General features: G+C 45.8%; 4 protein-coding genes and 1 long non-coding RNA gene across 11 annotated transcripts in view; 1 reads left to right on the forward strand and 4 right to left on the reverse strand.

Moving 5' to 3' along the window:
• Window positions 1-6,938: 6,938 nt before the first annotated feature.
• On the reverse strand, window positions 6,939-63,533 carry UBE3B (ubiquitin protein ligase E3B). 7 transcript variants are annotated; one of them, XM_007490426.3, is made up of 30 exons: window positions 63,380-63,533; window positions 61,467-61,575; window positions 58,475-58,580; window positions 56,560-56,848; window positions 55,536-55,705; window positions 54,501-54,621; window positions 52,522-52,578; window positions 51,271-51,375; window positions 50,604-50,700; window positions 48,427-48,512; window positions 47,350-47,432; window positions 46,126-46,231; window positions 45,155-45,275; window positions 43,135-43,312; window positions 39,207-39,379; window positions 36,450-36,617; window positions 35,238-35,409; window positions 29,558-29,676; window positions 27,768-27,882; window positions 26,338-26,437; window positions 24,027-24,146; window positions 21,265-21,441; window positions 21,021-21,131; window positions 18,523-18,660; window positions 17,766-17,831; window positions 16,711-16,769; window positions 14,135-14,317; window positions 13,556-13,667; window positions 11,121-11,213; window positions 6,939-9,876 (listed from the first exon to the last, which is right to left on the reverse strand). In XM_007490426.3, the coding sequence occupies exons 4-30, from the start codon at window positions 56,566-56,568 to the stop codon at window positions 9,685-9,687; spliced, it is 3,231 nt and encodes a 1,076-aa protein (XP_007490488.1). In that variant the 5' UTR covers window positions 56,569-56,848; window positions 58,475-58,580; window positions 61,467-61,575; window positions 63,380-63,533; the 3' UTR covers window positions 6,939-9,684. The 7 variants fall into 7 exon arrangements, with proteins under 7 accessions (XP_007490488.1, XP_007490489.1, XP_056677575.1 ...); XM_007490427.3 differs by having other exon boundaries at window positions 63,346-63,507; XM_056821597.1 differs by lacking the exon at window positions 63,380-63,533 and adding an exon at window positions 63,239-63,257.
• Window positions 63,534-63,607: 74 nt separating this feature from the next.
• KCTD10 (potassium channel tetramerization domain containing 10) lies at window positions 63,608-80,467 on the forward strand. Its single transcript, XM_056821599.1, has 7 exons — window positions 63,608-63,726; window positions 70,129-70,342; window positions 74,169-74,338; window positions 74,732-74,818; window positions 75,093-75,145; window positions 76,415-76,610; window positions 76,978-80,467. Exons 1-7 carry the CDS (start codon window positions 63,724-63,726, stop codon window positions 77,194-77,196), a joined length of 942 nt encoding a protein of 313 aa, XP_056677577.1. The 5' UTR covers window positions 63,608-63,723; the 3' UTR covers window positions 77,197-80,467.
• Window positions 80,468-81,363: 896 nt separating this feature from the next.
• On the reverse strand, window positions 81,364-97,298 carry LOC130458041 (unconventional myosin-Ih-like). The gene is made up of 9 exons (XM_056820929.1): window positions 97,145-97,298; window positions 95,466-95,549; window positions 91,893-91,986; window positions 91,203-91,258; window positions 86,656-86,791; window positions 85,876-85,946; window positions 84,804-84,901; window positions 83,607-83,718; window positions 81,364-81,387 (listed from the first exon to the last, which is right to left on the reverse strand). The coding sequence occupies exons 2-9, from the start codon at window positions 95,538-95,540 to the stop codon at window positions 81,364-81,366; spliced, it is 666 nt and encodes a 221-aa protein (XP_056676907.1). The 5' UTR covers window positions 95,541-95,549; window positions 97,145-97,298.
• Window positions 97,299-108,696: 11,398 nt separating this feature from the next.
• LOC130458200 (uncharacterized) lies at window positions 108,697-113,107 on the reverse strand. Its single transcript, XR_008917293.1, has 3 exons — window positions 112,847-113,107; window positions 109,981-110,061; window positions 108,697-108,807 (listed from the first exon to the last, which is right to left on the reverse strand). It is a non-coding gene; the product is annotated as an uncharacterized LOC130458200 (long non-coding RNA).
• Window positions 113,108-117,340: 4,233 nt separating this feature from the next.
• LOC130458042 (unconventional myosin-Ih-like) overlaps window positions 117,341-142,579 on the reverse strand; it is a 26,132-nt gene continuing 893 nt past the window's right edge. The window contains exons 2-13 of the mRNA XM_056820930.1: window positions 141,013-141,128; window positions 139,841-140,039; window positions 137,691-137,771; window positions 134,774-134,953; window positions 130,562-130,660; window positions 127,977-128,090; window positions 126,394-126,465; window positions 126,055-126,174; window positions 123,375-123,442; window positions 120,898-121,003; window positions 120,483-120,563; window positions 117,341-117,549 (exon numbers count right to left, since the gene is read on the reverse strand). Of these exons, the coding sequence (XP_056676908.1) occupies window positions 117,439-117,549; window positions 120,483-120,563; window positions 120,898-121,003; window positions 123,375-123,442; window positions 126,055-126,174; window positions 126,394-126,465; window positions 127,977-128,090; window positions 130,562-130,660; window positions 134,774-134,953; window positions 137,691-137,771; window positions 139,841-140,039; window positions 141,013-141,128 (1,347 nt within the window). The 3' untranslated portion in view covers window positions 117,341-117,438. The remainder of the gene's footprint in view (window positions 117,550-120,482; window positions 120,564-120,897; window positions 121,004-123,374; window positions 123,443-126,054; window positions 126,175-126,393; window positions 126,466-127,976; window positions 128,091-130,561; window positions 130,661-134,773; window positions 134,954-137,690; window positions 137,772-139,840; window positions 140,040-141,012; window positions 141,129-142,579) is intronic.

Genomic DNA, 142,579 nt, shown 5'->3' on the forward strand with positions numbered 1-142,579 from the left:
GGCACTGCCACGACACAATCGCTTTCTTTGGCTGCCATCTAGTGGGCTGTCCAATGCCCGGGCACAGATCAGAGGCTTGTTCTCAATGCAGCCCTCTGAGAAAGTCCCCCAAACCAAGGTAGAACTAGAAACTGTTACCCATGGGGCCAGGACAGGGCCAGGGACAGCTCCCTACCCATAGTGGGTGGTGGCCATCGGGAAATGGAGGCCCATCCTGGGGTACCCTCATGTTTCTGTGGGAGATGGTGAGGACTGGTGGGCTAGAAGGGGAAGGGCACTGGCCTTGGTTCAAATTCAGTCTCTGACCCGAACTCCTCTATGACTTGCCTCAGTTTCCTCATCAATAAAATGAGGAGGTTGTACTAGATGGCCTCTGTGGTCTCTTCCTGCTCTCTCTGTCTCTATCTCCCTCTCTTTCTGTCTTCCTCTCTCTCTGCTTCTCTCTGTCTCTCTCTCTGTCCTCTCTCTCTCTCTCCCCCTTGCTGTCTCTCTCCTCTGTCCTCTGTCTATCTCTGTCTCTCTTTCTCTGTCTCCCTCTCTTCTCTGTCCTTCTCTCTCCTCCCTCTCTGTCTCTCCGTCTCCCCTTTCTCTGTCTCTCTCTCTCTGTCTCCTTTTCTCCTTTCTCTCTGTCTCCCTCTTTCCTCTCTCTCCTCTCTGTCTCTCTGTCACCCTCTCTCCTCTGTCTCTTTTTCTCTCTCCTCTCCTCTGGCTATCTCTCTCTCTCCCTCCCTCTCTCTCCATCTCCCCTTTCTCTCTCTCTCTTTCTTTCTCCCTCTCCCCTTTATATGTCTCTCTGTCTCCCTCTCTCCTCTCTGTCCTCTGTCTCCCTCTCTCTCTCCCCTCTGTCCTCTCTCCCCCTCCCTCTGTCTCTCTGTCTCCCCTTCCTCTCTCTCCCTCTCCTTCTCTCTCTCTCCCTCTCCTTCTCTCTCTCTCTCTCTCTTTCCCCCTCTCTCCTCTGTCCTTCTCTCTCTCCCCCTTCCTCTCTGTCTCTCCGTCTCCCCTTTCTCTCTCTGTCTCTCCCCCCCACTCCCCATCCCACCTCTCTCTCCTCTTGGAATCCCTGGTCACCCTTCTAGAGTCAGCTCAGATGGGTCATATCTGTTTTTTTCTCTCAGCTCCACCTCTTAGGAATAATCCCTTCCAGAAAGCAATCTAATAAAGATTTGTCAAGTGCCTGCTATCCTATGACAAACCTACTACGACTGCGCTAAGGGCTGGGGAGGTTAACAGCTAACCGAGCCGAGGCCACGTGCCACAGAAGGGCTTCTTGGTCCCTCTCCGCTAGCTAGCAATGCTGACTCCTTGAAATATCTTTGGGTTATTTTCCATACACTTTTAAAAAACCCTTTAAAATCTTCCATCTAAGAATCAATACTAGGCAGAAGAGAGGGAAGGGCTAGCAATGGGTAATAAGTAACTCACCCAGGGTCACATAGCTAGGAAATGTCTGAGGTCAGATTTGAACTCAGAACCTCCCATCCACTGAGCCACCAGCTGCCCCTCCTTATATGTTCCATTCTCTTAGCTGGGTTTTTACTATTTCCTTCTCCATTTCCCATCGGGTGCCCTTTGAGGGCAGGGGCTGTTTTATCTCTGTGTCCTCAGCTCCTAGCCCAGTGCTTGGCACAGATCAGGGAGGTGCTGAATAATCTTTATTGAATTGCAATGAACTGAGCCGAGGGACCAGATAGCTAATAACTAGCATTACAAGTCAGGGCTTCAAAGCCTCTTACAAATATGATTTCATTTTATCCCTTAGAGAACCCCTAAGGTCCCAATAGAGCCAAAAAGAGAAGGCTCTAGTCAGAGGGCTCTGATGAAGCTTATCCTGTGTGAACTTGGGCAAATCACCTCACTTGACCTCAGTTTCTTCATCTGTAAAATGAACTGAAAGAGGAAATGACGAACCACTCCAGTGTCTTTGCCAAGAACACCCCCAAATGGGGACATGAAGAATCGGACACGACTGAAATGACTAAACCACAACAGAACCTTTCAAAGAGCTTCTAAATAGTTCAAGTATTGGAAAAGCCTTGAGAATGCCCACCCAGAGAGAACACATTGACAAGGATGGGCTCGAGCCCTGCCGCCATCTTGGTTTCCTCTTCTGGGTGTTATCTGGTCCATCCAAGTCCTTCCTAAACTGGGAGAGCTGCTACTCAACCCCAGAATCCACATGTAGCTCTGACTGGAGCAGAGGATGATGGGACCACCTTTCCTAGTTGGTGCTGTTCAGTCATTTCAGTCTTGTCTCTTTGTGGCCCCATTTGGAGTTCTTTTGGCAAAAATACTGGAGTTGTTTGCCATTTCCTTCTCCAGCTCATTAAAAGAAACCCAACACCCCCCCCCCTTCCATCTTAAAATCAATACTGTTTATTGGTTCCAAGGCAGAACAGTAAGGGCCAGGCAATGGGAGTTAAGTGACTTGCCTAGTGTCACAGAGTTAGGAAGTGCCTAAGACCTAATTTGAATCCAGGACCTCCCATCTCTAGGCCTGACTTTCAATCCAATGAGATACCTAGTTGCCTCCTCTCCAGCTCATTTGACAGATAAGGAAACTGAGGTAAACAGGGTTAAGTGACTTGTCCAGGGTCACATAGCTAAGGATCCAAGACTGGATTTGAAACCTCTCTTTGCTCTTTAGCTCTAAAGACTTGAACCCACCCCACCAGGCAGCTCCTTGGAGTGAGAAGATGGAGCTGAGCATCTTCCTTAATTCTGGAGTGGGGAAACCCCAGGTGCCTTCAAGGCTTTGGCTGGACCTATCCTTTTGTCTCAGATTCTTTTGACTGCTTCTCTGTGTAGATGCTCCCCTGCTTTGAGAATGTCAGACCCTTTGGGGCACAAATGACTTCCCTTTTGTCTCTGTGTCTCTGGTGCCCAGTGAGGCACTTAAGGCAAACTGGAGTTTCTCTAGAAAAGGTCCCGGCCTAGAGCACTGAATTTGGGTCCAGAGTTCCCCTCCCTGCTCTGGCCAACCATGCTCACTGTCCACCCCTCAAACAACAAATCTGGGTTCGCCTGCCTCTAGTTTTGTTCCAGCTGCTCCCCATTTCCCTGTCTCTGCATGCTGAATCCCTCCTTGGTCCAAATGCCACCTTCTCCAGGGAGTCCTCCTTGACCCCAGCTTCCTCCCCTTCTCCCCAACAGTCGGTAATGACCGTCTCCCTCTGACGGAGGTGATAGTAGATATTCAACACCCAGCTCTGCGAAAGAAAAAATCACACCTCTGGACACATTTTTAAGAGTTTAATCTGCATTATTAACGTTTTCTCCATCACAAGTCTAGACGATTAACAGAACATGAGCCTTGATTTGTGGGGTTGACAGATTCCTGCTTGCGCTGCAAATGGTCTTGAACCTCCGTCCCGTGGCTTCTCCCGACTACCCACCTGTAAATGATGACTGCAGAGTATTGTGTGTGACTACGGTCTCCCTGTTGCACTGGCAGCCCTGCGAGGGCAGGGACTGCCTTCTCGAAACGTCACGGCTCCTCCCAGGGGCTCGCACTAAAGAGTTACGCAGCTAATAAATGTTGACTGATAGGTTTATGGATGCCTGAGATGGGGTTCTGGTCTCGGCTCTGCTCCGTACTTAACTCTGGGGTCTATCCCTTAACATCAATTACCCCATCTGGAAAATGGAGTCATAATTCTGGCATTACCTACTCAGCAAGACGGTGGTAAAGACTGAATAGTGCTGTCTAATAACACGAACTGTTCTTGCCATCTCTTGTGGAGGTGGCCAAATGGGCTAAGTGAATTATTGCCCACACTGGCTTTTCTCTCTGACAGTGGCCACACTGGCACAACGTTCCAACTGCTACTTCTATGTGTTTGCCTGGAGTGCTCGAACCCCTCACCACTCCCTGACTTCCTCGACAGCTCAGATCCTACCTTCCATCTTCTCTATAGAGATCTCATATGTACCCAGTCATCCACATGGTCACCCCTATGTGAGAAAAGAAACCCATTGAGGACATTGATTGTATTTTGCCTCTTTGTATCCCCAGTTTCTTAACACAATGCCTGGATGGTAAGAGTGATAGAGGTTTATGGATAGAACAATTGGCCTTCTTCTAGAAAGGGAGAAACTAACTCACTTATTTTGAACTGTCTAGGACTGTGTTGGCGAACTTAAGGCACGCATGCCAGAGAGGGGGACTGCTCCCTTTTTCTCTCCACATGCACCTGAGGACATCTCTCCCATTACCCACCTTTCTGCCCAAAAGTCCAATGGGACTACTTACTCCCTTCCCTGTCTGAGGTAAGATGGGGAGCTCATATATAGTGTGAAGGTTGCAGTTTGGGCACTCGGTCTCTAAAAGTTTCACCATCACTGGTTTAGGATGAGCTTTGCCCAAGACTGTCATCCATGCTGACATCTCTGCTTGGGGAAGCTGATAAACATTCTTTCCTGGAGGACAGACCACTTTCAGCCAAGAATTCTTTGGAAGCACCACCTGTTCTCTGAGGACTTCCTGATTCTGAAAGGTCTCTAGACAGTCAGCTGCAACTTGATGAAAAGTATTTCTAGGTACTAGTTTAATTTGGTTCAATAAATGCCTCCTAAGCCCCTACTATATGCCAGATGTTCTACCTGATGCTGGAGATACACGGACAAAAAAAAAAGGAACTTGTTCCTGCCCTCAAGAAATTTACCTTCTTCCAGAAGTGCTTCACCCTCTTGTACCATAAATCACAAGAGCACAAAATTTGGTACAAGAAAGTCTATCTTGGATTCCACCCAAGGGGCTATATACAACCAAAGAGGTCTCATGTCAGGTCCCCTGTGAAATGGAGCCAACAGTCCAACGTGCACTTATTAAGCATTTACTGTGGCAAAGGCACAGTGTGAGGCACTGGGGTTACAGAGACCAAATGAAAAATGAGGAGACGTCCAAAGATCACATTACAAAGAAGCTACATTTCTAAGCGTTCAGGCAGCAGCTGGTGTGGTGGACTGAGCAGAAGCCAGAAGACCAAGGCTCAAGGCCTGGTTTCTAAGACATTCATTGCAAAGCCTCAGAGAAGTCACTCTGGCTGTCCACCTCGAGGGCTAGCAAATGGCCAAAGACGAGCGGGCTAATCAAGATGCCACAATTATGCACATTAGAGCCCAGGTTTTGACTCTCGGGTTTAATATGCACCCCAATCCATCATGCAGAAACACACACCCTACTGCGCCTCTCTGAAAGTCACTCTACCTTTCTGTCCATCGCCTACCTACTCAGGACTGAAGACTGAACCATCTGAAGCCTCTACATGGGGCGTCTTGCTTGGAGAAGAGGTAGGGGTGGGGGGCTAAGAGCTCCGGGGATCACAGACCCCCTTCACTCACACCCTAGCTCAGCAGCCACCCCCTTGACAATGCATGTCCCCAACACGCTTCCTTCCACTGAGCCCACTCCCGGCCGGCTATCCTTCTGACTTCTGGAGAGCTCGGAGGCTGACAAGGTTTCCCGACTAAGCGAATCCTTGATCTGGTGGAAGGGAATTTGATGCATTCACCGACTTTCCCCTCTCCTACTTCTGAGATAACGTGGGTTTGTTTTATAGTCTGAGGAAGGAAAACGCCGTCTTCTTACTCCCTCCAGCTGTGCTTATCGCAAGATGCAGAAGCCACACCGACGGCGGGGTGAGGGCTCTGAAAAGGATTGAAAACCCCGTTTCAAGGAAAGGGAGCCGCTCAAGAGCAAAACCCCAATCAGAGGATCAGGAAGTCCTGGGGAAATGGACCCAACCCAAAGAAATCACGGTGTCTCTTTAAGCCTACGGCCATTAAACACCAGCTAGGCTGAAGGGAGACATTCTCTTGGATAGCATGCGATCGTCTGCCAGCACCCCGTGCCATCGATGCCTTCCTCTGTGTGGCCTCTCTCATTCCCACCAAGCCCTGGAAGACTCTCGTAGTGGCTATCCTCATTTCCGCTCGCTCTCCTCTCCAGAACGATTTTCTCGTCAGTTCGGTCGGCTTTCTTAGGGATGGATTTGGTCTGATGACTTCTTTTCAGAAGGCTCTATTGGTTCTCAGGTGGTAATCCGGCCTCCCTACCCTCTGGAACCATTCTGTCATCGTCATCCTCTCCATCCACCAGCCAGTGTGTATCGAGTCCTTTCTAAGCGCCGAGGACACAAAGAAAGGGGAAAAAGCAACACCTGCCCTCGAGGAGCTCCTGTTCTAGCCTGAAGAGGTCTCGGAGACAGCGGTCCATGCCTGATCCCTACAGAACAGATGGAGAGGAGGCAGCTTTGGAGGTGGGAGCAGTGGTGTGGCGTTCCGCAGGGGATGGCACACGTGATCCTGGATGTACTAGGGAGCCGGCACGAGCAGGGGTTTGAAGGTGTCGGGCCCAGGCTTCAGGAAGATCACTTGGGGAGCTGGGCGGAGAACGGACTGAGAATTGGTGCAGAGACCAATCCAAAAGTTATTAAAGAGATCCAGGGGAAAGAGGGCCTGAGCTTGGGCCACGGCCACGAGTGGAAAGAAGGGCTCATGGGAGAGACATTATGGCCGTGAATCATTTGTCAACTGATCAGACAGAAGGGGCGAGTGGGGGCTGAAAGCGGGGGAGTGGAGCTGGGGATTTGGAAGGGTAGATTTGGAGAAAATGAGTTGTTCTGGACATGCTGAATGTGTTCAGTTCGCAGTGTGTAGGGGCCGCTCGGCCAGGAATCTCCAGAAGGTGGCTGGTGATGAGGACTAGAGCCGAGGAGAGCCTGGGGCTGGACGTGTAGATCTGACGTGGAGTGGGACCTCGAGCTGACTAAATGGGATGGTGTAAAGGGAGAAGTCGGCAATTAGGACTATCCAGTTAGTGAACATGACTTGGGGGAAGAACCAGCAAAGGGGGCTGAAAAGCAGTTTAAGGTAGGAGAGCCAGAAAAACAGATCACAAGAGCTTAGATGATCAACAGTGTCAAAGGCTGCAGAGAGAGGACGGAGAAAAGGCAATTTTATTTCACAATGAAAAGATTGCTGGTAACTGGAGAGGCCAACCAACAGACTGCCTTTGCCAAAATTGTTCCCCTCTGCCTGGGACGCCCCGTGGACCCTCATCCTCCAGGAAGCCCTCCCTGATCATCCTTTTCCCCTTGGACTTCTGATAGCACTTTGCTCTGTATTTCTAATTCACTTATCATGGTAAAGTTGCGTATTCGATTCTGTCTTAGCTCCATGAGTACCGGGGCTGGGTTTTATCACAATTTAACTCTGTATTTCTTCTACTTCAGAAACTAATGGAAATCCTACGCTGCCTATCCATCATTTTTCCCATTATAGCTCTCCTCTTAGGCCAACCCCCTTGTATAATGTGTCGCAGGCCATACATGCTCATCATGGACCTCCACTGGCTCTTACAAGGTCGAGGTCAGGCTGAGGACTGGGATTCTCTATAGGGGGAAAAATCCATTTCAACTGGTCCAATCTTTCTCTCTTGGCTCCTGTTCATAACTCGGAAACAGAGAGAGCCACGGGACAAAGAGGGCAAAAGCGATCACCCAATGAGGCAAAAATGTAATAATGCCTTCGGCCACATCTTAACGCATTAGTTATTTATGAAAAACAACCAACCTTTTTTCTAGCCATCAGTCAAGATCTAATATGCAAAACTCACGGTTTGCACATTAGCCACAAAAAGGCAAGATTCTGTGGTTTTGGACTTAAAATGCTAAGTTTTATACAGGGATATGGAATCGTCTCCCTCCCTCCCTGACCTGCCTGGCACCACCACCCTAACCCTTCCATCTTCATGCACTGGGAATGAAAAAGCAAAATGGCGGATGGGTTCTGTCTTCTAGTCGTACAACCATGATTTTGCTTTTTAAACTATTGGCCCCCACGTCCATGCATGCATGGTCTTGTAGTTATCTTGCAAGGAATCAAAAGGCAATGGCATAGGTTGAAATAAGATCTTTTCAGCTGGCAGGACCACAAAGTTAACATGTTGGGGTATTCTGGGGGCACAAATTCTGCGGCCTTTAAATGTGGATGCTCACAACACTGTTTCCAAAACAAACCTCTCTCTTTACAGGCCCAAACCTGTCTGGTAGGCAAAGCTAACCAAGGCTCCGTCTCAAACACCCACACCCTGGCAGCCTTCCATTTCAGGAGGGGAGAATGGCCTCTGCCTGGCCCAGTTCTGCAGTTGGGGCTGGGCAGACACCAGACCACGTGGGCCATCGCTGCACGTGGCAGGTGGGGAAGGCAATTCTGAGTGCTGTGGCCCGAGCATGGCACTGGAGCCTCGATAGCTCAAGAGACTAGCCCAGAGCCCACTTTCTCATGATGGTGGCAGAGAGAGAAAGAGCTCAATGTAAAGGGGAATCAGGATATCCACACCCACCACAGATGGGGCATCCTGGGTGGTTCACTTAGGAAGGGACAGTGGACCTTCTGGTAATAACTTCATCTGACAACACAAAGTTTGTGGCCTGGAGATTGGCCAAATGGGGTGGGCCGTGACTTCTCGGTGAATGGGTCGGGTTCTCATTAGGTGAGCGACTGTGCCCACCTTTGGGAAGGAGCTGGTCCTGAAGGGCAATTGCTCCTTTAACTCACGACTGGTCCTCCCAGGCCCAAAGGAGGTCTGGGGATGCCAGAAGTGATCTAAAACGATGCCACGAGGAGGGGCAGGCAGCTCCATCTGCTCAGGGGTGCCAATGTTCAGAGCGGGGTACAAACAACCCAAGAAAAGAAGCTCTTTGTGAGAAGAGAAGGTGTGTCAACCCTGATGGAGAATCTTAAATTCTGGTTTCATTTCTGTAAAAAAGCATGAGGCTTGAGTACTTTCTTTTAATAGGGCGGGACAGGGACTTTTCAGAGCTATCATTTAGAACTGGCTCTCATCGAGAGCTCAGGGCTTCCCAGATGCAAGAGAACGGGCCTTTGGGGCCGGATCTGAGCAGTACCAAGAGCAGAGGCTCCAGAACTTTCCTGGTCTCGTCCACAGTTCACTGGACTCCCAGGAGGCAGCAACCTTGAGGTCTTTAGCTGTCCGGCTGGTGCCGAAGAGAAGTTGTTTTCTTTTTCTCCTCGGTCCCCACCAGCCATCTGCCCCTGGCACTGGCAGAACAAACAGCTGCCCACAAATGGCTGTCTCTGCCTGGGGAGGTGGAGTCCTGGCTTGGTGTGGGATGGCTTAGGACGTCGCGGCCACAAGGCCTGACCTAAGGAAGGCTCTGAAGGAACTTTAGGCAGTATCTTTACTCTGGGGGCTCAAAGGGCAGCCTCCTGGGCTGCTCAGGCCCTCCTCAGACCTCTGGAGACGCCACTTTGCTCAGAAGAGTTTCCAAACAACAACAGACAAAATAGAAGAAGACAGAAGCAAAGCACGTCCAGACACACGGCTCAGGCCTCAGGTCAGGGAAGAGCAGGACAAAACGGGTCAGTCTGAGCCCGCCTCGGGCTCCGAGCTCAGGCTGGTCGAGGCCCCGGAGAGTATTTCTTCTAAAGTGATCAGCGGCAGTTTTCTGAGGCCGCAGCGTGCACCCTCCCGCTGTTAAAGAGCGAGCCCACCTAGCCTGGCCCCTTCTATGAAAACATTGTCTTGTGCACCTCGCGCCCTCCCAAGGTTCCTGCCTACATGAGGCCGAGCACAAACGTTCAGAGGAGGAGGAGGAGGGGGCAAACAGCCAGCCACCTGCCTAGCCACACTGGGGGGAGGGGAGGGAGGACGGGGCAGGGTTAGGAGAGCTCAAAGCCGGTGTTCATGCTGATGGCGTAGCGGAGCTTCTCCCGAAGGATGCTCTTCTTGCTGTAGTTGGGCAGCTTGAGCAGGTTGAAGCACGTGGAGGAGGTGGGCAGGCGGCCCCCCGGCTCCTTCTTGCGTATGGTGAAGAAGCCCCTGAGCACACTGCCCAGCGTGTCTCCCGTGTCCTGTGGATACACACAAGAGCCAGCTCTGAGCCGTGCCGGCCTCCCTGCTAGCTGCGTGTGCGCACACGCAGCCCCAGCACCAGCTCCACTGAAAACCCCTTCCCTTGAGGTGCTCTCAGGCACAAGGGGGCTGCCTGGCCCGTCCGGCTCAACCCTCTTGTTTACTGTTGCTCCTCCTGGGCGGTTTGGGGTTTTACTTCTGCTGAAGCATCACACATTCTCCTTCAAACCCTCGGTCTGACCTTTGCTTTACCAGCTAATGAGAAGCCAAGGAAGAAGATGGCACCCAAGTGATGAGGGAACGGGGGCCGAGGGGGGAGTCGGGGAGAATGCGGTTCCACCTGTCGTGTGCTCACTGGCTGTGCGGCCCGAGGCACATGACTTAACCCTTCTGGGCCTCCGTTTCCCCCTCTGTAAGAGGAGGGCTCGGGCTCAGTGGCGGACGCTCCCAACATCTGCAAAGGCAGAGATGGGCCCCCCAAAGGTCAGACTCCACTTGTGTCCCTGCACCTTCCTGATGGCCGCGCTCCCATGTCACACCCTCACTTTCTGTCCCAGTAACAACCCTAACCCGGAAGGACAAGGGCCAGGCAAACAGGGTTAAGAATCTGGCCTAAGAGACACAGCCAGGAAATGGGCGAGGCCAGATCTGAACCACTCAGGCTGCGCCCCCTCCACACTCCCTGATCTCTCTGACGCCTCAGACAAATCAGCTCTTCGGGCGCTATCACGGACACCCCCACCACTGAGCAGAGATATGGGGGGTTTCACCGAGGTCAGAGTCTCTGGGCCAAAGTCCTCGGGTCACAGAAGGCAAACCCGGGCCGAGAAGCAAGGGGCTGGCCCAAGGCCGGAATGCCATTCTTGCTCTTCAGACCCCAAATTCAGGCCCTCACGATGAAGACCTGGCAGGGAGTTCCCTTTGGTAGATGATTGTTTAGACCAGACTATTGCTGTAAGGCAAGTCCCCAACCAAAGAGAACTCTGTAAGGCAGGGTGAGGGACAAAGAAATCCAGCAACTCCTTACCCACTGGCCTGCCCTATGGGGGGAGGGGGAGCCCCTCTGGCCAAGCCTGGAGCTTTCTAATCACCTGCCTCTCCCCTCCTCCCTGCCAACAGAGCCTTGAGCCCTGGAAACAGAGGGCGTAGCCCCCCCCTCCCCCAGCCAGCCCATCTAACACTGCTGGCACCCCAGAGGAACCCATCAGGCCCATCAAACTTTTTAAGAGAGACCCGGAAGTACCTGGTCATCAGACACCTCGACGCAGCGGATGGAGAAAGGAGGCTTGAGGTAGGCAAACCCTAAGAGTGGGGGCCGCGAACAGCTGGTCACAAACTGGAAGAAAGCAGACCGTTCAAAGGTGGGCTTGAGCCCTGGGTCCAAGTCGTGCGTAGCAAGTCTTTTCCAGAAATCAATGTTTACAAGAGGCCCAAGCACTTAACCAACCGGTGTTTGCTCCCTCACTGGCCATCAACAGCACATGCTGCAGTTCAGTACTGTTCATTCTGTCATTTCAGAATGGTTTAAAAATGACAAACCGACTCTTAAAATGGCTTTCCCCAGCCCCATTAATACGGAATCCCTGCGATGACACAGGCCCGTGGCAGTGAGATCCCTGGGTCACAGGTACCCTGATGTGGATGGCCGGGAAGACTACCGGGGGGACTGCTTGGGGCCAATCTAGGATTCCTCACTAGAGAGCAGTTTAACAATCCACACAAGAAAAACAAAATGGATAAAAACAATTTATGCACTTACTATGTGCTTAGACTATGGATTCCCTAGTCCATAAACCTAAGCTAGCTCCTAAAGAAGGACAATGCACCGGGCTTAGAAATGCAAGCTAGACTACTTAGAAAATTACCTGGCGCTTCTTACAGTTCCAAATTACTCCATGGGGCAAAAAGCTTTCTCATAAACACAAATGTGCTACTGGTAATGCTGAACTGTTATGAACTCTGGCCCGTCACAGTCTGGCAAACCAAAGACTCAGGTGAACCACAGGGTACTTGAGCCACACAGTAGGCACCAGTCAGCTCCAGGAGCCTGTTTCCAGCAACAACTTACAAGAAGTAGGAAAGGGAAGGCCATTAAATCACAGTATGATGGGGGGGAAAGTGGGCTGGCGTGGGCAATAGAGAGCCTGCCTGACTTTGTGCCGATAGCCTTGAAACACCAAACCATACACAGGAGAGATCCTTCCCCTTCTGTGTGGTGCAGGCCCCTTTTTGGGCCAGTCTGGCGAGGCTTTTGGAACCCATCTCAGAAGAAAATGTATTGTCTACCCTCAAAACGGAAGGAAATGCTAAAATTGCAGTTAGATGTTAATGAAGACAGACGTCATTTTTTCCCCATTCAAGTCCCAGACCCTGGGATAAGAGCTTCAGCAGTTGGGAGGAAAGGTTTTATCATTTTAAACCATAGCCACAGCTGCCTGTCTGCCTACTGGATAACCGCCCTTCTTTCTTTTCTTGGTTCAGGGTCCTAGGAGAGAATGAACAGAACCGTTGTGGCCAGGACACTGCGGGTTTGCGGGGAGGACAGATTTTTTTTTTTTAATAAAGAGCAGCAAAGCCCCTCAAAGTCACGCCCATTCCTTGGCCAGTAAGAGGTGACTTGGATGTCTAAAGTATCACCTCACTGGAGCTCTGAACTGTGTCCAAAGGGCTATAAAGCTGTGAACTGCTGCAGAGTAAAGGGAGCAGAATCGGGAGAACGCTGTACACAGTAACGGGGATCAGCCACGAAAACGTGGCTACTCTCAGCAATGCACTGACCTGGGACATCCTGAATGACTTATGGGGAACGCTACCCGCCTCCAGAGGAAGACCCGCTGGAGTCGGGTGGGTGTGGATCAAAGCAGAATGTCTTTCCCTTCAGTGTATTTTCAGTGCTATTTTGGCGTGTTGTAGGAGGGGCCTCTTGGTGAGCGTTCTGCATGATGATACACGCACGGCCAACATCAAATTGCTTACCGTCTCCGAGTGGGCAGAGGGAAGGGAGGGAGTCGGTTTGGACCGTATAATTTTGGAAAGCATTTGCTGAAGACAACCATGTACACGTAATTGGGAAAATAAAACATCTTTGAATCAAAAAATTACATTTGTGAAAGTATTATTTCACGTTAGGAGCATTTTAGGTTTCCAAAAGGCTCTCCACAGAACAATGCTGTCAGGGAGGTCAGATATGATTATTCTCAATCTACACAAGAGGAAACTGTGGCTGGGGGGGGGGGGGGGGGGTTAGGTGACTGTTTGATGAGTGGCAGAGCCAAGGCAGGAACTCAGCTTCTAAAGCTGCTCAAGGCTCTTTGCACTTCCCTAAAAGGAGGCCTTCCTCCATATATTTAGGGGACAGACAAGGTCAGTGGGGTTTTGTCCCTCAACAGACAGTGGAAGTGCTTCTAATACTCCTGAGGGTGGAGGGTCCTGGTGGTCCCCAGGATCCACTTCTGGGAACATCGCCCCTACAAATCTCCCAGAATCCCCAGGGCCCCACCTTCACTGGCTTGGCCCCAGGATTTTCACAAGGAAAGGGAAGCAATCAGCTGAGAAAAAGCTGCCATGTTGTTAGGTCACAGGACACTGTGGCCTCCACATATGTGGTACAGAAGGATGTCAGGGCCCCAGAACCCGTCAGTGTTTAAGAGGCTGATGTTTTAAGGCAGATGAATTTACCTTCAGAAACATAGCTCTTTCCTCTGGGGTAAAGTCATTGGCCAGAATGTCCCAGAGCCAAATGATGACTCGATGACTCCCGTGAAAACCACCATAGTATACTGTGTGTTTCCTGAAAAATAATTGTTTAGAAATTTAGTACAGAATGAATTTGCCTGTAGAATTAAGAGACACATAACCACGACACACATCCACCCACAGGCATAGTGAACTCTCATTGGCCAGCTCTAACACCTCTGCCCGGAGCTCTTGCCCTTTAAAGCCATGCTGCCTTTTTTTTTTAAACTCCTTACCTTCTATCTTAAAATCAATACTGTATATCAATTCCAAGGGCATGGCAAAGCAAGGCAATGGGGGCTAAGTGACATGCCCAGGGTCACACAGCTAGGAAGTGTCCGAGTTCAGATTTGAACCCAGGACCTGCCATCACCAGACCTGGGTCTCTATCCCCTGCCATACTGCTTTAATGTCTCCCCGAGTCCCCAAGGCTGAGGATGGAGGGCCTGCCCTGCTCCCAGCAGATGCCAACATACACCCTAGACCTGTGGCCTCACTGGCCATTCCTGGTCCCTGCCTCACTTTAAGTCTTCCAGGTCGATCTCCGCATTGTCACCAGAGATCAGGCGCTGCAGCTCAGGGGTGGAGAACATTCGAATCCATTCCCATTTGATAATAGAGCGGAATCCACTGATGAGAGAGGCTGTCTGACTTTTGATTTGCGTGTGCATCCGGAAATGGGCCATTAGATGAATGTAGCTGATTCTGTTCCAAAGGGGAAAACACACACAGACACTTCATGTGAACAAACCAGGCACATTTCTGTCTTAAGGGCTTAAGACAGTTTGTTCCCTGACTCAGAATCTCAGACCTGGAAGGGATGGCAGAGGCCGCCTCGTAAGCTATCCTGTAAAGACGATCAACTAAGAAACACTCGGCTATTCTGATGCGGACAATGATCCAAGGCAATTTCAAAGGACCCAGGAAGAGGGCTGCTCCCTGCCTCCAGACCTCTGAGCCCGGACTGAGGCAGACTTTTATTCTCTTTATTTTTATTGTTTTCTTTTGTAACCTGGCTAATATACAAATGTGTTTTGTGTGACATCACATGTATAAGCAATATCAATTCTAAGACAGAAGAGCAGCAAAGGCTAGGTAACAGGGTTGTGACTAGCCCAGGGATCACACAGCCAGAAAGTGTCTACGGTCACATTTGAACCCAGGACCTCTCAACCAAATCCAGGCCTGGTGTCTAATCCATTGTGCTACCCAGTTGTCCCTAAATTGCTTTTCTTTTTAAGGAGGGAGGTGGGGTAAGAAGGAGGGGGAGAATTGGGAACACAAAATTTGAGGAAATGGTTATTATGTTTTGCATGTAATTGGGAAATTTTTTACAAAGTAAAAATCATTACTATCCCACTCAGCATTCAAACTGTTCTGATGCACAAGGAATTCAAATAAAATGCAATTTCCTAAAGAAGTGAAATAAGCTGAGTCAAGTCTCCACTGCTAATTTCCTAAGTAAAACCTTTGTTCAGACTTAGAACTTCAGCCCAGCCACGGTCCTTCTATTACACTCAGAATTAATTAGCCAGCCTTGAAAATAGTACTTTAGCACCAGCAGCCCGTTTAGCCGCAGAGTCCGAGAAGCCGTCTGACCCCGCCAGGTCGTTGCTCCCAATATACCAATATAAGTGTGTGTCCCTCCCCAGAGAATGAGATGAATGGCTCCATCACCTCGGATGTCCTTCCCGGCTCCGACACCCCCTGTGCTAAGGCCCCTTCTAGCCCTGACCCTTGAAGTGCCAGACTCCAAGGATTAAGAAGTCACATGACCCTTCAACATGTGCCACAAGGAGCCCTGCCATTGCTAGTTGCCTACAAGTACTCTTCAGTCCAGGCTGATAAGTGTCCTCATCCTGAATGCTCCCCAAGACCCTGCCCCCAAAGGAAGTCCAGCACCCACAGCTGCCTCCTCTTACAGTCGAGATGCTGGCTGTGAAGTGCTTTGTTGACCCTCATCTGTTCTGCTCCTGTCAGCTCTTCTCATTATTCCATAATGACTGTCCAGAAGGGCGTTCTGACCTGGCACCCAAGGACTCGAGTCTCCTTTGTGAATCCTGGGCTCCCCTGTAGAATGAAGGTTTCTGAGGGGCCCCTCTGACCACCCAAGGCCCACCTGACTGACTGGCTCCTCAGATGGTGTCCTCTGCCGCTGTGCACCCTGGCACGCTATGTAGGCTGTGAAATGCAGCATAATCCCAGCTATGTGGGCCTCCCCCGCCTCCGTGTTTCCCCTCCACCATCCCTTTGGGGCCTCCTCTCTCCCCTTCATTAGTCCTGCCATTCTGTTGAGCCCCAAAGGGCCTGATGTCCTGACAGAATGCTCTCTGGTGGCTAAGTCTGAGATGGAAGGATTCCTCTTGATGCCAGGCTGCCCAGCCGAAAGCCCAGTGGGCCTACACAGGTGGGACCTCTGTGGGTCTGGCCCCAGCACCAAGGAGTCCCTGGCAATGATGGGCAGAGTGCAGCTGAGGCTGTCAGGCAGAGGCAGATGGAGAGAGGAGACAGCACTAACTGGAGATCAGAAGATCGGTGGGCACGAGGATGTTGGCAGAGCCGGTGCAGCAGGCCGGCCTGCTTTTCGAGACTCTGAAAGCTGACATTCATGACAGATTCCTAAAGCTGGTTATCTGTGAAAATAGCTATAGGGCTCCAAGCCTCATCTGGTTTTCTGTGTCTAAGTACCACTGTCTAAGGCATTGGGATTCATCACAGTGCCTTCCCTTTCAGAGGCCTGCCACGAGCTCTCTCCAGGGTGATCTGTCTCCTCTGAGGTGTCTCTTTGGGCCCACGCACCTGCATGGCCCAGAATCCATCTGTCTGTATCTAGAACTGTCATTAAGCTCCTTGGAATGCCACAGCCGGGCCACCTTTGACCTTAGAAGCACTAGTGCAAACAATAAATTGTCAATTCTTATTTTGCAAATCGAATTCACTACCATTTCTGCCTATGAACTGTAACCAGCAAATTCCATTATGGTCCTTATGGCCTCTTTCTACTTCCATTGATCTTAATAAATCCTCCACACAAGCCTGCAGAGCCAGAATGAAGTCTTTCCAAGTGGTGACCTGAAGAATCTAATTGTGATACTCACTTATTTTCATTTGTAACCGGAATTGTCTTCCCTCCAGGAACCAGTTCATGGCAAACAAGCTGATGAGGAAGAAGACTGCATTGTAATTACTGGACAGGCATTCTCCTGGAGATGGAGGGACCGGGTAAACTCCCGGAACAATTACAGAACGGGGGCAGACTGTTTAGAACAATGGGTCCCCCTGCAAAGCAGCACTGGAATGCCAATGGTCCCAGGCTGCCTCCGCCAGCCCAAAGGGGCCTTCCTCAGAGAGCCCAAGCCCTTCTGACTTGGCTTTGCTATTTAAGAACAGAAAGAGAGGGTCATGCTAAAGAAACACCTACTCCCCTGGGGGTACATCTGAAAAGGGCACAGAAGTGGGGGCAATTTTCCCTACAGATTTAGAAGACCGCATTTCCCATTTATGGGTCTGTTCATGAACCAGATCTGGTTTTTTGGAGATAGCACTTGGGTATGTGTGCATGTGTGTATGTCCGTGTGTGTCTAGGTGTATTGTGTGTGTGTGTGTGTGTGTGTGTGTGTGTGTGTGTGTGTGTGTGTGTGTGTGTGTGCGCCCATATCCACAGATCTATGCAGATTACAAGAGCTAGTGAGAAGAAAGCAAGTTGAGAAGCAGAAAATCTCCCAAAAGGCCACTGGGAAAGAGACCACCAAGCCTCTGTTTCGGAGTCTTCCCCTCTTGAAGTCCTATAATCCTCGGCTGGCAAGAGCCTAATCCTCACCATGGCAACCAACAGCCATGTCAGCCAGAGGAGAGGATTATGGCTTCAGCCAAGAATGATCCCTAATTGTGTTATCAGCAAAACCATGTCTGCAGAGGAAGCTTCTAGAGGGGGTCAGCACTGCAGAGGCTTGAGGAGAGAGCCCTCAGTTCACCAGGGGCCAGGAGAGAAGGCAGAGGGAGCTCCCCCAAACCCTCCAGCCTTGGCAGCCCTGTGCCGGGGGGTGGGGTAGGGGTGGGGGCCTGGGGACAGACTAAGAGGCCAGAGGAGAACAAAGCTGGAACAGCAAGCAGTGAGAGGGGGATGGGAACGGAGGCACACAAAGGACCCCACCTGGCCCATCACGTCTTCATCGTAGGACAGTGTCAAGCCCAGGTCACTGACATCTCCATCGTAGCGCTGTTGAAAGAGATGGGAAAGGCTTCAGGGTCAAGAAACTCAAGATCCAAGAACTATGGAGCCCATCTCCCTAACCCTCAGTGCTTTCCTTTGGGTGTGACATTCAGGGATGCACAAAGAGCTGTGTTTTCTAAGTACAAACCCCCCCTTTGGTCCTTGGAAGCAGGCCATGAGCTTTCATTAGTCCTCAGGCAGGGTTCTCAATAGGGCCCCTAACCCTAAGCCTGCAGCAGCCCCTAATATGGTCGTTTAATCAATTTAATGAAAAGAGGGGCTGAAGGGCAGCCCATCTTCACACCCATTAACAATGAGGTGCTGTAAAGGCCAAACATCTCCAAACAAGGGAGCCATTCCTGACCTCTACTTTGGGCACAATTTCCTCACTGCCTCCTCCCTGACACCCTCTTTCTACCTCAGTGGACAAATCCTCCTCCCACTGAGCCCCTTCCTTTGCTCGAGACAGCTGGGGTCACAAAGTGAGTCATCTACTTGCGGCAGCCCTAGCCCTGTAGCCAGTGTGCAGGAGGGGCCCTTGGCCTGCAGAGGCTAATTTAACAAGACAGTGGAGGGAGGGGAGGGGAAAGGACTGGTCTTATCACCCAATAATCATTTTGCTTCCTCCTTGGGCCTTCCCACCAGTCTATAAGCCCAATCAAGCGTCACTGACCCCAAGGGTTCAAACTGAACCAACCTTAATAGAAGTGAGGTTTTTATAGAACTCCGCATCCAGGGACGGCAGCTCATCCACCGAGCTGTAGAAGATGCTGTGATGGTGTCCAAGAAGCTGGCTTAGGAAGAAGGAAGCAAAAGGCACATCTACTACAATCCCCTGGAAATGAGAGAGAAGGGAACCTCAGACACTGCCCTTGGGCAGTTGATGGGATCCCCTCAGCATGAGCGGGCAGGACCCCAAACTTCCAGCACTGACAGCAGCCCCTTTGTGTCTTTGTATGCCATATCCGCCTCATGTCTCTGTCTTCCCACAAGTTCTCTTGGGTAGGTCGCCCTGCCTCCCCTATTTGCTGGGGGCCTCGAGATTCCCCTGACACTACATGGGTACTTGGATTCTTGACACATGACTGGCTGGCTTCCAATGCTAGTCAGCTATGGCCTTAGTAGCTTGCACACCTCATCGCTGCTGGGATGCCCTCTCTGGGATGGGCCATGGCCTGCTTGAAGGTGTCTTAATGCTCTGGGCGTCCGCTGCTCATTTTAATTCTTTGGAGATTGGGGCATCCCATCACTTGTAGCCATATGGCATCGGAAGGAGAGTGATGATGCCAAAAAGAAAACAGATACGGAACCCTCCTTCCAGGAACATAAGGCACCGGGGTTGCCAGCTACTCAGCAGGCTCTTGGGTCCTTGGACCTCACGAGAGCAATAGGGTGAAAGACAAAAGCACAACGTTCACCAGGGTGGGAGATGTAAGGTTTTAGAGGGGCTGGCACTGGCAAGTGATGAGAACACGCCAGTAGCATAAAACCAGATGATATGACCATCATGGGCTGAAGGAACTGGGGGGCACCACAATGGTTTTCTCCACGTTATTGGTGGAGGGGGAGCCCTTCCTGGTCCCCTCCACCTGCTTGTGGCCTGGCTCTCAAACTACCTTGTATTAGTTGTGTTTACACATGTGAATGTGACTGTAGGTGTGAGGGGACACAGGTTCACAATGTCTACTCCTCAACAGCAGGGATATTTTGTTCTTTGTGTATCCCCAGCCCTAGGCACAGTCCCTGGCACAGAGCAGGCACTTCATAAATGCAGGTGGACTGACTGTGCTCTAAGGAGAGCTCAGCCTTATGTTGGTTGGCCCCAAAGGGTGAAACCTGAAGCCCCAAATGGGAATTACAGGGAGGGAGGCAGATGTTGACCAAACATGAGGCCAATGTTGCTCATCATCAATGATGCCTCCAAGAGGAATGAGGGACCCCATGGATGGGCCTTGGACAGAGGACAGGGAGGGCCTCTTGCTAGAGATGCTGCAGAGACAAATGCTTCAGGGCTTGGACTAGATGACCTAAGGTTCTTTCCAACACTAACTGAATTCTCCCAGTCGATAACTGCAGGGAGAGAGGCTGACTCATTCCCCAACCCCCTTCCCTTGACCCAGATTCCCCTCACGCCACCCCACTCTTAGGGAAACATCAAACCAACATCCATTTGTCCTGCTGTTGATTCTCTTTTCTTGGTAAACATAACTGTTTCTCTTAGGTTTTTAATGAAGCGTGAAATGAACCTGCCTGTATCGGCTCAGGCCTTTGCCGCAGAGGTCAGCACAGCGCAGGCGCCCAGCTAGTCACCAGCCCCCAGGACAGGTCTCACTGCAGCTCCAAGACTCAGGGAGGAAGTGTGACCCACGGGGCCCAGTCTGTATAGTTCTTGAACATCTTAAGAAGTTGGCCCCCACCTCTACCCCACAGGGATAATGGGGGCCACAGGGGGTGCGATACTTAAAAGGACCAAGGCTATCTAGAGCCTGTTATTCCTACCAAGAATCCTGCTGGCTAAGTAGGAAGAAAGCTATTGAATCTGCCTCCTTCTGGCCTGGCCCCATGAGGGGCTCCTCCTTCCCCTGACTCTGGAGCCCAGGCAAGTCCCTCTTCCTATTTGCCTTCCTGGCCCACCTGCTGACTCCCACCCCCCAAATGGGCATGGATCCCAAAAAGAGAGGAAGAACAGAAGAGCTGGAGTGAAGCCTCTTGGGGCCCCGGCTCACAACCAGAGAGTACATTATGCCCCAAAGTACTAGGTAAATGAGGCCCCACTGGATATTCCTGTCAACCCATTGGGGTTGATGGTCTAAATAGGTGACTCCTCTGCTTCAAATGAGGAAACTGAGGTTTAGAGAAGGCCATCAATTGCCTGAAGTGGCCCAGGAAGTGATGGGATCCAGGACTTCGTAGCCCCAAGACTCCAAGTCCAAAGCTCACTCCCCTACATGCCAGGACCCCCCTCTCATGCCACTGCATTTGGGAGGGCTCTAGGTGACTGGGTCAGTCTCTGGATTTTCCATTGTTGGACCACACAATCTCAGAGCTCACAGCTCTTGTGTCCATCTACTCCACCCCCTCACATTTTTCAGAGGAAACCAAAGCCCAGAGAGGTAGTGACTTACCTCAGGGCACCCAGGTGGGAAGGGAAAGAGCTAGTATTCTTACCCCCTGCCCCCTCCGATCATGGCTCACCTCGTACACGGCCTTGCCCAGCATTTTCCCCACAAACTCAAAGAGCTGTAGGTAGTTCTCATGGATGTAGGATGTGGGCGATGGGTAGAGTCTCTCATCCCCACTGGTTGTCTACAAAGCACAAGGACAGCATGAGGTGAGTCAGGAGGCTGCCGCATGGCCTGGACCAGGCCCCCTCTATTCCCACCTCCCGAGCGGCTCCAGGCTGCCTGCAGCCCCTCAGCCTCCTTCTACAGTAGCGTACCTTGAAGAGATTCAGTGCTGGGTCAAACACCCTTTTGATGATCTCTTCCAAGAACTCCTTGAACACACCATCCTGGTCGATGCCAGCCTCGTCTACCCCCAAGTCGTTGACAAACTTCACTCGGATCACACCCTTCATGGCATTCTGGGAGAGCTGTCGGAGCTGTTCGTAGCCATCCTGTCCAGAACAGAAGAACAGCCTGTTAGCAATGCTGGGCTTCCTGAGGCCTTCAGATTCACCTCTGGGGACTTCCTCCCACATGCTGCTGCCCCCAAGGCTGATGGCCAAATTCCCTAAGAATGTCCTGATGACTGTACAAAAAAAATCAAGCCATTCTCCAACTGATAAATGGGTAAGGGACAAGAATAGGCGATTTTCAGTCAAAGAAATCAAAACTATTAATAAGCACATGAAGAAGTGTTCTAAATCTCTTATAATCAGAGAGATGCAAATCAAAACATCTCTGAGGTATCACCTCACACCTAGCAGATTGGCTAACATGACAGCTATGGAAAGTAATGAATGCTGGAGGGGATGTGGCAAAGTAGGGACATTAATGCACTGTTGGTGAAGTTGTGAGTTAATCCAACCATTCTGGAGGGCAATTTGGAACTATGCCCAAAGGGTGATAAAGGACTGTCTGCCCTTTGATCCAGCCATAGCCCTGCTGGGTTTAAACCCCAAAGAGAGCATAAGGAAAATTCAGAGCTGCGCTCTTTGTGGTAGCAAAAATTTGGAAAACGAGGGAGTGTTCATTGATAGGGGAATGGCTGAACAATTGTGGTATCTGCTGGTGATGGAATACTCTTGTGCTGTAAGGAATGATGAACTGGAGGGATTCCATGGGAACTGGGAAGGCCTCCATGAACTGATGTGAAGCAAAATGAGCAGGACCAGGAGAACGCTGTACACAGAGACTGAACCCAGGTCCTCCCAACTCCAGGCCTGATGCTCATCTAGCTGCCCCTGCCCTGCAGCCCTTTGTACTGCTCTGTTACTGACCTGGCATGTTGTGCCCTATAGTCACACGTGTGTTCCTTCTAGCCTAGGAGCACCTGGAGGCCAGGGACCGTGTCCTGTCCTCCTCCCTTTCCCACACAGGGACTCACCCAAAGTTGATGCTCAGTAAATATTTGTTGACTGTGAGTCAGGTGCAGAACAGAAAAAGGGGTCACCCCTAAGGGTAACACCCCACCGCCCCCATCACATGCCTGAATTCACCGTTCTTGGGGATGACTATGATTGGGTCTAAGGTTACTTTGTGAGATGATGCCGCACCCATGAGCTCTTTCCTTGGGGTCATCATTGTGTTTTCCTTATATCTCAGGGGTACTAGCAGTAGGACTATTGGGAAAGTCACTTAATCTTTTTCTGCCTCACTTTCCTCGTCTATAACATGGGGCTGATAATAGCAACTACTGCCCAAAGTTGTGAGACCAAACGAGATACAGGCAAAGTACTCTGTAAGCCTTAAAGTGCTATATGAAAGAAAGGAAGGAAAGAGACAGTTTTGAGTCTCTGGGGCGGAAGAAAAGTTCTTGGGACCCTTGCATTCCAGCTCTAAGTGCTACTGTCTGTGCCTGGGGAGTAGGCCTCTGGCCAGGCAGTCTCTGCAGAGGTGGCACTGTGCCACACTGTTGGAATGACCTCATATTGGCCCCAGGGTCGACAGAGGGGATAGAAAGTGCTTACCTCGACTTAGGTCAAGGAGCCCTGGTTTCTAATTCTGCCCATGAAACTAACTGGCTGCATGTCCATGGGCAAGCCATCTTGCCTCCCAGCCCCAGGAGCCCTGGAATCCTGCGGGTTCAGGCGGCAAAGTAGCCTTAAGGTGCAAATGAAGTACAGGAAAAACTTGGGTACAGTTAGGTGGAGGAGGGCAATCTAGGTAGAAGGTACATTCAGCAAAGGCCAAGAGGTGGGAAACCACGAGGCATCAGAAAGAGCAGGAAGAGATGAGGCTACAAAAGGGGGCCGGCCATGTGGGACATTAACATGGAAGGAACTTTGCCATAAGAGAGCCTCAGGGGCTCCCAGGAACCACTGCTGAAACAGCTTACCCAATGAGTCCACCAAGGAGCCAAGCTCTAGGTAAATGAAAAGCAGTAATGGCCCTGGAGGCCAGGCCTGGAGATGGGACTCCCTGTGCTGAGCTCAGGGGACCGCCACAGCCCAAAAGAGGACACCCTTCCCAGTGTGAACAGCCGGCATACTTCTTACCAAGTCTCAAAGCCTGGCAGCTCAAAGAGAGACAAGAGAACAGATGCAAGGAGCCGAGCAGAGCACTAGGAAAGGGAACCTGGGAAACCATTCTGTGTGGCTCATTCGTTAACATCTGAAGACCAACATGATTCTCTCACGCTCGACACTGGGACCCCGTTAGAGCTTTTCTTGGCAAAGATCCTGAAGCAGTTTGCCATTTCCTTCTCCAGCTCATTTGACAGATGAAGAAACTGAGGCAAATGGTCACACACCTACTACAGGTCTAAGGCTGGATTTGATCCCAGGTTTTTATCCACTAAACTACTTAGTTTCCCCGACCAATATGATTCTCCAAACAATGAGCAAGGCGTTGGGCAGCAGCTACCAAAAAGCCTACCCAGCATCCAACAGGCCTAACACCACCTTTGTGATGGCCCCAAAGTTCTAATAAGGCAGGAACCAGGACTGAGGACCCAGATGGGTACCTGTGAATGGCCGTCTGCTCTGCAGGCTCAAGGCAAGCACGTCCGTTATCGAGGCAGCGCTAGGTCACCACTCACCTCTAGCATGCGGGACCTTCGGATGGTAATGTGCGTCACATGAGGGGAAGCAGAACTGGTTTCCACAAGCCCAAGTTTCTCCTTCTCCTTCATCACCATGTTCCGGAAGAGAAGCACTCTCTGCAACCAGCAAAGACAGGCCCAGAGTCATCCACACGGAGAGCCTGAAGGCTTTCTAAACCCCGGGGAAAACCACTGCAGGACACACTGGAGATGAGGGTGCTCCTGGCTGGTTGTGGCAAATCCAGCATGGTAAATGATGTGAGTGTGTGGGCGAGGGGGTTGTGGGGCCTGTGGATCTTTCACCAACGGTCCAGGGAAGAGAAACTCAAAAAGAAAGGATGAGAGGGCAGCAGGGCTGGAGACAGGAGATCCTGGATTCATATCTGGCCTCGGACACTTCCTAGGTGTGAGACCCTGGGCAAGTCACTTAACTTCCATGGCCTAGCCCTCTTCTGCTTGGAACCAATACACAATACTGATGTTAAGCCGGAAGGGCTTAAAAAATAAATAAATACTTGAGTCTTTGAGTCAGAGGCGAAGCCTGACTTGAACTGAGCCAGGAACGCCCCATTCATGTCCAGTCAGACAGACCTTTGTTGCCTCAAAGCAGAGCCAGGGTGAGAGCTGGCCCAGACAGGCCCATTTCATTACAGTCCTTGCCACATTCCGCTCCCATTTCTGGGCCACATTTCCTTCCATCTAAGCCTTTCTGCACTTCTCCATCTATTTGATAAATATTAGCCCTTGTCCATAGGGAATCCATCTGTGGTGGTGCTTAGCCATCGGGGATTTTGAGACTTGCCATTTTGCTTGCCAAATAATTCATTTTAGAGTTTGGTTCCAGATCACTATTGGGGATATTAGTTTCTGGTTTCCTGGCTGTGACTTTGCCATGTTATTCACCGAGCAGCTAGTAAGGCCCAGCTTGGGTCTCTGGAATCCTCTGATGCCTTCCCCCAGGCCTGCCCTTATTCCAACAATCCGCCCTTCTCCCGAGGGCAGCTTCAACCTCTCCCTTTCTACTGGCTTCTGCCTCTTTTCATCGGCTTATCCATAAATGCGCCATACTGTCTCTCTGGGGGCACTTGGCTTTGGAGCCCCAGCACAGGGCTGACCCTACAGTGTGTGCGCCTTGGTAAACAGTCACTGGACTGCGATGACTTCCACCATTCCCAGACTCTAGGGCCCTATTTGCCCAAGCACTCCCCTAGGCTCAGGACACAGATAAAATGGGAGAGGGCTTTGTTTGGCTCACTTATAAATGGGGAAAGGAGACAACATGTTCCCAGCCAAATGCAGACAGTCCATATTCACGGTAAATAAAAAGGGCCCAGGAGCTGAGAGGGCGGGGAAGGGAGAGTGCTAATAATAAGCTCAGCAAAGACCTCTGGGGCAGGTGTGACAGGAGGAGGGAGGGCATTCCAAGGCCAGGAGGCAGGATTTAGAAGGTCCTATTGTAGGGAATAACCAGATTAGCTAAGAGGCAGGAATAGGAAATCAAGTCTGGGAGGAGAGGCTGTAGTCAGATTCAAGGGTCTTTTTTTTTTTTAACTTTTACTTTCTGTCTCAGTAACAACTCTAAGACAGAAAGGCAAGGCCTAAGCAAATAGGGTTAAGTGACTTGTCCACAGAGTCACATAGCTAGGAAGTATTTAATGCCACATTTGAACCCGGGTCCTCCAACTCCAGGCCTGGCTCTCTATGCACTATACTGCCTAGCTGCCCTCACACTCAAAGCATCTTAAGAAAACATCTCTGAAGTTGGATGCAGCACTAGTTGCTCTCAAACCCAGTTAACAATAAGCTATAAATGAAAATCATTCTCAAAACTGATCCAGGAAAACTTGAGGCAGAAACCAATGAGGCCGGGGCCACCTAGCCCAGAGCCCAGCTTATAGTAAGTGCTTACGGTATGCCTGGATCCTTGGCTTGGTGGTAAATCTTGTTTTCATGAACAGAAGGCCAGTTAAGAGTCCAGAGTATCATGGCTGCCCACTACGTCCCAGACCCTGTCCTAAGTTCTACTATGCCAGGTACAACATCCAGGTGGGCAGAAACACTGAATCTCCTTCCCGCCATCCCCCAAAACTCAAGTCTGCATAGGTCAGCGCCTCCCTGTGCCCTCCCTGGCCCCCAGCCCTGAAAGCCCTGCCGCTCTCTCCCAAAGCAGAGACAGTCCACCACTCTTAGAATGCCCTTCTCAGAAGGCTGAAGGATCCTCGTCATGCCTGACGCAGAAATAATCAGGAAGATTTTCCAACAGAAATGCTGGTGCCTGTCTAGACTGAGTCTTGGGAAGGCTACTCACGTTCTTGTGGGGAATGACGTGAGGGATGAACTGCAGGAGCAGATGGGCACGCTTCCTGTCTTTCTCCAGCTCCTGGAAAAGCACACTGAGTTTGAGATCCCTTGCAAAAAAAGAAAATAAACAAATGAGATGGGAAAAATCACTTTTTCAAATGAACACGACAGGGGGCATTCTACCAAACAGAATATCCAAGCCCACCAGTTTGGGGAACGAGATTCGCTCCTCTACGGCTGATTATCTGGGCACCTTCTACCACTTTGTGACCTTCGCCACCTTCTGATGGGGTTGGAAGGGTAAACTATTATTCTCCCCAAGTGAAAGGGGCAGAAACTGAACGGATACAGCAGTCTGAGGCTTCAGGTAGATTCTATAACAGAAAACCAGATGGCTCTATAGGCAACAGGCCCCAGGAGGCAGAAGTCACAGAGAGTTCAACTGGAGACCTGGAAGCATTTCCTAGCAGTGCAGTTGTCCAAGGAAGGGGCAGCCTGTCTGGGAAGCCCTGGTGTCCCCTTGGCTAGGGAACCTCAAGCAAAGGCCAGATGGCAGGCACTTGTTGAGGATGGAACGACAGTGATGGGCTCCGAGGCCCTTTCCAACTTGGACATTTTGAGAGGCACATGTCAACTGAATGGAACCAGCCACTCCACTTGACCATCCAGATCATCCAAAAGCAACTTTTATCTAGGATTCGGGCAGGATCTTTTTTTAAAATCTGTTTTCCCTAACAGTATATCTGAGGAGGAAGCCTCGACCCTCAGGCTGGGAAGGGAACCCAGAGATCATCTAATCCCATCTCCTTTATACGTGCTCTTTAGGATATCAGACCAGCTGTATTCTGGGAAAGTGATTCGAATGCCCAGGATGTCTCAGTCCTATATGAGCATTACAGAATCAGCGTCTCAAGTAGAACTGAGTCTGAGAGAAAGTTGATGACTTCCTCATTACTGTGCAGTTCCTTGGATGCAGAATCAGGATTAGAAGCTGGGTCTTCTGCCTCATGCCCAGGGTTTCCTCCCCTCTATCTGGGATCCTTGACTTGGGATCCCTGAACTTGGATAGAAAAAAAAAAGTGCCACTTTATTTCACTATAATTGGCTTCCATTGTTGCTCTTGGTAGCTGGTTTTATGCATTTAAATCTGATTTTGAGCAGGCGTCCACAGGTTTTACCAGACTCCAGCCCACCCAAGGGTCTAGGACACCAAAAAGGCAAGGAATGCTGCCTAAGCCACTGCTGCCTTCATTCTCTTAATATAAGTGACAGAAGCAGCCTTTGCCCCACCAACATGCTCCAGGAGAGCCACACGTTTCTCTGGGGACAGGGCTCTTTCTCCTTTGATTTGGGCTAAGGGTCAGCACAAGGTGGGGCCTGACCTGGTGCTGGCCACCACAAATGGGGGGCAGTGCTCTGCCTCCCCCCATCACTCACTTCCGCAGCCAGTGATCCTCGGGGGCAAAGCGTCGACGGCAGTCTCTTTCATACAACACCATCAGCCACCCATGGACCGAAAAGAACAACTCCAGGGTCTCCGGCTTGGCATTGTCTGCAGGGCAAAGGGGACAGTCTCATGGTCCACGTCCGCTCCCTTCTTCCCCATGATTGATGCTTGAGGGAGACAATCCAAAGACGTAGGGCGGGATTGTCCCCGGGGTCTGGGGGTGTGCTCAGGGCAGGAAAGACAGACAACAATGAAGACTTGCCTGGCATTTTGGGAGGCTTACTAAGCATTTCCCCTAAAATATTCCTGTGAGGTAGAAAGGGCAAGGAGGATCGCTGGCATTTTACAAACAGATAGACTGAGGCTCAGAAAAGTTGAAGGGTTTGACCAAGGCATGGTGTAAGTGGAAAAATGCTGGTCTTGGGGTCAAGAGAGCCCACCTTGGACACTTGCTGGCTGTGGTACCAAGGGCAGACTTTTCAAGACAGTGAGCCTCAGTTTCCCATCTGTAAAATGGGCATAACAATACTTGTAGGTAATGACCTCATAGAATTGTTCTGAGGCTTCAATGACATAAAGCTGGAAAGTGTTTCTAAAAATCTTAAAGAGCTCCACAGATAAAGCTGTTTTTGTTCCATGTCTGAGGGAACCAAGGCTGGAAGCTGGACCTTGTGCAGAGCTCTAAGGTCCCCCCTCCTGATGTAGACCTGTGAGCCAAGGGCTCAGCCACTCACTGACCCAAATGGCCAAGCACTTCTGGACCGGATTGTTTTTGTCTGATTCTAACATGTGCTGTGCCTAGGCACCAGCTTTAGACACAAGTTCTGGGTTATCAGCTCTTAGTCCAAAGCAAAACTTGCTTTTGTTTATAACCCTCGACACAATAAGGTAGAGAAAAGTGAAAATGGAGTGTCCAGGTTGGCCAGCGCCTCCTACCCAGCACCTCACATGCACTCATGAGAGCCCTGGGAAGAGCCAGGATTGGAATCCAGACCAGGCCACCTCCACACCTAAAGTCCTTTCCACTACGTGGCCCTATCAATGTCGGCCAACCAAGAGTGCTCTTAAGCCACATTCCTCACTTAAGTAGAGTGAACTCCTGAAGGCAAATGGAAGTTTTCTAATGGTCTAAAAAAAGGCCAGAGGTTTTCCAATAAGCCAGACAAGGATGAGCTGCCTCTCATTCCTATTACCCAGACAATCTCATGAGGTTAGCAATAACCCTCTGAGAGGTAGGAGCCAAAGGGAGGAGAGCCCTGGACGTAGAGTCCGAAGACCTAAGGGTGAATCTCACCTCAGACATAGACCAGACTGCCTAGACCCTGGGCCCATCAAGTTCCTTACCATCCCAGAGCCTCAGCCTCTGTTTCAGTAAGGTGGAGATACTGAGATTTGCCCTGGTTGGTTGATGGCTGTCCTACGTGTCTGACGGTGGCTGCTTAGACCAATGAGAGCTCAGAAGGCTCTCCCAGAGGTTGGGCACAAATAGCCCGTATGCTCTACTTATCCCTCAAAGGGTGGTTAAGTCTTTTGTAATCCTTGAAGTACTATAAACACATGATTTTACAGAGGAAGAAACTGAGGCCTTGGACAGGAGGAAAGACGTGCCCATGAACACCCATGTGGTCAGAACTGGGACACGAGGCTTGCTTCCTTCCTTGCTCTGGAGTGTTCCTTCTCCCACATCATGAAAGACGTCCCTGTTCAGCTTTGGCAAGGACCCCAGGTTTCTGGGGATGCCTATGGCCTTAGATGAATAAGAGATCATTTTCCTCCTTACCCAGAAGTCCATCCCAGATCATTTTGAAGATGAAGGTGTTCAGGAAAGAGGAGATCGTGACCAGCTCTTCTAACTTGAAGGAGATTTGTTCTTCATATACTTCAATGTCATCGAGAATTCTAAATGAAAAAGGAAAGGACTTATGCACGTTGGCCATGGAGAGAACCATTGGAAGACAGGAATAAGGAGTCTCCCTTTTGACAGGACAAAAGAGGAAAAAGAAAAGGCTCACGGAATCACAGGATTGAAGTGAAGGTTCAAATGTCAGTGACCACCCAGCCCAACACAGACCTGAAAAAAGGCCTATAACAACCTGCTTCCAAGAAGGGTGGGTCAATACAGCTTTCCTGAGGGGTGGGCCTCTGTATCCAGTATCCAGCAGGTACTTAATAAATGTTAATTCCCTACTGGCCAGCTCTCATCGTAAAGGTTTTTCTGACATTAAATCTGTCTGTCAAGCCCCTACCAACAACTCCTAGTTCTTCCCCGTGAGGCACCACATGGCCACCTTCAAGTATTGTATCCCCCAAGTCTTCTCTTCTCCAGCTCAGCATCCCAAGAAGCCTCGACAAATCCTCACAGGGAATGAACTGAAGGCCCCTTTCCATTCTAGCTGCCCTCCTACGGATCGATGTCCCCTGATTGTCAAGTCCTGCCTAAAGAGTATTATTACTCAGAACTTGGCATACTCTGAATGTGGTCTGATGAGGCAAGAATGCAGAGGGTCTATCCCTTCCTTAATGCCCGAAGTGATCCAGTTCTTAAAGTTGCTAACTTTGGGGAAGGGGAATTTAGGGGGGAGAGAGTGAAGGCTACCATAATCCACTGCTGACTCAGGTTAAACTTGTAGTCCTCAAAAATCCCACATCTTTTTAGGAACCACTAACCATATCTTCCCCATTTTGTACTTGTGAAGTTCAATTTTTTTTAACCAAAGAGCAAGAATTTATATTTATTGCTATTAAATCTCATTTCATTAGATTTAGGCAAGTGGCAATGATAGCCTGGGGAAGACCTGAGTTTAAATATGGTCTGGGATGCTTCCTGTGTGACCTTGGACAAATCACTTCACTACTGCCTGCCTCAGTTTCTCTATCCATAACATAGGGATAACAGCACCTACCTCCAGGGTTGCTGTGAAGTTTGAATGAGAGAATATTTGCAAAGTGCTTTGTGAACCTTAAAGCACTGCATAAATGTTATCATCTCAATGTTCTCAATGCCAAGATCTTCTGGATTTGGTCATAAAGCATAATTAATATCCCTTCCAGTTTGTTATCAATTACCCAAATGATAAGCATGCTGGCTTTGTCTTTACCAAACTGTGAATAAAGATGCTACACAGCACAGGCCAAGGTTATCTCTGCCCCACTCCACTCAGGTCGCTCTTCTAAGCTAACATGGAACTGTGATCAAACACTCAAGAGCCTGGCCATTAAACTCCATCGGAATCCATCTGACTAGACCATCAGTGAGTTCACTTTTAATTTTTATTTTTTTAAGCCTTACATTCTTAGTAACAACTCTCAGACAGAAAGGTAAGGACTAGACAATGGGGATTAAGTGATTTGCCCAGGATCACATGGCTAGGAAGTGTGTGAGACCAGATTTGAACTCGGGTCCTCTGGTTCCAGGGCTGGTACTCCATTCATTGTGCTACCTAGCTGTATCCCTCTCCAAAATCTTTCACCAGTCACTGAGAGCGCTCCAGCCATCCCAGCTGGCAGATTTTGTTTTGTTTTGGGTTTTTTTGGCCCAGATGACTTCATTCAGCCCTGAATGCTTTACATTAGGGATCTCTTGGCCATTCCAACCCAAAGGCCAGTCCCCTTGGCCAAGAAAACAGAATCGAAATACAAGTTGTGAAGCTCTGCTTTCTACTGTAAGTTCAGTTTCTCCAATTCACCCTGAGAAGAAAGTGGAAAATGGAAGAAGGAACATCACAGCTGGCTAGAAGAGAGGGTAACAACGGCGTACTTCATGGGTCATCCTGCCCCTTGTGACAGTAATAACAAGAGCTAATATTTATATGCTGCATGTAGTAGACTCCCACAGCTCAGCTGGGTTCTCTTTTGTTTGCTCGTTTGTTTTCCTATGTCTTGCTTTCATTGTTGTGGAACTCAGAGCTCATACATCTAAAAAGAAGTCAATACATTCAATGGCTAACATTGAGATTTCTTTATCTAGAAAGGATCTAGAGATCTTTGGGATTTATTTCCATCATCAAATTCCTGAGTAACTTTTGGGCAAATTTATTTAGTCTCTAATCTATTACTGCCTCTTTTTTAAAAAGGAAAAGGAAAATAATTCCGTCTAAGCAAAGTGAGGGCAGTTCAAACTAGAAATACCCTAATCATGGACAGAGTTGCAGCTAAACAATGTAGAGAATCACGTCATTGTTCAATAATGGTGAATGACCAGAGAGGCAGTAATAGCCTTTCCCCACCACAGATGGTGATGAGGACGAAGATGGATTTGAGTGAATCATCGTTGAGGAAAATGAGGGACTAAAAACCCTCAAAAGAATTCAGGTAAGACTTGAACACTTTTTGGACATTCATTAAAGGTCTCCATGGTTCGGTCCATTTGGTAGGCCCAATGGTCTTTTCCTTGATCATACTTCTTTCCTACCCAGTGAGTTTCTTCCTTTTCATTATGATGAGGATCCCTACTTTACAGATGAGGACACTAAGGCTAAACAGAGGTTAAATGAATTGCCCATGGTCATGTAGATAATTGTCTGAATCAGGAGTTGACTTTGGGTCTTCCTAACTCTAAGCCTACTGCTATGTTGACCTTGAGAAGGATTCCCAGGATACTGAGTCTACCCCCAGTAGAGGATTTAATGGGAGGTTATAGATAGGTGGCACCATATAGGATTAAGAAGCACACTGTTAGAGGGCAGAGCTCCATGTTTTTTTTTTTGGCAGGGGGTGGGGAACATGCCAGGCTTACTGGTATTCTGTTCTAGTATCTTTTATAATAGTCTCTATTGGGGTAAAATCTCCCTACAGTCATTGTTCTAAAGGGAATTCTTAGGGGGCATCTGGATGGCTAAGTGGATTGAGAGCCAGAACTAGAGATGGGAAGTCCTAGGTTCAAATCTGACCTCACATCCTTCTCAGCTGTGTGACCCTGGGCAAGTCACTTGACCCCTATTGCCTAGCCCTTATCACTCTTCTGCCTTGGAACCAGTAAACAGTATTGATTCTAAATTAATTAATTAATAAATAAATAAATAAATAAAAGTAAAGGGAATTTTTTTGATTCTTCTCTTATTTTTTCTTAAATGATGTGACTTTCTGTTTAAGGAATTTATCCATTTGGATGTTACAAAGGAAGCTTCTTGGCAGCAGGCGTGTTTTGTGGAGCTTCAGGGCCTGCCCAGCACACAGCAGCCACTTCCTAAATCTTTGTAGATCAGCGGCGTCAGTGGGGTAAGCTGAGCCCCCATAGCTGACTTCCGTGGCAGTTCTGGTCAAACAGGGATTTCTCTTTTACCAGCCTGAGCCCTGAGTTAACTAAATCCTGGCCTACTAGGTTTCTTGCTTATCTATTCTGTTCTGCTGATCTACACTGAAATTTTCTAACCATTTCCCAATGATTTTAGGGTCACTGCTTTTGAGTATCCCATGAGGTCTCAATTCCATCCTTTTAAAGATGCAGAAAGGGAGGCTCAGAAAGAACTGATCTGGTGAGTTAGCATGATCTGGCACTTGGGCCTCCTTCGACTCCATACAAGCCATTCATGAAAGCACATGGAAAAAGACGCAGTTTAGGACTCTGCCTGAAGACGGAGGGCTGAGGCATGTCTGTGCTTCCAAAACATCTTCTGTTCTGCTGAATCCTAGCTCACCTCTGTGGGTGGTCACTCCTTGGGCCGGGCCAAGGCTTGCTCACCGTTCATTCTCTCCAGACTTCCCATCCCTCCCCTCTCCTCCAAAGGAGAACTCATCTGATCCTTCACACTATCCTCCCTCAGACAGAATCGTCTAACCCTAATGAAGCTGCTTAATACCCAGTCTAGTATTTTCTATTCATAATTATAAATTACATACATATGATATATATTGTTGTAAATAAATTATTATAATTTTATTTATTTATTTATAGTTGCCCCATTGCCTAGCCCTTACCATCTGTCTTAGAATCAATACTGTCATGGGTTCCAAGCAGAACAATAATAAGGGCTAGATAAAGTGACTTACCCAGGGTCACGCAGCTGGAAAGTATCTGAGGACAGATTTGAATTTCTCATCTCTAGGCCTTGCTCTCAGTCTACTTAGCCACTTAGCTGCCTAGGATTCTTACAGCAACTTCTCAAAAAAAGAGTGGGAATACAAAAAACACCAAATACTCTCCCAAATCACCCAATGACAAGGAAAGACACATGTGAATCAATGCAGAGGAAGTGAGCAGACCCAGAACAACAACCCCTGTTCTAACTGAAAACACACTTTAGAACGCTGACCAATAGAAGCCTGATTTCAGTGGCCCAATGAGGAAGAAGGCGGAGCATGCTGGCCATCTCAACTAAGAGGTCCCAATAGGGAAAATGAGATACACATTTGTGGACATGACCAAGGAATTGCTTTCCTTGACTCAATATGCATATTTGTTAGAAGAGTTTTTGGTTTCTTTTTCAGTGGGAGGGAATGTGGAGAGATGAGGAGAAAAAAATAAACACTTGCCAATTTTAAAAAAAAGTCAAACTCACAAGTACAAGTCTTTTGAAAAGGCTTGGGAAAATTGACAAACCACCAGCTGACTCAATTACAAAGATGGAAAAGAATTAAATGAGGAAAATAAAAAATAAATATAATCAAGATGGAATAAAAAGAATTATTAGGGTCTAGGTACATTTATATGCCAGCAAAATGAAAAATTTGAAAGAGGTGATACTACAAAGATAAACATTCTGAAATAAACCACCAAAATAAAATCCATACAGGTTGGAGGAGGGTTAGCAAGGCAGCAGCTCTTTCGAAAAAAGTCTAGGAAAGGGGAGCTGGACAAAGGTCAGCTGACCTCTGGCTGCTGAATTTAAAACGTCCCTGTGGGAGAGAGGTGATCAGTGGTCTCGCCATCCTCGGCTCTGGTCAGGCCACACCTGGGGCAAAGGTGCCTTAGGGTGTAGTTAAGTCTTAATAAGCAGGATGGCACAGGGCCTCTGGTTTTTGCCCTGGGATAAGCTAAGGCCTTGGAAACATTAGCCTAACGAGAAGACCTGGGTAGGAACATGATGGCTGTTTTCAGAGATCCAAACGGTTGCTGCTGGGGAGAAGGATTAAATTTGTTCTGGCCTGCCTGAGGGCAGAAATGGAAGTAATGTGTAGAAGCTGCAAAGCAGCACTTTTTAGAATTGATATAATGAAAAATGAGTTCTCCCTTAGTGCAACGGGCCACCTCATGAAACAGCAAGCTAGCTAAGGGGAAGTCTTCAAGGACAATTTGGCTGATCCCTCCCCACAGTGGGTCTTTAGGGGATATGTACAGGTCTGCTGAGGCCCTTTCTGACCTTCAGAATCCATAATGCTTAGTCTAACACTCAGGGCAATATCTGGCCTAGAGGTTTCATGTTCAATCTCACAAGAATCCTACTACATTCTTCCTCCTCTCCATCTCTTAATTTCAAGGAATGCCCTTGGACAAAGCAGCCCAACCCAGGGCAATCACCTACGTGATGAGGTGGCGGCAACAGTCACAGAATAATGTTAGCATGGCCAGCAGTCGCTTGGAGTCTTCATTGTCACTGTTGAGACATTCCACAAAGAGCTTTAATCCCCCTTGAGGTCCCAGCTCACAGATGAATGCCCATAGTTTTGGCAGAAGGTCATCTAGGGAAGTTAGGCCTGGAAAAGCAGAGAAAAAAACCAAGTCAGTTCTCCAATGAAGACTATTTCCTCTTGATAATCCATTTCTCCAAGTGTGACATGATGGTGGAAAAGCTGGCTGCTCTTGGCCACAAAGTGACTCAACAACTGACTAAAAGCAGATTCAGGCTTCCCTAAATCACTGGGTAGTCACCAGCTGTTTGAGAGGGGTGCCGGGCACCCACATTGACCAAAGGCCAGTTGTGCTTTGCTCCTTCCCTATAAATCCTCAAGGATCACCACTGCAACTGTGGCAAAGATGATGTGATGTTCCCCCCAGCAGAACCAGAAGGAATGGGAAGAAGAGACAGAGTAATGGTTGGAGATCTGGTCCCAACTGAACATTGGTGTGAGCCTTGGAGGAAGGGACCACTGCTCGGCAGTACAGAGACAATGGATATACCAGATGTCTCCCTGACTTGGATTCTTCTCACACCACCCTAGTAAAGCTTAGGAAGCCATGGCAAAAGAAAGGCAGAGTTACTCAAAGAAAGAGGTATGAAGAGGTTGGGCACCTGCCCAGATCCCAAACTGCCCACTTGGAATCCAAGTATCCTTGATTGAGGGCTGGAGGGGCCTCTGGCAGTCATCCAGAGAAACCTCTCATTTAACAAACAAGAAAACTGAGACTCAGAGGGCTGAGGCTCAAGGTCACAGATCAGATGGTTAATGGAAGAGTCAGGATTTAAAGTCAGATCCTTGAATTCCAAATCCATCCTCTTTCCACTGTAATCTTAAGCCACAAGATGGACTCTTCGGTGTTTATATGAACAGGAAATTTGGACATCTGAACAAAAACAGAGGAAACAGGCATTCAAAATGAAATTGAAGTGGTTTAGGAAACACACATCATATTAGAGATGAAGCATTTGGGCTAAAATCATACTGTTTTTTCCAATTCAGAATATAACCAATGATGGGCCAACCTATAATCTTCATGAATAAGACTGTATCCCTGACTCTAAGATAGTGTATTTCTACCAGGGAGAGTGGAGGAAGTGCTCCCCCATTCTCCTGACCTGTGAGGATCTGCAGTCGGATCTGGGTGAGGGTGGTCAGAGCAGTCTGGTACAGCACACAGACACTGCAGACTTTCTGTACTTCTGGAGAATCCACACGCTTCCCACCGATGGGCTTGAGGATGTTGCGAACTGATGAGGACTTCTGGAACGCCCGCTTGAAGAGACCTGGCCAAAAGGGAAGGTCATGACTGAGTGCAGGGCAAGAAACTCTCCACCCCAAAACTCCCCACCCCCAGTGAGGCAGTGTCGAGGTTGACCAACAGGTGGAGGACTGGTTAAACACATACATGAGGATTAGAGTGAGAGAAACCAAAGGCACTCTTAAATGACACGCTGAAAGGCCATTTGGGGTGGGGGGGATTCATCTTAGAGCCTGCCCTATTTCCTCTCTGCCAATTCTGTGGGCCCGGCTTTCTGCCCTCTTCCTGCTCTTCCTGGAGAAGCTCCAACTATACACCGCAAGGCTTTTGTAAACTCTGTAAAGGAAACGCAGGTGATTCCTAAAGCTCTTGCAAGTTAGAGGTCATTAAATGGCCCCTGATACCTTGTTAGGAACAGATGGTCTTTGTGAATCTTAACATCCTTTGTTCCCCTTTACACCACTCCATCAATGTCCCTGAAGGAACGCTAAGGCCCACCAGGATGAGGGGCACTTTGGATTGTTCATGGTGGAACCTGCTAGTGTAAAAATGGAGATTTGAACCCCAGACTTCAATCCCCAGAAGTCCTTGACACTTCCCAGAATGCCCTATAATCTCACCCGAGATCCCCACCTGGGCTAAGAACAAAATTTGTATTTAAACTGACTCTCCGCCTACTTCGGGTCTCTGCTTCCGCGTCTAAGCACATGCGTCTCTCAAGATGTAGAGTAAGTGAAACGGAATGGGCTCATCAGCCCTGAGCATGTGGCTTATTATTTTGTATCCTTGATTTCTAATAATCTTTAACAAACCTCTAAAAATGTAATACTTTTAGTAGAGATACTAATTTAATTTTACACTAGCCCTCACTTGCAGAGTCCTTGAAAACTCGGGTTTGCTGCAGGGCTATTATGAGGTATCACACTGGTGCTGTCTGCACTCTTCTGGAGCTGTCTAAAACATGGGAGAGAAGCCTGAGGCTGATGTCAGAGGCTCAGAGGTCGACTTGCTCAAAGATGCACAGCTAGGAAGGGTCAGAGGTGAGATCTGATCCCATCCTTCCACCTCCAAGCCCAACACACTATCCACCACACCACACAGCCTCCCCGTATGGAAATCGGTGATCACAGGGATGACATTCCCAGAGCCCCGTAGAGAGGGGAGCCCATTTAGGCACTATGGGGTGGAGCTGAGCCAGGTGAAAGGTGTGCTGATGATAGGTAAGGCTTATGGCCAAAACCAGAATGGGAACCCAAGTGAGGGCAGGGTATCTGCCTTTCCTTGAACATGGGTCTGGCTGTACCGATAGAAGGCACTCAGACTTGCTAGATCCTGGAAGCCACTCATCTAGCCTCCCTAGTTGGACATGGGGAAACAGTCCAACAGGAGGGGAAAGGATTGGCCCGAGGTTCCCCAAGGTTCTAAACCCAGGCCCTTGAGCTCCCGGCCCAGCATTTAATAGTGCAAAACAAGCCCACAAAGTAAACCTGATGTTATTTCTTTAAGCCTGGCGGGCCTCACTTTTCATGGGGCAGATTGTTTCTAGGGGCTTAACCTGTTTGGACAGCTTTGCTTTAGTGATAAAGTTTGATTTCAGTTGCTAAGTTTGCTGTAGGCAAATTTTAAACACATGGCCTTTCCAGGCAGCTCTCCTTTTCGCTGCTGAGAATCGGAGAGACCTAGATTCTAGGCCTAGATCTGTCAGTGACTATGGCCTGATGGGAAGCACTTTCCTGCATTCTGGAATCTCAATTTCTTTTGGAAAAAACAAGGAGGCAGGATTGAATTGCCTCTAAGGTCCCTCCCAGCTGAGATATTCTAAATGTGAACGTCTCTTTTCTAACGCTGACATTCCATGTTTTTATGATTCTAACCTTTTAAGTTCATACAAACCATACAGGTTTTTCAAGGAAACTCAAAAGTCTCTAAAAGCAATAAACCACAGTGGGGCCAGGACATCTCTACAGATAAAGCAACTCTTTTGTACTACAGTGGTTTTGTCTATACTGTTCAGTTTGGGCAACTACAGGGGTAGAAATGGAATAGTAATAACAGCTCGTGGCCAACACTGACAGTGCTCTAAGGCTTGCCAAGTGCCTAGACAGCGCCCTCTTCTACACGTCTACTCGAGGACCTCTTGCTGGGACAGAGGTGACAGTCCAGTGTTCTTCAAAGCAAAGACCCACCCCCCCGGGAAGGCTGGGCCCCTAGTCTGGCCACAATGTTCCCAAGGACCAGCTCAGGGGAGTCCAGCCTCAGCAATCCCCCAATGCAGGCCCATCATCTACTCCAAGTCCAGAGGGGCTGTGCCAATCGAAGACAGATGTGTGAAGCAGGGGGAACAAAAAGAATATGCTCAGAATTACTCCTCGGTGGTTTCTGCTAACAGAGGGAGAGAGCAAAATGAAGTGCTTGTGAGATGTGGGGATCCATCCCAGATACCTCTCCCTCGACCCTCCAGGCCAAGCGCCTCCCACAGCCACAACAATGTGTGTTCATTTTTGATAAGACTTATCCCTGCAGCACTGACATTCACAATTTGTCTGGGCCCATGCTCATCTCTGGCCCTACCCCACAGTGGGATGAATGGGCCCAGCCCAGGGCCTGCACTCACTCTTCACGGGGAGGCTGTTTGGAGGAGTGGTTGATGTCATGGCTGCAGCCTGACTGGGCTCAGGGTTCTCCAGCAGCTTCTTGCTTAGGATGTCCCTGAAGAGGATCCGGATAATCTTCACCCCCCACAGGTACTGCAGCTGTTTGGTGAGCAAAGGCATGGATTCATTCAGCCTATAAGAGAACAGAAGAGGCCCACCGTTATCTTTAGGGTGGTCACTGGCTTCTGACCCAGGCCCCCTGCTCTGGTCCTACAGGGCTGTGCCTAGCTCTGCTCCTGACCCCAAACTTTTCCACCTTGCCCCAGGTAGAGGCTAGTGGCAGTCAGGTCCTCTCATTCCTAATATTTGCATTTTCAGCATTTAGGACAGTTCCTGACAAGGCAAATAAACCCTTAAATAAGAGAACAAACCCTTATCTTAGTTTTAGAACTGATACTAAGTATTGGTTCCAAGGCAGAAGAGGGTGAAAGCTAGGCAGTGGGGATTAAGTGACTTGCCCAGGGTCCCACAGATAGGAAGTATCTGAGGCCCAATTTGAACCCTGGAGCTCCCTTCTCTAGGCCTGATTTTCCAACCAGTCATTTAGACCTTCATCTCTGAACACAAGCCTTTCTACAGAGCTCTGACCAATGGTCGCTGTATTATTTAGAATGTGTACCCTGAACTACATTTCCCATAATCCCCCCTTTTTCTTTTCCTTTACGTGTGTCATTGGTTAATTTGGTGTTCAGTTTCGCTTTCCTCCATGCTGGCACTCTCTGGCTTGGACCAGCGTGGAGGAAGGGAACAGTTTTCTGGCATTATTTTCCCTTGGCTCTAAGTTGATTTTAATAAATAGTATTAAAATAATACTTGGAGTATCCAATATTAATTTTAATCTTTACACCACCCAACATCCACTTCCAGTCCTCTAGTCCTCTCCTCTGCCCACCACCAATCCAAACTCATGTTTGCTCATCTCCTGAGGGCCTGCCTCCCTTTGGTCATCACATTAGGAGCTGGACAGAATTTCTTCTTTGGTAATAGAGATATCCCCCAAATCTAGCTCCTCTAGCTAACGGGAGTCGAAAGAAAAGGTGTGTAGAGGGGCATCCTGACCATTCTTCATCTGCATTCCCAGAGCTACCACCCTGGTCCAGACACGTGTGACCACAATTACTCATTTGTCTGTTAATTCACCTAATGAAGAGAAAGGAAACAGAGACTTTGGGCAAAGTATTCTTCTGCTGAGGACTGGAGACAATACAAAGTTTAGCTAAGAGCATGTCCTTCCCTCAAGGGGCTCCCGGTCTCGGAGGATATCAGGCTGAGATTAATGCACCCACCACCTAGCTGGTCTTTGTTCTTCCAGGCCAGGATCCCTTCCCTTCAATCCAACCTGAATGATGAAGCCAGACTAATTTTAAATCCAGCTTTGATTACTCCCCTGCTCAAAATCCTTCAATGGCTCCCTCTCAGTGCCACCTTAAGGTCTACCATCTAGCCCCAAACTACTTCTCGATCCACCGCTATGTCCCAATTCATAAATTCTAACTTGAATCAGTCGGTCTCTTCCCATTCCATGAAGTGCCATGCTTATTAGTGTCTCCCAGCCTCTTAAAACCTTCCCTATTGTCAAGGCCCACTGCTTCCCCCTCCTTCTCTGGAACCTTCCCTGGACAATGCCCAGTTCCTACCTTCTAGGATCCCCTAGAGCACCTGCAGTGCTATTCACTTATGGGCACAGCTTGCTTAATAGCTTGGGACCTCACTTAGATACTTAGGTCTTTAAAGGCAGAGATCTCATGCTTCTGTAGCCCCAAAAAGACAAAGCACAGAGTAGACAGTCAATAAAGACTCAGAATCATGAAATCTGAGAGCCAGAAGAGTCCTAGGTAGTGCTCAAGTCCAACTCATAACCAAAAAGAATCTTCCATACAACATACATAACAAGAAGTCATACAAGTTTCTGCCTAAAGACCTCTGAGGAGGGGGCGCCTACCCTCCAAGGCAGCCCTTCCCACCTTTGACCAAATCTCACAGTCAGGAAGTTTTTCTCAACATCAAGCCATGGTCTCTTCCTAACTCCCTCTAGTGCTCCTGGTTTGGCTCAAGGGTCACCCCACTTCCTCCAAAAACTTAAGACTATTAAGTGAGCTGAGTCTTCTTTTTCCCTAGGCTAAATATCCTTGGATCTTCTAGTGACATGGTCATAAAGACCTTCATCATTTTGACTACCTTCCTGTTTATCAGAGTTCTTCCTGAACAACGTCTGTCCAAGGTAGGCAGGAGATGGAGAGACTAGCACCTCCTAAAACCCATGCCTCTCCTAAGGGAGCAGCTCAATCCTGCCTCAGTTTCCCTGACTACTGACACTCACACCATCAATTGCTGCTTATGTGTTCCACAGGCCAGAGGCTCCCAACAGCAACTCTGTCTCCTTCTTAATGACTTGGGAACTTGCACTAGTCACAGAGCAGAGCATTTCCACCATGAGTTCAATCATCACCTCCTACCAATGGATGAATGAAACATTTATTGAATGCTTACTGTGTCCTGAGCACGGGACCAAGGACTGGAAATGCCAACAGCAAAATGGCAATGTTGCTTCTCTCCCGGACCTCCCTCCTTCTAGGTCTCCTCTTCAGCCTCCTGGAAACTCTAGTCTCCTACCACACCACAGCGGTGCCTCAGGCCATGACCTCTGCTCTTACTCAATTTCCCTCTCTTCCCAGGACCAACAGTAAGGCTGACCAATCCAGCTTCCAGTGTCCTCTCTTCTCAAATCCCTTGTCCTACAGTCACTCACACCTTCCTGAACCCCAAGCCTGGCTGGTCTCCTCAGATGCCCTCTGTTCCCAGCACCCTTTGATGTGTTACCACCATTGTGGCAGGAGCCACTTGATGGCAGGGTTTTCTTTGTCTTTGTTCTCCAGCTTTAAGGCCAGGCTCTGGGGTGCAAGAAGCACTAAGTAAAGCCTTGCTGACTTTAACTGACTTCTTAGGAGAGGGAAGCAAGGCAGAGGAGGTGCAAAAGGGGGTGCTGAGAGTGAGAAAGACCTCTAAGACTGAGGGACCTGAAAGGGAAGTATTTCCCAGCATTCTGAGACAGATGAGAAGGTCCCAGCCTCCCTTAGTGGGGGTTGTCCTGACACTGATAAAAGCACAGAATTGGCTAGAAGGCAAACAAATCACTTATCCAGCTCCTTCCCCACAGTAACTGCTCCAGACTGCGTCCTGCCCCCTCCTCCTGAATGAGCCTGGGCTGGGGCCATCCATCGTGCCTTCACTGCCTCCCTTCCTTTCTCAGCCTCTCCAGTCTCTCTTCCTCTGCTCCCGTCTTCGCGAGGAAGTGCTCCTTGCTTCTTGCTGTGATAACTATAGTCTCCTCCCTGACTTAGGTCTCTCTCTGGTCCAATCCATCCTTATTCAATGGCCAGAGCTCAGGCCTGACCCATCATTTCCTTCCTCAATGGACCCCAGGAACTCTTCAACAATCCAATGCAAATTCTTCATGTTAACTGTTAAGGCCTTTCAGAAATGATTCTTACCCCAACCCCCAACTCTGTGTTCTCTTCAGTCTGGTCTGTTATCTCTGTGCCCTTTTTTGCCCCAATGTTCTGCTTTCTCACAAGTACCTTTGAAAACCTCTAGACTCCTTTAAGGAAGAGTTCTGGCACCCCCTACGAGGCCTCCCCTGAAGTCTCCAACTACCAGTACCATTCGCCAGTTGTGCCCACAGCTCCATCTGAATACACCATCTCCCCCATGAGACTGGGAGTGCGCTGAGGGCAAGGCCTGGGTTGTTGCCTTTCTTTGTGTCTCTAGCATCTACTGGGCAGTGCCTGTGCAGTCAGGGCTTAATAACACCATCAAGCACTTGGCGGCTTGCTGAGTGACTGAGGAATCAGTCTCAGGCTTCCGTGAGGTTCATCTTTGGGCACTCACCCGTAGTCCACCGGTTGGGAGAACCACCCGAGGACAGGGTGCCAGTGTGTCAGGTTAGACCTCTTCAGGGCCACATACTGCTGGCAATAGGACAGGGTCTGAATGAGTACTTTCACAAAATGCCTCGTCTCCTCCTCCAACACTCTGGATGAAAGATAACCCAAGTGTATGATGTTGCCTGCAATGAAAGGAAGAAGAAAGGAAAAGGCCTGGGATGGATCCAGACACACTGAGGCCATCTAAAGGCTTTGCTGGCGTAGCCTCTTGCTCCAGATCCCTCAGAGTGGGAGGCAGTAGTCAGAACTGGAAGGTATCAACTCTTTGTCTCCTTTTCCTGGGGATGGTGAGGGATTAAAGTATTGTTAATACTAATAACACACATTTCTACAAGGCCTCACACTTTATAATCACATCCACAAAGCGTTTTACAAACTTAAAACACTCTAGAAATTGGAGTAATTGTTGCAATCCCTTTAAACAACCTAACAGATGAAAGTGAGCAGGTGTTACTCCCATTTTATCCCCAGATGACTGAAGTGAAACTTGGGAAGGCTACAATATGCCTACAGTCACCAAGTTAGTTAAGAGTCGAATCTGTGACTCAATCCACTGCTTCCCCCACTTAGTTAGGCTCTCGAGGCATCTCACCTTCTGAAAAAAAGGGGACTTTTTTCTCTTAGAGAGTTTGTTGTTTTGAGAAAGGGAAGCAGCCACAAAGAGCTAGAGAACTCCAGGTCCTTTGTCACAAGAAAGTCTAAAACCCAATATTGTTAGAGAAGAAGCCATAGGCAACCCAAGCTTGGGAGATGCTGAAAGAAAGCCTACTCTGGCTCCTCCTGGCTAAATGTTGACTGGCACTAGTGATGAGCTGATGGGAAATTTTAAGCTCTTATCAATGTTTTGTCTTTTCTATTCATTTCAAATCCTCACAGGAAGGATACTGCAATACAGTGAGGCAGTATTTCATGCTCTTCAAAACATCCATCAATGATTTCATTTATTCCTGAATCATAATCTTAGTTAGTTAGGAGGGTCTTTGAAAGGTAAAGTATTCCAACCGACCCCCCCCAGCTCCGGAGGTGGCATGGTTATGATCTTGGGATGCTAAATTCATCAACCTTTTCTCAGTCTACTTCCTTCTTGAACCCTTGACAGTTTCTGACATCAATGAGCATTGCCTCCCTCCTCCTAGCTGTGCTCTAAACCCACCTGGGTTTTCATTGCACTACTCCCTCCTAAGTTTCCTCTTCCCTGTTTGACCATTCTTTATCAGTGTCCCCTCCTGGATCACCATCCATTTCTGGACTTAATCCTGGGCCCTTGCTTCTTCTTCAAGAACATTCAGTGGCTCCCTCCTGCCTCATAAATAAAAAGCCAACTTCTGTGCCAAGCATCTAAAGTCCTGCTCAGTTGGTTTCCCATTACTCCTCTTCACAGACTTGACACTACAGTCAAAAGGACCCTGAGCCCCTTCATGACCTTGCACTTCTCACTGTCACACCTTTGCATAGGTTGTAGCATGCCCCAAGCCCAGGTCTCACCCCTGTCTCTCAGAATCCCTCCTTACCTCCCCAGGAGAGCTCAAAGACGACTCACACAGGGGGCCTCTCCTGATCGTCTGCTGGTAGTTAGCTTGTGATTCCTTCATGGGGAAATCTAGCATTTATTCTGCACATAAATGCTCTTTTCTCTCAGGAGAATGTTGGTGCCCCAAAGGCAGGGACAAAGCCCAGAAGGCCTTTTGGTCTTTATATCTTTAGGGCAGGTACTCAATGAGTGCTTGTTAAAGGGCACTGACTGAGAAAAATCTTCACTGGGTGATCCTGGGATCATCATTTCCTTTCTCTCAGCCTCAGTTTATGCTCCATTAAATGGTATTCTTCCATTTCCCTCTCTAAAACACAGTGAGTCAGCCAGTCTCTTGGAGACTTTTCCTTGTCTGTTCTAAGGAGCTCAGTCAATAGTGGAGGCTTACTTCCCATGCCCAGAACCCATTCCAATCCTGGTTCCTGACACTTACCTAGTAAACAGAGAGTGTGACTCCCTTCTAGGCATGCACAGACGTCGAAACATCGATCCCTGCGACTCAGAAACAGAATGAACTTACGAAGAAAGTCATGATGTTCTAGCATGAGGAGGCGCTGCCAGGGAGAGAAGCACTCGGTGAAAAAGGAGGTGCAGAAAGACATGGGAAAAGGCTCACATCTGAACAGAAACAATTGATTTGGGGGGGGGGGCTCAGTAGATAGAGCTAGGCCTGGAGACAGGAGGTCCTGAGTTCAAATCTGACCTCAAACACTTCCTTAGCTGTGGGACTCTGAGCAAGTTATTTAACCCCAATTGTTTAGCTCATAGCACTCTTCTGTCTTAGAACTGAACTTAGAATTTAGATACCTAGTATTGATTCTAAGAAGGAAGTAAAAATAAATAAGTATGGGCAATGATGTTCTGAAGAGATGAGCCACCCAGCCTAATGAAATGTCCAAATGCCTTTATTTCGATTTTCACAACACAAGGGTCTAGGGGTAGCAAAAAAATACCCAGAGAAAATGGGAAATGGATTCCCAAGGCCCATGAGTATGGAGGGGGGAGGGTAAAGCCACTGTAAAGAAGAGTCTCAGAATTTCAGAGCTGGAGTGGCCCAAACTCTCCCTCAAAAAGGATCACTTCAAAACAGCCTTAAAGGTCATTCAGGCTTTGTCTCCAGGACCCCAACAAGGGAGAGCCAAGTGCCTCTCCAGTCAGTCCACTGCCCTTGGAAGGGCTCAACGATGAGAAGGCACAGGGCAGGGGATCAAGTCAAGGACCCTTTCCCAGGCTGAGGGGGCAAGGCTCAGGCTGGGTTGGGCATACTAAAGTACCCAAAGAAGAAGGTTTGTTTTGGGGACAAAGTCACTAAAGGGGAAGAAAATAAATGCAGAAAGGCCACAAGGAGGGAGTGTAAAAGCCAAGTACATTTCCATCCAGCCCAAAGCCTTGGAGCCCACTCACCTTGGGGGCAAGCACGCTAAGATGTGACACCAGGGCAGGCACTGACATAATATGGATGAGGAGTGGTCGTAAGAGATTGTCCGAATAATGAGCAGCAATCACAGGGCTAGACACAAACACACACCTGATCACACACTTCCCACTTTCCCCAAAACCACTTCCCCAACCCTCAGCATTGGCCTCCAAGAGAAAACATCCATGATAACCACAGCATGCCAGAGAAGGCAAACAGGGAAATGGGACTAGGTGCATGTGCAGAAATGTTACTTTAAAATGTGGTGTGCTGGGGGCACTAAAGAGGTGAGCCCCAATGACTGAGAGAATGTGGGCATTTCTAGGCATGTGAAGTCTTACATTCAAACACATCTGGGACCAATCATCTGGTTTACACTGCACGTCTGGAAGGCTCAGTGTCCCAAACACCAATAATCCATGTCCCATTGATCCAGGAGGAAAAAGAGTCCTCTCTAGAACATCCCTGACAAAGGGTCACCCAGCTTTTTCCTAAGCCTCCTGGCTCCAGAGGCAGCCCCTTCCACTCCAAGAGATGTAAGCATTGCCTTAGAGCTAGATGGGTCATTGGCCCATCTCTAAAATCCGAGTAAGGAAAGGGCTGAAATTGGACATTTGCTTCAACTAAGAGGGTTCGCTTGCATTGCTTTCCTATTGATGCTTCAGTTCAATAATAAAAAATGACCCTGGACAAGTCATTTTACTTATCTCCACCTCAGTTTCCCCATCTGTAAAATAGGGATAATAACCACACTTATTTCCCAGGGTTGTTGTGAAGATAAAATGAGACAATATTTATAAAGTGTTTTGTAACCTTTAAAGTGCTCTGTAAATACTGGCTATCTTTTATTATCAGAAGTAGGTAAAGCTTCTGAAGGACAATATTAGGAATCCCAAGGCAGGTGTGGGAGTGGCGTGAACTGCAATGGACAAAGGAAGGCATTGGAGCTCTTGAGAGCTATGTTCAAGGTCCCCGTCTGCCACTTCCTAGCTGTGTGGTCTCCCCTATAATGGATGGGGGTTAGACAGAGGATTGCTAAGACTCCCTCCAGCCAATGAGGTCCATCAAGCTTTGGACAGCAGTTTCAGACCGGATTGTTGGGCAGAACTGAGGGAAAGCCCCACAACAGGTGGGCACATTCACTCAGACAGGCTTTGCCAGGCCCCTGGGACTGCATCATGCATTCACTGACTGCATCGTAGATGACTCACCGCAAAGCCAGAATAAAGCTTGCAGCTAACATGCCTTTTGTCAGGGATGGTCTAGACCTTGCCAGGCCATTTCTTAACAGGATCTGAAAGAAAAAAAGCCCTTTGTCAAAAGGGTTCTGATTTTACCACCTGAAAACACCATTTTTAGGTGATAAGAGAACTCATGCCAAAAAGATGGGATATGACAGCCCTCTATAGACTTTCAGGAGGATTCAGGGTTCACAAAACCCCTCCATTTTCAGGCTAAGGCTGCAGCTGACAGCACCTCCTGCACCATGGGGCTACTACTGCCTGGGCTGGTCCAGGAGATGGAGCAGGAAGCCTGCATTTGGGCTGGTGAGGTTCCCTCTCCAGCAAGGACCTTCCCCCCCTTCCACCCAGGCACATTTTCCTCCTCTCCCTCATTTCCTAATCTGTCATTCTCTAACAAACAGTTCCTCCAAGGTAAAAGCATGACACTGAGGCACAATAGGTCTACAAACTTCAGGATCACAGAGCTAAACAGGTTGCTTGATCAACTAACTTGGCATGACAAGTGCCAGGACCCAGGTAAAAAGGGGGATTCCCCTGATTCCATCAAAGGGAATAGGACCCCTCAATAGCAACCAACTTTAGGCTTCAACTGGTGGCAGGGGGGATGATTCAATAAGAAAGTATCACCTCCACTCATGCTAAATACAATCACTAAAAAGGCTGAGGGGAGAGAAAGGAGGACCTTAGTAAATAATTAGCTCAGTGTTCTCTGCCTAAATATGCTCCCTTTAGCAAAGCCCCCAGGATAATCACTTCAAACCTAGAGGTGCACCCTCAAGTGTCTCAGGGTACAGGGCAGGGATGGTGAATCTTTTAAAGACTGAGTGTCCTATCTGCAATCCTTACACCACATCTGAGTTACCCCCTTACTCCAGACAGGGGAGAGAGGAAGCGTTCCCACTGGGCTGCTAGGCAAAGGGGCAGATGATGACAGAGATGCCTTCAGGCATGTGTGGAGACGGAGAAGAACAGCCCCCTCCGGCACACATGCCAGAGGTTCACCAACATGGGTACAGGAAAATATCAGGTTCTAGAACAACCCACCTGTAGAACAGAATACAATCCATTCTCATTGAGGTGACCCATTATATTTGCACAGAGATGGTTCATGGTAGGCCGAAGGGACTCCCCTGAAAGAATATGAGGTCTAAGAAAAATCACAAGTCATACAGGACTCAGTACAGGTCATAGCACCTTAGAGTTGGAAGCAAACTTTAGGCAGCATCATGTCCTTTCATTTGACAGATTAGGAATCTAAGGCATAAAAAGAGAGGCCCACGGTCACCATACTACTAATCACAGGCTGCTACTTGGGTTTAAGAGATCACCTTCACAAGTACAAGAGGAGTTTGAGAAAGACCCAGGAAGGTAGAGTCTGAAAGCTCAAAAGGAATTGTGAGCAGGATGAGACAAACAAAGTAGAGAAGCAAGGTTTCTCTGGTCTTCAGGGTGCCTCAGTTGGCCTATACCCCCATACAGTGTTCAAGTCTGGACACCAATGGTTAATCCAGAATGTGGTGAAAGGCTCAGGGGCCAAGTGTGAGTGTATGAAGGCATGATAGGTGTCTCCAGGTATCTCAAAAGCTATCAGTGGTAGAGGGACGTAACCTGCTCTTGACCCTAAAGAAAAGAACAAAGAGGTAAATTTAGGATTTTTTTTAAAAACCCTTACCTTCTGTTTTATAATCAATATTGTATTCCAATTGGTTACAAGGCAGAAGAACAGTAAGGGCTAGGCAATAAGGGTTAAATGACTTGTCCAGGGTCACATAACTAGGAAGTACCTGAGGCCAGATTGGAACCCAGGACTTCCATTCTCTCTAGGCCTGACATCCACTGAGCCACCAAGGTGCCCTGGGAAATTTATTTTTGATGTTTAAAAAATAAAAAACACTTTCTGACAGGATGAGTTATCCAAAAGCGGCCTAGGCAATCTCTCAGAAGACTTCATCCAAGCAGAAGCTAAAAGGCCAGTTGTTGGAAGTGTCATATGGTGATTCTTGGGGAGCTTGAGATGAGCTAGATGGCCTAAGGTCCCTTGCAACTTTCCATTCTATAAAGGGCAAAGCTAAGATGCAAACCTGGGTCTAGGACTCCAAGTCCGAGGCTGTTTTGGCTACTTCATTCATGACAGCCACAGAATCAGTTTTGACCACATGCCCAGGAAAAACTGAAGCATCTGTAACTCATTTTCCCTTTTGGGTTGATTTTGAGATGAAACTGTTTTGTTAAAGACAGGGATGGGCATCAGGAGTGGCATCATTGAGTCCAAGTGGTGTCAGGGATCTTTTAATCCACTGATATGGAAATGTATTTTGTTTTCATTTTTACACCCTCACCTTCCATCTTAGAATTAATACTGTGTATCAGTTCCAAGGCAGAAGAGCAGGAAGTGCTAGGCAATGAAGGTTAAGTGACTTGCCCAGGGTGACACAGCTAGGCAGTGTCTGAGGCCATATTGGAACCCAGGACCTCTCATCTTTATGCCTGAATCTCCATCCACTGAGTCACCTATCTGCCCCCACAGAATGCAACCTTTACAGCCCAAACATTTCTTTGCTGTTCTAGGATTTCTTAAAACTCCCCGCAAGGCTGACATTTCTTAGAATGTTTGGAAGAGAATCACACTGATAATTTGGTGCAGTGCCCCCCAATTAGGGTCTCTTTACTACTTGGAGGCCAGTTGACAGATATGTCTCTGGGCCTCAGTTTTCTTTGTCAAATGGGGTAAGTGAACTAGCTGAGTTCTAAGGTCCCTGCCAGCACTTCATTCTAGGATGAGTCGAAAGAAATCACCCATTAAACATCAGCTCAAAAGAGGCAAACAAGCTTTCAGACTGCCCTGGAGTATGGACTCTGGGGCCTAAAAAATGCTCCAACAATAGCTGGGCTAACCCACACCTGACCAAGAGTGTCCTCTAGAGTACCCCTGACCAATGGGCTTCTGGCCTCTGCCTGGACACTTCTGCCCACTGCCTCCCCAGGCAGCCCAATTAATCTCAGGAAGGGTCTCCAAACATTAAAGCTGAAACAGAGATAAGTGGGTACTTCCTAAATATCTTTCAGATGGTGGAGTTTATTAAAGATTGAATTCGTGCTTATAAATGGGATTGACAGTTTGCAACAGGTCCTCATGTGGCTTTGGATGGAGAATCAATCTGTCTCTTTCTAATGCGGAAACCTATGCAGAGCTGAGTGAAGGTTAACAAAGGGCCTCCTACCTTTTCCTTTGACGATTTTCCATGTTGATGTGTCTGTGAAGTTAACAAGGAAGGTGAGGTAGAGTGAGATCAGTTTAGCGTCTTGTAAGATGTCAGGCTGGGGACAACAGAAGCAATCGAATTGAGAAAGATTGGCTCCCAGTGCCGCCCCCTCTGTATACCAGCTATGCTGAGCAGACTCCTGAACTCAGCATCACCAGTAACTAGGCCCAGGCAGACTTCTTCCTTCATCTTTTTCACTCTGTAGTTAAATATTTCAGAAAAGCCTCTTGGGCATAGAATCCTAGCAGGTGAGTGACCATCATGCCCTCCCCCCAAATACTGACATACTCTGCTACCTTTTGGCCCCTGAGAACTCAGGCTCCCCTTCTTGTCATGATGGGACCTCAGAGGACTCATATTCCAGAGCACGGCCACTTCAAATGACCCCAGAGGGAATAAAAAGCAAACATGAGATTTTGGCAGTGTCTGAAGAGGACCCAGATAGAGGGCCAACACTCTGGGTCCTGGAGAAGAGCCCCCCAATCTCCCCATCCCACCTCAGGTCACTCCCTGGGCCTGTAGGGTTTGCTTTGGTCTGCTACCCTCCTGAAGCAACATTCTGAGTTTCTGGGTATTTAACAAACCTGGAAGTGACATGTTAAGTGGGAATGATGAGCGCTCTTACCTTGAGGTACTTCAGAAACTTGCAGCAAATCCACAGGATATCTTTAATCTGCTTGATCCAGAGGACAGTAAGCTCTTTATTAAGTGCCAAGGACACGTACCAGAGCTGTGAACACAAGTGAGCCCCTATGGTACTGCTGCCAGCCAGCATTCTAGCTTTGTTCAGCCCTGAAGCTAGGGGCCCAGGCCCTGGCAGAGGCTTTGACCTCAGCATTGACTCCAAGGACCAAATCACCTCTAGGGGAAAAGGCCTGGATTAACTAAGTGGCCCAGAAGGGTCTCTGTGGTAGGATGAGACATTTGGAAATAGTCTCTCATTTGATCCTCCTAAGAGCCCTGGAAGGAAGGAGCTACAGGTATGGTCATCCCCATATCTCAGATGAGGCCCAATGGATAGTGACCTGCCCATGTTCACACAGCTTGAAATCGTCAGAGGCTGGACTGGAAGCCAAGTCTTCCTGGCTATAGGTCCAAGTCTCTATCCACTGTACCATACTGCCTCCATTGTCAAGAGACTACAGAATCGTTCCTCTCTCGTTCATATTTCTTTTGTTAGCTCTAAAGGAAAATCCTAAGTGAAGGCCACTTGGCACAGGACTTTGGAAGAGGCGGACAGAAATCACACAGCAGAGCTAAGTGTATTAAATAATGCTAATGTCCTCATGGGCCATGCTTATCTCAGGCTCCATTCTGGGCCAAATAAAACAAAGCACTGAAATGAATGAATGAAGTGAGGAGTTTTCAGGGCCCAACTACCTTCTCTCAGATCCCTGAGCCCTAACCAGGCAGCCCAGGTGAGTGGCGAGTGCCTTGGATTTAGAATCAGGATGCCACGGCAGCTTGTGACCATGCCTTTTCTGGGAGCCACCATGTCTTTGTACAAATGGGAATAGGTCAATGCTGGGCCGTGGTTTTGTTCACTCCAGAATCAGGGTCACTCCCAACTCAAATCAGTGATCTGTGATTATGACATCAAAGTATCCTCCATTTCGGGCTAGAAGGGCCCTCCAGGATCACCGCATTCAAACTGAGGGCCAGGAGAAGAGAGGCCAGAGGCCAGGCAGAGCCCGAATGAGAACTCTGGAGTCTCTCTGGAGCCTAGAATGTCCTCTGTGACCCTCTAGCAGCCACAGAGATGCCGCTACCAGGGTTATCATCGCTAACCTCAGCAAGCCTTTGGGAAGAAAACACCAGGTCCGCCAGAGTGCTCAAGAGATGGCTGAGAGGCTCACTTCGGTCTCTCGCTACTCACCTTAGGGTCATTCTCATTCATGCTGTCTAAGATGCAGCGACACAGCATTCCAAACCTCTGCAAAGAGCAAGCAGGACAGGTCACAAACTGCGGAGCAGCAACGATTCACTCCTAATCCCACTCTCACAAAAGCTTGATTCCTTCAGGTGTTCATCGAATGAAAAGCTACCAAAGGGCTGTGGACAAAGTGACAGGCTTATCCAATTCCTGAGTGTCAGGGCTAACAGAAAAGAGGAGCCCAGGGGTCTGCTTCACCCTTAGCCAGCTCTAACGACCAGTACGATGCCAGGGACAAGCCAAGCCTTCAATGGTGCCCTCCTTCTTGACACATAAGAGAAGCATTAGGCAGTCATTATCAATGCTGGCCTACCAGCATGGAGACCACTTTTCCCAACAAGCATCTATTGACTGCCTCGGATATGGCAGGTCCTGTCCTAGGCACTGGGGATACAAAGACAAAAATGGAAGGCCCTGCCCTTAGGAGCACTGTATTCCAGGAAAAGGAAAGAGCATGGACACATAAATAGATATCCACCAATACCAATGATCACTCTTTTTAAAAAAAATCCATACTTTCTGTCTTAGAATCAATACTAGGTAATGTTCCAAGGGAGAAGAGCAGTAAGGGCTAGGCAATGGGAGGTAAGGGACGTATCCAGGGTCACCCAGTCAGGATGGGTCTGAAAACAGATTTGAATCTAGGACCGCTCATCTCTATTCACTGAGCCACCTGGCTGCCCCGCAACAATCTTGTAATCATCCAACCTAATGGCCCTTTCTTTTTTTTTTTAAAACCCTCACCTTCCGTCTTAGAGTCAATACTGTGTATTGGCTCCAAGGCAGAAGAGTGGTAAGGGCTAGGCAATGGGGGTCAAGTGACTTGCCCAGGGTCACACAACTGGGAAGTGTCTGAATCCAGACTTGAACCCAGGACCTCCCATCTCTAGGCCTGGCTCTCAATCCACTGAGCTACCCAGCTGCCCCCTAATGGCCCTTTCTAAAGGATCATTCTCAACTTCTCTGAAGCTGCTGCCCTGTCACTCACCCTCTTACCGACACTCTCTTGTTGCTGGGTTGTGACACTGCTGGCACTCCACTGGTTCTCCTACCTGTCTGACTGCTCCTTCTCAGTCTCCATAGGTGGATCTTCCTCCTTATCTAGAATACTCTTCCCCCTCTCTGCCTCCTGGCTTCCTCTAAGTTCCAGCTCAAATCCCATGCTCTGCAAGAAGCCCTTCCCAATTCCCCTTAAGGGTCCTGCCTTCCCTGGATCTCTCTAATCTCTTTGTATATAGTTGTTTTCATGCTATCTCTCCCAACAGAATGAGCTCTTTGACAGCAGGGACTATCTTTGGCCTTTCTCTACATCCCAACACTTAGCAGGCTAGAGTGTATCAGGCACTTAACTGTTAACATAAGCTGTATATATATTAAATAATTACATAATAGAAATATACGTATCATATGGCACACAGATAATGTAATGTGACATGATTATATAGAACTATGATATAAAACATAAGAACATAAATTATGTACTATGTGTGTATATACATACACATGCACAGCCATATGGTGCATACACATATATGTACACACACACATAATAGATAAATTGAAATGTATTTGTGGGGAAGCAACAGCAGCTAGGGGAACCAAGCTGGGTCTTATGGACGAGGATGATCTGGAGGAGGGAGGGCCTCAATTCAGAGAGAACAATCAGACCTTTGAAATAATGTCATGGAAAGCTAATGAAGGCCTGAATCAGGGTGGTGGAGGGAAAGGTCAAGGATATGGGAAACGAGGGCCAGGAAGGGGCTGGGGGTGGGATGCCAAGGCTGTGAACCGTGGGCAGGATGAGGACAGAACAGCAATCCCAGCTTTCCAACCACTTGCTAGTTCTGCTCAGTGTCTCCGTCACAGAGATGCCCATCTCAGTTAGGCCCGGGGCCAGCCAGCCAGGTAGGAGGCCACCTTACCAATTCATCCTCGCTAGCCTGGAATATGAACAACAGCTTCCGGCCAATCTTAAAAAGACAAAGTGCACTTCTTTTACTGGGTCCAGGATCTGTTTCATCAAAAAAATCATCAATCTCTTTCCTAGGAAAGGAAAAGAACAGAGGACCTTTAACCACCATCCCTATGGCCAGCAGGAAGATTGCTGAGGACATCCCCTTTCTATGGCTTGGTCAGAGAACTCGGAATAACTGTGGCCAAAGATTCAATGTCCAGGGGCCAGATCCTGAGATGACAGAAGTCTACACTTAAGGGCTCTCTGACTTGGTTGGACCCACTTGGTCGGACCTACTCCCCAAGTCTACTTTGGAAGGATGGGGTAATATGAGAAGATTTATTTTTCATATCCTATATTCAATCTTATGTCAGGGCCTTGGAGTGGAAAGGCCCCAGTTCCTGTATATTAAGAGAATCGCTATCTATTCCTGTGTCTGGAATCTGGGCCAGAGATTCTATTCAGTCTACTGCTTTTTGTATTTTCTTTATCCTTAGGAATCTCAAAAAATGTTGGTTAACAAGTAAATGGGATGAGAATTCTTTTTTGGTTTCAGTGCAAACCTTCACCTACCCATCTACTGGTGTGGGGAAAGGCCAAGGGGCCACCTCTAAATTAGCCATTTACCAATTAAAAATGTTTTGGGATGTTCAAGGGAGGGGCAGAATAATGAGCACCTAAAATTCTTACAGAATTCTTTTGAGCTGCCTAACCTAGGTATTCAAGAGGGTCAATGACCACCTATATGTCATTTTATTGGTTATGATGCTGGCCTAACCAATGAATGGATATATATTCAATAAACTGGTATTTCTTACCTCTGTACAGTCTCTTGAGCTAATTTTAATTTGAAGAGTGATGGCCTTTAGTTCCCTAAGAGCTATGTAAAGGGACTTAGGTGGAGGCAGGGAAAAACTACCATTTCCTATTCATTGGTACCAAAAGCAAAATGTTCTTGTGAGAGGGGTTGGGTAAAGGTTGTTGATGGCAATGTTATACCCACCTAATGTCATTCTGTAAGCGACATCTACAGAGAAAGCTCCGGACAACGGCCTGTATTTGTACAGCAGCTCGCTCCTTCTCCTTTTGCCCCCGTCTCTCCTCCCTTGCCTGACGAGCTTTGTCCAGGAACTGGGCTCTGGAAGACTGAGATGTGCCGAACATTTTCGCAAACTTTTCATGAAACAAAGATAAAAACAAAAACACTGTTACGGGTGATCCTACCAAGTGTGTTGCAGCTGTGAGCACAGGGTGGCACAGAGTCCAGGGACAGCAAGAAACCAATAAGCTTGAAGCAGCAAATGTCTTCAGTGCTCCAGGAACCAGCCTGAGGTGATACTGGCACCTGGGGCAGAAGGCCAAGGTGGAGGTCACAGACTGGCTAGTTTCCAACTATGGTCCCTGTTCTTTCCATGTTGTACTGAGATTCAGGTGACCTTTGTTTCATAAAAGATGAGAGAGGTAGAGGCAAGTTGGGTTTGGGAAGACCTGGGTTCAAATTACTAGCAGAGTGACCTTGGCTGGTTCCTTTCCCTCCCCTGGCCCAAGTTTCCTCATTTGTAAAAAGAGGCACTTAAGCCAGCTGATTACTAGGGCTCCCTCCAGCTCAAAACCTTCTGATTCCAGTCTTATTTACCTGAACACACAGAAGCATCAAGTTGGGAGAGGCCCTCAAGGTTCATAAGATCACAGACTCAGGGCAGGAAGGGACCTCAAAGGCCATCAAGTCCAGCTCTGGCCACCATTTTATAGATGAGGAAAGGCTGGTCCAAGGAGCCAAAGGCTTTTGCCTTTTGTTGTCCCCAGTGGCTAAGTGTCAGAGTTCTGACTACACCGTTCCACACTGCCCTGATCCAAGGGATCTCTATGCCCATTGTAGCCTAAAATTTTGGGGGATATCCTTATTCTTTAAAGGTTGTAGAGTCAGCCCAATGTAGTAGATATAACATTGGGGCTCTGGGTTCAAATTCTACCTCAGCCACTTCTTAGGAGCCTTACTTTGTCCATATATAAAATGGGGATCATACTTGTACCATCTAGCTCCCAAAGGTTGTCATAAGGGTGGCGTTTTGAAAGCCTCAAGATAAGCTGTCACTGTGAATTACTCCCATCAGCATCATGAAAAGCCAGGCCAGTGCTAGCAGCCCTTTACAGGGATAGTAACTCATCTTCCCAGGTGGAGATCACTTCTTCAGATGCTCGTAAATTCAGTTACCCATCACAATGCACACAAAAGGCATGTCCTCTCTTGACAGCTCATAGTGAGGGCAACAAAGCAGGAAGGGAGCCTGGTCGGAGTTATTTCTTTTCTTTTCCCTAGTTGACAAGGTAAAAGTCTAAGTCAAGTTGAGCTTGGTTTAGTTTTTACTGCTTTCTTGATGACTTTTTTCTTTTTAAACACACTCCTTTCCCACCCCTACCCCCTCACCTTTTCTTACACCAAAGAAAGCATTTAAGCAAAGCCAACAAGTCCTGGGAAATGGCCGAGAGTGTGTATAGATCCCTCCTGTGTACTGAGAGAAGCAGAGATTGTTCTACAGAAAAAAACTGAAGCCCCGGGAGGTTGGAGGTCAAACAGAGAAGATTTGAGCCCAGGTGCTCTAACTGCAATCTTAGCACCCATGGGCTTCCTTATCTACTCTCAATTTTCTCCAGACTTCTTTCTAAAACTTTTTTTTTTAAATCCTTATCTTCTGTCTTAGAATTGATACTAAGTATTGACCACAAGGCAGAAGGGTGGTAACACTAGGCAATTGGGGGCTACATGACTTGTCCAGGATCTCACGGCTAGGAAGTCTCTGAGGACAGATTTGAACCCAGGACTTCCTGTTTTGGCTCTCTATCCACTGATCCACCTAGCTGCTTCCTTTCCATTAGTTTTCTAGCTCAGTTATTTGACTAATTTAAAGAGGAACAGAAATGAGAAAAAAACACAACAAATTGACAAAGTCAAAGCTGCTGAGAACTTAACATACTGAAAAACAAGATCATCCCATGGTCAAATAAGTTTGTTTCCTGTGTCAACATGGAATCTAGAAACCCCAAACTTGGTAGCCTAGAAAGATTAAATGATCCCCAGTTTACTTAGCTTAAAGGTGAAGCCCCAGGTTTGACCCTGTCACATGAAAGTTCCTCCCTGAGGGAAAGTCCTACTTTCCAGACTAACAATAGACCTTGAAGTAGTTTAGGTGGGGAGGGCTAATGCCATCAGATGTTAAGTATTTCTTTAGTCCCAATGGTTTCTCTCTTTAGGCCAAAGTCCTTTATCCTGGTGGCCCAGCCCTGGGCTGGGTCTTTCCCTTTTGTGTCCATGGTAAAGCATAGGCCCCTCACTGTGGTTCTGGTCTGGAACTCCTCATTTTCCTTTGTTATCATGGTAAAGTCAATCTACTGGCCCTCTCGTCCTCAGCCCCTCAGTTTCACCTAGAAAGGCATTTAAGCTCTCCAACTTTAATGGCTCCTTGGGGAGCCAATCTAGCATGGTTGGTTCTCCCAGGGGTCAGTGTCCAGAGCGAGCAGAGCAGAGTTCAATCCTCAGACTCTGTGTGTGGCACAGCTCTGTGTGGAGGCCAACTATTACACTGAACCCCCTTTCCTTAATTAAAGAGTGATTTTTCTGACTATTTAATAGTTCTGGGTTTTTTCTAAGTCAACAGCTGGAAGGTTTTCCTTTAACCTTGAACCAAATAGCACTCGAAGAAAAAAACCAAACCCATAATTTACTTTACAGTAAATAACTTCATCCTATCTTTCTTTTCTTTGCTTTGTGTGCTTTCTTAAAAAAGCTAATTCACCAGGTTTGTTTCTTCGAGGGAGTCTTAAATTGCAGCCATCAATATTAAATCTAGCTGAACCCAGGAGATAAGATGGTAGGAGTTGGCTGGGAAAGCCCAGCCCTGGCTTTTGATTGGTTGGCTTGTTCCCACCCAGTGAAAGACTCACCTGAGGATTTGCTTTTCCTGCAGAAACACCAGATACTCATTAGACCACACGCTCCACTTGAAACTTAAGGCAGCATCTCTCTTTATTTGGATTCTGTCTTCTCAGACTAAAGAAACCAGAAAAAAAGTCCAAATGACTGACTGAATTCAACTAATGAAGTGTTATTTCTGGATCAACCAAGAAATCCCATTTCTACAGAGCTTCTATAGTCTCTTCTCCCTCCTCCCACACCCCCAACTCTGGGAGAGAGATAGATAGCACATGGGTCAGTGGAAAAGGTGTCAGAAGGGGTAGTTCGGTAAAACAGTGGATAGAGTACCAGGCCTTCTATCTTACTAAGAGGGAAGGTAAAGGTTTAAAAAAAGAAAGAAAACTTCATTCATCTGGCCAGGGGCTGGTGACTTTATCTCCCAAGGCAGCAGTTTCCTAATCTATAGAAAGATCTGTCTCTCTAAATAGTAATAGGTTATTATCCCCAAGAAAAGGAAATAGGCTCCAGAGTGACTTATCCAAGGTCAGGTAGCTAGGGAGTGTCAAAAGGCAGGAGACAACCCAGGTGTCCTGAGTCTCAATCCAGTTTTTTTATGCCTTTTTTTGTAGCATGAGAATTTCCTATATCCAATATCCCTGAGCCTTCCCTTGTAGAAAAGAAAAATGAAGCAAAACAAAACAAAACAAAAGGCAACATCTCACTCTCCAAGTCCCCACCTTTCCACCAAGAGTCCGGACATCATGCTTCAACATCTCATTTCTCTAGGGCTAAGCCCCAACATTCTTCTCAGTGACACCCCCACAATGACTCAATCTTACGACTGAGGCTATAAAGAAACCTCCCAACATTCTTTTCGTTAACCTCTTTGGATAAATGTGAAGGTGAGCTTTCACCAGCATTTCTGATTGAAAGGGAACCAATATTTGGCAGGACGGCTTTTCTTCCTTTCTTTCTCCTTTTCTTTCTCCTCACCTTCTGTCTTTGAATTGATACTATATATCTGTTCCAAGGCAGAAGAGTAGTAAGGGCTAGGCAATGGGGGTGAAGTGACTTGCCTGGGGTCACCCAGCTAGGAAGAGTCTAAAAAAGCCACATTTGAACCCAGGACCTCCTATCTGGCACCCTGTCCTCTGTGCCACCTAACTGTCCCTCTTTTGTTACAAAGGAAGGCTCATCAGATAGGAGAGCCTGAAAAAGAAGATTGAATCAATAAAAACTAAATCAAATCAAAGGCCTGACAAGGTTTACAGAAAGGGTTTATGACCTGCAACTGGGAGAAACAGGAAAAGGGTCCATGTGAGAATGGGTATCCCAGGATTCATGAGGGCTGGGAGAGCAGAATGAATAAAATAGTGAGCCTATCAAGGAAGATGAGGAAGCCTTGACAAACTCTCCTGTCCCCACAGATCTGAGTTCATACCTATAGCTGCATATCACATCCACAAGGGCTGCCATTTGAGCCTGGAGCTTTTGAAGCCAGCTAGCTAACTGCTTTGAGAAAAAGCCCAGCCAGAGCCCCAACGCTTTTCTTATCAAGCTGGCCTTCTGCCCAGAATTCACCCTTTTCCATCCTCAGGATAGGGGGAAGAGAAAGGTATCTAAATTGTATCCCTCGCCAAGACAAAGCTCATCTTCTCCAAGGGGCTTTCATAGAAAATCCACCAATCAAAGGAGGGAGTCTAAATGCAGATCCAAGTAAACCATTTCTCACTTTATTTCCTTCAGGAGTTTTTTCTTGAATGTGGGAGATGAGTCTTCTTTTACAACATGGGAAATATGGAAATGTGTATTGAATGATAGCACATGTACAATTTACAACTTATTGCTTGCTGCCTCAGAGAGGGGGAAGGGAAGGAAGGGAGAGATGGAAAAGTCAGAAAATACGTTTTAAAAAGTTGTTTCTGTGTGTAAGTGGTTAAAATATAATTTAAAAAAATAATCCATCAAGAGGCATTGATTAAGCACCTACTGTGTGACAAGTCTGAAATCGGTAACTGACATTTACATAGCTTTTGATGGCATTATATTATCTCAGTGGAGCCTATCAATCACTCTCAGGAGGTACTAACCAGTGGCATTATTTTCTCATTTCATAAATGAGGAAAGCAAGGTTCATACAGGTATAGTGATCTGCCTATGGTTCAATTGATCAACTGAGAAGCATTTAAGCACCAACTATGTCTCAGACACTGTGCCCAGCATTGGGGATACAAGGGAATAAAACGACAAAGAATGAAACAACTTTTACTAGAAAGCCTCCATCCTGACATTTTTTAAAAAATCTGTACCTTCAGTCCTAGTATCAATTCTATGACAGAAGAGCAACAAGGGCTGGGCAATCAGGATTAAGTGACTTGCCCAGGGTCACACTGCTAGAAAGTAACTGAAGCCAGATTTTAACCCAGGTCCCAATTCTAGGCCTGGAATTCTATCCACTGTGCTACCTAGCTGCCTCCTTACATTCGAACATTAGGAGATAATTCCATAAACATAGATAACAACAAATAGTGGTACCTGCAAAGCAGTTAATTACAAGGTAGTTTGGGAGGGCAGGCATGGGTAACAGGTTCATAGATTTGGAGCAATCAGTGAGCATTTAAAACACTCAATCAGTAAGACAGGTATTGTTGACTCATTTGCTTGTTCTTTCCCCCCAGTGCCCAGGGCAGGGTCTGGCACACAGCAGGTGGCACCTAATGCTTCTTTGTTCATTCACTGAATGGCCTACTCCTGGGCCACCTAAATATAATCAAAGGCCTGGTTTTGAACATGCTCATGTTCTAATTAGGGAAACACACAAAGATGAGACAACAATGAGGCCAAATCAAGTGCTGACCCCAAGTTGCAGTCTCTTGGGTAGGAAAGGCAGTCTGCCCCTGATCAGAGTCTGGGAGCCCTGGGTCCTAGGCCTGGCTAGCTACAGAGAAAGACCATAGACTTGGAGTAAGACAAGCAGAGTGCGAATCCCAGCATTGCCCCCACCCGCCAGACCTCAGATACCTGATGTCCTCTCTTGGAGTCAGGACCCTCTTCTGTCCAAGAAGACTGGGCTAGATCATCTCTCAGCTTAGAGTTCTGGGACACTGGCCTTCAATGAACTAAGGGAAGGCTGGGAACAGAAGCCAAATAAGGGGAGGATTATTAACAGACCACATCCGGGGTGCTGTATTCAACTCTGAGCATTCAAAGTTCTGCAGGGCACTGATAAGCTGGAGACAGTCTGGAGGAAGGCCACAAGGACAGTATAGGCCACTAATGAAGGAAGTAAAGAGGTTTAGCCTGAAGAAAAGAGGCTGACCACAACTATCTGAAAAACCTTCAGTGAGGTGGCTCCAAGCATAGCGCTCTGGGCTTGAAATCAGGAAAGCTTCAAATCTGGTCACAGACACCAGCTGGGTGACCCTGTGCAAGTCAATTAACCTCCGTTAGGCTCAGTTTTCTCAACTGCAAAATGGAGATAATAGTATTGAAGCTTGTAACTGACATTTATAGAGCATTTTAATGTTTGTAAAGCATTACAGTATCTCAACTGATCCTAAGGAGGTACAGGTAGGAAGTACAGTCATCTGAGGATCAAATGAGCTAATGATTGTTTAATAGACTGGGCTTATAACAGGGGATATACAATACAACCTTCCCTTCCCCCTTTACTTGGGAGAAGAACCCAATGAGTAGAATGAGGGTAGAAGTTACAAACTGGTAAAGTTAGGTTTGAGGTAAAGAAAAACTTCCTGAACAATGAAAAGCTATCCAGAAGAGGAGGGAGGGAGTTCCTTCCACTGAAGATCTTAATGAAAGAATTCCTGAGGGGGAAGCTAGGTGGTTCAGTGGATAACCAGGCCTGGACATGGGAGGTCCTGGGTTCAAATCCAGCCTCAGACACTGCCTAGCTATGTGACCCTGGGTCACTTAATCCCCATTAATTCCTTACCACTCTTCTGTCATGGAACCTATACACAGTATTGATTCTAAAATGGAAGGTGAGGGTTTATATATATATAAACCCTCACCTTATATATATACATATGTATTAATATCCATATTTCAAATTAATGTTTCTTCTATAATCTTACATGCTTTATTTTATGTCATTAAAAATGATTCTGAAAAAAGGTTCCAGACCTTACCAGACAGCTAGAGGGGTCCAGGACACAAAAAAGGTAAAGAGGGGGAACAGTGAGGGAGCAGTCAGACCTAGGGATGGATGGAAGACCCTGGGTTCTAATATGACCTCAGAGATGGTCTAACTGTGTGACCCTGGCCAAGGCATTTAATCCACATTGTATAGCCCTCACTGCTCTTGGAAACGATTCTAAGACCGAAGGCCTTATTATTAAAGTTATTATTACAAATAAGAACTACAGACAGACAGGGGGGGGGGGCGTCACGGAGCTGATTTCACAGGCTTTGAGGGGATGAGGAGAGGCTCACCCCCACCCTGGGCTGGTGGCCCCTCCCTCTTCTGGGGGATGGTTGGGGGACGGTTGGGAGTGAGGCCCGGCACACAGTAGGCGCTCATTAAATGCTCGTGGACTTGACAGCCCGGCACCTGCACAAAAGAAGCGAGCGCGGGGCTCGATGGATAAAAGAATTAATGAATGAGAGTGCCTGTATGGGGGTGGGGGCGCCACACAGCTGGGAGCCCCAGATCCCAGCCCCGCGCAAGTAGCCTATTCTTGGCCTCAGTTTCCCCAGATGTAACACGGGGGAGGGGGGGAAGGAACTGACGACGTCGAGGCCCTTCAGGCCCCAGGCTGAGGGCTCTGGCTGACCTCGGGGCGCGACGGCGACAACGACAACAACGACAACAACGACGACGACGACGCGCCTCCCCTCCCCCAATTCGCGCGCGCTCCCGCCGCCCTGCCCTGCTTCGGACCCAGGCCACGCGCATCCTCGCCGCTCGCTTTTACCCGCACGGGGTCGGGGCCGGGGCCGCTTCAGCCCAATCCCCCCGCGCTCCGCCGGGGTCCTGACAGCGGCCGAGGCCGCGCCGCCATCCTTCCCCGGGGCTGTCCGCTTCGGCGTTCCGTGGAGAAATGCGGAGCCGCTGCACAGACGTTCCGAGGAGGGGCCGGAAGTGAGCGCGCGGCGGAGGCTTGAGCAAGGAGCACTGTGCGGGGCGGAAGCCTTAGTACCGCCTCGCCTCGCCCCGCCCCGCCCCACCCCACCCCGGCTCGGCCCCCATGCGCCTGCGCGGACTCTTTCCTAGCTGCCCCGGTCCCGGCTCGGCGGCTTCGGCGCTCTCGGGCTTTTCATGGTGAGCGGAGGACGGGCTGGGTTGGAGCGGAGAGGACAGGGTCGGGCCCGGCGGAGGGGAAGGGTACAGGAAAGCGCCCCCGAGAGGAGGCGTGGGGCGGACGGGAGGGCAAGAGACTCCGGCGGGCGACGCGACGCGCCCTTGCTGCCGACGCCCCGCAAATGCCGGACTGGATTGGGGGGGGGGGGCGCTCGGGCGGGGTAGACTGGGGGGGGCCCCCTCCTCCCCTTCCGGCCTCAATTTCCCCATCTGTAAAATAGATGAGGGGAGGGTTCTAGAGGACTTCTCAGGTCCCTCCCAGCCCTGAATCTTTATGTATTAGCGGGGTAAGTCAGCTCCCTGGCCTCAATTTCCCCATCTGTAAAATGAGGGAGTGGGACTAGATGGACCCTGAGGGCCCTTTCATCTCCTGACCTTTCAATAGGGAATTTGGACAGATTCCATTTCTTTCCACTCAAAATCTCCAGGATGATTTCTTAAGCGATGATAGTACTAGCTAGCATTTATTATTAGTGCTTTGGGATTGGCAAAGCATTGGCAAGGGGGTTGTACTGAATGATTCCTCAGGTGCCTTCCTGTTCTAAACTGGTAATCTGATGGAGGAGAGGGAGAGATGGATATCCAGTCAGACACTGAGTGAGGGGCTTCTTGGACAGTGATTCTCCAGGACTTGTGCAAGGGGTCTTTTTTAGCAGTTGCTTGAAGGAGTTATGGAAAAGGGAAGGGAGTGTCTGGATTTGGGAGGACCCAACAATTAGGGAAAGGAGACCCCAAAGTGATGATAATTCAGGTCCTGAGTTTAGGGTCATTTAGTCACAAAGTCTCAGTTGTAACTGGAGGGTCTTTACGTGGTTGCAGTTGGAGTTGGTGATTTTTAAGAGGCTGGAAGACCCTCATTCCATTTTATGGGGAAGTTGGTTTATTTGTTAACCTTCATTCATTTGTACCTTGGCAGATGGGAGTAGTATGTTCTCTGGTCTCCAGAGATCAAGATACCTGCTCAGGCCTCATTATTTGTCATAGTCCTCACCTATTCTCATCCCTAGGAAATGCAATTTGATGACCATGTTTAGCTAGAGAAGCTTAGAAATATCTTTCAAGGGTCAAAGAATCCTTGCCCTTTTGTGCAGTTTGCATAGTTAGTTGACTTGGGAGGGTATAGCCCTACTGCTCTGAGGTGTATTGGGGCCTGCTTTAAAGTAATAGTCCCCAAGATGGGTGCTTAACTTTCTGAGGGAACTCAGAATGGAAAACCATCAAGTGAGTAAGTATTCATTAACCCCCAATACTAGAGATCACAGAAAAGTGCTCTCAAGGAACTCATAATCAGTGGGGGAGACAACATACAAATAAATAAGATATATACCAAAAAAAAAAAAGGAGATAATCAATAGAGGGAAGGCACAATTTAAGGAGGCTTTTTGTAGGAAGTAGTATTTTAGCTATACTTGAAAGAAGACAGGAGGGAAAGTGAGAGAATTCCAGGCATGGGGAATAGCCAAAGAAAATGCAAGGTGTTGGTAAATGCCTTGTTCCAGAAAGATCAAGGAAGCCAGTGTCACTGGATCACAGCAGGGGGAGGGGAGGAGTAAGGGCTCAAAATATTGGGAGCGGGGTCAGGTTAAGCTGGCTTTGGAAGCTGTAAGATTTTATATTCAGGCCTGGAGATGATGGATAGCTACTATAGTTTATCGAATGAGGAGGAGTGACATGACTGTAAAGATTACTTTAATAGCTGAGTGAAGGATGAACTGAAGTGGAAAGAGACTTGAAGCAGGAGGCCAACCAGTGACTAGTGTAATAATGGTTTGATGAGGGACTGCACAGGGTTATTAACAATATTGGGAGAGAAGGGGGAATATAGGAGAGATACTACAAAGATGAAATGGCTCAGTGATAGTGGAAGGGTGAAATTGATGAGAGATGCTGCAAAGGTGAACCAGTTCAGATGTTGTAAAGGTGAAAATGACCAGAGATGTTGTAAAGGTGAAAATGACCAGAGATGTTGTAAAGATGAAGATGACCAGAGATGTTGTAAAGGTGAAATAGACCAGAGATGTTGTAAAGTTGAAATAGACCAGAGATTTTACAAAGGTGAAATTCACAGAACCTGGCAACAGCTTGGATGTGGGGGGTGAGAGAGAAGCATCCAGGTTGCCAGCTTTGGGGTCTGAGAGGTTGGTGATATTCCCAACAGTAATAGGGAAGGTTCGAAGACTGAAGGGGTTAGAGTAGTCTCAACTTCATTAATTGATCCTTGAATGTAGAAGGAAGTGATCCTTCCCTCAGTAATGGAGTGGATCCCATTGGTGTGCTGGATAAAATAGAAAATGGAATTTCCAGCTCTAGAAATTCTGCTTTCCAAAAAAGATTTCTTATAGCTTGTCTTAAGTCAGAATTAATGAAGAGACATTAGAATATACCGGTTTGAGAACAAATGGAAAGGCACCTTTAGATAGATTTGGAGGCTTTATTCTGGTTGGCGAGATCTGCTTTAAACAGAATAGGTTCTTAAAATAATAGAATGTTAGCCTGGGGGGAGGTGAGGGGACTTCATACGTCTGTTGAACCAGCAGCCACAGTTTACAGAGGGGCCCAGAAAGAGAAATGACTCGTCAAAGGTCAGAAGTGCCACAAACGGGCCTCAAATTCAGGTCTTGTTCTGACACCCCTATGGCTATGTTTGTTAAGCAAGCATTGGCTGGCTTGTACAGTGTGCTCGCCCTCTTGGAAGAAGGGAACCAATCTTCTGGGTGTTGTGGAATGTAAGACATATAAGGACATCCTGGAGCCTAGAATTACTCTGGTTTGGGGGCGGGGAGGGCAGGGCCCTTGGTGTTTATTACAATGTAATTATAACGTGTGAAACCCTTTAAAACAAAGTCCGAGGTGTCAGGGAATATGAGGAAGTTATTCTCAGCGAGGGTGGTGTCCCTTTATCTCCACGCACCCAGGCGGGCTAAGGAAAGACTTCTCTTTGATTGAATAGACTTGGTAACGGACACCTGGTGTATCGGTTTCCTCTCCTTCCTGCTCAGCTCTCCTTCCCCACCACTTTAATAATGAAATCAAATCTTTGAAACCGGGGAGGCTGGGGCTGAGGTGCCCCTGTGGGGGGAGGGGAAGGCTGGGGGAGCCCTTCCCTGGCAGCTCGCTGGAGGAGGCTGCCCTGGATTAACTGTAACTCTGGCCGGATCGTTTTCTCGAAGGGCCTCTCCAGATCCCTCCGCAAACTGACCTGTGGACTTTGGAGAGGTCTGCAGCGTCTCTGGCCAGAGCCGAAGACAGGAAATCCAGGTCAGGGGATCTGAGCCATTGATTTGGAGCGGTGCCGCCTGGTGCGCTCCGAGAAAGCGAAGAAAACCTTTTGGGAGCCGTGGAGGGCTTTCTTTGTAGGCTTGGTGCCCGCCTGGAAGTGTGGAAGTGTGGAGGTGGGGGGCAAAGACAAGAGCGGGGAATTTTCCTGAAGATGCATTTTTCCCCCCAAAAACCCAAGCCTGTAAGCAATAAGCATCCACTCTGTACGTGTCCGTTTGCTTCAGTAAACACTTGTTAGGGCAGCAGGGGCCCCGGTGGATGGAACGCCAGGCCTGAAGTCAGGACAACCCAAGTTCAAATCTGGCCTCAGACGCTTCCTGGCTGGGTGACCCTGAGCAAGTCCCTTCACTCTGTTGGCCACCGCTCCAGGGTCTTTGCCCAGAAAACCCCAGTCGGGGTCACAGGGGAGTTGGACAACGGAACACTAACAGACCATTATTGAATACCTGATACGTGCCAGAGGCAGCCAGGGGGCTCCATGGATAGTGTGGGGCGTCAGGAAGACCTCCATACAAATCTGGCCCAGACACTTACTAGCTGTATGACCCTGGACAAGTCACTTGAACTCTTTGCCTCGGTCCACTGAGAAGGAAATGGCAGCCACTCCACCGAGGGAACCCCACAGAGAGTCAGAGCGTGCCGTGGTCCGCAGGGTCACGGCCGTCCCCGGGATCCCACCCTCCGTCTCCAGCCCCAGAGCCCGGGAAGTGGCTGGGGGCCCTCCTGGAGCACGTGGCTTTGGCGCTGAGCTTGGAAGGAGGTCAGAGGACACGGGGCTAAGAGGCGGCCAGGGAGGGCCAGAGGAGTGTTTGGTCAGCGCAGCGAGGAGTGAGGAAGCTGGACAGGGAAGAGCACCGAATGTCAAACAAAGGCCTTCCTCTCGGACCCTGGAGCTCCGCGGGGGGCTCTGTGGGGTGGGCTCAGCCCCAGGATTTTGGGAAAAGTCACCTGAAGGATGGGTTGCAGCCAGGAGAGAATCGAGTCAGAGACAGTTTTGGAGGACCCCACTCCACCCCCGGGCCCGGGCTGGGAGAGACCCACAGAGATGTACAGAGACTCACAAAGAGAGGAGTCAGAACTGCCTGGGAGGGATGGGGGGGGGCCAGACGGGCCCGGATTCAAGCGGCCGCCAGCCTCGCTTTCAGGCATTGGCCCACACGATGCGGGGGGCTCCTCTGGGCCCGACGGCCGGGCTGGCCAAGATGCACTTAGAACTTCTGTTCCGTTTGATCCGCAAGTCCCCCTGGGGGGACCTTTGGTGGGAGTTGAGGCAGGAGCGTCAGGCTGGGACTGGATCAGAACCCCGGCCCGTCCTCTCCTGGCCAGGCTCCCCCAGCCTGGAAGCGTGTGAGGCCAGGTGGGGCCAGCCAGGAGGCATGTTCTGGGGATGGAGGCCAGGGAGGTCGCTCGCCCCGCGGGAGTCGGGATTAGATTCCCGGAGGAGGCCGGCGGGGCCCATCTGCACGATGGGGCATTGGGTTGGGTCTTGGGGTCACAGGGGAGAATTGGGGGGCTCATGGTTTGTTTGGATGCCCGCCGGCCAGGCCAGAGGGCCCAGGAGAGGCTTAGACCACCAGGAGGACGTCAGCGGAGTGGCAGGATGGGAGTCCCAGGCCGTCTGGCCAGCCTCTGCTGCTCTTCTGCCCCGCCACCCAGAGCAGGGCTGGATGCTGAGATGGGAGCGAAGGGCTTAAAGACACCAAAAAGGGGTCCACGTCTGGGGGCGGGGGCGAGAGGGGGGCACAAAGAAGTCCTTTCCAGAGGGAGGCTGGGCAGGTCAAGGCAGGCCTCTGGAAAGGACATGGGAGGAGGCAGCCGTCCCTTCTAGCTTTGCACCTGTCGGCCCCTCCCCTCCCCCACCAGCCCTCCCTTGTCTCCTGCCATGGGGGGAGCTGACTCCAGCCTCTCCCCTCCCCCTCCTTGCCTCTCCTTAAGGGACCCTCTTCTGGGTTTGCTGGCAGACATGGGGGCCGCCCTCAGCATTGTGTTCCCCTGATTCATTTCTGATTTCCCGCTTTCTATTCAAGTCATTCACCCCCTCTGAGTTTATCTTGGTGGAGGTGTGAGATGTGGATCTAAACTGTAAAAATTTAAATTGATCTACAATCATTTCAAATGTATATTTTATAAGATGTGTTAATAATCGCTGGAAGTAACAAAATAAAGCCAGGCGCCCGAGGCTAAGCCGCCCGCTCCAGCGCCAGGAAGCAGAGAGCCAGCAGGGAAGCGCACCCTACTCATCCCCGCCTGCATCAGCACTAACGACAGGAAGTCCGTGGGCTCCTGGGAAATGTGCTCAAAGGCTCGAGACGTCCAGTTCCACAGCCCCCGTCTCGCCCACACTGTCTTCCAGTTTTCCAGCGCCTTTTGTCAAATGGTGGATTTTGGTCCCCAAAACTGGGCTCTTTGGGTTTCTCATAGACTGTCCTGCTGCCGTCGCTTTCCCCAAGTCCCGATCCACTGATCCTCCCTCCGGTCCAGTACCAGATTGCTTTGATGATCGCGACCGCCTCATAGAACAGTTTGAGATCTGGGACTGCTCGGCCCCCTTCCTTCGCTTTTTTTTCATTCTTTCCCTGGATAGCCTTGATCTTTTGTTCCTCCAAATGAACTTTGTTATGGTTTTTTCTAATTCAGTGAAAAAGCTTCTTGGTAGTTCAGTGGATAGAGCACTAATTAGTGTGGGGAGGAGGGTCATTTTTATGATGTTAGCTCGTCCTACCCATGAACAATGACTGTTTTTCCAATTGTTTGGATCTAGTTTTAGTTGCGTGGAGAGTTTTGTAGCCGTGTTCATAAAGTTCCTGCGGTTGTCTCAGCAGATCGATTCCTCGGTATTTTCTATTGTCCGGGGTGATCTTAAATGGAGATGCTCTCTCTACCTCCTGCTGCCGGGATGTGTTGGCAATGTCTAGGAAAATTGTGCCCCTGGCTATCCGCTGAGCTTGTTGATTTCCACCAGTGCGGCTCCCCTTAGTAAGAGGCAGCACCCGGCATTCTCCCCAGGGCGCCCTCTCCCAACAGTGGTCACTAAGTAGGACCCTCAGCCCTGACCTCGCGGCTCATTGGTTCCCCCCTCCGCAGGAAGAGATGTCGGGAGAGAGCGTGGTGACGTCCGCCGTGCCGGCAGCTGCCACCCGAACCACATCGTTCAAGGGCGCCAGCCCGAGCTCCAAGTACGTGAAGCTCAACGTGGGCGGCGCCCTGTACTACACCACCATGCAGACGCTCACCAAGCAGGACACCATGCTCAAGGCCATGTTCAGCGGCCGCATGGAGGTGCTCACGGACAGTGAAGGTGAGGAGGCGCCGAGGGGAGGGAGCGGGACCGAGGGGAGGGAGCAGGACCGAGGGGAGGGAGCAGGACCGAGGGGAGGGAGCGGGACTGAGGGGAGGGAGCAGGACTGAGGGGAGGGAGCGGGGCCCAGGGGAGGGAGCAAGACCGAGGGGAGGGAGCAGGACCGAGGGGAGGGAGCAAGACCGAGGGGAGGGAGCGGGACCGAGGGGAGGGAGCGAGACCGAGGGGAGGGAGCGGGGCCCAGGGGAGGGAGCGGGACCGAGGGGAGGGAGCGGGACCGAGGGGAGGGAGCGGGACCGAGGGGAGGGAGCGGGACCGAGGGGAGGGAGGAGTGCTGAGGGGAGGGAGGAGTGCTGAGGGGAGGGAGCAAGACCGAGGGGAGGGAGCGGGACCGAGGGGAGGGAGCAAGACTGAGGGGAGGGAGGGAGGAGTGCTGAGGGGAGGGAGCAGGACCGAGGGGAGGGAGCGGGGCCCAGGGGAGGGAGGAGTGCTGAGGGGAGGGAGCGGGGCCCAGGGGAGGGAGCGGGACCGAGGGGAGGGAGGAGTGCTGAGGGGAGGGAGCAGGGCCAAGGGCACCCAGGCTGATGTGAGAGTCTCTGGCACCCAGGGGCAGAAGTGGAGCCAAGTACAAGGTGAGAGAGCCTTGGTGCTGAGGGGATGGAGTGGGCCAGAGAGTGCCTGTGCAGGGCCTGGGCAGGATGGGTGTGTGGCAGAGCCTTCAAAAGGCTGGGGAGAGCAGGGAGACCCTCATTGGCACTTGGGCCTCAGTTTTCTCATCTGTAACCTGGGTGGTTCTGAAAGCTTCCATGAGGCCGGCAGACACTTGGTACTGTGACGGAAAGAGCATTGGAGGTTTTCGCTTGTGGCACCTGGAGGCGCCGGGGGCGCCCCTAAACCCAGCTTCCTTTAGCTCCCCGGAAGGAGCCCCTGAGCGGCTGGGCCCAAGAAGGGTGTCACTTCCGGCAGCCAAGTCGGGCCAGAGCATCTTTCATCCTGGCCTCCGTGAGGGTTGGAGATGGTGGTTGGGGGGACCAGGAGGGGAGGGGCAGACAGCAGAGGACACCGAAGTGTGGCCCCCCCATGTCTCCAGGCCGCCCCGGGCCTTCCTCTTTCCTGATCCGAGGCCGCTGTGGCACCCGCTTTAGGCCCTCTCAGGAGCCGGGCAGGCCTAGGGCTCTGCCCAGGAAATGGACCTTCCCTGGCTGCCCTCCCCACCCTGCCGCCTGCCGCCCCCCCCCCCCCACTTCCTCCCCTTTGTGAGGCCTCGCCTTGTGCTCCTGAGCCTCTTCCTTCCCGCTTCCTGAGGGCTTTTGGATCCTCCCCTTCCCGCATCTTGGCTCTGCTCTGTGGCCTCCCCTCCTCTGTCTGGTTCTGGGCCTCCGTGGTGTTTGCCTGGGCCAGACGGCCTTCCCTAGAGTCTGGAGAGAGGGAGGCCGCCTGCCTCCACGGGCTTCTCGTCTCCGTTCCCACCGTTTTCCCAGGAGGGGAGGGGAGGGATGGAGCAAGCCAGGAGCCCAGAGTTTTCAAATGAAAATTAAGTCACTGGCAAGTGTGGAGAGTAGAGGAGGCACCAATGCTGCGGCCTCCAAAGGCCAGAGCAGCCTCAGCCACGCTCATCTTCCTCCCTGTCCACACCTACCTGGCCTGCAGGAGGCGCTGAATAAACCCACACAGCCCCACCTCACCCCCCCACCTCCCCCCACGGCCCTGTGTCAGGAAGACTTGCCTTCCTGGTTCAAATCTGGCCTCAGAAGCCCCTTGCCAGGAGACCCTGGGCAAGTCACTACCCTCGCTTGCCTCAGTTTCCTCATCTGTCCGGTGAACCGGAAGAGGCCGTAGCGACCCTCCATTCCGTCCAAGTGTCCATCTTCGGGGGGGGGGGGGGTGGCCTCCCAGCCCTGGGTTCGAGGTTCTGCAGCATCCTAGACAACCCCATCTGCAGCTCATTGCTCCACTCCAGGCTCCACTGCTTCGGGCCCTCCCCTCGTTCCTGTCCCTGAGAGTCTTCCCTCCCTTTGGGGTTCTCTGTGGCTCCCCGCTGCTTCTGGGATGGCATGAAGACGCCATCACTGGGCCCTCTCCGGCCCTCCTGGACTTCCTTCCATGCCACCTTCCAGCCTCCCAGCCTTTGCTCAGGCTCGGAGCGCACTCTCTCCTCTCGGCCCTCGGTGCCCAGCACTCGGGCATTTGGTCAATCTCTGGAGGAGCCGATTAATGGGCCGATTCTGCCTCCTGGGCGTCCTCTGAGGCCCTGCACTCCGGAGGCCTCAGCCATTGAAGCCTTCCTCGCACCTGGGCCTCGTCTCCGCTGTCGGCACCCACTAAATGCACGTGGAGGGAGGGAGGCCAGCAGCCTCCCCTCAGCGCCCTGCGTCCTCCTTTATGCCACGATGGCCGGCGAGAGCCCATCCCCTGGGCCCGCGCTCTGCTCTGCGCTGTTCGTCTCAGCCTGGCCAGAGCTCTCTGCGGCCTCCACATCTGGCCTCCCTCACAGTCAGGCCTCTCGGCGTGCCCTCAGCGCTTTGGCCACTTTGGACAGCAGCGGGCAGTGCTCCGGCCTCTGCTTCCTTTCCCCGGAGCTCCCGGCACGCGTTCCAGGCGGCGGCCTGCTAGTCCTTGGCTCCCCGTCAGCTCGAGGGCTCTTGCGGCCTGGCCCGGGGCTGGCCTCTGGGTACCCCACTGCCGCCGCCCCCCCCCCCCCCCCCCCCCCCCCGTCCCTGACCACAGTGCCGGGCCTGGTTCCCATCTCCAGCCGTCCAGGTTAGACCCTCTCTGGGGGATGGGCCAGGGAGCTCGGGGAGCCCCGATACCTGGGTGTAGGCAGGAGAGCAGGGAAGGGGGCAGCTCCAAAGAGTGCGGGGCAGAGGAGGCTGAGCCGGAGAGGGAGGCCGGGGAGGGAGGGCACCGGCCTGGGGGCAGCCTTTAGTGGGGGCTGGGCAGGGCCTGGAGCTGAAGAAGGCGTCTGCCCCGCCCTGGGGCTTCACCCTTTTGGGGGGGGGTAGCCTCTCCCTGGGGCAGACCTCCGCTCCAGGGGGAGCCTCCCTTTCCTGTATCAAAGGAGAGGATTCAACTCAGCGCCGGGACGCGAAGCATCTGCACGGCCTCCCCTGCCTGCAGGATGCCTCCCGGGGCCTGGGGCCGGCCTGCGGGTGGACAGACGGGCCACACCGATCCTCTGGGCTAGCCTGGGAGGATTCTGACCTGCCGCTGGGGCCCAACACCCCCTTTGAGGTTGCCCAGAGCAGCAGCTTTTACCTCCAGCAAGCCTGGGGTATAGATGAGCTCCAGAGGGAGGCTCTGGCCTTGGAGGCCTGAGGCAGTGATGGCGAACCTTTAGAGGCCCTGTGCCCAAAGTGCCCTCTCCCCCAGGGGGAGGAAGTGCTCCCATTGGCTGCTGGGCAGAGGGGCGGGTGAAGGAGGGGCCAGAAGTGCTCTCATTGGCTGCTGGGCAGAGGGCAGGGATGGGAGAATGTCCTCAGACGGGCATGGAGAGGAGGGGAGCAGCCCCCCTCCCCAGCTTGGCCCTAGGGCATCCCCTCCCCCCACTTCTACCTCTTGTTTTAACCCTTCTGTCTCAGAATCACTGTATGGGGTCCCAGACAAGGGCGGGCAATGGGGGGAATGACTTGCCCAGGGCAGGGCCTTGCAGCCAGGAAGTGTCTGAGGCCCTTTGAAGCAGGCCTTCCCCTCTTGAGCCAGCCCCCATTTCTACCCGAGAGGAAGCTGAGGTTGTTCCTGGGGTCTGAGCCGTTGCTGGGGGAGGGGAGGCGGCGCAGGTCTGGGTCTTTGGTCTGCCCCAGCCCTCACCCGCCGTCTCGCCCCGCAGGCTGGATCCTCATCGACCGGTGCGGGAAGCACTTCGGGACAATCCTCAACTACTTACGGGACGGAGCCGTGCCGCTGCCCGAGAGCCGCCGGGAGGTCGAGGAGCTCCTGGCCGAGGCCAAGTACTACCTGGTCCAGGGCCTGGTGGACGAGTGCCAGGCGGCCCTGCAGGTGGGTGTGCCCGGCGCCGAGCTCGGGCTGGGCTAGGGGGCCGAGGCCAGAGCAGGGGAGGAGGCCGGACGTCGGAGCAGAGCGGGGGCGGCAAAGGCCCTGTCGTACAGAGACGCCGCGGTGCCAGCTGACCCGGGAGTGTGGCCTGCGGTGGCCTTTGTGGCCGAGGCTTGGCTTTCTTAGACTTCCGCCCCACCCCCAGCACAGGACCAGCCATGGCTCAGGGTCACCATCTAGGAAGTGTCAGGTCAGACTCGAACCCGGGACCTCCCATCTCCAGGGCTGGCGCTCTCCATGGTGCCGCCCCGCCTTCCCTCAGCCCCTGCAACACTGCCTTTTCCTGCCATTGGGGGGGGGGGGAGCCTCTGCTCAGGGCGCCGTTTGTTCCCACAGAACAAAGACTCGTACGAGCCCTTCTGCAAAGTCCCCGTCATCACGTCCTCCAAAGAGGAGCAGAAGCTCATCGCCACGTCCAACAAGGTAGGGGAGGCGGGGGGCAAGCAGCGGCCCCTGTGGTCGGGCCTGTCATCCTTGCAATCCCATCCGATGGTTGGGGTAGGCAGCGAGACTTGAACTTGGGTCTTCCTGCCTCCGGGCCCCGCACCCGCCATCTCCACGCGGAAGGGCGAAGAGGCTTTCCTGGGGTCCCGGAGCCATCAATGGTCCAGGGCTGGATTTGAACCCCAGGCCCGGCCCGCCCCGCCCGGGCTTGTGCCCAGGATCTGGCCCAGCGTTTCCTTTTCTTTCCACGCAGCCAGCCGTGAAGCTGCTCTACAACCGGAGCAACAACAAGTACTCGTACACCAGGTAAGGCCGCGCGCGCTGCGCTGCTCTGCTCGCTCCTCGCCAGGCAGAGCCGCTTAGAAGGCCGAGAGAGCCCAATGCCCTCGAGGCCTGGCAGCGGGCCAACTGAGCCTCTCTGGCCCTTCTCATGCTGGACCCGGAGCTCTCGCCAAAGCCTGTCTTCCGGGCTCCCTGGCTGACCTCGCCCGGCCCCGATGCAGCCATTTCCCAGCAACCTCAGCTCGAAATACTCCCCCCCCTGTCTCTCTCCCTCCCTCCCTCTCTCTCCCTCCCTCCCTCTCTCTCTCTCTCTCTCTCTGTCTCTCTGTCTCTCTGTCTCTCTCTGTCTCTCTCCCCTCTGCCTGTTTCTGTCTCTCTTTCTCTCTCTCTCTCTCTCTCTCCCTCTCTCTCTCCCTCTCTCTCTCTCCCTCTCTCTGTCTCTCTCCCTCTCTCTCTCCCTCTCTCTCTCTCTCTCTCTTCTCTCTCTGTCCTCTCTCTCTCTCTCTCTCTGTCTCTCTCTCTCTCTCCTCTCTCTCTCTCTCTCTCTCTCTCTCTCTCTCTGTCTCTCTCTCTGTCTCTCTCCCTCTCTCTCTCTCCTCTCTCTCTCTCTCTCTCTCTCTCTCTCTCTCTCTGTCTCTCTCCCTCTCTCTCTCTCTCTCTCTGTCTCTCTCTCTCTCTCTCTCTCTCTCTCTGTCTCTCTCTCTGTGTCTCTCTCTCTCTCTCTCTCTCCCTCCCTCTCCCTCCCTCTCTGTCTCTCCTTCTCCCCCCCCCCCCCCATGCCCAAACCCCTGGCTCGCTTCATGGCTTCATGCGTCCTCTCTCATGGTCACTTCTTTCTCCTGCGCCCTGGCCTCTGGCCTCTGGCTCCAGCTGGGCATCAGTTCCACGTTTGAGCTGCTCCCGCTTGGCCAGCCGCCCTTGCTCCGGGGGGGGGGGGGGGGGGGGGCTCTCTGCTCGTGTCCTCGAGAGCCCCCTCGAGTCCTCCCGGGCGCCCCGCAGAGGCCGTCTCTGGGTCTCTCACCTCCGCCGGGCAGGGAGCCAGGTTGAGGAGGTTGCGTCCGTCCGTCGGTTCCCTGGATTTCTGGGGATCGGATGACGGAGAGCCGGCCCAGAGGCGGGAGCTCCCGGCTTCCCGTCTGGCCTCAGACCCTTCCCAGCGGGGGCCCCGGCGAGTCCCTCCACTGCCCGGCCCTGCCGCTCTTCTGCGCCGGGAGGGGGGCTTCCAAGGGAAAGGCTGCGCCTGGCCGCCGTGCCTGGCCCCGGCCCGCTCAGCCCCGCGCGGTTCTTTGGCAGCAACTCGGATGACAACATGCTGAAAAACATCGAGCTGTTCGACAAGCTGTCGCTGCGCTTCAACGGGCGCGTGCTGTTCATCAAGGACGTCATCGGGGACGAGATCTGCTGCTGGTCCTTCTACGGCCAGGGCCGCAAGATCGCCGAGGTGTGCTGCACGTCCATCGTCTACGCCACCGAGAAGAAGCAGACCAAGGTGAGTCCCCCCCAGTGTCCTGTCCCAGAAGCCTTTGCAGAGGGCACGCCCAGGAAGAGGCGGCCCACACGGATGTCATCAGCCGTTTCGGGCCTGCCCACACTCTCCCCGTCCTCATTCCTGGGGAGCTGATAGTCCGGGCCCCTCCTGGCCCCCCATTCTCTGGGTTCTCACCGACCTTCATTCTTGGGGTGATTATAGTTTAGCCCCCCAGCCTGGCCTCATCACTGTGTCCCCTGGCTGCAGGCTTGCCCAGGGCTCCAGCAGAGAGATCCCAGCAGCCTGGCTGACAAGAACGGGGTTTGGGGGGCTGGGCTGGGAGCTGTGGCCTTGGGGGATGCGCTCACCCCGCTTTCTGGGCATGCAGGTGGAGTTCCCAGAGGCCCGCATTTACGAGGAGACACTGAATATCTTGCTGTATGAGGCTCAGGATGGCCGCGGACCGGACAACGCGCTCCTGGAGGCGACGGGCGGTGCGGCTGGCCGCTCCCACCACCTGGACGAGGACGAGGAGCGCGAGAGGATCGAGCGGGTGCGCCGGATCCACATCAAGCGCCCCGACGACCGGGCCCACCTCCACCAGTGAGGCGGCCGCCCCGAGACTGCCTGCAGCCGCCCCCGGCACACGCGCGGGCGCCGTCCTTTGTAACAAACCAGAGCTTTCTTTTGATACTTCTTGGCCCGTGAGTCGGTTCTGTCCCCGGGACGCCCCCCGGGCCACTGCCCGCCTCTGTCCTGTCTCCTCTTTCTCCAGGGAGGCTCTTGGGGTAGCAGCCCCCCTCAGGCAAAGCTAGGGGTGCGGGTGAGCCCGGCGTGGGGGCTGGAATTCTCAGTGTTCACGTTGTCAGGGATCCCAGGGTGGCCCCTCCCGGGCCGTGAGGACCCCTCCCCCACAGCCAGTGTCCGACTCGGGGGCCCCTTGGTGCGAGGACAGATGCAGGGTGCAGCCAGCCCCCCAAAGGCCTGTCCTCTCCCCGGGGGGTGAGCCACTCTGTCCTCCTCCTGAGCTCCCTCTCTCAGGCCAATGGACGGGCGGCAAATGGTCACCAGGCCACGCAGACCCACCGTCCAGCCACGCTCTCCCAGAACCCACAATACTGACACGAAGGTCCTTCCTTCCCCGGAGCGGGGACATGGGACAGAGCATGGGGTAGAGGCTGGGCCTTCTCCGGCCTCCCTCTGCCCTGGACAGGTCAGTCCCACGTCCTGTCTGTGCCAATGGCTCCAGGCCCGCCCGTCGTCCCCTCCTGTCCCTCCTTGTCCTCCCGGCCTCGCGGCCCAGTCGGGCTCTCTAAAAGCCGGCTCGCTGCGCTCCTTCCCTCGGGGCCGAGGGGCGCCCCGGGATGAGGCCCTCGCTTCAGAGCCTACCACAGCCCTGCAGGGGAAGAAGGCGACGGTCGGCCGCCCCACTTGACTGATCCGAGGCCCAGAGAGATTTTTGTGGCCGCGTAGTCCTCTGAGCCGGCCCCCCGCCTGTCCCGACGCCTCGAGCCCGGCTCTGGCCGCCCTCTGGCCGCCGCCTGCTGCCTGGGAGCTTTAGCCACTTCCTGAAGAGGGACGCGTGTGCAGGAGCCCGTCGTGGGCCGGCGCCGAGGCCTCCCGCCAGACCCGTCGAGGGCTCGCGCCGGGGCAGGGCGACGGAGGCGTCCGCAGTCTCGGCCTTCACCCACAAGACCCAGAGCCGCCCGTACTTCTGCGGTCAGGACGAAGCCTCCGACGACGGGCTTCATTCTTCCACCTCAGCCCCGCAGGGCCGCCCCAACCGGCTCAGCTTAGGGGGTCGGGGGTCCCGAGGTCGATGGCAGCATTGCCCGAAGCGACCTCTTAGGGTCCCCGAGCCTGGGCCTTCCCCGACTCCCGCTCACGCCCTCGGCAGCCCCCGTGCCGCCTGGGGAACGGTTTTCCCTTTCTTTCCCTTCGTGGCAAACAGAAATCCTGGCTCGGCCAGAGCTGCCTTACCTTGCCCGTCCTCAGCAACCTCACCCCACGGCTGCCAGCAAGGCCACTCAGGTAGCTCCAAACAATCAAAGCAAGAGGGGGGCCAGGAGGCTCACGGAAAGCCTGAGCTCACCCCCAGTTCCTCCAGGGGTCCCGGCCTTTTCTTTTTAGCCCCTGACCAACCTTCCGTCTTAGAATCAATACTGGGCATCAGATCCAGGCAGAAGAGCACTAAGGGGATGCAGTGACTTGTCCAGGGTCACACAGTCAGGAAGTGTCTGAGGTCACATTTGAACCCAGGATCTCCTGGCTCTTGGTCCACCAAGCCACTGAGCTGCCCCCTGTCCTGACCTTTTCGAAATCATTTATTTTTTTCCTCCTCTGAATTGAGCATACAATGCTCTCACTCACTGGCCTTCTTGGACCAAGAGTTTGCTGTTGGAGCTTTTCTCACCAATCCGAATGGTGAGAAACCCACGGGGGAAGGTTTCTCACGTGGGCGTTTTTCATTTCTCCTCAGAATTAACTTGGTTTTATTAGGAGGAACTCCATCCTTTCAACCCTGTTTGGGCACAAACTGATCCAGCCCTAAGCAGAACGACAAGAAGCCGCCTTCTAGATTCAGCCCAGGTTCTAGATTCAACCCGGGTTCTAGATTCAGCCATTTTTGTGACACTTAAGAGGCTGGAAGTTCATGTTGGTCGCCCGAGGGGTCAAAGATCAGCCCAAAATCGAGGTGTCCCAGAGCCGTCAAAAGTGGTCCATTTTATTGCACAAGTACAAAAATGAAGTTGGGTTAACAGTTTTGAAAAAGGTGGGAGAGCCGGAGCTGCTGCTGCTCCTTTCAAGCTGGCACGCTACGTCCAGGAGACTGTTCTGGCCAAGACAATGAATCGGCTGTCACACTCCACTCAGTCTGCCGGGAGACTGGACTTACTGAGCCACACACAAGCATGACGGTCACTGTGCTGAAGCCTTAGCTCTCTTAGTTCAGTCTTTTCTAACATTTTCTGTATCCTCAAAGAGAAACTGTTTGTCAGATCCTGAACCCCTGAACATCATGGCCCATGGGTGCATCATGGCCCCATCATATCCCATGGACACATCATGGGCACCTCATGGCCCCATCATGGCACCTCATGGCCAAAGGATTCATCATGGCCCCATCATATCCCATGGACACATCATGGGCACCTCATGGCCCCATCATGGCACCTCATGGCCAACGGATTCATCATGACCCCATCATATCCCATGGACACATCATGGCACCTCATGGTACTTCATGGCCCATGGACACATCATGGGCACCTCATGGCCAACGGATTCATCATGACCCCATCATATCCCATGGACACATCATGGCACCTCATGGTACCTCATGGCCCATGGGCACCTCATGGCCCCATCATGGGCACCTCATGGCCCCATCATGGGCACCTCATGGCCAACGGATTCATCATGACCCCATCATATCCCATGGACACCTCATGGTACCTCATGGCCCATGGGCACCTCATGGCCCCATCATGGCCACCTCATGGCCCCATCATGGGCACCTCATGGCCAACGGATTCATCATGGCCCCATCATATCCCATGGACACATCATGGCACCTCATGGCCCATGGATCATGACTGTGAAGGGGAGAACGAGCAGGATTCAGCTCCCATAGAGTTGCAATAGTGGAATTCTTTCCTGTTGAGTGTGCACACTTTTTACTAGAAGGTCACCAAAAATATCACGTTAGCACATTTAAATGTCTTGTTCTGACTGTGCTGCCCCTTAAAGCTATGCACAAAATGCTTGAGTTTTTGTTCTTGTTTTTAGAACTGTTCAATGTCTATACATTACAAGCATTTATCTATCCACAAATATATATATATGCAAAATAAAATTCTATAAAGGATTTCTACTTAGCACTGTCTGATCCCTGTTTTCTAGGTCTTCTGAGATCTGTTTAAGCCAGGGCTCCCGTTCTACTTTGTGGCTTCTCAGAGACCGTGGGGCTAGGAGAGCTACGTCATTACTTTGGTTTGGGGCGATGCTGATGGGAAATTTGGGGTCAAAACACCATCAGGCAGAAAGGGCAAAAGACAACATCCGCCAGGCTGTGTCTTGGTTAGCCCTGAGAGCAGTCTATGAGAACTAGCACCCTACAAATAGCCTTCAGAGGGACACGTGGGGACTTAAGCAATTCTTTGAATTTTTCCAAGCTACATTTATTTAAAGTTTTTGCAGCTTTGTGAGATTTCTGTTGCTCAGTAGCCCGTCAGACTGGATATTTTGGTTCTCTCCAAAAAGCCACAGACTAGTCAGCTGCCTCATTCCTACCCCACTCTGCCCGGGAAATGCTTCCGACACCATCTTATTTGGTCCCAGCCAGGTGGATGGCCACTCCCTTAGGGGACACGTCTTCAGGGTCAGTACTGCTTTGGATGGTGGTCCAAGGTAGCAACAGCAGGATGGGCAGAAGGCAGTTTTCAGGCCCCCAAACTTACCTGAATAAAGGTGAAAGCCAGGCAAGCATCAGGTTCTGTAAGAATCCAAAAGCTTGATGTTTGGTGGGTTCAAACAAAGCCTTATATTTGAAACAACTAGCTAGAGTGGACGGGGTCTACATCGAATGGCCGTAGAAAATGTGACCTGCCCCTCTTCAATGGGAGAGGAAAGTGGGGTGTGAAACTCCTCCACCATGCCCGGGTCCTTGTGGCAGCTTCATGTGTGACGTTGGAACTCAATTTGTTGGGCAGGAGGCTTCGGGTTTACTTTCCCCTTCAAGAGCCAAGATGGTAGTGGTTGGACGTCTCCCACATCAGGATTTCATCTGGACCGACACCTGTGGGAGAAATGAGACTTGGTTCCCACAAGAAGAGAGATGTGCTGCAGATACCTCCTCCCCCTGTCCCTGGTGTGAGAAGAAGACACTTCTGTGCCTGGAAGAGAGAATGAGGCCAGTGACTTGGCACCACTCTGCTATGAACTTTAGATTACTCCACCCTACTTAGTCTAACAAAATCAGGAATGTCTACGCCCATACTTTATATAATATTTTTATTATTAGAGATATAATTTAATTTTTACACTGCCTTACTTAAATCCAGTTCATGTGCAAGTCAAGACACCACCCTTGGGATGTCACTGGGTCTTAAGGAAATGAAGGACAAGCACAACAGGAATGATCTTAGTACAAGGTCCTAAGCCAGCATCCCCACTACCCCCCTTAGACAACCTGTGATGGTACGTGGTGCCCGTCTCCATGTTCTTTGGTCATTAAATGGAGCTCATCTGACAAGAGACTTTTTCACAACATTCTGGAGGTATAGAAAGAAAGTGCAAGTCTTATTCCCATTATGCAGATGAGGGCACTGAAGCTGAGAGAGGTCAAAGGACTTGCCCAAAGTCACATGGCAAGGAAAGACTAGAAAAGATTTCTAGATTCTCAGACCCTTGCTCTTTCCACTACCCTGTGCTTCCTGTGATATAGACATGATTGGTTCATGCTCATTTTTGTCCCAAACTCAGGAGGTACATCATGTGATTTTTTTTTTTGAACCCTCACCTTGTGTCTTAGAATCAATAAGTATCAATTCCAAAGCAGAAGAGCAATAAGGGTTAGGCCAACTGGGGTTAAGTGACTTAGCTAGGATCATACAGCCTAAGCCTGAGGCCAGATTTTAACCCAGAATCTACCATCTCCAGGCCTGGCTGTCCACTGAGCCACCTTGCTGCCCCTAATTAATGTGATACTTGACATCCTAGAACTGTCTAGAACATCATTTGAGTGAATGCAAAGGCCTAGTTCCACCCTCAGATACTAATGCCACCTAATTGCGTAGCAATTCATATTTTTCAAACCATCCACTCCATCTCTTCTCAGCAGATTTAGGAAGCAGGCAGAGACTGATGCCTTGAGAGAAGTGGCTTGTCTAGGGTCCCAGATGATGAGCAGCAGATTTGGACCAAGAGCCCAGAGATCCCAGAACAGCTGGGTTTTTATGCCTGATCTGCCTCCATGGACCTATTCTGTGGCATTTAAAAGAGTGGGAGACTTAAACTGTAAGAGTTAAAATGGTTGAAGGCTATATAAACTGTAGTGATTAAAATAGTGGAAGACAAATTGTGATAGATAAAAGAGTGGGTGAGTAAATTGTGACCGCAAGAAATATGTTTTCACTACAGTGTTTTTAAGTCAAATATAAGGTGGTCACCAGGGAAATATTCCCAATTATTAATATACCCAAGTCAACTGGGTTTTGTAGAAAATTTAATTAATTAATACAATGAGGAATTAAAGAAAGAGTAAGAAAGGAATAAGTATGAAGGGCCTTAAGCCAACATGGCCTAGACCTGAGTCTTTAGAGAGAGATCAGTCAGTCCTTAATCACTCACCACAAGATCTGTCCAAGCAAGAATATAGACACCAGTTAAGCTAGCCATCCTCCAGAGAGAGATTCTTCTGATTGTCCTTAAGAGCCTCTCCCAAGAGACTCCTTAGAGACTGTTTTTCTAACAGCCTCCTTAGAGACTGTTTTCAAGAGACTGTGTCCTTCAACAGACTGTCCTTTTCTTATATAGAGGGTTTTCTCCTATGTCACCTCCCCTAAGTTCTTCCATCTACCAATCACAGTAGATGTTTTCCAAAGGACAGCCCATTCTGAATTCTCACCTGAGTAGACTAATCCTTTTAGTAATCCACACCTGAGTAGGCTAGAATCTCTGAGTAAGTTTCTCACCTCTTTGTCCCATGTAAGTTTGCAAGTTGCCTGACCTTTATAGGTACTTAGCACCCTTTTGTATTAATTCTAAAAATAGGCACAACTTAAGTATGGGTTTAAGTATTTTTCATTGTTCAGCAAGGAGTTTTCTCCCCTAAAGCAGGCTTAAGTAAGGGTGGAGTAGAGGTCTTCACATTTCTGATCTAAGTAGAGTTCTCACTGTCCAGATGGGGAATGGTCCCAATAGGGAATTGTCCCAATGAAAAATTCCCCAATGGGGAATTTTTTAACATTCACAAGTCTGAGAAATTTCAAGATTCACAATTCCCCTTCCCCAGACATCATCACTCACCACTATTAGCTGTCCATTTTTGTCTTTATAGATCTGCTCTTCCTGTCCAGTATTGAAAATTATGGTGCCTTCTTTTCCCAAACTGATGTAAAATTGTAAACTACAAAGAAAGGCGAATATTTAATCCATTAGGCTTGAAAACCAAGCTCCCTGTTTGTAATTTTTTTTTAAAAAAGCAATGGAAAAGCCATTGAATTATTGATGCCAGACCAATAAGAATTCCCTAATGATGTCAAAGGGATACATAGTCCATTAACAGTTTAAATGAGATTCATTAAGGAACATATTCGGTTTCTGATGCTTTAACATGGTGGCCCGGACCATGACAACAGCTATTTCCCATACATGATGTCTTCAGAAAGAAAGATGGAAAACTAGCAAGTCTGAAGAGGCACCCAGATTTTCTTTCTTTGTCCCCTAGGCCATAGGCAAGTTTAGTTGGGAAAATGAAGGCAAAGGGAACCTGGAACCTAAACAAAAGATTAGAACCAGGATTGAAAAAGAGGGGGTAGGGGAACCTTCCTTTTCCAGGGCCATCTTAATCCAGAAGACCTTTTTGAAATCTTCACCTCATCCCAGGAATCTTCATTTAATCATTCAACTGATAACTTTATTCTAGGATGTCCAGTGAAATTAAGTGAAGATGAGTCCTTAGTGGGTCCATTAGGAGAATGGCTAAAGATCACTTTGTATCGAGGCAAGGATAAACCAATTGGTGACCACCGACTAAAGGACCAAAATACAGCAAATTTAGAAGAAAAAAATCCCACAAGAGACTACAGACTTTATATACAATGGGAAACAAAGACTTTGACTTGAATATCTTTTAGTAAGACTGTTTAGGAGGTGAGCTGAGGACCAACAGAAATAACACGATGAGTTCCAATGTGGTTCTCATCTTTTTCCTGAGGGTCTCTCATACCCCACCAAAGCTATGGGACGATAGCAGGAAAGGGGTGACCAATCTCAATTGTGTTCCCATTCAGAGGGTTCTGAAAACCCTCAAAGAGCAGCTTGAGGAAGCCACGGGAGCCTTGAAGATCTACCCATTGAGATTGTGAGGTTCCCCTGGCAGATCTCAGCCAGTACTCTACTAGTAAGAGACGCAGCCTAGTAGCCCTTAAAGCCAGAGCTGCCCCATCAGGCAAATGCTCTAAGGACAATGGGGAGAGCTGTGTCGCCTACCTTCCTTGCACAACCTTGACAAAGTCTGCTTTCTTGACCATCATGGAGAGTTTAGTCACTGTTTCAAAGATATGTTCACACAGTAAAATTATATCACCCTAAAATGAAGAATGAGGAGAATGTCTAATTATTTTTATCTAACAAAAGAGCCCAGCAGAGCCTTTAGGCAGAATCCTGGGGGGGGAAATCTTCCACAGAGTTAGAAGGCTCGCCAAAAATTACTGGGCCATCCAATCCCTGTGTGCAAATCCTACCCCCACACCCAGCATTTTTAATAATGACCATAATAGCTTATATAGGATTTTCATTTGCAAAGCACCTTGCAATTAATAATCTCATTGGATCCTTCCAACAACCCTTGGAAGTAGGTGCTATTATCCCCATTTTATAGATGGGAAAACCATAGAGGTTCAAAGGCTGGTCTAGGGTCACACAACTAGAAAGCATCTTGAGGTCACATTTGAATTCAGGTCTTCCTAGTTTCAGGGCTACTGCTCTTTGCGCTGCCTCTCTGAAAATCTCTAGTGATAAATTGGAAATGGCACCAAAACATTCAGGTAACAGACATCAAAAGCAGCATATGAGGTATTTTTAAAATTTAATATTAATTCTATTTATGTTTCAGCTTATTAGATTATAAACTCCTTAAGGGCGAAGCCTTTTTCTTTGTAACCCTGGTGCCTGGCACATAGTAGGTGCTTAATAAATGTTTATTGAATTGAATTCCAGCAAAAACTAGAAAATTGGTTTCACCAATGATAGGAAATCTATTTAGTATTCGGTCCCTCTTGGTGATTTTTTTCATCTCCATTTATGTAATTTATAGAATTAAAATAGTTTTCTTTTTGATAGAGCCCTCTCTGCTCCCCATCCTGCTGAAATGGAACCGTCCACCAGGATACATTAGGGTGCAAAGTGTCCATCTGTCACTGGATAAGGAATTAATAGAATTTCTCCCCAACTCCCATCTTTTTTTTCCTGCAAATCTACCCCTCAGAGCGCCCAAAATGTTACAACCAAAAAAAAAGATTGTCCATAGCTTATTAGAGATCATCACTAGACAAGTTCGTACCTTCTGCTTGATATCCTCCGGTGACACATGAATGACGAAGATTCCATCGCTCAGATTGCTGGTGGAGACACCTTTAGAGAAACCCCAAAGTTAAGCCCCCCCCCCTTCTAGTAGTTGCCCTGTCTGTATATTATTTTATTCCGGGTCTCAGCGTACTTTGGCTACAACCACCCTCCAATAAGATAGGATAAGTGGCCCATAATAAGCTCTCCACCTTTTTAATAACCCTTCCCTTTAGTCTTAGTATAATTCTAAGACAGAAGAGTGGCAAAGGCTGGGCAACCAGAGTTAAGTGACTTGCTCCACGTCACATAGCTAGGAAGCATCTGAGGTCAGGTTTGATTTTTTTAATTTAATTTAAAATTTAATTTGAAAATTCCTGAATCCTGTGTTAAGGACTGGTTCTAGTGAGAAGCCCAGCCAGTATTATTTTTCCTAATGATGGAGCCCTGAAAAAATCAAATCGAATCAACAAGCACTGATTAAGCACTTATCAGCAGGCCAGGTACATGCCACAATAAATGGGTTTTTTTGTGTATTTTTTTTTTCATAGAATAGTAGCTGCTTAGGTGATAAGGTTGGGTAGAATTGCAGTGGGAGAAGTATGTGCATCACACACATGTCCTCATGTCCTAAAAGCACTCTGGATGGTGCTGGCTATGGGAAATCGGGGTGGGGTAAAGCCTGTGCTAACCCATCTCCAGCCCAGCATCCTGGGGTGATTGAGAGGGAATATTCCCTTTAGGGAGTCATCCTCCTCCCTAGCCCACCCAGGTTTACCGTTCAAGGCTTCATATTCTATCCTCTGCTTAATTTTAGCAAGTTCCACCACGTACAGCGCTTTCTCGGTGAGGATCAGTTGCCGTGGCCTCGCCTTGAATCCATTGCGGTCGTATTTCACCACTGGTGTGCCATACTGAGGAGGCGAGAGGGAGGCAGAAAGGGAAAGCTCAGAGGAACCTCTGAGGTCCAGGAGGATGGAGCGAGTACCCAACGTCCCAGGGAGATGGTGGCAGAGCCAGTGTTTGAACCCAAGGCTCTTGATTCCCAGGGAGTTGAACCATAGCATGAAAAGACACAGGATGGTACCCATACACCAGTAATTTTGTTTTTTAGCTTTTTAAAAAGTATATTCCCTTACTTGTCAGCTTGGGAGGGAGGAGGGAAGAGGGGAGGGAAAGAAAAAAATAAATCATGGAAACATTTTTTAATTAAATGAAAAAAGTACATTCCCAAGTCTATGCTCTATTCATTAAAATACATTTTTTTAAATGAAAATAAATCAAGGAGGCAGCTTGAGAGTCAGGTCTAGAGATGGGAGGTCCAGGGTTTGAATCATCTCAGACACTTTCTAGCAGGGTGACTCTGGGCAAATCACTTAGCTTTCAGCCCTTACCACTCTTCTGCCTTGATTTTTGATTGATTTTGATTGTTACACAGTATTGAATTGCTACGCAGTATTGATTCTAAGACAGAAGGTAAGGGTTTAAAAATAAATAGAGATTTTTTTGAATCCCCGACTGAGTCATGGATCCATAATGTCGTAGGAAAGCAATCCTGCACCATCTTTCTCAAAGGAGCCAAGACTTGACCTCTTGCCAACAAAGAAAACAACAAGATGATGTCTAAGAAACTTGGCTGTCCTCAGCAGTGCAATGATGTGGGACAATCCTGGAGGACTGATGCTCTCCAGCTCCAGAGAAAGACCTGCTGGAGTCGTCTCTCCCATCAGTGAATCTCTGCTTTTATTTGGGGTTTGGGCTAGGTGGGACTCTGCTCTTCCAACAGTGACCAGTATGGAAGAGGGTTTGCATGCCAATAAAAAATGAAAAGAAAAAAAAGATGATCTTGAAGTCTTCTCTTTGACATTTGAATCCCTTCATGATAATAATCTAGTTCCAACCTTCTGTTTCCAGCCAGCTGATGAGCATTTATTATTATTATATATTATATTATTATGTATATTATTATATATAATATAATAATAATATATAATATTATATTATAATTAATATTATTATTATAAATGCTTGCTGTATACCAACCACTATGCTTAGCCCTAGAAATATGAAGAGAGGTTCAAGAGTCCCTGACTTCAGATGGCTCACAAACTGAGATGAGAGGAAGCTGGTGCCCCTAAAGGCAAACTATCAGGGGAGGAGGGTGCGAGGTCACTAGAGAGGAAGGAAGGAGCCAGTGGATGGAGGGCTTTAAAGCCAAACAGAGGATTTTAGGTTTGAGCCTGACAGTAAGAAGGAATTCCTGGAGTTGATTAAGGTGGCACGTTTGGACTTTGGCTTTAAGAAGATCAGTAGTGGGGGCAGCTAATTGAGAGCCAGGCCTAGAGATAAGAAGTCCTGGGTTCAAATCTGGCCTCAGACACTTCCCAGTTGTGTGACCCTGGGCAAGTCACCTGACCCCCATTGCCTAGCCCTTACCGCTCTTCTGTCTTGGAGCCAATACACAGTATTGACTCCAAGATGGAAGGTAAGGGTTTAAAAAAAAAAAAGATCAGTAGAACAGCTGAGGAAAGGCTGGACTGGAATGGGGACAAGAGACCAACCAGTAGCATTATAATTCTCCTAAGAATTTGATAAGAATAATAGGATGTGTGAACTATGGCTGGGTGGTAGAACAACATTGACTAGAATGATTTGACTGAGTTAAAAAATGTTGCTAGTGAAAAAAATGATTTATTGTTCATTGAGTTTTGGATTCTTGGAAACGGTATGAGCTCAGGATCTTCGAAAACTGTCTCCAGGCATCCAGAGAACTCAAGCATAAAAAGTCTTTCACAAAGTCCAGTAGCTCCCGTAGCAAAAATTAGAAAAGGTTTATCATTTCTCGGGCTCTGTGGGCCAGACGAAGCAGCCTCGTTGCTGTGGCTTACACTTGACACCACTTTTCATCTCTCTCTTCGCACTAACTGTTCCTATTCCTGGAATGCCGTCCGTCGATCCCGGCTTCTTCCTTCAGAACTCCACCCAAGACACATTTCGCATAACTTCACGTGCACAATAACATCATATTGCTTGCCTCCTCAGTGGGGGGGGGGGGGGAGATTAGAACTCAAAAAAATGGTTAATGAATCTGAAAAATGTTCAGTGTCGTTGGGAAGTATTTAACAAAATAAATAGAGATCTTAAAAAATAAAAGAACCAACGTTTAAAAAACAGGAAACTGTCCAAGTGTTGCCTTCTACATGAAGCTTCTCTCAATCCCTCCCCATTGCTAGTGCAACTCCTCCCTTCAATTGCCTTGTAAATCGTACTTTAAGGTATATGTGTTGTGTCCCCCAGTAGAATGGAAACTCTTTGAGGGCAGGGATTTTGTTTTTGCTTTTGTATTTCCTGGGGGAAGGGAAAGACACAAGCATTTATTAAGCCCCTACTATGTGCCAGGCACTGTGCTAAGTGCTTTACATTTGATAATGATAGTGCCTGGTACTCATTGGGGGCTTAATAAATTTCTTTGCCTGCCTTCCCTCCTTCCCTCCTTCCCTCCTTCCCTCCTTCCTTCCTTCCTTCCTTCCTTCCTTCCTTCCTTCCTTCCTTCCTTCCTTCCTTCCTTCCTTCCTTTCTTCCTTCCTTCCTTCCTTCCTTCCTTCCTTCCTTCCTTCCTTCCCTCCTTCCTTCCTTCCTTCCTTCCCTCCTTCCTTCCTTCCTTCCCTCCTTCCTCCTTCCTTCCTTCCTTCCTCCTTCCTTTCTTCCTTCCTTCCTTCCTCTCTCCCTTCTTTCCTTTCTTCCTTCCTTTCTTTTTCTTCCTTTTTTCTTTCTCTACTTTCCTTCTTTCCCTCCTTCCCTCCTCCTTTCCTTTCTTTTTCTTCCTTCCTTTTTGTTTTTCTTTCTTTCTTGCCCTCCCTCCTTCCTTCCTTCCTTCCTTTTTTCTTACTTCCTTCCTTCTTTCCTTCCTTTCTTTCTTCCCTCCTTCCTTTCTTTCTTTCTCTCACCCTCCCTCCCTCTTCCTTCCCTCCTTCCTTTTTCTTTCTTTTTCCTCCCTTCCTTCCTTCCTTCCTTTTTCTCTTCCTTTCTTTCTTCCCTCCTTCCTTTCTTTCTCATTCTCTCTCACCCTCCCTCCCTCTTCCTTCCTTTATTCCTTCCTTCCTTTCTCCCTCCCTTCTTTCCTTTCTTCCTTTTTCTTTCTTCCTTCCTTTCTTTTTCTTCCTTTTTTCTTTCTCTACTTTCTTTCCTTCTTTCCCTCCTTCCCTCCTCCTTTCCTCCTTTCTTTTTCTTTCTTCCTTCCTTTCTTTGTTTTTCTTCCTCTCTTGCCCTCCTTCTTCCTTCCTTCCCTCTCTCCTTCCTTCCTTTCTTTTTTCTTCCTTCCTTCTTTCCTTCCTTCCTTTCTTCCCTCCTTCCTTTCTTTCTCTCACCCTCCCTCCCTCTTCCTTCCCTCCTTCCTTTTTCTTTCTTTCTTTTTCCTTTCTTCCTTCCTTCCTTCCTTTTTTCTCTTCCTACCTTTCTTTCTTCCCTCCTTCCTTTCTTTCTCATTCTCTCTCACCCTCCCTCCCTCTTCCTTCCTTCCTTCCTTCCTTCCTTCCTTCCTTCCTTCCTTCCTTCCTTCCTTCCTTCCTTCCTTCCTTCCTTCCTTCCTTCCTTCCTTCCTTCCTTCCCCCTTAGCTTCTGTTTTAGAATCAACACTAAGTATTGATCCTAAGGCAGAAGTCCAGTAAGGATCAGGCAATCAGGGTTAAATGACTTTCCCAGGGTCACGCAGCTAGGAAGTATATGACGCAGATTTGAAACCAGCACCTCTGAACTCCAAGCCTGGCTCTCCATGTACTGTGCTACCTTGATGCCTGGCATAATTGACTTGTTTTAAACCACTACCAAACCCCTGTAAATAAAAGTTCTAATCACCAAAGACCTTGGAACTGTCCAAGGGCTCAGAGCCAGGAATACCGTGGTTTGGTCATTTAAAGTGACTCCAAAGATGAACCTGGACGTCAGCCTTCTCTCTTTTCTAAATCTGAGCCAACCTAAAGGACTCGCTGCATGGATCCCTGAGCCTTTACAGAGGCCCTAAGAGGAATCCTCCTATGTGCAGGGCTGGCTTCCTCTCTTATTTGCATTCTCAGCTCTTGGCACAACGAGAGGAATTAGCAAATGCGGTTGTGTTTGCTTTTTGACCATTGGTTAATTGCTAGTTGGTGGAAATATAAATTACCTATAAGAGAGCCCAGTTCTTTGAGGAGTCAAAGGATCACCATGATGACCTCATCCGTGCAGAACCAGGATTAGAACCCATGTCCCTGGCCTCTTGGGCTAGAGTTCTTTCTACCCAGGCTCAGAGCAAACACTTCACACACACAGACTCTTCCTTCTCCTCACCTGGATATTCTCACTGCCAAGCAGCTGCAGGACTTTGGGATTAATGGCAGCCTCATCTGAGAAGGAAACCAGAGCATTGGATGAAACATCTCAGAACACCCCCAGATTGTGGCCCAGCAACAATGGAAAATTCTCTCTCGCATCCGTGAAGGTGAATTTCCTTAATTGCTATGTTTTTAATCATTTTAATTCTATAAGAATAATTTTCAGAATAATCAAGTGTAGAAATGGGATTGCGAACCACCTGGATAATAGGGCCCAGCGAGTAGAACAACATGGACCGAGTTAACACCTATTTCTTTGATAAAAAGAAACTGGAAGTGAAAAGGTGGTTTACTGTTAATTCGCCTTTGGGTTCTTGGAGGCAGTTGTTGATCTCGGCGTCCCCCATAAGCCATATAGAGTCCTTGCAGTAAACATTTTTAATGAAAATTTATAATAAAATTTATTATTATATATACATTACATATAGAAAATATCAAATAAACTGTTAAAGAAATAAAAATATATAAAATAATAACATTTATAATATAATATAAAAATAAAAGTTAAATTAAATTTAGATTAAAAAAAAAACACTTTGCAGAGTTGAGTAAACCCAGTCCCTGGAATCTCAGTCAATCCCTCAGTGAGCTCTCTCAGGGCGAGGATGCTCCTATCCAGAGGAATCCATCTTGACTGTGGACTCACCTATCCGGCTATCAGCAAAGGGCTGGTTTAGGCTCTCTGGGTAGCCGGCCTTCTTCCCTCGGAACAGGTCGCTTGTGACCACCTTTTCCTGCATCTGGTAATAAACAATTAAAATGGTTTTCTTCGGTGCCAGCCTCTATCACACGAGGGAGGTTGGGCTTTAGATCCCACCTCAGGCACTTACTCCTGCGGAACTCAGAGCCAGTCCCTTCCTGGGCTGTGCCTCAGTTTCCTTGTCTGTAAAATGGGTGTAATAGTAGGACCTACCTTCCAGAGTAGTTGTGAGGACCAAGTGAGATGATATCAGTTAAGCACCTTGGAAACCTTAAGTTATAGGATGACAAAGCAGTTAGTTCAGACAATCGACTTTGATTATGCTTCTTCTATGCCAGGTGGGCTCTGAACTGAGAGCTGGAGATACAGAGAGAAGCAGGACAGTCCCTGCCCTCAAGGACCTTACAAGTTATTGGAGGGGACAGCATGAAAACAAAAAACAAACAAACAAATATATATATATATATATATATATATATATATATATATATACACACACATAGAGAGAGAGAGGGAGGGAGAAAGAGAAGGAGAGACAGAGAGAGAAGAAGAAAGGGGGAAAGACAGAAGGAGAGAGAGAGAAGGAGAGAGGGAAGGAGGAAGGGAGAGAGAGAGATGGAGAGAGAGAGAGAAAGAGAGAAACAAAGAGGGGAGAGAGGGACAGAGTGAAGGAGAGGGAAGGAGGGAGAGGGAGAGAGGAGAGATGGAGAGACAAAGAGAAACAAAGAGGGGAGAGAGGACAGAGCGAAGGAGAGGGAGAGAGGAGAGATGGAGAGACAGAGAGAGAAAGAGAGAAACAAAGAGGGGGGAGAGATAGAGAGAGAGAAAAGGAGAGAGAAACAAAGAGGGGAGAAAGGGACAGAGTGAAGGAGAGGGAAGGAGGGGGGGAGAGAGAGATGGAGAGACAGAGAGAGAAAGAGAGAGAAAGAGAGAAACAAAGAGGGGGAGAGATAGAGAGAGAGAGAGGGAGAAAGAGGGAAAGACAGAAGGAGAGAGAGAGAGAAGGAGAGAGGGAGGGAGGGAGAGAGATGGAGAGAGAGAAAAGGAGAGAGAAACAAAGAGGGGAGAAAGGGACAGAGTGAAGGAGAGGAAAGGAGGGGGGAGAGAGAGATGGAGAGAGAGAAAGGGAGAGAGAGAGGAGAGAAACAGAGGGGGGAGAGAGGGAGGGAGAAAGAGAGAAACAAAGGGGGGAGAAAGGGACAGAGTGAAGGAGAGGGAAGGAGGGAGAGGGAGAGAGGAGAGATGGAGAGACAGAGAGAGAAAGAGAGAGAAAGAGAGAAACAAAGAGGGGGGAGAGATAGAGAGAGAGAGGGAGAAAGAGGGAAAGACAGAAGGAGAGAGAGAGAAGGAGAGAGGGAGGGAGGGAGAGAGATGGAGAGAGAGAAAAGGAGAGAGAAACAAAGAGGGGAGAAAGGGACAGAGTGAAGGAGAGGAAAGGAGGGGGGAGAGAGAGATGGAGAGAGAGAAAGGGAGAGAGAGAGGAGAGAAACAGAGGGGGGAGAGAGGGAGGGAGAAAGAGAGAAACAAAGAGGGGAGAAAGGGACAGAGTGAAGGAGAGGGAAGGAGGGAGAGGGAGAGAGGAGAGATGGAGAGACAGAGAGAGAAAGAGAGAGAAAGAGAGAAACAAAGAGGGGGGAGAGATAGAGAGAGAGAGGGAGAAAGAGGGAAAGACAGAAGGAGAGAGAGAGAAGGAGAGAGGGAGGGAGGGAGAGAGATGGAGAGAGAGAAAAGGAGAGAGAAACAAAGAGGGGAGAAAGGGACAGAGTGAAGGAGAGGAAAGGAGGGGGAGAGAGAGATGGAGAGAGAGAAAGGGAGAGAGAGAGGAGAGAAACAGAGGGGGGAGAGAGGGAGGGAGAAAGAGAGAAACAAAGAGGGGAGAGAGGGACAGAGCGAAGGAGAGGGAGAGAGGAGAGATGGAGAGACAGAGAGAGAGAAAGAGAGAAACAAAGAGGGGGGAGAGGGAGAGAGGAGAGAAGGAGAGAGAGAGAGAGGGAGAAAAAGGGAAAGACAGAAGGAGAGAGAGAAGGAGAGAGGGAGAGGAGGGAGAGACGAGAAAGGAGAGAGAAACAAAGAGAGGGGAGAGAGGGACAGATCAGAAGAGAGAGGGAAGGAGGGGGGAGAGATGGAGAGAGATGGAGAGAGAGAGAGAGAGAGAGAGAGAGACAGAGAGAGAGAGAGAGAGAAGAGAGAGAGAGAGAGAGACGAGAGAGAGACAGAGAGAGAGAGAGAGAGAGAGAGAGAGAGAGAGAGAGAGAGAGAGAGAGAGAGAGAGAGAGAGAGAAGAGAGAGAGAATAGAAGTGATTAAGAGAGGAAGTCCACTGCATTATGGAGAGTTGGGAGGGCTCTCCTGTAGAAGATAGGATTTAGTTCCGGTCTAAGTAGAAGTCGAAGCAGAAGTCAGAGCAAGGGAGAGAGCAGGCAGAAGTCCAGTCAAGACATGGAGAGGTTTGCTCATGGGCCAGCCAGAAGGTCAGGATGCCTGGTTTGAGGACGTGGTGAAGAAAAGGGTAAGAAAAGGGTCATCCAGGAGGGGCCTTGAATGCTCCCCAGAACACTTTCTCTGGCTTAGTTGGGGAAGGTCTAACGGGCCGTCTTGCCTCTGCCTTCCCGTCTTCCACAGCTTACTGTGAGATGTTTCCCACAATGCTTTCCCCCACAAATCCCTGCCTTAGATCCAGCTTTATCCCAATTTTACGGATGAAGAAACTGGAAATTCAGGGGAGGAAAGGAAAGTAACGTGCTCAGGGGTCTTTAGCTAAAACGCACCGAGGCTAGATTCAAACCCAGGGCTCTGGGGGCAGCCGGCCAGGCGTCCTGTGTTCCTTTCATCCTGCTACCTTTCCAAAGGGGAGCCCTAAGAATGCAGAGAGACGCGGCGACCTTCATTTGGAGCAGAAATTCTTAATCTTGTTTCACGGAGTCTGGCGAAGCCCACGGACTCCTCAGAAGCAGGTTTTGGAAAAAAATTGGAGGTGATGTGAAATTTCTGTTCGAGGTGAGGGACAAATAAAGGTGTCCCTCCCCCCCTCCCCCATGAAGCCTGGAATTGAGCCGGGGACCCCAGGTTAAGAATCTCTGACTAGGACTCACAGCTCCCCAGGCTCCCTCACATGAAGTCTATTCAAAGATATCGACCTCTATCATTCTTAAAGCCCTTACCTCCGTCTTAGAATCAATACTATGTGTTGGTTCCAAGGCAGAAGAGCGGTAAGAGCTGGGCGATGGGGGGTGAAGTGACTTGCCCAGGGTCACACAGCTGGGAAGCGTCTGGGGCCAGATTGGAAGCCCGCACTTCTTATCTCTCTGCCCACCGAGCCAGCCAGCTGCCCCAAACTACAAGTATCTTTACAGCGTCCAAGCCAGGAGCGAGCCGGGGTTCCGGCGTTCTCCATACCTTCTGATGTATATTTTCAACAGCCCCTTCCGTGCCGGCTTTCCAAATGGAAAGCCCCAGGAGGCCCCTCCGGCCCCTGCCCGGGGGAGGCCCGTGGGGGGGAGCCCGAGAGGGAAGGACGCACCTGCGCTTTCCTCTGCGGCGTCACCGCCCGACAATACCGCCGCACCAGGTTCCTCGTGCAGATCTTCTTCAGCATCTCAGAAGTCTGCGGGGAGAAGCCCCACGCCCAAGGCAGAGCCCGTCACCAGGGCCCCTCACTGCATGGTCCCACCCGCCTCGCCTGGCTTCTCCATGTCCGAGGCAGCCGGGTAGTGCCGCGAGCCTGGAGTCAGGAAGATCTCAGGCACTTAGGAGCTGTGTGATGCTGGACAAGTCACTTAACCTCTCCCTGCCTCGGTTTCCCCAATTGTAAAATGGGCATCATGATCGGACTTACCTCCCAGGGCTGCTTTGAGGATTGAGGGAGATAATATTTGTAATGTGTTTAGTATAGTGCCTAGCACATAGTAGGAGCTTAATAAATATTAATTTAGATTAGTTTATTTTTAATTGAATTGACAATTTTATTTAATTAATTACTTTAGAAGATTTGTCCATGGTTATGTTAATTTAGATTAATTTAATAAGGCAAATAAATGAATGTATTTCCTTCCTTATTTCAATTGCTTCCCATCCTCTATAGCCCTGGTCAAATGCCAACCCTTGCCTGATCCTTTCTATTAAAAAAAAAACCAAAACCACATTTTCCCTCAGTGTTCACAAAGCGCTTTGTGTGTCTCCCCTCTGACCCACTGACTAAAGATCTCTCTAGGTGCCACATGCCATCATGGCAAGGCAGAAATTCCACAAGAGCAGGGACCCTGTCTCATTTATATCTTCTTTATCTTTAATTATTTACATAATGTTTATTTTTATTTACTTAGCATTTATTTTCTTAAATTATATATATTTATATATATTTTATATATTTATACATAACAAAATATATTTATATGTAATTAAATATTTTATATATTTATATATAACAAAATATATTTTATATATTCATTTGTATATAATAAAATATTTATGTATAACAAAATATATCTTATGTATTTATTTGTATATAATAAACTATATTTTATATATATAATAAAATATATGTTTATATCTTTATTTATACTTTATATCTCCCTAAGCATAATAGCACAAGGGTCCACACACAGTAGGTCTTTAATAAGTAAATGCCTAGTCTAAATGTTTTCATTCTTCAGCTATTGACTGTCCCAGACTCGGTATCTTATTCTATAATAACTGATGAGTGGACAATAATAATATTAAGCAATAATAATATTTACATTTTCATTTAAAATAAAAAATTTAAATTTAAATAATAATTAAACAATAATAATAATAAACAATTCCATGAGGGAATTGAAGCAGGGTGGCATTAATGGACCAGCTTTATCGTTCCATTAAGGAAGATGGATTTGAATCTACTATAAATATTAGATTTGGAGTATGTGTACTTGTAGCCTTCAACCATGAGAGGAGCCCCCACCCCACCCTGACATGCTCAATGATGAGAGAAGCCCCCACCCCACCCTGACATGCTCAATGATGAGAGGAGCCCCCACCCCACCCTGATATGCTCAATGATGAGAGGAGCCCCCACCCCATCCTGACATGCTCAATGATGAGAGGAGCCCCCACCCCACCCTGACATGCTCAATGATGAGAGGAGCCCCCACCCCACCCTGACATGCTCAATGATGAGAGGAGCCCCCACCCCATCCTGACATCACAACACTCAGAACATACATCTTCCAAGATGGCAGGAGGCTTCAACCAACTCTTGTCCAACACATTTTGGGGAATGTGATTTCTCAGGTTCAAGATGTAATTCTTCCTCACAAAGATAATATAGTCTTCATTTTCTGAAGAAAGAGTCTTATTTCGATTGATGAACCCTCTTATGAACCTAAACAAGGAATTATGCCATGAGTTACTCTGACCCTGGATTCTTTTCTCACTTCCATGACCAATAAATCTAAAGTAGTCATCTGACAGAGAGTGGGAGAAAGAGAGACAGAGACAGAGATAGACACACACATATTTACATGGCTGTATGTATAATCTCAATCACCTAGGAAGAGTTCACATAAAAAACTCTGGTGTCATCAAAAGTTAGCAAGATTTGACTCTTCATTATTATTTTATAATACATATTTGCTCTACATAAATTATTTGACTCATCATTATTAATACAAATTCAAATTTACTGTCGTTCTCCTTTGGTTTCTAATTTGCTTTCCACCCACCCACCAACTTTGAGAAGTAAGCAATTTTAGAGCGAGACTTATTCTACAAATGAAGAAATGGAGGCATAGAAGAATCAAAAGCGTTAGGCTTTTTTAATAAACATAAATATTTTGAAATTTTGAAATTTAAAAATATCCTCAAATATTTTACAAATGAGAACAGGCTCAAATGGGTCAAAAGCATTATGTTTATTTCACAAACTCACAGATATTTGTGAATTTTTAAATGTGAAATTTACAAATATGTATGAATACTTTACAAAGGAGAACTGAGACTCAAGAGGGTCAAAAGCATTATGTTTATTTCATAAACTCATAGATATTTGTGAATTTTTAAATGTGAAATTTACAAATATGTATGAATACTTTACAAAGGAGAACTGAGACTCAAGAGGGTCAAAAGCATTATGTTTATTTCATAAACTCATAGATATTTGTGAATTTTTAAATGTGAAATTTACAAATATTTATGAATACTTTACAAAGGAGAACTGAGACTCAAGAGGGTCAAAAGCATTATGTTTATTTCACAAACTCACAGATATTTGTGAATTTTTAAATGTGAAATTTACAAATATTTATGAATACTTTACAAAGGAGAACTGAGACTCAAGAGGGTCAAAAGCATTATGTTTATTTCATAAACTCATAGATATTTGTGAATTTTTTTGAAATTTATAATTTTGAAATATTTCCAAATACTTTACAAATAAGGAACTGAGGCTTACATGAGTGAAAAGCATTATACTTATTTTACAAACTCACAGATATTTGTGAACTTTTTTGAAATTTGAAATTTAAAAATAGTTCCAAATACTTTACAAATGAAGAACTAAGGCTACACAGAGCAGCCAAGAACTAGTTCTGGATCCTCAGTCTCCTGCCTCTCACTGGGTTATGTTGTCTATACCTTCCCAAGAGCAAAGTTGAAGATGAACAAGAAAAATGTAAATGGGGAAACGAGACAATGTTTTGGGTTGAATTTTCCATGCATATGCCATTTCTCCCCAGTAGAATGCAAGCTTCTTGAAGGCAAAGACTAGTCGCTTCCTGTTTTTATACCTGTGGTGGCCTCACACTTCAAATGGTAGACAGTAGGAGCTTAATAAATGCATATTTATGTGTAATTAATTCAAGTGGGGGGGGCACTCCTTATCCCTCCATTCCACAGGAGAACCTACTTTCGGATGATCTGAACGGCCCATCTTCTCCTCTTGATCTCCTTTCGAGCCAGGGCACCTCTCCAGTAGGCTTCAAGCGTAATGGCTGAAAGAAGTGATCGCTGGCATTAGGAAGTTAAATGTGGCTTGGAACCAAGTAGCAAAGCTGTATTTTAGATGGGAAGGCGACTCTCCCACAAGATGACTGATAGGAAAATTGGGGAAACGATTGATTGCACACGTAAAATTGGCAGCAGATCACTTGCTGTCTCAGGGAAAGGGACGGGGAAGGAGGGAAGAAATTTAGCTCAAAAATTAAAAAAACACAAATATTAAAAAGTATTTTAAAATATAATTAGAGAAAAATGAAAATATTGAAAAGAAAAGAAAACAATCACTGACTGTTTATGTCAGTTGACATCATAGTTGTCATAAATCCAGTAACAACCCCCCAACCACCACCAAAAAAAAAACCGTGAGGGCTATTTATTCCAGGAATGACTTTGTTCATCCTCATTAACTAAAATCAGAACATCCAGCTGTCTCAGGGCACGCCGAAGTCACAGGGCTCTGAAGAGTCCCTTCGCTCATCAGTTTGGGTCCCTTTTCCATAATCCTGAACAGTGGCCAACATTCGTCTAGCATTTCAGAATTAAATTCCTTAAAATAAAGATCCTTTATATTCCTTCTCCTGTGAGTCTCCTTGCTCCCATTTTCACATTTTCAGGGGTATTTCTGATCCCCAATTACAGGGGAAACAATTTTTCACATTTGTTTTCTGGCCATTTTGTGATCCAAATTCTCTCCCTTCCTCCCTCCCCCCTCCTCCAGATGGCAAGTAATCGGATCTAGTTTCCACACGTGCTCTATTTCCATATTCATCATGGTGCCATTTTATAAGTAAAGAAACCTAAGCCTAGAGAACTCCCCAAGATCACAGTGACTCAGCGGCCGAGCTTGGACTTGAACCCAGAGCCTCTTAACAGCTTTGAATGCTCCCTCTCCAGGTACAAGGTCTGTCTGTTTATTTCTTCTTCTTCCTTTTTTTTTAAACCTTTATCTTCCATCTTAGAATCAATACTGTGTATTGGTTCCAAGGCAGAAGAGCAGTAAAGGTTAGGCAATGGGAGTTAAGTGACTTGCCCAGGGTCACACAGCTAAAAAAAGTGTAATTCATACAAGCTTTTTGTTTGCTTTTTTAAACCTTTATCTTCCATCTTAGAATCAATACTGTGTATTGGTTCCAAGGCAGAAGAGCAGTAAAGGTTAGGCAATGGGAGTTAAGTGACTTGCCCAGGGTCACACAGCTAAAAAAAGTGTAATTCATACAAGCTTTTTTGTTTGCTTTTTTAAACCTTTATCTTCCATCTTAGAATCAATACTGTGTATTGGTTCCAAGGCAGAAGAACAGTAAAGGTTAGGCAAAGGGGGTTAAGTGACTTGCCCAGGGTCACACAGCTTAAAAAAGTATACTTCATATAGGTTTTTTGTTTGCTCTTTTAAACCTTTATTTTCCATCTTAGAATCAATACTGTGTATTGGTTCCAAGGCAAAAGAATTGTAAAGGTTAGGCAATGGTCACACAGCTAAGAAGTAGGATTCATGCAGGTTTTTTGTTTACTTTTTTAAACCCTTACCTTCTGTCTTAGAATCAATATTGTGTATTGGTTCCAAGGCAAGAGTAGTAAGGGCTGGGCAATGGGGGTTGAGTGACTTGCCCAGGGTCACACAGCTAGGAAGTGTCTGAGGTCAGATTGGAACCCAGGACCTCCCCTCTCCAGGCCCAGCTCTCTATCCACTGAGCCACCCAGCTGCCCCCCCCCTCCTACTTACTTCTCACCTGCTTGCCTCTTTATCAGGTATGCTCTCCTCTCTCTGCAGCCTTTGTATGTGCTTTGGATTTTTGCAACTTAAAATAAAACAAAAAGTTTGATGAAATGGGTTTCATTTGGATTCATTTCCATCCCCCCCCAACCCCCCCCCCCCCCGCCTTAGAGTGTGCACCAAAAGATGCACTGAACAATCGCGCTTGAATCCTGCCCCAAACTCATGGAGAAGGATTCAAAAATGGCAGTGAAGCACTGGTGGAGGTGAACTTAAACAACGTGTAGTGAAAACATGGGCCAAAATATGGCCAAGTTCCAGGGCAGAAACTTATTTAGACAAATCTAAAGGAGGGTGCCTTGGGGCTCTGGGTGTTATAAAGAAAAGAGGTAGCATTTAAATAGAATTTTAAGTGATCTCATTTGACCCACATCATATAGGAAGGGTTTTTTAATTGATTTTTTTCACAACTGAGGTTCACACAGCTAAATGACTTGCCAGGATCCCCCAGCTAGTGTCCGAGGATGCATGTGAACTCGGGTTTTCCAGACTTGGAAGTCCAGGTCTCTGACCATTGGGCCACCTCATGACCATTAAGAGTCAAAACAAGTATTTCAGCCTTTATTCAAGAGGTTGGTGATTCAGAATTCCTAGCACTGGTGTAACACAAGTCTTCAGATTTTAACTCTGATCAGATAAAGCAACTTATCCGTAGTCACGTAGAGAGTAAGGGGCGAAGCTGGGACTCCAACATAGGTCGTCTGACAGCCAACCTGGGACTCTTCATCACACTGTCTCCCTGGACTTACACAGTATGAAGCTGTATAATTTTCATAACATCCAAGACAAAATTTTTTGAGAAAAAATTTCAGGAAAAGAAGCTCGATAACTCCTTGAATCAAGAAAATGAACTGTTTGTAGAAAGCGCTATAAAGAAATCTCCAGTGCATCAGAAGATCCAGAATGAACTTTGGGATGTAATAGATTGAACTGAAGGGGGTTGAGCACATTTATTCTGAATGTACACTCTTATGCCAAAGAGGACTGCCCCTTAATTGGCTTTTTGTCAATGCACCTAGCAAACATTGGTTTTGCTCTCTCTCTTTTATTTCCCTCTTATCTCTAACTATTGTCATTTCCTACTTTCATCTTAGAAAGTACAATATTGTATGCACCTTTAGCTAGAAGATATTTAGAGATATAAGCTGGTTATGTTAAATGATTCATTGGGGAGACTAGTCTCCCAAAGAATCACAGGGGGGATTGTGAAGAGTGAATCAAACTTTCTTTGTCTATCAATCAGCAGCTTTTAAATTAATCAGCCTAAAACTTAAGCACCCCCACTTAACACTAAGTAAGAGAGTTCTCAAGTTACTTGCTAAAGTGGGTGACAACTCCAGAAGCCACTGCCCTGCCCCTGGGAATTGCGAGGCAAATTGAAAGATTTCAATTGGTTCCCATAAAGTGGAGGAAGGGACAGGAAGTGCTGGGTAAAAAAGTTTATAAAAATTCCTGAACTTCTTGTCTAAGGGATTCTTGGACCTTTGACCTTGGCTCTTGGACTGCTTTTTGGAGGACTGCTTCTGGATCTTCTCCTTTGGACTTTTATATTAGAGGACTTGGCCTTTGGTCTTCTCCTTTGGAGTTTGTCTTCCTTTCCTGGCTTCTGGAGAGATTGGTCCCAGAGATTCCTGCTTTGGCTTCAAAGGAGGCTGTGTTGGTGGAACTCTAGCTGAAGACACCATTGGACATGGGGAAGCCCCTGTGGGACTGAGTCTCACTTCACTGTAGAAGGGCTAATAGACTTATTAAAACCTATCTCTTTAGCTACTCTTTTCCATTTTGACTCTTTCTACCTCTTTGTAAATAAAGCTATTAAAAGTTATTTTTGACTTAAGTTATAATATATTTAAGTTGACAACCACAGTATTACTATAGGTAATAGATACTATATTATAATATTATGTATTATATGATATTAATTATATAAATATATATTATAGATAATAAAATATATTATAATATAATAAATACTATATATTTAACATAAAACCTAAATTTAATTTCATACAAAGCAGGGAAGAACACTCAGCTTAGTTCTTACCTAAGATGGATAGAGTTTTGCACCCATGAATGTATCAAATACTCAAATCAATAAATCATTAGTCCCTGGACATTGGCTTAGCACAATCCCTGGCACAGAGAAGGCACTTAAATGCGTGTTGACTTAAACTCACATAAGCCCCAATATAAAACTCTAGATCATGGGGCTGGTTATCTTCCTGCCCAAAGTCTGGTTTCCAGTTCAAAGAGAAGACTTCCAGGGTTACATCTATGATTTCCTTTTTTTTTAACCCTCACCCTTTGTCTTAAAATTGATATTAAATAGTGGTTCCAAAGCAGAAGAGTGGTAAGGGCTAGGCAATGGGGGTTAAGTGACTTGCCCAGGGTCACATAGCTAGGAAGTATCTGAGGCCAAATTTGAACTCAAGACCTCCCTCCTAGAGAAGGTTCTCTATTCACTGAGCCACCCAGCTGTTCCTATGATTCCCCTTTTCCCCCTTCTTTATATCCCTTACATTCCATTTTAGAATCAATATTAAGTATGGGTTCCAAGGCAGAAGAGGAGTCTAGGCAAATGGGGTTAAGTGACTTGGCCAAGGTCATATAACTAGGAAAGATCTGAAGCCAGATTTGAACCCAGGACTTCTCCCCTCCAGGCCTAGCTCTCTAGCCACTAAGCCAGCTAGCTGCCCTTATGAATTACTCTTGCTCTATAAGGGAAACTTTCTTCATTTTATCTTAGCCATTATGTATGCATTTACTCATCAAAGGAAGAAAAAAAACCTACCTAGTTGATGTTTGCTAAACTCAAAAGCATCTTCGGTGGCAAACAGAGTTCTGGGGAAACGTATGAATATCTTGGTTCTAGGGAGAAAAATAAAAAAAGTTTCTTAATTATCAATTTAAAACTATTTTGTAAGCACCTACCATGTCTCAAGGACAGTTTCAAGGGTTGGAAATAGTAAGAAAAAAATAAAACTGTTCCTGCCCTCAAGGAGTTAACAATCTATAGGGGCAACATGTTACATGGTATACCTAGCAAATACTTAAAAAAAATACTTTCTCCTCTGGCTTAGAATTGATACTAAATATCAATGCCAAGGCAGAAGAGCAGTAAGAGGTTAAGTGACTTGCCCAGGGTCACACAGCTAAGAAGTGTCTGAGGCCAAATTTGAACCCAGGTCCTCTGGATCCCAGGCCTGACCCTCTAACCACTGAACAACCTAGATGCCCCTCTAGCAAATACAGATTTTGGTCATTTTGGGGGGGTCATGTCTGAGCATTTGTGACTTGGCAACGGGACTGGAATGGTTTACCATTTCCTTCTCCATTTTATAGTTGAGGAAACTTGGGCACACGGTGAAATGACTTGCCTAGGGTCATTCAGCTAGTAAGTATTTGAGGCCAGATTTGAACTCAAGAAGATAAGTTTTCCTCCCTCCAGGCCTGGTGCTCTATCCACTGTGCCTATAAAGAGTCCAAGTGAAAAAAGTTGAGGAACTGTATGATGAACAACAGCTAATTACATGTAAATTATAATGTTTAAAGTCGAATTCACATGATTACATGTAATATTTTGAGAGCACACACATTTAGTAATTGAAGTCTAGACTTATAATTTCATCTGTGTGGGAAATTCTTCCCATCAATGCTGACTGGCACTTTCTATAATTTGGTGTTAGGGAGTTTGCCTGGGGCACTTAGAAGTTAAAGCAACTGGTCCAGGGTGACACCAGGTCTTTAGGGTGCCATCACTGTCTGATGCTGCTTTTCTTTATGGTGTGTGCATAAGAGAGACAGAGACAGAGAGAGACAGACAGAAAATGAGAGCAAGGGTTGGAGGGATGGAACGATGGAAAGAGGGACAGAGAGAGAGAGTGAAGAGAAATTGAGAGAGAGTAAGAGACACAGGCAGTTGGAGACAGAAACAAAAGAAATCAAGGGAGAGATGAAGAAAGGGGGAGAGGGAGGGAGAGAGAAGAGAGGAGAAGGAGAAAAAAGAAGAAGAAGAAGAAGAAGAAGAAGAAGAAGAAGAAGAAGAAGAAGAAGAAGAAGAAGAAGAAGAAGAAGAAGAAGAAGAAGAAGAAGAAGAAGAAGAAGAAGAAGAAGAAGAAGAAGAAGAAGAAGAAGAAGAAGAAGAAGAGAAGAGAAGAAGAAGAAGAGAAGAAGAAGAAGAAGAAGAAGAAGAGAAGAAGAAGAAGAAGAAGAAGAAGAAGAAGAAGAAGAAGAAGAAGAAGAAGAAGAAGAAAAGAAGAAGAAGAAGAAGAAGAAGAAGAAGAAGAAGAGGAGGAGGAGGAGGAGGAGGAGGAGGAGGAGGAGGAGAGAGAGAAAACAAGAGGAAGGAGAGTAAGAAGAAGAGACAGAGACAGAGATAGGTCATTAGCCAGCACAGATAGGATACATTAATTAAAATTTTTTTTTTCCTTTTCTCCATTGGTTTCTGACAAACTTCAATATGAACAGTTGGCATGTCAATAGATAATGTCTTACATTTGCAGGATGCTATTTTCTAAAGCTAGGTGGCTCAATGAAAAGAATATGGACCCGGAGTCAGGAAGACTGATTTCAAATATTGCCTTAGACCCTAGCTATGTGATCCTGGGTAAGTCACTTAACCCCATCTTCCTCAGTTTTCTCATCTATAAAATGAACTGGGGGAGGAAATGGTAAACCACTCTAATATCTCTGACAAGAAGACCACAAATAGGGTCACAAAGAGTTAGATACAACTGAAAAAGATTGAAAAAAGTATTTTCCAGAATAGTTGTCCAAATCCACAGTCCTACTGACTCATTCGTGTATCTGTCCCTGTCTTCTCCACAGCCCCCTACCATTGACTAATCCCTATTTAATCATCTTTGCCCATTTACAGGCAGGCAAGAGGTTGAGTGCCAGCTTTGTTCTGATTTACATTTCTCTTATTATTAGTGCTTTGGTACATTCTTTCATGTGACTGCGAATAATTTACTAGTCTTCTTTTGAGGGCTGCTTGATCATGTCCTTGAGTATTTCCCTCCTGGGAAACATTCTCGCATTTTCAGGAATCAAGGGCTATTCAATGGCACACGGCCTGGCCTAGATTTTAGGATCCTTGAGTCATGGCCGGCCTCTCCTTCCATTGCCCAGCCCTAGAGTTTTCAAACAGGTCTGAACAGCACTTTTGCAGGAAGAGAACAGAAGGATGTTTTTATGAGTAGCAACAAAACTCGAAGAACCTTGCCAGTGAGTGCTGGAGGCTCCTGTTGGGTAGGTGAGGTCATGGTTAATGTGGCAGTGAATGACAGAAGCCAGAGAATTCCCTGGAAGAGCAGAACTATGGCAGGGGCCCACTTACCTCCCTAACTTGTACTCATCAGGTTTGTAGCCAATATATTTGACGAGCTTCTTCACCCCCTCTGACGGAGAGCCACGCCAATGGGGCCAAGTGTCAGGGCACAAGGATTTGTACCTAGAGAAAGAGGAGATGGGGGCATCGTCGCTGCCAACTCTCCCCTCTTAGGGACTTTTGGGCTACCATCTCTTCTTCATTTCCTTCAAACAGGGCATTGAGAGTAGGAAAGGACGTTCTGGCACTGCCCCCAGGTGGCCAAATAGCAATACATTTGAAGAAACAACCTTTGGGTGGTTAGGAATAAATGGGAGGATTCCCAAAGATCACTTGCTTTCTCCCATCGCAGGAAGGAATTCCAAGCACCCTGAAATTGTTCCCTCTGTTTAAGCCACTGCAGCGCTCATTGAGAAGTCAAAAGATACCCTACCTTTGCAAGAAGTGCTCGTATTTCCGCCTGTAGGCGAAGCCAGCTCTTCTAACTCGCAAGTGCTCCATCAGGCCCAAGTACTTGATCTGATGTCTTATGAGGATGTCGTCAAATTTACCTGCAGAAGCATAGTTGGGAAGAAACAGAAAAGAGCAGCGGGTCCAAAAGCCTCCACGAACCAGAGGACCTCTTGGGAGGCTATACGCCTGGGCGCATTGCCACCATTGATTTGAGACAACTCTTCCTCCCAACATCTCTGACAACAGAATGTGAGGCTCAGTGTTTGAGGCGAAGCAATCAGCCATTCAGCAAATACTGAGTGAGCACCTACTATGTGCTGGAGCACATAGTAGGTGCTCAGTGCTGGGAATTCAAAGATAAGGAATGGACGAGGGTGGAATGAAAGGAGGTTCTAAGGGAATGTGGGATACTCATAGGTACTGGTGAGATCTAACAGATCGCAATGTGTAGTTGAAGTAGAATGAATGGAGAGGTGAGAGGTTCATGAGCTTGAGGGATATGAACATCCTCCAGTAAAAGGGCAAGAGTTACAGAAGAAAGGAAGATGGCGGACCATGGATGGTGTTGAACAGAAGGAGAATGAGATGGAGATCAGTATACTCTGGCCACTAAAATTTGGGTGCAAATTTTGAGTGGAAAATTTTGATTGAGAAGAGATGTTGAGGATTAGAAACAAAAGGAGAGTCTAGATGTGACAATGGAGAGTAAATAATATTCCAACTTCCCCTCTAGGACCATTGGGTTGGGGTGGGGGAAGGAATGAGAGATGACACAGCCGGTGGTTGAGGGGGTTACTGAAAGGATGCAGTGTCCTCAGAGGGGAATGATGTCTCAGGGAAAGGTCTAAATGGAAAGTATGAGAAAGAAGGTTCACAATGAAAGGGAGTTTGTTTAATATGGAATAGGAATTCCAGAAGGCAAAATCCACCAAAGGTGAACATAGTTGTATTTACATTAATTAAAAAAAAAAGATTTTCCATGAGGTGAAGGCTATGGAGTAGTGTTTTTAAACATTTTAAACCAAGGAGAAGTCATGTAGTATAATGGAAAGAACTACAAGATTCAAGTCAGAGGACCTGGATTCAAATTCTAATGCTGTGTGATGCAGGAGAAATCACTTATGCTCCAAAGTGGTCTCCAGAGATAAAAATTCCAAAGAGATTAATCAAAAGGAAATGCAAGAGGAGCACTGTAGCATTTGGGGGGACTGTTTCTTTTTAAATTCATAGAAGAGGGGGCAGCTGGGTAGCTCAGTGGAGTGAGAGACAGGCCTAGAGATGAGAGGTCTGGCCTCAGACACTTCCCAGCTGTGTGACCCTGGGCAAGTCACTTAACCCCCCTTGCCTAGCCCTTACTGCTCTTCAGCCTTGGAACTAATACACAGTATTGATCCCAAGGCTGAAGATAAGGGTTAAAAAAATAAAAATAAATAAATTCATCAGAGGGAGAAACAGACTAGCAGGTCAGTTTTGAAAGGAACATTAAAAAAAAAAAACACTTTCTTCTCTCTTAGAATCATCACAACGTATTAATTCTCAGGTAGAAGAGCAATGAGGGCTAGGTGATAGGGGTTAAGTGACTTGCCCAGGGTCACACAGTTAGGAAGTGCCTATGGTCAGATTTGAACCCAGGACCTGCGATCTCTAGGTCTGGCTCTCTATCCATTGGGCTTCCTAGCTGCCCCCTGAAAGGGACATGTTGAATTTGTTACAGACTTCTAATAAAAACCCTCAAACTGAAGGTAATAGAGATTTGCAGTTCTCTCTACAATCCTCTTCTTTCTTTCTTTCTTTCTTTCTTTCTTTCTTTCTTTCTTTCTTTCTTTCTTTCTTTCTTTCTTTCTTTCTTTCTTTCTTTCTTTCTTTCTTTCTTTCTTTCTTTCTTTCTTTCTTTCTTTCTTTCTTTCTTTCTTTCTTTCTTTCTTTCTTTCTTTCTTTCTTTCTTTCTTTCCTTCCTTCCTTCCTTCCTTCCTTCCTTCCTTCCTTCCTTCCTTCCTTCCTTCCTTCCTTCCTTCCTTCCTTCCTTCCTTCCTTCCTTCTTTCTTTCTTTCTTTCTTTCTGAAATATTTCTATCTGTTGGCATTTACCAGCATCAAAATAAAAGGAAAAACAATAAATTTAATTTAATTAAGAAAAATGAGTGGATTGGACTAGACAGCCAACAAAACCCTTTCCCACCCCAGATCAATGCTCCTCTTTCCTTTCCCAATTCCTTGATTTCAATCACTCACTCGGTTCTTTTCCCTCATTGGGTTTGATGCAGCGAATGTAAGAAGGTTCCTTGGACATCAGGATGTCAATTAGGTTGGCTACACTGTTCTTGAACTGAGTTCCAACCTACATAGACAGAGAAGCTTGATTCAACGTCATCCACCAATACAAGCACAAACAATTCACCTGAAATGCATTTCCTGAGCTCTTCCCATCTTATTTCTTCCTGCACCCCTTTTTGTGATTCCCCCCAACACAAAATCTGTCCCCTGGACCTGGAATGTGCTCCTTCCTCACCTTGGTCTCTTAGAATCAGCTCAGGAACTGCCCTCTTCCATGAGTCCTTCTCAGTGCTCTTCTCTCAATCTCAAAATTATTTTGCATTTACTTTGCCTAAATCTTGTCTTTACTTGTCTGTGTACCTATTGTGGCTCCCCACTAGAAGACTCTAAGCTCCCCGAGAGGGTCTGTTTTCCTTTTGTCTTTGTGTTCCTTTTATGGTGTTGCTGAATCTTCTTAGGATTCACTCATCTATGGATCTGCTGATGTGAAGTGTCAGGATAATAATTCCCTTCTTAGGGATAGGACTGAACCTGTGATTTCAGGAAAAGGAACTTCCCTAATAAGGAAACACCTTCTGTCAGTGCAGATCTTGGAATCCTCTCTACAGCCTAGATTATTTTTTTTAACCCTTACCAAGTGTCTTAGAATCAATACTAAGTATTGTTTCCAAGGCAGAAGAGCAGTAAGGCATATCCAAGGGAGGTTAAGTGACTTGTCCAGGGTCACCCAGCTAGGAAGTGTCTGAGACCATATTTGAACCCAGGAACTCATTTCCAGATCTGGCTCCCTATCCACTGAACCACCTTGCCTTGAACCAAGAAGGTGAAGGATTTGCCCAGAATCACATAGTCAGTATGTATCAGATTCAAGATTTGAACCCAGGGCTTTCAGGCTCTGAAACAAGCTTCCTTTCCACTATACTGCCCTTTTTTTGCCTTCTTAGAAGAGATACAACTAGCTTAAACCCAGATGTCAGCTACACTGAGAAACAGAATCTGAGGGCTAGGGTCTAGAGTCCCAGGTCTGCCATGAACTTCCTATGTGACCTTGGTCAGATTGCTTCCTATCTCAGAGCTTCAGTGTCCCCACCTGTAAAATGGCTTGCCTGGCCTCTAACATCTACCCCTCTCCAATATCCTATGATTTTTCTCATCAGGCCAAGGCTAAAAGATTTCTTTAAAAAAATCCAATCTCTTGATGCTTTTTTACATTTCATAGGTTAATTTTCTCACTTACCGTTATAGGCCTTTTCCTGTTTTCTAATTCTTCCACAAGAAAGCACTCTTTAATAATGCCATTTTTAGACCCACACAGCACCTAACAGGAAATTAAAGGGAAAAGTAAATCTGATACAGTCATCACTAACTTCTGGTAAATTCTAGGCAGACTAAAAATAACAACAAAAATAATATTTAGTATTTATTAAAGTTTACAAAGCACTTCAGAAATATTATCTCCCAACAATCCTGTAAATTTGGGGTTGGTGTGATCTTCATTTCTTCACACAGCTAGGAAGTGTCTGAATCAGGATTTGAACTCAGGACTTTCTATCTCCAGGACCCACTCCATTTTTTAATCTAGCTGCCTCACGTATAAATATCAGTCACCCAGAATGACTGAATTTCTTTATAGGATTGGAGAAAATACTGACTGAGCAGAGCCATTCTTTCAGCTCAAAAGGAGAAATGAGTTCCTGCGACAAATAAGAGGAGCTCATCAGTCCACAAAGAAGGCGATGACGCACAGTTATTTCCTTTGAGCCCTGAAACGAGCTAAAATCATGTTCCATTATTCCAGGGCTGAATAAAACCAAGCCTGTCCTCGTGCCATGTGGAAGCAGATGCAGCTCTGACGCTCAGTAATTGGAGGTTGTTCAGAAGACGTTCTCCAACCAATGGACGGGAGGGTGGAAGGATGAGAAACCTCAACTGGGGTCACTGTGGATGTCCATCGGTGTCCAATGCAGGACGAGTGTCCCTGTGACCAGTATGGAAGCAGAGAACTAATCCTTTCCCTCCAAAGGAGTCAACATGGCCAGAGAACCCCCAAAAGAGAAAGGGCCTGGTGGGGCTGGGAAAGGAGCGTCTTTGGGTTTGTGGAAGCCAAGCCTTGGAGTTTTAGACAAGTCATGATGGGAAGAGTTCATGGAGGTGCTGTTGCCTCTGGGTAGAAGAGTCTGGGGTTAAAAAATGTATGTGGACTTTGGCAATATGTTCTCTCAGTCTCGTGTGCTTTTAGGAAGAAAATGTCTCGATAATTTGATTTTTGTTCAAAATGGGGAACAGCTAGATGCTCAGTGAATTGTTCTGGGTTCAAATCTGACCTTGGGCACTTTCCAGCGGTGTGACCCTGGACAAGTCACTTGACCCCCATTGCCTATCCCTTACCACTCTTCTGCCTTGGAACCAACACACAGTATTGAGTCCAAGATGGAAAGTAAGGGTTTAAAAAAAAAAAGAATTTATGCTAAGACAGAAGGTAAGGTTTTAAAAAATAGCATACTGTATGACCCTGGGCCAATCACTTGACCCCCATTGCCTAGCCCTTACCACTCTTCTGCCTTGGAACCAACACACAGTATTGAGTCCAAGATGGAAGGTGAGGGTTTAAAAAAAAAAAGTCAATTTGACTGCTAATCTCGGGCAAGTATAAGCATTATTGCTCTCTCAACACGACATGATGGCACTAAAACCAGGAGGCAGTAGCATACCCTGAGCACTGCTGCCCCAACCCGTTTCAGAACAACATCAATGATATATTAGCATCAGATCCCACCATCAGTCCTGCTATCTTCTGGTTCAGTCATTAATGACACTGTTCTTATCACAATCGGTACCGTCATTCCCACCCCCATCCATATTGTCCTATTTTGTTTGATGTCTGTGCTGGACCAAGTATGACCTTACAACTATGTGTATTCTGGGAAGAATACTAGAGATCTGTGTTCTAAAGAATCCTATAAGGAGTTAGCTGGGTGGCTCAATGGATAGACAACCAAGTCTGAGTTCAAATCTGGCCTCAGACACTTCCCAGCTAGGTGACCCTGGACAAGTCACTTAACCCCCATTGCCTAGCCCTTAATGCTCTTCTGCCTTGGAACCAATACATGGTGTTAATTCTAAGGTAAAGATGAGGGTTATTTTTTTAAGTGATTTTAAATTCTTTTTTAATTTTATCTTTATTTTATTCCAATAACCATTTTGTTTTCCAGTTCTATTATTCATGTTGTCTTCCTCCTCTCTTCCCTCCTCCCTCCCAGAAGCAATTCTAGTGGGTTATACATGTATTATCACTCAAAACATATTTCCATAATGCCTTTTGTAAAAAAACAAAAACAAAAATAAAAAACCCTCACCTTCGGTCTTAGAATCAATATTGGGTATTGGTTCCAAGGCAGAAGAGTGGTAAGGACTAGGCAATGGGGGACAAGTGACTTGCCCAGGGTCACACAGCTTGGAAGTGTCTGAGGTCAGATTTGAACCCAGGACCTCCTCTCTCTAGGCCTGATTCTCTATCCACTGAGCCACCCAGCTGCCCCCCAAGCCACTTTTCTAAAAGGCAGCACCCCGCTTTTCAATAAACTCCAGTGGCTCCCTATCACCTCCAGGATCAAATATAAAATCCTGTTTGATGCTCAAAGTCCTTCCAAACATGCCCCTCTCCCACCTTTCCAGTGTTTTTTTACATTTTACTCTTTTCCCACAGTAATGGTGACCTCTTGGCTGGTCTTCACCCACGAGCCTCCATCTGCCATTCTTGGGAATGCTCTGTGGCTGCCCCATGCCTGGCACACTTCCCCTCCTTATCTCTGCCTCCTGGCTTCCTCTAAATCCCAGGGCTGATCCCACTTTTCCTAAAAGTCTCTCCCAGTCATCCTCAATCATGGCGCCCGTTCTTCCTGGCTGTAGCCCATTTGTACATGACTCTGCATGCTGTCTCCCCATGAGACTGTGCACTCCTGGAGGGCAGAGATGGTCTTTTGCCTTTCTCTGACCCCCTGTGCTTAGTACCTGGCACATAGTAGGAGCTTCATTACATTTATTAATTACATTAATAGCCTGGACCTGATTTAACAAAACAAGGTCAACGATTGTGCCCTTACCTTTTTGAGATGTCTGTAGAGGAGATCGTTGTTTTTTTCTAAGAATCCTAAGAGTTAGAAACAGAATGCCTGGATCAGAATCTTGATATGTCTTTATAGATGAAGGAAAGTCATTCCAAAGAGGGTTCTTAGGGCCAGAAAATCATCAGATAAAATCACTTCTTTCTTCCACCTCCCAAGAGATGAAATGCCAAAGCATTGTTTTGGAAAAACATGGTGTGCAGACACCAGCTAGGCTCTCCAAGGTGTATTCACGGCACAAGTAGGTGCTTAATAAATGATAGCTGAGTGTGCTGGATAATTGAGTCCCATGGTAGTCGAGTGGAAAGTGTAGGCCACTGGAACCCAGGAGACTTGAGTTCTAAACCACCTAACTTATTGTGTGACCTTGGGCAAGTCCCTTCATTCCCCAGGCCTCAGATTTTCTCCTCTGCAAAATGAAGAGACGGAACTAGATTATCATTAAATTTTCTTCTACTTCCAGAAGCTTGAAGCTCTGATTCTAAGTTCTGTTCATACATTTATTATATATTATATAATTATAGTCTCTCTATATAATATCACGTGTATTCTATTATTATTAATATATATTATAAGCATTGTCTGGATTGTCTCATTCCAAGGTTTCTAAGAGGAATTCAGATTCTTATTTCTTTTTTTTTTTAAACCCTCACCTTCTGTCTTGCAGTCAATACTATGTATTGGCTCCAAGGCAGAAGAGTGGTAAGGGCTAGGCAATGGGGGTCAAGTGACTTGCCCAGGGTCACACAGCTGGGAAGTGTCTGAGGTCGGATTTGAACCTAGGACCTCCCATCTCTAGGCCTGACTCTCAATCCACTGAGCTACCCAGCTGCCCCCTAGGTTCTTATTTCTTGGAAGACTCTTCGACTTTAAATGCTTGCCCATGAATTGGTATATGCTACAACTGTAGCTTAATGGTTTGTGTTCCTTGGGAGGCATGGCATGGCAGATGGAGGCAAGATGACCCAGATTTAGGACCTGCCTCACACCTCTACCAACCCTGGGACCACTCAGCAAGACCCCAAACCCTTTGGGGCCCTAGACAATGTCCAAAAGACTCTAAGTGACACATAAGTTCAATCTGCATCTGTGGGAAGTGATTCCATACTGGGAATTTCCTCTTGCCAATGAATGACAGCTCTAGGTTGAAAGATAGGTAAGAAGATAGATAAATGGGTAGATAGAAGAATAGAAGGAAAGAAGGAGATATAGAGAGAGGGATGGATGGATGGATAAAGATAGATAGGTAGAGGGATAGATGATAATGACAGAGGGATAAATAAAAAGAGATAGAAGGAGAGGTGGATAAAGATGGATGGATGGATGGATGGATGGATGGATAAATAGATAAAGAAAGACTGATGAGGAGATGCCTGGATAAACACAGAGACATGGATGTTTCAATGATGGAAATATAGAGAGATAAATAGAGGAATGGATGGACAGATGGATGGATGATGGATAGCCAGCGAGGTAAAGGGATAGCTAAAGATATACGGACTGGTGGACAGATGGGGAGAGAGATAAGGAGATGGATAAAGAGAAGAATTGATAGATGAATAGAGAAACAAAGAGATAGATTTATAGGAGAGATAGAGGGCTAAATAAGGATATATGGATGGATGGAGAGGGATAAAGTGAGATAGATATGGAGCTAGATGGATAGACAGAGGACTAGATGGAGAGAGAGACAAAGAGATAGAAGGATAAATGGGGAGGAAAGAGGGGAGGGAGACAACATGAATCATGGAACTTTGGAAAACTTGTATGTACATTTGTTATTGGAATAAAATAAAAATAAAATTTAAAAACAATTTTTTAAAGGATAGATGGGCAGATGCATAGGTACAGATATGGCAAAGATGTGCTTAGTGTTCTCTTAGGGCTTCAGATTATGTAGGTGGAAACTGTGGGTACACCCTCACCCCGTGCACAGTAGGTGACCTCCCCTGCATAGTGAAGAAGCCGGAATTCCATCCAACTGATCTGTTTTCTAGCCTTTGGACCTGCAAGCTTGTGGCTACAGGAAAACAGAGATAAACTAGAATTAATATTCTCTACTTTGTAAGAAGCAACAGGATTGGGCAGAAAGCATTCTAGACTTGGATTCAGAGGACTCAGGTGTGTATCCTGGTTGACCAGACATGGGTAAACCCTTCCATGTCCCTGAACCTAAAATGGTGGATGATAATCTTTGCACTTTCTGCTTCACAGGCATGTTAAGAAGATGATGCCTCCTACAAGATGAAGGGAATCTGGGATGTTCATCCAGGCCAACCACCCCTTTTACAGAGGAGGAAGAGGGTAATGACTTGCCCAAGGTCTCAGTGGCAGCACTGAGATTTGAACTCAAGTCCCCCAACTCCAAATCCAATGCATGCCTCAAAGGTAAGTATTATCATAATATGTGAAGAAATGGTGAGAAACAGTCCAGGAAGTTACCTGCTCAGTATATGAGCCCCCAACTAAAATGTTTGTAAACAAGGCAGTGATGATATTTTCAGCAGCTCCCATTACAAACTATGTACTGAGTATTTGGAGAAACCACTGCTTTTGACAGAATTTTCTATCAAGGCACATTAGTCAGGTGAATTTCTGGGGATTTATTAGGAAAGAGATACTAATTTAAGAAGCATTACACCAATTTAAAGGAAGTCCTTTGCTTACATATGTGTATATGAATATATATTCACTATATATGTGTGCATGTATATATGTGTATATATGTATGCATATTATTATCTGTATGTCTGTCCAATCATTTATTCATCTATCTATCCATCCATCTTGTTGTCTGTCTATCCATCCACCTATCTATTTATCCATCCATTCATCTATCCATTTATTCCTTCATCCATTCATCCATTTATCTATTTCTCTCATCCATCCATCCATCCATCTGTCCATCTATCTATCTATCTATCTATCTATCCAATCAGCATCTATTCATCCATTGATCTCTCTCTCCATCCATCCATTTACTTACCTCTCTGTCTATCTATCTATCTATCTATCTATCTATCTATCTATCTATCTATCTATCCATCCATCCATCTATCTATCTATCTATCTATCCATCCATCCATCCATCCATCTATCTATCATCTATCTGTCTATCTATCTATCTATCTATCTATCTATCTATCTATCTATCTATCTATCTATCCATCCACCTGTCCATCCGTCTATCCATCTATCCATTCATCTATCTATCTATCTATCCAATCAGCATCCATTCATCCATTGATCTCTCTCTTCATCCATCCATCTATTTACTTACCTCTCTGTCTATCTATCCATCCATCCATCTATCTATCTATCTATCTATCCATCCATCCATCCATCCATCTATCTATCATCCATCTATCTATCCATCTATCTATCTATCTATCTATCTATCTATCTATCTATCTATCTATCCATCTATCTATCTATCTATCTATCTATCTATCCATCCATCCATCTATCATCTATCTGTCTATCTATCTATCTATCTATCTATCTATCTATCTATCCATCCGCCTGTCCATCCGTCTATCCATCTATCCATTCATCTATCTATCTATCTATCCAATCAGCATCTATTCATCCATTGATCTCTCTCTTCATCCATCCATCTATTTACTTACCTCTCTGTCTATCTAGCCATCCATCCATCCATCCATCTATCTATCTATCTATCTATCCATCCATCCATCCATCCATCCATCTATCCATCCATCTATCTATCATCCATCTATCTATCTATCTATCTATCTATCTATCTATCTATCTATCTATCTATCTATCTATCTATCCATCTATCTAATTAACAACACACCACTGGCTATGGACTGCCATTTGCCAAATAGACTAGCACAAATGTTTCTAAAATGGGCTTTGTTTTGAAGATTCTGGAGATTTAGGCCGGGAAGCAGGAAGACCTGAATTCACATCCATATTTAGATGCTTTCTAGCTATGAGATCATGGGCAAATTACTTAACCACACCCTGCCTCAGTTTCTTCAAGTATAAAATGAGAAGGAGAATAGCTCCTACTTTGCAGGTTTGTGGTGAAAATTAAATGAGATAATATTTGTAAGGGAGGTAAAAAGCACTTGGCACAATGCCTGGCTTATAATAGAAGCTATATAAATGCTTATTACCATCCTTTTCTGTTCAAAAACCTGTTCAAGAGTAAAACTTTATATAGATTAAATCTTTTTTTTTCCAACCCTTACTTGCTGTCTTAGCATCAGTTCTAAGACAGGAGAGTGGCAAGATTTAGGCAATAGGGGTTCAGTGACTTGCCCAGGGTCATGCAGTTAAGAAGTGTCTAAGGTCAGATTTGAACCCAAGTCCTCCTTACTCCAGGCCTGGTGCTCTATCCATTGTGCTACCTCGCTGCCCCTATATAGATGAAATCTTTTCCCAAGATGAAGTATGCTTAATTTCTAGGAGAAACATGGCGACACAAGAGATTTAAAAGCACCATTTAAAAAATTCTCATAAATCAGCTGCCTTGGGGGTGGCTTAGAGAATCTCCAAGGGATCACGTATGCGCTGAAGGAGAAGAACTTGCCCACAGCTCATCAAGGGCCAAGTACATACGTCTGAAAGTGAGCGTGTTTCCCTACTTTCTCTTCCAATTTTTCCAAGAAACTCAGGTCTGTAGGAGTACCAGGCCGGAGGCATTCTTCATCCTTCAAAGAAAAAAAAAGGCAAACTTTCTACTGAGATCCTTAGATCCTTTGGGAATGGTTTTCATCATTCAGATATCAATAATACCGACGCAAAGCTTTTGTGAGGTTCGGGGCAATCCGGCAAGTTAGAAGAAACGTTTTTGGTGAAATTGCAAAGTTGACGTCATAGAACAACATTATTCATTGTGCTACTTAAGCCTTATGGTTTTGTAATTGAATTTTGCCTCTATTCTTCCACTAGGCTTGGGTCTTTTGGTTTTCCATGGTGGTTGAGTACAGCTGCTAATTATTTCATTAAGGAGGTCTTCTGGCAACAGGTCCTTGTTAAGATGTTCCTCTCAGTTGGATTTTATCAAGTAAATTTATTTTTTATGATTTATTTTTTAATTTAATTTAATTTAAATTAATAATTTAAAAATTTAAAAATTATTTAATATTCAAAGAAATTTGGGGAGTTGTTTTGGTATTTATGTACCTGGAGAAAGTTCCTTAAGTTAAACAAGTTTTTATTGTATTTTTGTTTATTTCTCTAAGTTTTCCTAACTATTTTCCTAATGATACTTCAGGTGAGAAGAGCTAGTGCCTGGCACCTTCTGTCTCCTGCTGGAGGAAAGGCTTCTATGGGCCAGGATGGCACCTTCCATCTGTCCCAAAGTGATCACTCCCAGTTGCACCTCCTATTGCCAACTCAGGTCCTTTAATGGGATGCTCTCGGAGAGCCTTTATGTGAAGAACAGCAAACTTCTCTTTGACTTCAGCCTTCCCAGATCCCATTGTGCCTGTCCTTTGAGGCTAGAGAGAGGAGTGGCATCCTCTGCTTAATGATGAACATTCTCACCCTGGTGAGTCTGAGTTCCTGGCGCTCATTCCCTATCCCCAGCCCCAAGTTTCATCCTAACTCCCTTCAGCCCTTCCGTTATGCCCTCTGGAATACCAGTTCCAAAGGCAACAAACTGTTCTTCATTTTAAATCTATTCCTCTCCCACTCCTTGTGTCTATGAACTCTTACTGAAACCTGGCTTCTCCCTGAACAGCCTCCCTGGCCACCGTTTCCAGAATTGGCTGCACCTTCACTCATTCTTCTTAGTTCCCTGGTTGAAATATTCCTTGTTCTGCATTGCCACTTCCAGGTTCTCCCCTTTCCTCCATTATTCAGTTAATCACCTTCCTTTGAGGATCATGCTAGTCCCATCTACTACCCAAGCAAAATCATGGTAGCTGTTGTCTACAGACCTCCAAGTCACTCCTCTCCCTTCAATTACAATTTTTTACAATTTTTCTCTCTTTCCATGATGCAGACATCATGGGGAAAATGGAACTAGTCTGTCCCAAAATAGGCACAACTCTTTATTTGCAATAGCAAATACCAAACAATGAATAAACCCCATGACAAAACCTGGAAACATCTTATTACACCTAATGAATAACTGGTGAATGGATGAATAAATGAGAGTGTATGAACATGACAGAATATTACAGCACCATTTAAAATATGAGCAATCAAAAGAAATCAGAAAGCTTAAGTGATCGATAATGAGGTCAGCAGAATCAGAGGAACAACAGAGATGACAATTTGACAAATGTGTCTATAGTATAAACACATTATATTATAGTATGTTATATGTGCTTAATAAATGATTTTTCATTCATTCAAATATTTCTTTCTTTCTCCCTCTCATTTTTCTTTCTCTCTCTTTTTCTTTCTTTCTCTCTCTTTCTCTCTCTCAATCTCTCTCAGTCTCTCTTTTCCCCCCCACATATATATTTACACTATCTACACACACACACACACACACACACACATCCCTATAGGCACAGGTATATGATACAGGTATATCTAGATAGTTAAATCCATCATATGTCTATAAATACACAAATATGGAATATTACTATATTATAATTATATAAAACCAAAAATTATATAATGAAATAGAAAGGATAATCTGTTGTGAACTATTTCTTGTTGCTGCAGTGACTGATGTACTCTGGCTTGAGACTAGAGAGAGCTGCTACTAAGTATTGCCTATTTGCAATGGAGATAGAAGTACTTTGAGAGACACTGAGAGATACTGATACAGGGGAATTTGCTCTGGGGTTTGCCTACTGATCCCTACTGATGACTAGTGGATCAATATTTCTCCTAATCTCCTCCTACTCTCTCTCCCAACATCCTTTACCCGCTCCTCCCTGCCTCCCTCACCTCCCAGTTCTTGAGGCCTTTGGCTTCTTCCCTCCCCCCTGAGTGAACTATTATCCTACCTTCTACAAGAAGCCCTTCTTGATTGGCCTCATTGCTCGCGTCTTCCCTTTGTTGGGAAGCTCCATTTCATCTTGTCTATATCTTGTCTGTACATGGATATTTATGCATTGTCTTCCCCATTGGACTGAGAGCTCCTTGAGGGAAGGGATGGTACCTTACCTTTCTGTGTAACCCCGGTGCTTAATCTGAAACCTGGTACACTGGAGGTGCTTAATAAATGCTTGACTGACTGAGGGAGGGAGAGAATGGCACTATATGCTAAGTCTATGTCAAAACTATGCTAAAAAACAAAACAAAGACAAGACCCTTCATCTCAAGGAGCTGAGAATACAGGAACATTGCCAACATTTATATAGTACTATTGTCTCTACTGACTCTTACCACCATCTTATGAGGTAAGCATGATTATTATCCCCATTTTATGGATGAGAACATTGAGGCTTAGCCAAGGTCTCATAGCTAGTAAAGTGTCGGAGTTGGGATTTGAACTCAAGTCTTTCAGGCTCTGAATCCAATGTTCTACCCACTGCACCATGCTCCCTTTCATAGAAATTAAGTGCCCAATGATTGGAGAGTTAGAGGAGAAACAGATGGATAATTCAAGGCCATACCCATTCCTTAGGCACAAAAAACACAATCTACTCATTAAGTCAGTCAGCATTCGTTTTCTCACCAGAATGGAAATAATTCCTTTGTGTTTCTCTTCTACCAAGTCACATATAATCTTGTTATTGAAGTACTGTATGGGCTCCCACTGGAATGACAAGCAGAAGGATTCGCGTTTTAACAAGTTACTCTTCTAGGAGCAGAAGATTCACTTAAAATGTTATTGCTTTGAAAAACTCAATCTGGAAGCCACTGAGGTCTGTTTAAACTCGTGGCAGTGAAGGCAAAGTATTCAAAATTGGGCTCTTTCCCGTATCGGGGATCAGATAGCAGAACCTAGTAAGGATTCGCGGTGGTTGTCCCAGGAGACCCAGAAGAAGACGGGCACCCATGGAGGAAATGACATTCCTTGTGAGAATGTCCTCACACCCTTTGGAAGCTTTACGGGAAAAGGGGGAAGCCGTAGAAGACGACTGCGCTACCTCGATGCCTTCCAGCTCGTACTCGATTTGCTCTGCTTTCAGGGTCATCTCTATCAGCAGCTGCTGAAGTTTCTCATTGCAGTAATTGATACAGAACTGTTCAAAACTTCAAACAGAAAGGATTTCAATAAGCTGCAGGGGGAGTCCAGATTCTGTGTGCAGCGTAAGCTCGTCTAGCCTTATTAGTCTTTGTGAACTTTAGATTTACTCCACCCTGCTTAGTCTAACAAAACAGGAATGTCTACACCCCTACTTAAATTGTCCTTACAAAGAACCATTATCGAGCCTAGCATTTCTATTATATTCTATTAACTTACATATGATACAGAATCATTTCCATGATATTATATATCATATCATATATATTCCTTTATATTATGGATAACATGTTAATTTATGTAATATAGCAATTATATTGATTTATGTTATGTATAATATATTCATTGATATATTATAAATTTATATATGATATACTGGTTTGTGTTATAGAGAATATAATAAAATTATTTATATTTTGTATAATATGTATTTATATTTTATATAATACCCTGTACTTATGTTTCTATAAGTTATATTATTTATGATATAATTTTCCATATTGTATTGATTTGTGTTATATATTATTAGCAACATCAATCATATATTGTTGTTGATTTATACTATATGCAATATATTGGTTCTTATTATATATTATATCATATTGATTTATTTTCTATATAATATGCTAGTTTATGTGGTCTATAATATATTATATCAATTTATATATAATATGAATTATCAATGGATATAATATAGACTAGAATATATTTATATTCTATATCATATATTTATATTCTATATCATATTCTGTTGGTTTATCTTATCTTGGTACCGATATCATATATCATTTTCTATTGATTATATTATCTATATGTCATATTAGATTGATTTATATATTATATTGTATCAACATATTATAAATAATACAACAATGTTGATTCATATTGTTGATTCATATATATGTTAATTGATATTATATAAAATATAGTTATATAATATTTAATATATTTGTATTCTATATCATATTCTATTGATGAATATTGTCTATAATATGACATATAGCATATTGATATATTACCTATAGTATATTCTATTGATTTATATTATCTATATGTCATAGTATATTGGTTTATATATTATATTATTTTACTTATGTAATATAACTTAATATTGATTAATATGTAATATTATGTTGATTAATAGGATATAAAATATTAATTGATATTATATAGAATAGGAATATTTATATTATATAATGCACATGTTCTATATCATATTTGATTGATTTCTTTATTATTTATATCATATCATGTTGTTTATATTATACATACTATTATATTGATTTGTAGTAAATATGATAATATTGTATTTATACTATATATCATACAACATAATATTGGTTAATATATTATAGTATGTTGATTTATATGTAATGTAAAATATTCATTGATATGTATATTATAATATAGATTTATATAATAAATAATATCATTATTTATATTATATCATATATTATAACATTTGTATTATATATAAAATACTGTTTAATATTATATCTAATATTCGATTGATTCACATATAATATAAATTATTGATATGATATAGAATATATTATAGGTTTGTATTATATATAACAAATTTATATTCTGTCATATTATATTGATTCATGTCATTTTATATTGATTTATATTATATATAAACTTGTGTTGATCTATATCATACAATATGACATTATTGATATATAATGTTGATTATATGTAATATGATATAAATGTCAATTGATATATAGAATATAATATGGGTTTATATTTTATCTTTATGTTAGATTGATTTATATGATCAATATAAATGTATTATACCATATTATATTGATTTCTATTATAGCTCCTATTGGTTGGATCAAGCACAGTCAAACATTTACCCCACCATAGTGGTGTCATTTCCATCCTCTTTAATCATCAACGACACCAACCAACCAGCATTTACATATCATTTAATTTTTGCAAAGTACTTTATACATGTTATTGCATTTTATTCTCATAGAAACCCTATAAAGTAGGTACTTTTATTATCTCCATTTTGCAATTGAGGAAACTGAGATAGACTGAGGTGAAGAGACTTGCTCTAGACCATGCAGTTGTAAGTGTCTGAGGCAGGATTTGAACTCAGTTCTTCCTGGCTCCAGTCCAGTGCTCTATTCACTACACAGACATCCCCAACCCCACCTCTTCTGTTGATTCAGAACAAACACCAGTTGTTCCTGGTATTCCTACCTGGAGCCTCTATGAAGCAGGAGTAAGATCCATGAAGGAAGGTTATGCTCGTTGGGGAGTTTAGGAAGAATAGGAACCATGGTGGGGCCTCTGAGACCTTGACCTCATCTTTAAAAAACCTTGAAAGGTCTAAGCATGACCCATTTGGAAGACGGTGACCCTTACCCATTCTTATCAAAGACTTCAAATCCGTAGATGTCAAGCAACCCAATCACGGTCTTTCGAGTGAAGTCCTGTTCAGAAAGAATGCACCCAGTCTTGACTAATGAAGATATCTGTTTTTTATCGATGAGAAAATCAATTATGGGGGAAAAAAAGGGAGATGCCTGCCAAAGCTGGGCAGGATCCTCCAGGGCTAAGCCATTCTAGTTGTGACAAGGAATACACTTTAAAAGACTGATATATATTAATTTAAGGTCGCCAAGGAATTCAGCTATGTAATTCCTAAATGAAAACTCAAGTCAGCAGTCAACCTTTTATGGAGTTTTTAATTACAAACAGGAGGAAGAAAGGTATTAGAGATAGAGAGAGGAGAGAGAGAGAGAGAGAGAGAGAGAGAGAGAGAGAGAGAGAGAGAGAGAGAGAGAGAGAGAGAGAGAGAGAGAGAGAGAAAGGGGAAAGAAGGGAATAGGGCTTAAATACCCCCTCTGTTTAGGCTGGACCAAAAGGCCCAAGCCCTTAGATAGCTGAGGCAAAGGAAAGAGATCAGTCCCTATCACTCATGTGACCAAAATGGAGAAACAGTCTCAGGGGCCTCCACCTCCAGCCTCCTTCAGAGCAAGCTTCTCAGAGCACAACCTCTCAGAGCAAAACCTCTCAACTTCCCCCAGTCCTCAGACCCCACTATCTTTAAGGAAACCATCTAAGTTCCCTCCCCTCAGTTCTCACATCTACCAATCACTTTACATGTCTTCCCTGTGCCAATGGAGGCTCTAGCTTAACCCAGGACCGCCCAGAGGTCTGTGGCTTTGCACATGTCTGTTGAAGGTCATATTCTCAAATAATTAAATCTTGATCCTTTGCTGCAGCCCTTCCTAAATCCTTTTACTCTGAGTAGGGTGGAGATTGTATTTTCCAAGACCTGGTTCTGTCATTCCAAGTATCTCTATTGTATTAATTCTAAAATCAATCATGACTCAAAGAACTTCCTGTTCTATGCTTAAGCATAGATCAAAGCCCTTTCCATTGTTTAGCAAAAGGTTTCTGTCCTAAAGTAGTCTTAGGTAGGGAGGAGAAAGATCCTCCCATGCCAAGGGGGTTCACATTCCAATAGAGTTCTTACTATCAGTAGGAAATTTTTTCCAAGTATGAAATTTCCCAATGGTGAAATTTCCAACATTCATAAGTCTAAGAAATTTTAAGGTTTACATAGTGTAAAATGGAGATTTGAACCCTAGACTTCAATCCCCAGAAGTCCTTGGTACTTCCCAGAATTCCCTATAATCTCACCTGAGTCCCCCACCTGGGCAAGATCACAATGAGTATTTAACTGGCTCTGCCTCACACGGGTCTCTCGGCCATTGCAATGATGTAGTAAGTAAGCTAAGCATGGGCGCTCTGAATGGGCTAATCAGCCCTAGGCACGTGGTTTTTTTAATTTTGTATTTTCTTTATTCCTTGATTTTTAATAATCTTTAATAAATCTCATAAAATATAATATTTCCATTACTAGAGACTAAATTTAATTTTTACACTAGCCTCTGAAGACGGGCTCTTGATTTCCTTGGCTCATCTGGAGCCTCAGGGACACACAAAGCTCCTGTCTATATCTCTTTGAGGAGACTGGGTTGGGGAAGAGTGAAACCACTGACCCACCCAGCTCCTGCTCTGTGTCCCGCTTCATGGATGTTCCTTCTCTTCCCATAGACCTCTACCAAGGTGATGATCCTTCCACATCCTTTCTATGCACCCATAAAAGGTTGAAATAAACGGTTAAGCAAAATGAGCTGCGATGGGGCTTCCACTTAGTGGTAGTGAATTCATTTGTAGTGCACAATTAAATAGACTAAAGTCCAGAAAACTGGCTTCTAACAAAGCCAATTTGAGCCAGGCCCAGCAATCTGTCCACTGTGCTTCCTAGCTGCCCCGTTTTATAGTCTTTAAGGCAGGGATTCTTTATTTGGGGACCACAGAACCCCATGGATTGATTTGAAGAGCTTTGAGGATTTGGATGGGAATTTTTTTCAATAATTATACATCAGTCTACAAGTATCTCTGGAGGATTCCATGATCTGGAAAATCCGAGTAAAACTTCTTGGTCCTCCCTTTGTACCAAAGAAGTCTGAATTTTTCCTGTTTCTTCTATGGGGCATTTACAGTATCTTCTTGTAAAATTCGAGTTAAATACTTGGCCAGAGGCTATATTTGTGTATCATCCCCTATCTCTTACCTTCTTTGCACAAGCTTTAACTTTTTACTTATTTTAACTTTAAAAAAGAAGTTGTGTGTGTTTACATCATTAAAAGATGAAAGATATTGAAATTATACAATATTGTGGGTATATCTGATGCATTTCTGAGTTTCTAAACTTTTTCTGTGTTGTCTGTTGGCCTTCGCACGTCATCTGTGACTTCTGAAAAAGATCTCATTGAATTTCTTGTGCCAATTTATTGTATATTGATACGAAGATGCAGAAAGTCACGGTATGGAAGGGATAACTGTACTTGGTTTCTTTCACTATCCTCCGTGGTCTATTTTGTGAATTTAAGAACTATTTTGAGAAGGGGTCCATCAACAAGTGAAGAATGGACAACCAGAGGGGTCCACGACACCAAAAAAGGCATTGAGAGAGACATAGCATCCTTCCTGCATCTTGTTCTCCATTGGAATAGACTGTCTGACTCACCTTGTTGGCAAGGGAGCCATTGATCTTGTTGACAAGCCAGGTGAAGGTCCGTCCATAAATAGCTTTAGCCATTGCGTCTCTGGAGTAGACTGACAGATCTATATTCAATGGGCATAAGACCTGAAAAACATTTAAAAGGAGCCCAATACATGGGAGAAAGACAACTCCAGTGAGTCAAAATTCCTACACAAGTCTCCATTAATGCTTGGCTGTGGGTATGGCCTGAGCTGAGGGCAGAGGGATGGTGTCATGCAGACCTTCTCCATCAATGGACACGTTGCACCAAGAGAAAGGGATGGGGAATCCTATTCTGGTTCCATTTAGGAGTTGGGTTTATACCTCTTCTGATTTGGCTTCAATCTTTCTATATGTCAGAGCTTCCTCAAGAGCCGACAAGTGGATGCCTAACAGCTGGAAAGAAGGGAAAAAAAGTTAGGGAGAGTACTTTGTCCATCAGCTTCACCAAGTGACTAAAGATCCTAAGAACCGACAGCGATATTTTTCTTAAATCTTTACTTCTGTCTCAGAATCCACACTGTGTATTGGTTCCAAGGCAGAAGAGTGGTAAGGGTTAGGCAATGGGGGTTAAGTGACTTGCCCAAGGTAACACAGCTAGGAAGTGTCTAAGGTCAGATTTGAACCTAGGACCTCCCATCTCTGGGTTTGGCTCTCAGTTTGCTAAGCCACTAGCTTCCCCCTGACAGTAGCATTTCTTATGTTAAGCATTCTTCTCTTGCAGATGCCTTCTCTCTACCAAAGGGCATTAGGCATGGCTAGAATTTCATACTTATTTGCTAAAGGAATACTATTGAAAGGGGAAAAAAGTCAGATAGGTCAAACTCTATTTAACACCCCCCCCATTATATCCAAAGTGATGATGTCAACCCAAGTTGTAAAGTATTATAACCCTCTAATGAGACTATTTCTGAGACCTGGCCAATGACAGCCACCTTTCTGCACATGAAAAGGGACAGAAAAAGCCTGAATAAAAAGAGAAGGTAAGTGGACTGATGAGATTAAGGGAGAGAGGGAGAATGCTATATTGGAATCCACACTATCATCATCATCATCATAGTTACCACTTTAAAGCTGGCAAAGTGCTTTACAAATATGATCTCATTTGAATCTTGTGGCAATGCTGGGAGGGAGGAATTATTGTCATCATCCCAGTTTTCTAGATAGGGCTGAGATGGGAAGGACCAACACTCATGAGCCTACAGTGTCTGGCTGGCCTACATTGGGCGAGAGGGTTGGTGGTTTGTACTGACAGAATGTTCATATCTCCAAACAATTTTTTTAAACCCTCACCTTCTGTCTTGGAATCGATGTTGTGTATTGGTTCCAAGGCAGAAGAGCAGTAAGGGCTAGGCAATGGGAATTAAGTGACTTGCCCAGGGTCACACAGCTAGGAAGTGTCTGAGGCCAAATTTGAACCTAGGACCTCCCATCTCTAGGCCTGGCTCTCATTCCACTGAGCCACCCAAGCTGTCCCCTCCAAACAATTTTTTCATATAAATTCTAGTCAAAGTGACTGAGCTGTGGGAAGCTGGGAAATCTGGGCTATCAGCCTCAACCAAGAAATAGAATGTTTATTCATAATCGTTAGAATATAGATAGGAACTTAAGGTTTGCAAAGTATTTTACAAATATTGTCTCATCCTCGCAAATGCCCCTCAAATGGTAGGCACTATTATTATCTCTTTTTTACAGATGAGAAATGATGAGCTCATCATTATAAGTAGCCAAGACTGGATTTGAACTCAGGTTTTCCTGACCCCAGGTTCAGTATTCTATTCATTATGCCATCTAGTGGCCCTGATGAATGACTTGGCTATCATTCTGCCCTGGTATGAGGTATCTCTCATCTTTAGCCCTGAGAAGCATGAGGTCAGAGAGCCCCCTTTTGGGTAGGAGGGTGTTACCTTTGCTATCCATCTGATCTGGCTCTGGTCAGGAATAGTGATGCATCCAGCTTCATCTTCTACAAAATGAATGTTCCCCAGGTGTAGGACGCTGGCGACAATGCCAAAAAGGTTCTGGAGCCATAAAGGGGAAGGAGAACAAATTGTCTGATTAAGCAATTGGAGGAGGAATCGTGAATGGAGGAGGAGCCTAAATGAATAAGTGCCTCCGAAAAGAGCCTGATGTAGAATCCAGCTATGCCTACCTCATCTATTCTGTTTGCTGGGGCATCTGAGGGGCTCAGTGCAGTCTGGGGAACCTGGGCTCAATTCTGGCCTCAGACACTTTCCAGCTGTGTGACCCTGAGCAAGTCACTTACCCCCCAACTGCCTAACCCATGCCTTTTTGTCTTAGAGTTATTACTAAGACAGGAAGTAAGAATTAAAAATGCTGTCCATCTCCAGAGAGAGAACTGACAAACCCTGAGTGCAGACTGAAGCATACTTTTACATTTGTTTGTTTGTTTGGTAACATAGCTAACATGGAAATCTGTTTTGCATGATTTCATATGTATAATTGATAAATCACATTACATGCCTTCTCAATGGGTGGGGGAGGGGATCTAGAACTGAAAAAATGTATGAATATCACAAACATGTAAGCATATAAATTAATAGATAAATGAATGGATCAATGATCAAATTACATATGATCTAGGTAAATATATTGATAATATCAATACTATATAGATATAGGATATATCTATCATGTAGCTATATACCATATTATACATGTATAATAATATAAATAATATCTAAATATATACTATATCTGTAATGAAGATATATAACATATATTACTTATAAATATAATCAGATAAATAATATATAGATATATATCTATAATGTAGATAAATAATATCTAAATATATACTATGTCTATAATGCAGATATATAATCTATTACTTATAATATAAATACAATCAGATAAATAATATATAGATATATATCTATAATATAGATAAATAATATCTAAATATATACTATGTCTAGAATGTAGATATATAATATATTACTTATAATATAAATATAATCACATAAATAATATATAGATATATATCTATAATGTAGATAATATCTAAATATATACTATGTCTATAATGTAGATATATAATATATTACTTATAATATAAATATAATCACATAATATATAGCTAGATATCTATAATGTAGATAAATAATATCTAAATATATACTATATCTATAATGTAGATATATACTATATTATACATGTATCATAATATAAATAATATCTAAATATATACTATAACTATAATGTAGATAAATAATATATAAATATATATTATATCTATAATGTAGATATATACTATATTATGCATGTATCATAATATAAATAATATCTAAATATATACTATATTTATAATGTAGATAAATAATATATAAATATATACTATATCTATAATGTGGATATATAATATATTACTTATAATATAAATATAATCACATAAATAATATATAGATATATACTATAGATACATAGGTATATATGAATAGATATATCTCTATAATATACATATATAGGGATATAATTTAAATCACAATATATTATATAAATAGAATAGATATAAGTATGCACATACACATATATGTGTGTATGTACATAAAATGGAAGGTTTAAGAAAGTTTATGAGTATGCATCATTTGGAAGGGGAGACAAAGGAAGTGATGTTTTGATGGTTGAGTAGGGATCAGTTTGACTTGATTGTCTTTGCAGAGGTGGGGGACTATGGGTGTGGAATGTTGCATACACACTCAGCTGATGTATTGGTTAGGGTTTTTTTTCCTTTTTCCTTTTCTTGTTTTTGTTGTAAGGGTTGGCTTAGTGGGTAGGAAAACCCAAAGGGAAATATTCTGAAGTAGAAGTCACATCAAAGCAAAATATTCCAATAAAACTTTTTAAATAAAAGAAAATGCATGCTTTCTATTGATGGTGTGCCTCCACTAGAATGTAAGCTTTGGTCACAGGGACTGAGCCCTTCCTTCTTGCTCTGAGGGAGTGTGAAGTCAAGGATCCTTTGCCCTTCTTACACGGTTTGGCATTAAGTGCTGAAAAACACTTCATTTGTTCATTCATTCATTCATTCATTCATTCATTCACATAAATAGTTGAAATCGTGGGAGTTTTTGTGGAATAGCCCATTTTTGTGGAATAAGCCCCATTTTTGGCTTACTTGGTGATTTATTACTGTTTGCTGTAAATTATACATTTAAAACAAGAACAAAAAATGTTAAACATACATTAAAGAGAAAAAGAAGAAAACGTCACAGGGGAGGTTGGAATTTGGATCAGTTTAGCCCAGCATATTATCTATCTGCTCTGGCTTTCAGACGAATAGTTGTTTAAGCAAATCTAAAGTAATAAACGAAAGGAAACAGGAAAGTGGGGAGGAGAAATGTAGAAAATATCCCTACACATGCACTCTCCCAAAGCTCTGGAAAAAGCAGGAAGCCACCCAAGAAACTGGGCTTCTCTGTCTTACTCAATCTTAACAACAAGATGGCAGCCAAGCCCTTGTGGCCCATACCTCCAAGTCAGTCTCATTAAAATCAATGATGGAGAAAGCTTTGACTACAGTTTTCCAGTCATTCTTGTCATTAATAGAAGTCACTTTGGCACATCGACCCTGTTGAGAAGAGACACAGAGGATCTTGGGATGCTGGTTTTAAAGTCCACAAAGCATGCGCATGACTAAACGATGCTCAAATGCTCCAGGCCACGGGTTCTAAATGAGTTTTTTATGTCATGGTCTCCTACGGTAACCTGGTAGAATCTATGGACCCCTTCTCAGAATCATGTTTTTAAACATGTTTAAGATAAACTATGCAAGATTCTAAAAGAAACCGATTACAATAAAATATAAATGATGCAATTGTATTAAAAGGCAAATTATATTCAATGCAGTTATCAAAAAATTTTTTTAAGTTCATGGATGCTGAGTTTACATTACAGTACTCATATGTACTTATTTCTAAACGTGTTGTATTCTTGCCCTATTCCCATGTAAGTTCAGGGAGGGGCAACAGAAAGTAGTATGGATTTTGACACACAGTAGGTATTTAATAAATGCTGATTGGTTGATTGGAAAGTCCTCTCTGTACTAGGATCCAAAAGCAAACACATTACTTTTTTTTTTAATGTTTTTAAAACTCTTACCTTCTGTCACAGAATAGGGCTAGGCAATGGAGTTAAGTGACTTGCCAAGGGTCTCCTAGCTAGGAAGTGTCTGAGGTCAGATTTGAACCTAAGATTTCCTGTCTCCAGGCCTGGCTCTCTATTCACTAAGCCACTTAGCTGTCCCCATGTTACTTTTCCAATTAAACAGAATTCATTTCCTTGCTAAAAAGTTAACTGTTATTTAACTTAAATTTATTATTATTTAACTAATTATAAGTTATTAACAAATTTCATTGTTATTTAACTAATTATTTGTTATTGCTAATTATTGATCATGATTAAATTACTTATTATTAAGTAACTTGTCTTTATTTATTTAACTAATAATCATAGTTATAATCATTCTTATACTTCTTAATAGTATTCACAAAGCCTAGAAATATCGTAAGGAAATTTCTGGGCAAGTTTTTTTAAAATGTTGACATTTCATTGTGTCACAGTAAATTGTGACTCACATATTAATCAAATCAAATCATCTGAATATACGTATCAGTCCCAGACTCTGAGAATTTGGGCACTGCAATCACAATGCTCAGGGTTAGAACAGAATATTTCAATTCCCCTGGCAACAGGCAGAGGGTTCTGAGTTCTCTACTGACCAGGTGGAAGGAGACACCCTGGTTAGGAAGCTGGTTTAACACTGGGAGAAGCATGGATTTTACTCAAATGATCACCCCAAGAGAGATTTGGTAAGACTCCTCTTAATTCTATTGGCAGCTTCAAAAGAGGCAAATCCCTATTTAATATGTCATAAGTGCTGTCCTTCCAAGGGAAAGTCATAGCTTCCAAAGGGAAGATACTCTATAGCACTGCTTTTAATGTGTCCATATTAACTATGCTTCCCATGCTGGTCCACATAAGTGGATATAAAACTTCTTGACCCCTTCTTGTAGTTTATACCAGCTCAAAGACAGGCTACCCACTTGATCCAAGTCCCACCCACAAACTATGGCTATCCTCCAAGCTCCTTCCTGGGTGTTCTTTTCACTTTCCATTTTCTCTTATCATCTTATGCTAATGATTCCCAGATCTACCTATCTGTCTGTCTGTCTGTCTGTCTATCTATCTATCCATCTGTCTATCTAACCCCATCTGTCTGTCTGTCTATGTAACTATCTACCCATTTTTCCATTCTTATATCTGTCTGTCTATTTGTCTATTTGTCTATCTACCTCTCTATCCATCTATCCATCCATCCATCCATCCATCTATCTATCTATCTATCTATCTATCTATCTATCTATCTATCTATCTATCTATCTATCTATCCATCCATCCATCTATCTATCTATCTATCTATCTATCTATCTATCTATCTATCTATCTATCTATCTGTCTGTTTATCTATCTATCTATCTATCTATCTGTCTGTCTGTCTATCTGTTTATCTATCTATCTATCTATCTATCTATCTATCTATCTATCTATCTCTCTGTCTATTTGTCTATCCATCCATCTATCTGTCTGTCTGTTGTCTATCTACTTTTCTATCTATCTATCTATCTATCCATCCATCTGTCTATCTAAACCCATCTACCTGTCCATCTGTCTAGCTAGCTATTCATTCGTCTATTTCTCCATTCCTCCATCCATCCATCTATCTATCCATCCATCCATCCATCCATCCATCCATCCATCTATCTATCTATCTATCTATCTATCTATCTATCTATCTATCTATCTATCTATCTATCTATCTATCTATCTATCTGCCTGCCTGTCTGTCTCTTGTTTTTCTATGTCTGTATATCTACTTATCTACCTGTCTGTCTATCCATCCATCTAACTATGTATGTATGTATGTATGTATGTATCTATCTATCTATCTATCTATCTATCTATCTATCTATCTATCTCTAGCCATTCCTTCATTCCTCCATTTATCTGTCTATCTATCTATCCATCTGTATATCTAACCCCATCTATCTGTCTGTCTGTCCATCTATCTATCTGGCTATCTAGCCCATCTGTCTGTCTATCTATTTGTCTGTCTATCTATCTATCTGTCTATCCATTCCTTCATTTATCTCTCTATCTATCTGTTTGTTGCTTTTCTATCTCTCTGTATATCTATTTTTCTGTCTATTCATTTACCTACCTACCTATCTGTCTATTTGTCTATTGTCTGTCTGTCTACTTACCTATCTATCTATATCTATCTGTCTCCTATCTATCTATCTCTGTCTATCTATCTGTCTGTCTATCTCTCTGTATGTATGTATGTATGTATCTATCTATCTATCTATCTGTCTATCTGTCTGTTGTCTGTCTACTTATCTTTCTGTCTGTCTGTCTGTCTGTCTGTCTGTTGTCTGTCTACTTATCTATATCTATCTATCTATCTATCTATCTATCTATCTATCTATCTATCTATCTATCTATCTATATCTGTCTCCTATCTATCTCTATCTCTCTGTATGTATGTATGTATCTATCTGTCTGTCTGTCTGTCTGTCTTTCTAACCCCATCTATCTATCTATCTATCCATCCATTTGTACATTTACCTATTTATTCATCTATCAATATACCTGTCTGTCTATCTGTCTGTTGTCTGTCTACTTATCTTTCTGTCTGTCTGTCTGTTGTCTGTCTGTCTCCTATCTATCTATCTATCTATCTATCTATCTATCTATCTATCTATCTATCTATCTGCCTATGTCTCTCTAATTTATGTCTGTCTACCTATCTCTCCATCCATCTATCTATCCATCTATCATCTATCAATCTATCTATCCATCCTTCTATTTATCTATCCATCCATCCATCCATTTGTACATTTACCTATTTATTCATCTATCAATCTCTCTGTTTGTCTGTCTGTCTACCTATCTCTACCTACCTATCTTTACCCAATCTTACCTAGTTTCTCTATCCTGAGCTCCTGTCTTACATCACCAACCTAGTTATCTACCCAAATGTTCCATAGATGTCTCAATATATTCAAGGATATAAAGTAGGAAAAAACCAGTCCCTATTCTCAAAGAGCTCCTGTTCCACTGGAGAAAAAGAAAATGTAGATAAGTACGAACAAATATATACAGAATAAATATAATTTAGTCAGGGGAAACGCACTGATAGCTGGAGAAACCAGGAAAGGTCTTCTTTAGGAGATGACTCTCAAGCTGTTATTTTGAAAGAAGCTAGAAAGAGGTGAGGAATATTCTAAGAATGGGAATGTGTGAAGGCTCAGAGAGGGGAGATGGAGCTTCGAATTTAGTAAACAGTAGGCAAAACAGTTTGGATGGAAGATGGAATACCCAAAAGTCAGTCATATGAACTTGGTCCATAAAGGCAGGCTGAAGTCCGATTACGAAGGGTTTGAAATGCCAGGCAAAGGAGTCTGTGCTTTTTATAGAGGCCACAGGGAACCAAGGAAGCTTCTTGAGCAAGGTAATGAAATGGTCAGACCTGAACTTTAAGAATATCAATTTGGCAACTGTGTGGAAAATAGACTGGAGAGTGGAGGGGATGGGAAATGGTCTTCCATAAAGGTCTTATGCAGATGTGATGAGTCCCACCCTTGAAAAGAATACTAGACACTAGAAGCCATCTTTTTCCAACCTGTGTAAGGTACAGATATGCCTGGGGGCTTCGCACAAGTCCCAGGTAGGATAATAGGTCATCTTCACCTCCTTCCAGCAGCTGGTAGAAAATATGAAAATTCCGTTCTCCATGGTTTTGAAAAACGACTCGAGATTTTTCTATCAAGTAACTGATGATATGACCGCCTACTGGAATTCCCTGGAAAAATTCAAAGTCAAAACTCAGACCAGTCATCTAAAAAGAGGTTCGAATCTAAGATCCTCCTTCACAAATAAAGTAGATTCAAATTTCTAATGCTCTTTCCCCATCCCCTGTATGATCTGATACAAGGGAAAATAAGTAGAACTGCGAAAGTTATAAAATAACTACAACATTCTAAAGGGAGAGAATTTTGAAAGACTTAAGAACTCTATTGATGCAATAGCCAACTGGATGATGATGCCTCTTACTTCTTGGCAGAGAGGTGGTGGATTAGAGATGAAAGATGAGACATACACTTTCCAACGTGGCCAAAGAACAATGGGTTTTAATTGATTGTATTTATTTGTTATGATAAATGTTTGGGGATGTTTGGAGAGTGTAGAGAAGTTGGGAAGATGAGAATAAGAGAGATGCCACCCCAAAAGAAAAAAAAAGAACATAATAAAACATTTATAAAAGACATAAATAAGAATAGAAGCTTGAAAAAGATACAATCAGGACAGATTATTATATACTTTTAAAAATATAAAAAATATAATTGAGATCCATGCCTTTACATGTAATTCTCTTTTGCTTTTCTATATATGGAAATTATCATATTTGGTGATTTCTCTCAAGTTCATAATTTAAAAAAAGGAAAAAGCAGGACTATATCAAAAAGCAAATCATTTTAGTGTTATAAGAAGGACATTGAGAATAATAAAATTTGGGGGCAGCTAAATGGACATTTCCTAGCTATATGACCAGGGGCAAGTCACTTAACCCCCATTGCTTCGCCTTTACCTTTCTTCTGTCTTGGAATCAATACTTAGTATTGATTCTAAGACAGGAGGTAGGGATTTCTTTAACTTTATTTTTGTAATGATATTGACATTATTTGCCTATTAAAATATTCCCCCATTTTCCAACAACATAGTAGTGTGAAGACCAGATTTTCTTCAAACACCTCAAACAAACAGCATAATGTTACTGTTTGAATACAGAAGCAAATAAGAGAATTCAGCTGTCTTCTATATTAGAGATTTGCAAAAATAGGCAAAACAACATCACTCTTTTCACGAAATTGTTTTGTTTTGGAAAACAGTTGAGTTTCCTAAAAACGTTATTTGTGATCATATAAATAGACTTATTGTTAGTTTAAAATAAGCTAATAATTTTAAATAAATTCTTTTACAATTTTATTTATTAAATTAATTTCTTGCTGGGAGCCATCAAAGACCATGCTGTTTGACACAATCCATGTGGAAACCAGGGTCTGCAAAGCAGCCCCTAGGAAGGATGGAAATACCCACTGAACCTCCCCCTAAGTGACTTTCCTTTTTAACATCCCCTTATTATTGGAATTGTTATGATTATTATTCTTATTTAGCCTCAGGAAAAATAGATGAGAGCAACATGCTTGTAGGGTTAATACAGATGTCCCACACTTTCGGATATTACCAGGAGATCACACTTACAAAAGTAAACCTAAGGATTCTTATATACCTACTTAGATAGGACCCTCTTTTCTAGGCATAAAAACTTCAGGCAAATCTGTGCTCTGAATTCCCTAACCTATATCTGGGTCATATTGATTCTACCTTCTGATCCTGCACTTAGCAACAAAGTTTTGTTGACTATCTCCCTAGGCTTCCTGTCTGTTGTTAGGTTCTATGGAAACATGTATGTTAAGAATGAAACTGTGTGCCAAGTAGATGTGTAATCATGAGGGTATAAAATAAAGCCATACCTCAGTCAAGGCGGGGCAGTTTATCCTGTGAAACCTGTGCTACAGGTTGAATGCGAAAGCTGTGACCCATTCATCATTCCGCCAACACTGTCCCACCTCCAAGACCCCATCCCCTGTGGGAGGCTCACCCCACAGCAATTTCTTATTTGGGATTTTATTTATTTAATTTTGAATTTAGAATTTTATTTAAACTTAAGTTTAATTTATTTTCATTTAAATTTTAAATGATTTTAAAATGAATTGAGATTGTTCAGTTGTTTAAGTCGTGACCAATGCTTTGTGACACCATTCAGGGTTTTCTTGGCAAAGTCCTGGAATGATTTGTCGTTTTATTCTCCAGGTCATTTTACAATTGAGAAAAGTGAGGCAAACAGGGTGAAGTGACTTGCCCAGTGTCACACACCTAGGAAGTGCCCAAAGCTGGCTTTGAAATTCTTAAATTTTGCCAGTTTTAACTTCTAATATTGTAAATATTGATAGATGGCTCAGGAGATAGAGTGCTGGTCCTGAAGTCAGAAAGGCTTGAGTTCAAATTTGGTCTCAGACATTTACTAGTGGCAAGACCTTGGGCAAATCATTTCACCTCTGTTTGTCTTAGAGGCAGCCAGGTGGCTCAGTGGATAGAAAGCAAGAAAGACCTGAGTTCAAATCAGGTCTCAGATAATTACTAGCTATGTGACTCTGGGCAAGACATTTCATCTGTTTGCCTTAATCCACCAGAGAAAGAAATGGCAAACCACAATAGTATCTTTGTCAAGAAAACCCCCAGAACAGTATTGGTGTCCTGTGACCTACAGGGTCATGAAGAGTGGGGCATAATTAAACCACAATAAAATGCTAATAAATCTAGTACACATAAATGGAAGATTTTGAGAGTCCTCACTAATTTTTAAGAGTATAAATGACTCCTGAGACTACAAAATTTGAGAATCACTGCTCTGACCATTTGATTCCAGTAGTATTTTCCTCTGACTGTTCTCCCCACCAATTCAAATCCTGACTTACCTTAAAATCAAACTGGATATCCATGTACTTGCCAAATCTGCTGGAGTTATCATTTCGGAGAGTTTTTGCATTTCCAAAAGCCTAGGAATAAGTCAAAAGCCTGAAATCAGTCACTACTCCATTTCTTAGTTGGCATCCCTAGCTTTAAGAAACCTGGTCCAAATACAGAGTCCAGAACCAGATGTCTGCTCTCTCACCAGAAACTGAAAACCAGATGACCAGGTTCTGCCTTCTCTCCAGGCTCAAACTATGAAATAATCAACCTCCATCAATGATGAGATTCTTGTGCAAATGGGCTTTGAGCCATGCCTAAGAACTCGGATTACTGTGAGGATTTGTGTATGTGGAGGACAAGAATGACCCTGATTATCTATCTATCTATCTATCTATCTATCTATCTATCTATCTATCTACCATCTCTCTATCTATTATCTCTCTATCTATCATCTATTTATCTATCATCTATCTATCTATCATCTATCTATCTATTGTCTATCTATCTATCTATCTATCTATCTATCTATCATCTATTTATCTATCATCTATCTGTCTATCATCTATCTATCTATCTATCTATCTATCTATCTATCTATCTATCTATCTATCTATTGGCTATGTATCTATCATCTATCTACCATCTCTCTATCTATTATCTATCTATCTATCTATCTATCTATCATCTATTTATCTATCATCTATCTATCTATCATCTATCTATCTATTGTCTGTCTATCTATCTATCTATCTGTCTGTCTATCTATCTATCTATCCATCAATCTATCTATCTATCTATCATCTATCTATCGTCTATCTATCTATCATCTATTTATCTATCATCTATCTATCATCTATCTGTCTATCATCTATCTATCATCTATCTATCTGTCTATCTATCTATCTATCCATCTATCTATCTATCTATCTATCTATCTATCTATCTATCTATCTATCTATCTATCTATCTGATTTCAGAGGGTTCCCAAAGCATGTGAAACCCTTGATATGAAACCAAATGCGTATTTTGGGTCAGACTGAAGTGATTAGAAATTTCTTCCCCCAAAATCTTTTTTAAAAAACCCTTACTGTTCCATCTTAGAAACAATATTCTATATTGGTTCCAAGGCAGAAGAGCAGTAAGGACTAGGCCATGGGGGTTAAGTGACTTACCCAGGGTCACTCAGCTAGGAAATATCTGAGGCCAGATTTGAACCCAGGACCTCCTGTCTCTAGGCATGACTATTTACTGAGTCACCTAACTCCTTCCACCTCCACCTCCCCAAATCTGATAGTATAATAAGCCAATTTAAATAGATGGTTAAGTCCCAGCACTTAGCATAGTGTCTGGTACATAGTAGGTGCTTAAAAAAAAACCCTTACCTTCCATCTTAGAATCAATATAGGTATTAGTTCCAAGGCAGAAGAGTAGTAATTTAGGTTGTGACTTACCTAGGATCACCCAATCAGGATGTGTCTGAGGCCAGATTTGAACCCAGGTCCCTCTATCTTCAGACTTAATATTCTATCCACTGAGTCACCTATCTGCTCTAATAACTGCTTAATAAATACTCTTTGACTTGACATGACATAGGTTGCCTTATATCTATGTGGGAATTATTTCCATCCCTTGGGAAAGGCTTCCATCATAGTAGGAAAATTATTTCCAACTGGGCATATGGTGTTTTCCATTGTAAAGACAGTGTCTCCAAAAGAAAGCAACTTGCTCAAGATCCTCCAGCAAGTAATGGGTCCGTATCTAGGCACAAGTTCTATTTTTTAACTTTTAAAAAGATTCTTATAGTTACACGTGAAAACAATTTTGGTCGATGGCTTTCTGACATTTGGGGATTTCGTTTTCTCCTTCTCTCCTTTCCTCCCAAGCCGGTAAATGGTCTGATATAGGTAATAGCCATATTTTCATGGAACATGTATTTCCATATTCCTCATGTCACGGCAGAAGGCATATATCACGCCTATAATAAAAATCTCATGAAGGAAATAAAGTGGAAGATGGCATTGGCATAACTTCTCATTCTTGCCCCACAAGACCACTGGATCGGGAACCAGTTCCTAGAGCTGGAAAATCTCTCAGGTCACCAAAAAGATTCTTCTACAATCAAAGCACGTTCAACAGAATTTGAAGTGCCCCCTACCTCCAGGACTGGATTGGAGAGCAATAATCGATCTCGGGCTATCTGTAGTGATTGAGTCATTGGGCAAGTCACTGCCAGGTACTGGAGAATCTTCTTGGACGCCTCCGTTTTGCCAGCACCGCTCTCCCCAGAGATCAGGATGAAGTGATTGTTGAGTTCAGAGCACATCATACGGTATGCATTATCCGCTATGGCATAGCTGGAGAGGGAGTGAGACAGAAGGAACTCGGCTTTCAGGCATCCCCACATAGGTGTGAAATGCTCCATGGCCAGGAGAGCCAAGCGTCCTATCTCCCATCAGGTAACGCTATCTGTCCTGGATACCAAGAGGCTCTAAATAAACCATGAACGGTAAGTGTCAAGCCCAGCAGAATATCTTTATTAATAGCTCTCCATGAATAATTAATGGAAGAGCTAATAATTCATTAATAGAATTTCTATTCACAAAACTCAAACTGTTACACTTAGGATGGATGGATCTCGAACAGTAGAGACAACATTTTTAAGCACGATTCATGAAAAGGTCTTTTATGGAATACAAATCAAAACAACGCTGGAGTTTCACTGCATATTTAGCAAATTGATAAAGATAACAAAAGACAGAAATAGTCTGTATTGGAGGAGCCATGGGGGGAAAGGCCCTCAATAATGTACTGTAGCTATCTTGGCCTCTTCTCACCTAAGGAGCTCTTATTATTCATTTGGGTTCAGCACTGGCTATTGTCCCTCCCTTCTGATTGTATCACTCTGGACTTAACCAAAATGGTAGCCCTGGTACATTATTCTTGTAGACTCATCAGATAATCTTGGTGCTGAAAAGAGCCTTTGAAGTTTTCTAATCCACCTTCTACCTTGAGTATCTGCTTGAAGACATCTAGTAATGGAAAACTCACTACCTCTCCATTGGGGGGACCATTGGGGGATCATACTAGTTATTAGGAAGGTTCCCGAGTCAACGATCAAGCAATGAACTGGGAGAAATTCATTCCAGTTAAAACAAAACAGTGTGACGTGAAGACAAAGGTTCTCAATTCTTCCCAATGTCATCCCAAACCCATAGTGCCATATTTCCAATACCACCTTCTCCAGGATCACAGTGGCTCATGTAAGGGAGAGGAGAACCCAATAAAACAGATCCAACAGTCTACGAGGAAGACCCTCGTGTTACTTACACATGTGGTGGCAGCTCAAAGAAATTCACCCCTTGGTAAAGCTCCATCTGTTTCATCGTGTAGATACCCAGCTCCTGGTAGGGATTCACCGAGACAAGGAGGGTCCCGATGTATGTCTGCAAGGACAAACCAATACCACAATGACCCATGGACTTACTCCTTCCAAGTATGGGCTACCATTTTATGATGCCTGATCCATGAGCAGAAACCAGCCATCTAAAATAAAGAGTTGAGGGGGCAACTGGGTGGCTCAGTGGATTGAGAGCCAGACCCAGAGAGGGGAGGTCCTGGGTTCAAATGTGAACTCACACTTCTAGCTGTGTGACCCTGGGCAAGTCACTTAACTCCCATTGCCTAAAGTAAAATAATAAAGAGATGAACACTTGGGAAGTCAAACCTTTAATGGTGTCTACTTCTCCATCTTGGAACACTCTTTCTTTTCATGCTTAAGTATTGTGGGTGGTTGGTTAGTCTGTTTAAGGCTGGTACGTGGCTTTTTAGTACAGGTCCTCCCCTCCCTCCCCATTGCCACACTCTTATAGACTCCCTATATAATATCAGAGTTGGAAAGGGCTTTTGGAGATGTCTAACCCAACCTCTACCTGGAGGATCATTCGGCTCAAAGGGTCTTCCATAATACTCTTCAAAGTAGAAGTACAAAGCTTTCTCTTTTTTCTTTAACCCCTCACCTTCCATCTTAGATTCAACGCTATTTATTCATTCCAAGGCAGAAGAATGGTAAGGGCTGGGCAATGGATGTTAAGTGACTTGCCCAAGGTCACCCAGCTAGGAAGTGTCTGAGGTCAGATTTGAACCCAGAACCTACCAGCCCTAGGACTGGCTCTCTATCCACTCAGCCATCTAGCTGCCCCTGTACAAAGCTTTGCCAAGTAGTACAGTCAAAACAACACTTGTGGATCTAAACTTCTTGCATTATGGAATTTTGGATGGTGGATTTATACTTAGATTCCTCTTTTCACAAGAGAGAGGGAGTGGGGCAGAAGGAATTACACACACTACTTACTTCTATCCTAGACACATCCTTCATTTAGGAATCTTGTGCCTTTCCTCCTTTGGTGGTCAATTTTTGAGGTATTTAATCCCTACATAGCTGGGTAACACAATGGATGGAGAGCAGTTGGACTTCCTGGAATCAGGAAGACCTGAGTTCAAATTCTGCCTCCTACACTTACAACCTGTGTGACCTTAGTCAAGACACTTAACTTCTGTTTCCCTCAGTTTCCTCAGCTGTAAAACAGCAATGATAATAACAATAATAGTGCTATTTCCCAAGGTTGTTAACAAAGATGGGATAATATTTGTAGTTTATGGATTATTATTCCAGCAAAATATATAATTTGACCGTATCTCCAGGATAAAAGTGAACCACAGAACTGAAGCAAAGTTGGAGTTTGAACTCAAATCATAAATTACTTCTGATGAGCAGAAACCTGATCTCTCAAATAAGTTTTGAAATTATTTTCAAAATAATTCAGAAAAAATATATTCCAAAATCAATCGGACTCAATCTGAAATGTGAGATTCAGCCAAGATGCCACTTATGCTC

The sequence above is a fragment of the Monodelphis domestica genome, chromosome 3 (assembly GCF_027887165.1).
Source record: "Monodelphis domestica isolate mMonDom1 chromosome 3, mMonDom1.pri, whole genome shotgun sequence".
Classification (NCBI taxonomy): Eukaryota; Metazoa; Chordata; class Mammalia; order Didelphimorphia; family Didelphidae; genus Monodelphis; species Monodelphis domestica.

Bases quoted from the DNA above. Each gene is read 5' to 3' on its own strand.
- UBE3B (XM_007490426.3), bottom strand. The intron at 35,410-36,449 runs GTCAGGAGAATG...CTGCTTTTCCAG, and splicing joins CCGACTGCAGATCCTCACAG to GCCTAACTTCCCTAGATGAC. The intron at 18,661-21,020 runs GTGAGCCATGAT...TCTCATTTCCAG, and splicing joins TGGGCAAGGCCGTGTACGAG to GGGATTGTAGTAGATGTGCC.
- KCTD10 (XM_056821599.1), top strand. The intron at 74,339-74,731 runs GTGGGTGTGCCC...TTGTTCCCACAG, and splicing joins AGTGCCAGGCGGCCCTGCAG to AACAAAGACTCGTACGAGCC. The intron at 75,146-76,414 runs GTAAGGCCGCGC...GTTCTTTGGCAG, and splicing joins AACAAGTACTCGTACACCAG to CAACTCGGATGACAACATGC.
- LOC130458041 (XM_056820929.1), bottom strand. From the start codon at position 95,540: ATGCTGAAGAAGATCTGCACGAGGAACCTGGTGCGGCGGTATTGTCGG. The intron at 85,947-86,655 runs GTAAACCTGGGT...GTTTCTCTAAAG, and splicing joins AGAATATGAAGCCTTGAACG to GTGTCTCCACCAGCAATCTG. The intron at 84,902-85,875 runs GTACGAACTTGT...TCTTCATTTTAG, and splicing joins CGGAGGATATCAAGCAGAAG to GGTGATATAATTTTACTGTG.